General features: G+C 42.6%; 4 protein-coding genes across 6 annotated transcripts in view; 2 read left to right on the top strand and 2 right to left on the bottom strand.

The window, feature by feature from the left end:
* The first annotated feature begins 39,216 nt into the window (after window positions 1–39,216).
* Window positions 39,217–48,103, top strand: f3a (coagulation factor III, tissue factor a). Its single transcript, XM_085763973.1, has 6 exons — window positions 39,217–39,283; window positions 41,616–41,727; window positions 44,281–44,474; window positions 46,320–46,501; window positions 46,740–46,905; window positions 47,194–48,103. Exons 1-6 carry the CDS (start codon window positions 39,217–39,219, stop codon window positions 47,331–47,333), a joined length of 861 nt encoding a protein of 286 aa, XP_085620099.1. The 3' UTR covers window positions 47,334–48,103.
* Window positions 48,104–48,578: 475 nt separating this feature from the next.
* On the bottom strand, window positions 48,579–60,488 carry LOC146965776 (tartrate-resistant acid phosphatase type 5-like). The gene is made up of 6 exons (XM_085763720.1): window positions 60,378–60,488; window positions 58,898–59,088; window positions 55,454–55,581; window positions 52,072–52,263; window positions 50,567–50,714; window positions 48,579–48,950 (listed from the first exon to the last, which is right to left on the bottom strand). Exons 1-6 carry the CDS (start codon window positions 60,430–60,432, stop codon window positions 48,696–48,698), a joined length of 969 nt encoding a protein of 322 aa, XP_085619846.1. The 5' UTR covers window positions 60,433–60,488; the 3' UTR covers window positions 48,579–48,695.
* Window positions 60,489–64,416: 3,928 nt separating this feature from the next.
* On the bottom strand, window positions 64,417–104,742 carry abcd3a (ATP-binding cassette, sub-family D (ALD), member 3a). 3 transcript variants are annotated; one of them, XM_085763717.1, is made up of 23 exons: window positions 104,571–104,742; window positions 102,717–102,753; window positions 101,583–101,684; window positions 99,530–99,618; window positions 99,065–99,134; window positions 94,767–94,864; window positions 88,051–88,174; window positions 86,833–86,889; window positions 86,614–86,756; window positions 86,441–86,510; window positions 85,126–85,195; window positions 83,891–83,988; window positions 82,197–82,288; window positions 81,133–81,224; window positions 79,889–79,961; window positions 78,599–78,662; window positions 75,979–76,056; window positions 75,772–75,837; window positions 74,157–74,246; window positions 73,916–74,035; window positions 72,775–72,879; window positions 72,517–72,573; window positions 64,417–64,638 (listed from the first exon to the last, which is right to left on the bottom strand). In XM_085763717.1, the coding sequence occupies exons 1-23, from the start codon at window positions 104,675–104,677 to the stop codon at window positions 64,561–64,563; spliced, it is 1,980 nt and encodes a 659-aa protein (XP_085619843.1). In that variant the 5' UTR covers window positions 104,678–104,742; the 3' UTR covers window positions 64,417–64,560. The 3 variants fall into 3 exon arrangements, with proteins under 3 accessions (XP_085619843.1, XP_085619842.1, XP_085619844.1); XM_085763716.1 differs by lacking the exon at window positions 99,065–99,134 and adding an exon at window positions 97,408–97,477; XM_085763718.1 differs by lacking the exon at window positions 99,065–99,134 and adding an exon at window positions 97,408–97,477 and having other exon boundaries at window positions 102,717–102,750; window positions 104,571–104,734.
* A 2,823-nt stretch (window positions 104,743–107,565) lies between these two features.
* LOC146965774 (ferric reductase 1-like) overlaps window positions 107,566–112,500 on the top strand; it is a 40,443-nt gene continuing 35,508 nt past the window's right edge. Inside the window, exon 1 of the mRNA XM_085763946.1 lies at window positions 107,566–107,752. Coding sequence (XP_085620072.1) covers window positions 107,566–107,752 — 187 coding nt within the window. The remainder of the gene's footprint in view (window positions 107,753–112,500) is intronic.

Raw genomic sequence — 112,500 nt, 5'->3', positions numbered from 1 at the left:
AATGGCTGTTTTTCTCCACGTTTCTGTCTGTCTCAGCCTGCGGGGGCCCCTATCGCCGTGGTAACCTCTTTGATCCTCAGGCCAGAGCTCGTTAACTTCATAAACAATCCACCTGGCGCTCGTTTAAATGTTTATAAACACAGACACAGCTAAATCAGACTGACACAGGATGCAGCTACTAACTAACTATGTGTCAAGTCAGTCACACACAGACTCTAGAGCCAGCTTCATGTGATTACAGTCACACACACACACACAGGTAACCTAATGTGATTACAGCTCCTCCATATCAGTGCTTATAGAAAGATGATCATGTGTCTGTCTGATCAGCTCTGTCTTGACCTTAAGATCGTGGGTTTGATTCCCATGTTGACAGAGATGGCACAACCCGCAGTAGCTCCCGTGGCCCATTCAAAATTTCCCGAGAGGAAATTTTCTAGTTTATAAATGTCCTTCTTTAATCCTGTTTACATTAATATGTTCACTCTCTTTTCTTCTGTAGCGGCCGTTTGCTTCTTTTTTTCTTCTTTTTCCTTCTGCACATTTTGTAGCTGCTGTCGACAGATCTGATGTTCGTTTGTACAAAAACTTTTAATAAAAACAATACAAGAATTAATATATTTATGTCCTGCGGTGTTGGTTCAGGGAGGTCAGGGGTCAAAGGTCAGAGATGTTTGGATCAGCGGCCTCAGTTGTTTACAGACTCTGTTGTTGTTGTTGTTGTTTCCAGCCTCAGTAACAAACCGTCTTCTGGTCCGATTGTTTTAAAGCAGAAGTAAGTGATATTTTTGTGTTAATCTAAGTCTTAAATAGTTGTATCTTCCGACAGCAATCACTTCTATAGAGTGTTTGGTCTGAAACACGGGTCTGTCAGTCACTCTGCTCTGCTCTGAGCCCAGGAGAAAACTTTCCTTGTATCCTACAACCTTTATCCAATGAGGAGAGAGAACGGCATAAAGGGGCAGTCCTCTCTGTGTGTGCAGCCAAGGGATGCGCCTGAATGTGGCGACGTAGGGACGAGGACTGTTATGGTGCGTTCAAGGCAACTCGTAACTGGTGTTTTTCCGACCTGTGAAGTGGTACCAGTTGGATCTGGTACGAGTTCACGGGTCAGAAGTTACGAGTGGCCGTTATAGTGACTTTCACCGGTAAAACAGGTCGGAGAAACACCAGTGGGTTGCCTGGAACGCTACAAAGTCGTAAGTCGTGACTTGAAGCTGTAATTTACGGTTTCAAAAGCCTGCCTGGAACGCAGCATTAGCCAAAACCACCGGATCGCTGACTTCTGCTTTAAGTTTTTTAATATATATATCTTTGTCAGGGGATACAAGCGACTCAAAGTAAGACATGACAGCGGACTAACGTTAGACGTTTGTACAAACCTTTAATAAAAACTATACAAGTATTTATATATTTATGTGTCCTGTGGTGTTGGTTTAGGAAGGTCAGAGGTTAAAGATGTTTGGATCAGCAGCCTCAGTTGTTGTTGTTAACAGACCCTGTTGTTGTTGTTGTTTACAGCCTCGGTAACAAACCGTCTTCTGGTCCTGGATCAGTTTATTCTGCAGATTCGACGTTTCCTCTGAAACAAACAGTTCTGAGGAGAAACTGGAACTCTGTGTGTGTCAGCGGCTTCATCACAGCTGACGATGATCAAACACAGGAGATCCCACACACACACACACTCATAGTAACTTCACCTATTTAAAGAACTCCAGTTTAATTTTAGTTTCATATTCATGAAGAAAAAGAAGAAGAAGCAGAAAAAGAAGAAGTGAATAAACTCATCATTTTAGATTCTGTGATAAAACTGAACATGATGAGTGTTTAGTGTGTGTGTGTGTGTATGTGTGTGTGTGTGTGTGTGTGTGTGTGTGTGTAACGATGTAACAATGTGACACACCGGTGACGCCGCCGCTCGCCGCTCTCTCACACACATTTCTGACATTCTTCCCATAATCCTCTGCAGCCTCACGTTCTATTCCTGGACCCGTCGTCCCACTCCCATCATGCATCTGGGTCAGAGTGTGTGAGACCACCCGTTACCGTGGCAACTGAAGCTGAACTCACCTATGTCGTCCGTTAGGTGAGTTCAGGTTCAGAGTTCAGTGTGTGTGTGTGTGTGTGTGTGTGTGTGTGTGAGGACGTCGTGTCTCTACATGACCATGAAAGGAGGCGGCAGCTCGGAAGAGAAGGAGAAAGAGGAGGAGGAGAAGGGGGGGGGAGAAGAGGAGGGGGACGGGGGGGGGAGTGGCGTTCCCACACTCAGGAGTTGTAATGGTAAATCTGAATATACTTCCTCTGCAGTTTTGGTAATAATATGCGTGTTCAGGATCAAGCTAATGATCAAGACAGCGAGTAGGATCGTTGGGATCGATCAGGCATCGGCATGGCAACCCAACTGTACAGGGAGCTGCATGATCTTAAAGCAGTACTAAAGAACTTTCAGTTTTGGTTGAGTTTGGCGGTGCCTGTGGACCAAAGCGGTAGTGTTTTGCCTGAAGGAAGACTCCATTTCCCATGAGCACCAGCGTGAAGCCCTGTAAATATCCTGCATTAAAATGAACAGAAGACATCAAAACTAAGTTTCTGTTTCCAGTGGATCATTTCAAAGTGAAAACACAAACATAATCCATTGCTAAAGTGCCGTTTTGCCTGTTCCCTCCTTGTTGTGACTCGCAAAAGTCAAAGTGAAACTTAAGTGAGAGCAGGGTTCCTACCATGCTCCTCAAAGCTGCTTAGTGCCAGAGAAAGAGATACAGACCATAATGATACAGACCCCCTCAGACCACGACAGAGGTGTCATTCAACTTGTTGTAAGTTGATGTATCATCACAAAAGTTATGAAAATATTTTATGAAGGTTGAAAAGTTCCTTAGTGTTGGTTTAAAACAGGCTGAACAGATCATGAATGATCACACGCACCCTCTCCATCTAAGGTTCTGAAGGAGTGGTAGGTCAGGGGGCAGAAGGTCCAGAAGGAGTGGTAGGTCAGGGGGCAGAAGGTTCTGAAGGAGCGGTAGGCCAGGGGGCAGAAGGTTCTGAAGGAGGTAGGCCAGGGGGCAGAAGGTTCTGAAGGAGTGGTAGGTCAGGGGGCAGAAGGTTCTGAAGGAGTGGTAGGTCAGGGGGCAGAAGGTTCAGAAGGAGCGGTAGGCCAGGGGGCAGAAGGTTCAGAAGGAGTGGTAGGTCAGGGGGCAGAAGGTTCTGAAGGAGCGGTAGGCCAGGGGGCAGAAGGTTCTGAAGGAGCGGTAGGCCAGGGGGCAGAAGGTTCTGAAGGAGCGGTAGGCCAGGGGGCAGAAGGTTCTGAAGGAGCGGTAGGCCAGGGGGCAGAAGGTTCTGAAGGAGCGGTAGGCCAGGGGGCAGAAGGTTCTGAAGGAGCGGTAGGCCAGGGGGCAGAAGGTTCTGAAGGAGCGGTAGGCCAGGGGGCAGAAGGTTCAGAAGGAGCGGTAGGCCAGGGGGCAGAAGGTTCAGAAGGAGCGGTAGGCCAGGGGGCAGAAGGTTCAGAAGGAGTGGTAGGCCAGGGGGCAGAAGGTTCTGAAGGAGCGGTAGGTCAGGGGGCAGAAGGTTCAGAAGGAGCGGTAGGCCAGGGGGCAGAAGGTTCTGAAGGAGCGGTAGGTCAGGGGGCAGAAGGTTCAGAAGGAGCGGTAGGCCAGGGGGCAGAAGGTTCTGAAGGAGCGGTAGGTCAGGGGGCAGAAGGTTCAGAAGGAGCGGTAGGCCAGGGGGCAGAAGGTTCTGAAGGAGCGGTAGGTCAGGGGGCAGAAGGTTCAGAAGGAGCGGTAGGCCAGGGGGCAGAAGGTTCAGAAGGAGCGGTAGGCCAGGGGGCAGAAGGTTCAGAAGGAGCGGTAGGTCAGGGGGCAGAAGGTTCTGAAGGAGCGGTAGGCCAGGGGGCAGAAGGTTCTGAAGGAGCGGTAGGCCAGGGGGCAGAAGGTTCTGAAGGAGTGGTAGGCCAGGGGGCAGAAGGTTCTGAAGGAGCGGTAGGCCAGGGGGCAGAAGGTTCTGAAGGAGCGGTAGGCCAGGGGGCAGAAGGTTCTGAAGGAGCGGTAGGCCAGGGGGCAGAAGGTTCTGAAGGAGCGGTAGGTCAGGGGGCAGAAGGTTCAGAAGGAGCGGTAGGCCAGGGGGCAGAAGGTTCTGAAGGAGCGGTAGGTCAGGGGCAGAAGGTTCAGAAGGAGCGGTAGGCCAGGGGGCAGAAGGTTCTGAAGGAGCGGTAGGTCAGGGGGCAGAAGGTTCAGAAGGAGCGGTAGGCCAGGGGGCAGAAGGTTCAGAAGGAGCGGTAGGCCAGGGGGCAGAAGGTTCAGAAGGAGGGGTAGGTCAGGGGGGCAGAAGGTTCTGAAGGAGCGGTAGGCCAGGGGGCAGAAGGTTCTGAAGGAGCGGTAGGCCAGGGGGCAGAAGGTTCTGAAGGAGCGGTAGGCCAGGGGGCAGAAGGTTCTGAAGGAGCGGTAGGCCAGGGGGCAGAAGGTTCTGAAGGAGCGGTAGGCCAGGGGGCAGAAGGTTCAGAAGGAGCGGTAGGCCAGGGGGCAGAAGGTTCTGAAGGAGCGGTAGGCCAGGGGGCAGAAGGTTCAGAAGGAGCGGTAGGCCAGGGGGCAGAAGGTTCTGAAGGAGCGGTAGGCCAGGGGGCAGAAGGTCCTGAAGGAGCGGTAGGTCAGGGGGCAGAAGGTCCTGAAGGAGCGGTAGGCCAGGGGGCAGAAGGTCCTGAAGGAGCGGTAGGCCAGGGGGCAGAAGGTTCAGAAGGAGCGGTAGGCCAGGGGGCAGAAGGTTCTGAAGGAGCGGTAGGCCAGGGGGCAGAAGGTCCTGAAGGAGCGGTAGGCCAGGGGCCAGAAGGTTCAGAAGGTTCTGAAGGAGTGGTAGGTCAGGGGGCAGAAGGTCCAGAAGGAGTGGTAGGCCAGGGGGCAGAAGGTCCTGAAGGAGCGGTAGGCCAGGGGGCAGAAGGTCCTGAAGGAGCGGTAGGCCAGGGGGCAGAAGGTTCTGAAGGAGCGGTAGGTCAGGGGGCAGAAGGTTCTGAAGGAGCGGTAGGTCAGGGGGCAGAAGGTTCTGAAGGCGTGGTAGGCCAGGGGGCAGAAGGTTCTGAAGGAGCGGTAGGCCAGGGGGCAGAAGGTTCTGAAGGAGCGGTAGGCCAGGGGGCAGAAGGTTCAGAAGGAGCGGTAGGCCAGGGGGCAGAAGGTCCAGAAGGAGCGGTAGGCCAGGGGGCAGAAGGTTCTGAAGGAGTGGTAGGCCAGGGGGCAGAAGGTTCTGAAGGAGTGGTAGGTCAGAGGACAGAAGGTTCAGAAGGAGCGGTAGGCCAGGGGGCAGAAGGTTCTGAAGGAGTGGTAGGTCAGAGGACAGAAGGTTCAGAAGGAGCGGTAGGCCAGGGGGCAGAAGGTTCAGAAGGAGGGTTGTTTTTTAAACGCTTATATGTATGTTTGTATTTATTTTAACTATTTATTTTTTATCTATCTGACATGGGCCGTGCAATGACCATATGAATTTCCTCTTTGAGGATAATAAAGTTAAACTTGAACTTGAATATTCTCTTTGTTTTAATCACTTGAGACGTCTCCACACCCTGCTTTCCCCCAGATCTCCCTTTCTTTACTACCCATTTGTGTATTTTAATGTCTAAACCTTGTAATTGCATTTCAAGTTTCAGAGACACCCAACCTCTCACTCTGTCATGATATACTCAAACCCTTTAGTATTTTAAATTGTATTCTCTTAATTCACACTCCAGGATGTCGGTGAAAGACCAGAGTGTGAGAAGACATCCTGAGTGGGGGGCTACGACCCCTCAGCAGACTAAAGATGTAAACACACCCGAGGGGGGGGCTTTTCCTCAGGTAGAAATGTTCAGATTTCCTGATGTTCAGGGTCTTTTCCCAACCATCACCGCTCTGATTGGAGCCGACCTTTCCCTGCAAGGAAATAAAATCATGTCGGTCGGCGAAGTGAAGTCTCTATTTCATTATTCACCAACAGGAAACAGATAAAAACTTCCACCACAGAATCAAACACTTGAACTGTTGTTGAACTCACAGGGTCAAAGTCCTCGAACTCACCACGAGACGTGTGTGTGTGTGTGTGTGTGTGTGTGTGTGTGTGTGTGTGTCTGTGCGTGTGTGAGGATCAGTTTCACCTGGTCGTTGCCAAGGCGATACGTTCGTTAGGCCCCGCCCCCTCTGGATCTCACAGCTGGAAGAACCAGTTCATTATACACAAGTCTTCTTTGTTCATTTACACCTGAGATGTGTTGTTGTCATGGTAACACACACACACACACACGCACACACACACACACACACACACACACACACACAGACACACACACACACACACACACACACACACACACACACACACACACACACACACAGACACACACACACACACACACACACAGACACACACACACACACACACACATGAACCTCAGGAGGAGAAAGTGCGGAGGAGCGAGCGGCCCCTCCCTGTGACCTCAGCGTGACCTCTGTCCTCCTGTTGACTTCCTGAGGGGGGGGGGGAGGGGAGGGGGGGGGCAGTAGATGAGAGAGAGGAGCTGATTGGTCACATGCCCCCCCCCCCACACACACACCCACTCATTTAGTAATCATCACACATCTGGAACAACAGGCTCAGCTATGACAACTATGGCAATGACAGGAAATGCAGAGGGAGGGGTCGGGGGTGGGGTGAGGTGGGGGGGGGGGCACTCACAGTGTTTACACATGTTTCAATGAGGTCAAAGGTCGTCTGATTGGAGGAGGAGGAGGAGGGGGGGGGCATAGGTCTGTAGAGAAGGAGACCTGGGGCTGGATTCACCAAGTTCTTAAAAAAGATCTTAAGAAATGTCTTAAGAAGAAAATTAAGGAGTTCATAAGAAAGTTCTTAAGTGCAATTCCTCAATATTGTCTTAAGAACTGTAACTTCTTAAGAATTTCTTATTTTTCCTACTTACTGTAAGAACTTCTTAAAATATGTCAATATACGGTAACACTTTACAACAAGGGTCCCTTAATTAACGTTAGTTAGTACATTATTAAGCATTAATATATAAACTAATGTGTTAATTAATGCTAAGTAATGCATACATAATGATAACTAATTACATTATTCAACTTTTAAATTTATTAACTAACTCTGAGTAGTGAACATTAATTAACTGTTTACTAATAGGCTACATTAATTATTAATGTGTTTCCTAATCCTAAATAATACATAATAATGATTGTTAATATATCTGTAAACAGTTAATTAATGCTTAATAATGTACTAACTAACGTTAATTAAGGGACCCTTATTGTAAAGTGTTACCCAATATACCACACATGCAGCATCAAACAGCAGAGCAGGTAGAGTCTGGAGTTTTGTTCCTTGCAGTTTGTAAACTAAACATTCAGACTGGGCCCCTCCTCCTCTGGGGCTAATGCTGCCTTCATGTGCTATGGTAATTATGGTAAATACCAAAAGACGACGTGAAAAGTGCACATGAACACCCTCTCATGTGGTATTTTCCACTGGGCAACTCGTAGAATTTTTTGATGCCCGAGCTGCCGAGATGAAAATAACCTTTGACCTTTTCAACATGGCGGCGAGCAACGCAAGATTCATTAATGGTAAGCAAGGCAAGCCTTTAGAAAACAGTTATCAGCTATTCACTTTATGTATGCCTGCATGTACAGTAAAAACACTTTTAAAAAGCCAAATAGCCAGAGCTAAATCTCCATGAATATTAATATTTACCGTTTGAGTTCAATTCATCTTCTTGCTGTAAGAGATGAACTAGGCAATCCAAGCTTGTTTTACCCCATAGATATATACATGTAGATGTCGCACGTGTCATGTATCTATGGTTTTACCCAAGTAACAAGTCTGAATCTGTGTGTCCACCATCTTTATTTTCTCTGTACAACAACAAAAGCACATGAACACAACGCACTGGTAAATACCAGGTCACAAGTGGAAAATACCATCTGTACCATAGCACATGAAGGCTAGCCAGGCTAGCGCCGCCTACTGGTTCCGGCTAATTTCATTTGCCTCAACCATGTAGTCAGGACACTAGCAATGCGTTTCGGTTTGCTCCGTCCGCTACCAATCAGCGAACAGACGGGTAAGTGAAGGCGATGACGTTGAACTCAAGCGCTCAAGATTAACCTATGAGCTTAACCGGTGTATAGCACACGTGATCACCAAGCAGCAGCGATTAGTTGAAGCAAATGTAAGCAACCGCCTCCCGGAAGCAAACGAATCCCTATGGCTCAGGTTCAGACGCTATATGAAATGTAATGAAATAAGCGGCTGATGCATCAGGCTACATGAAGGCAGCATGAGTTACGTAGCCTCCTGCCCCAGACAGCAGCCGTTGTCATGACAACAAAGGAAAGGAAATACAGTCTGAGTGAAGCTCTGGAGCCGTGGGCCGATAGCCGACCGTCACCAACACCGGGAGCCTCCGGTGTTCTGTTGTTATGTTGTTGTGGTGAGCTGGGAAGATGCTAACCGCTACCGCTAGCCGAAGTTAGCATCGAGCTAGCTCACTACAACGCTCCTAATACTTGTTACCAGTTGTTGACTAGTTGTCGCTGTCGGTCGGGAATCGGTCCGCGGCTCCAGCGCTTCACTCAGACTTTGTCTCTATTTTTTAAGTTTTAATATGTTTCCATGTGAGAAAGTAACTGTTTAGATCCCAAATCTACGGCCAGTTGATCCAAACGACGGCTGTTTAGAAGTTTGCTCCGATGTTTTTCAGAGAAGTGAAGCTCTGCAGCGACCGGGACATCACAGAGACAGCAGCCGGTCTGCAGAGCTGCTCGGCCGGCCAACCTCCGTCCTCATCCCGGGGGAGAAAACCATCGCTAATTAACTTACCCGCAGGTTTTTAGAGGTTTACCACCGGCTGGTTAAAGTATTTCTAGGAGATAAATGTTGGTCTCAGTGATGAAATCTAACAGCTGTATCAGTAGCATTAGTTAGTCTGAATGTAAAGTGAAGCTTCCTGTGTGACGTCAGAATCAGCTTTCGTTTGCATACTGCATATTAACCAAATCAGTACATACCTGCAGGAGAGTATGCGGTTTCGAATACAGCCCAGATGACTCACCTGACGTGAAACTGTCTCCAGACGGCGGCCATCTTGGCTCTGTCCTCCTCTGGTTCATGTTCTAGTGAAACAACCACAACTGATACAGAAAACCATGAATAATTTTCATCATGTACTTTTCTATGAAAGTAACTTTATAGTAACTTTATGCAAACAGTTACATCCATATCTGCATGCAGGTTTAGGTCTTTAGTCTGTTTTTTTCCTCCTAAATTGCTGCACGTTAGAAATAAACTGGACTTCCTGTTGTGTCGATCATGTTTCTAGACCGAGTCCCAAACCGCCGTCGGTCACCAAAGTTTCACAACAGGTTCGATTCCCTGCTTCTTTCACATAGAAGTTTCTGACCAATCACATCAGAGCTGAGCCCACGCAGCTGCCTGTGTGTGTGTGTGTGTGTGTGTGTGTGTGTGTGTGTGTGTGTTTATGGGATGTCGACACTCAAAGATTAACCTATTTTTGTCACTGGTTGTTCTCCATTTCCACGGCAACGCTCCCTCAGTCACGTCTGCTCAGAGGTTTCAGTGTTTTACAGTAAGAGGAGGCCACGCCCCCTCGACCGCACACACACACACACACACACACACACACACACACACACACACACACACACACACACCTCAGAGGTCAAAGGTCACATGTTGTTTAGTCTTGGATCAGGGGAACAACACAGATCAGGATCAGTGATTCATGGTGTGTGTGTGTGTGTGTGTGTGTGTGTGTGTGTGTGTGTGTGTGTGTGTCTGTGTGTGTGTGTGTGTGTGTGTGTGTGTGTGTGTCTGTGTGTGTGTGTTCTTGTACATACTACATTGTGAGGACCGGCGAGAGTTTTTAACCAACACTGTGAGGACACTTTTGGGATGTGAGGACATTTTGGCCGGTCCTCACTTTGTCAAGCTTTAAATTAGCTCTAAATGCTATAAATAAGCTCCCCTCTGTTTTTCACAGAGGGTCCTCAGTTTGATAGTAAGTTAAGAATTTTTCGCCAGAATTTCACACACTTTTTGCTCTCTGCTCCGCCTACTGGTGAAATTTGGTACTGCACCCAAATATTCACCAAACGCTTAGGCATATAGGACTAATCTCCTGCTGCTGTACTAAGACATTACTAGAAATCATGTTTGTTTTGTTTTGCATGGCCATTTATGATTTTTTGAAAATTGTTTTAATTAATTCAATGGATAATTATTGAATTTGTGCTATGACAATATTTTTCCATGTGATTTGTTTAAATTTAAAAGGATTAACATTTAAAATGTTATTATTATTATTATTATTATTAATAATAATAATAATAATAATAATAAGCAAATTAAGGCTAAGTGCTGTCCAAAACCCACTGTCATATTTGTGAAACTTTTATTGTCGTTTAGACTTCATTTTACATGGTCCAGATCCAAAACTACTCTACTTAGACAAGACAGATCATTAGTTACATTACTAGATCATGACAGAAGCTGGAGACCTACCAATTTTTAGTTATATAAAACCTTTATTCTATTTATGAAAATGCAATAAAGAGACATTTTGCTGTTTTTCTTTTTCCACGTCTAGACCATTCATGTCCGAAATAGTGAAAGCTTTTTTTCTAGTTTTATAGTTCAGTAAGAACAGTTTTCTGTTTGACACGTAGACCACGTTGGACCAGGTCCATATCCAAAATCACCATACAGAGGCAACTAGTAACTAGGTACTAGATTAAATACTGTCTTTTTGGACAAATCATCTTCTTGCATGAGCACTACTGGTCTATGTGGTCTACATCTGGGGGAAAAAACAATTAAAATGTCTTTTTTTTTTCATTATCATAAATAAAGCACAGTGGTGGTGAGGCATTCCTTACTTTTACAATGTATGGCGTGCCATCACAACAGATGAGCAACAATGAGAGGACCACTGTTTGTTACCCTACAGTTTCCCCTCTACATCAGAGGCTGTGGACCAGAAGCCATCCTCAATGTCATCCATGACTCTACCTGCTGCATGCGGAAACTAATGACTTTTTTTTTTAAAGAGGGCAGTTAATGGCTCATTATAGTTAGGCCTATCTTCCAGTCGCCTTTAAAGCAGATATCAGGTGAATGTTTTTGTTAATATAAGTCCTAAATAGTCCTATTTTCTGTCAGCATCACTTCCATAGAGTGTTTGGTCTCTCCGTCACTCTGCTCTGCTGTAAACCAGGAGAAAACTTTCCTTGTAGGATACAAGTGTTATCCAATGAGGAGAGAGAACGGCATGAAGGGCTGTGTGTGCAGCCAAGGGATGCGCATGAATGTGGTGACGTAGGGACGAGGACCAATAGATGCCTGACGAGGGCGGGGGCTGCTAACTCATGGTGCGTTCAAGGAAACTCGTAACTTGTGTTTTTCCTTCCTGTGAAGTCATACCAGTTCGATCTGGTACGAGTTCACGGGTCGGAAGTTACGAGTGGCCGTTATAGTGACTTTCACAGGCAACAGGACGGTAAAAACACGAGCTACGGGTTGGAACGCTACAAAGTCGTAACAAAGCTGTAACTTACGGTTTCAAAAGCCTGGAACGCAGCATTAGACAAAACCACCGGATCGCTGATATCTGTTTTAATATGTGAAGTGGTCTGACTTCAGGAAAATGTTGATAATTCACGGTTTTATAATGATTATTCATTTTAATAGTTTTGGCTGATACAAAGACATGACATGGCCATAAATATGTGGCAAGGAAAATTTGATATTTTATCTTTTTCAATCATTACCTAGTTGAGTACTATATTCTTTATTTATTAATATAATATAAATACTTAAAGATTCCCTAAACCAAAAATCGTCTTTTTAAAATAATTAACATGTCAATTTAGTGTATGGGCTCTGCTACAAGGCATTTCAGGAGCAAAATTGCTAATCCACGCAATAACTGAGCATTTTAGACTTGAAAATGCAGTTTTAGTACCAGAGTCTGAAAAAACTGAATTCAATTTTTCAAATTGGAGTCCGTTTTCGTGCGTCACGAAACTATAGCAACCAATCCCGTTGATTTCCCCCCATCTCATTATATAAATTACCCACAGGGTGTAAAGCTGGAGTAACGTACGTTAAACAGCGATGACGGCGACGTTGCTCTGTGCTCGGTGAGGAGCGGTTAAGGACGGTGATACCAGCCTGTTACCAGTAGCTCAGAGACTGTGGGCGTGGCCTCTGGATGCGAGCACCTAAAGAACTTTATAATTCACAGCAGCGGCGGCTCAGGAGCTCATGCCGCTGTTTGTTGTAGTAATTCACCGCGATAGCGGCACTTCACTCCTACATAACAGCTGGATGCACCACAAAATTATGTGTGGCAGCGGTGGCAATGTGGTAATGTCGCTGACTTATAATCTGTAGACTTGGGTTCGAATCCTGTGATCCATTTTCTTTCTCTGTCTTTAAACTTCATTCACTTTTCGGTTTACATTCAAATTTGCATTTTAATACAAAGACTCCCCAGAGGAAACACAAGCTTGCACTTGAAACCTGACGTGAGCTTCGTGTTTTCAAATCACCTGTCTGTCTTCCTTGCCCCTGACGCATTGACGCGGGGGGGGGGGGGGGGGGCCGCCAAGGAGTGCTCGCGGCAGCGCCGCTGCTCGTTGAATACAGCTGTAATAACGTGATTTCAGGTCCTGAAACATTTGTAATATCTCTGGAAAAAGTCACTAGATTTGTCGCTAGTCGCTTTTTACAAAAGAAGTCGCCAAGAGGGTTTGGAAAGTCGCCAGTTGGCAACACTGCGCGCACCGCCGTTACCTAGCAACCCTGACCAAGCAAATCATGCATATTAATAAGATGTGAATTTTTCAATGAGGGAGAAATATGGACGTGTTGTTAGTGTCTTTGGAGATTTATTTTAAACAACTTTTTTTTATCAAAAAATAGTCATAGCAGAGCATTTTTACACATTTTTTTACATGCACATCATGCCCATGACAATGGGACTTGAGCTTTCATTAGTTTTCACAGCACAAACAACATGATTTAAAGTCAACAGTGAACATTACGGCCCTTTCCTGTATGTCATCCCCCCTCTCTCTGCCTCCCATTTCCTTTCACACTCTGAACTGTCCTATCAAATAAAGGTATGAAAAGCCAAAAATACTGTATATAGGCTACTTAAAAAAAAAAGACAGACGACAGTCGCCATGGTGGGGATCGGCCCACATAATAGGTGCCAGGGGTCTGCTGCACTTGACTCGTCTTGAAACACAAACCAAGGAGTCCGAAGGGACAGTGTTGTTGTGTGTCCTTGAGAGGAACAAGAACGACAAACACACGGTGACCTTTGACACGTCTGAGGGTCGCACGGAACTCCACACAGTTGATGGGCCTCACTTCCTGATACACAAACTCAAATGTCTGCCTCCTAGCTTAAAGCGTTAGTGAATTATTTGGTGTAGATTTGAATCAGCTGTTCTAAACCCTCTCACGCCTTCTCTATTTCCCACTTGCGCTGGTTGGAGGGACGGAGGTGGGAAAGAGGAGGATTTGCAGTAGGGTGCGTGGTGGACGAAAATTGCAAAGTGTGCCTAAACACGACAGAGACTGGGAGAGAGCTACGAAATTAGAGCCCTTAATGTGAAAAAGAAAATATATCTAAAGGCATAAAAAGTGATGCACTTTTTTTTTAATTTAGACTTTATCCAGTTAAAGGAATTGTGTGAAAATATGTTTGTGTTTTATGGTCAAACGTCTTCAGTAAGGCAAAATACTGAAAGGGTTAACAGGGTTTTAGTGAGGTGCTGGAGAAGCAGAAGCAGGACTGGGGCTCTGCTAATTAACGACCCATCAACTCAGCAGCCAGAGCACTCTGTGCAAGGTGAAGAGTTCACCGGCTGAGTGACACTGGCTGCCTCTCACCTGTTAAAGAGACAGATGGAGAAATTTAAAAGACTGCAATTTCATTATATAAAAACAATGATGGAGGCTCATATTAATTCAAAGGACTATGAAATTTTGATTTGGAAATTTTCAGGAAATGTAAAGTATTGATGCATTTTCTTCCTCCATCTGATTCAAATTTACCCATCCTAATACAGCTCCTGAAGAACGGTTCAGCTAGAGAGATGGCTGAGGTCTAATTTTCTTAGATTCTAAGAGTTATATGCTAAGAGTGCAAGGAGGAGGAAAATCAATATACAGATCATCTTTACAGTATATGGAACTGTACAGGACAGATAACTATCCCCTCAAGATTTTCTCCTCAATAACACAAAATTTTATTTACTCTGGGAATCTCATTTGAGACTTTTGCTGAAAGTATATCAGACAGACAGAATAGTGAACTCAAACAGTATGTCACAAAAGAACATCAGAGAAAGTTACAGATACCGGAATTAACTTTAACAGAGGTTTATCATATCATGTAGCTCGTGTTATGGTGGTGGAGCACTACAAGTGGGTCCACAGTCTCCAAGAGATAATAACAGACTGAGATCTGGAAAGTCTGTAGCTACAGAGTTAATTCATGTTATTTTTCATATTTATTAAATCATAATTTCCACATCATCTTTGATTGCCAGTTTTGTAAGCAGGGTTTCCACCGAATCAACTGCCTTTTTTTTTTTTTTTTTACACACCGCAACATATGGTTCACGTCATAACTTCATATTTTGGCCATTCAAGCTTCCATAGTCCATAGTTCACTTGTTTGTTTGATAGTTCAAAGACTTTTGGTTAAGTAGCCATGGATAGCTACCCCGCCGTCATTGCGGCCATCGCCGGCCATCGCTGGCCAAGTGTGTTCTGTTTCCTCATGATAACAAGATAAATCTTTTTTTTTTTTTTTTTTTTTTAAAGTATATTTTTCGGCTTTTTTTGCCTTTATTTGATAGTGATGACAGTAGAGATAGACAGGAAATGGGGAGGCAGAGAGAGGGGGAATGACACGCAGGAAAGGTCTGCCCGACGCGGGATTCGAACCGGGGACGCCTGCGGCGAGGACTGTAGCCTCTACATGGGGCGGCCGCTCTACCCACTGCGCCACGCACCGCCCGATAAATCTTATTTTAAGAAGAAAAGTTTTGTTATCCTGAGAGAGCAATATGCACACATCTTGTCACCTTTGATTTTAGGGAATTTCCATCTGTCATTTGAAGGGTTAAAATCCTGTTTATGATGATGGAGATTATTTTATGATCAAGACTGAATGTGGGAAAAAAAATATAAAAAAAATACACTCATTATATTTTTATTCATATTTATGAATATGTACACAAAATGTATATGAGGGTTTTTTGAGAATGCACTTGTTGGAACTGTGAAAATATGTTCAGGTGTTAGGGTCAGCCTTCATCAGAAAGGCAGAGCAGTAACAGAGTTGTTGAGAGCTGCTGGAGAAGCAGAAGCTGGGGCCTCTGCTAATTAATGGCCCATCAACAGCAGCCAATCAGAGCGCAAGGTGAAAAGTTCAAATCGGTCCTCACTCTGATGGTTAAAAACTTTTTTCCTGAAACTTTGTTTTTCACACAATCTGAACGAATGTATAGTTTGTTGGTTCCCCCTAGTGTTCAGACATATGTTTCCTGTGTTGACATGAGGTCTAGAAATGCCGGTCCTCACTTTGCAGGAAATTCACTCGGTCCTCACTATGCAGCAAGTACAAGAATGTGTGTGTGTGTGTGTGTGTGTGTGGGCTGCAGCCAGTTCCCATCAGGACACACACACACACACACACCAGAAACACAGATTTCTCTTCAAAGTTCATCGGTGAGCGGCGAGCAGCTTCCTGCAGACCGGTGGAGTAACCATGGTAACCAGAGACACACCTCCAGGTTTCCTGACTTCCTGTAAAGTTTAACGGTTTAACCCTTTAACGGTGTAGAGACGGTACAGACACCATGTTGAACCTCTAATAGAATGACGCGTAAACACAGTCGGACCGCGGCCGACACTAATGATGGAGGTCTGTGACTCTGACCCTCCATCCCATAATACACCTTAACTCAGCTCCATGTGTAGCTCCAGAGTCCTAGTGCTGGTTAAATCAATGACATTGCCCAATTCCAATTCTAGTTTTCATCCCTTGCCCCTTGAAACGGAGCTACACTTCACCACTTCAACAATCTCATACGTCATCAGTCTCTTTCACAGAAGCAGATGTGACGAGCTTTTGCCATAAATCCTGTATTCAAAACCATGTTAACTTCATAAAATAAAATAAAACTTACTGCAGACTGATGTGTTGATAGTAAAACATGTATTTCTTGATGTAAATGTGGTGGTTTGTGTCCGTAGGCTCCAGAGCCCCGAGGCAGCGCTGCTCTTCAGTCCAATACACACAGGAAGCTTCACTTTACATTCAGACTAACTAATGCTACTGATACAGCTGTTAGATTTCATCACTGAGACCAACATTTATCTCCTAGAAATAATGTAACCAGCCGGTGGTAAACCTCTAAAAACCTGCGGGTAAGTTAATTAGCGATGGTTTTCTCCCCCGGGATGAGGACGGAGGTTGGCCGGCCCAGCAGCTCTCGTCTAAACAGCCTCATGTGGATAAACCGACCGCACATTGGGATCTAAACAGCTACTTTCTCTCATGAAAACATATCAAAACTTAATAAAGTTACATAATTACAGCGCTAGAGCGGGAAATAAAACAGAGACACAGAGGAGGAGACACCAGACCTGGAGAGTTAGGGGTTAAACCTGGTTCACATCTTCATCGTTGTAACTCAACCTGAAGGAAACCAGAAGTCGACTCAGTTTACAACAGTTTCTCTAATCTGCTGCTGAATCAGATTTTTACTGTCGAAGAACAAATATTTAATGTTGCAACACTCAGAGTTCAGGAACAAGTTGTAACAGAACTGAGACACACTCACCTGTTAGACACACACACACACACACACACACACACACACAGACACACAGACACACAGACACACACACACACACACACACACCCTGATGTTGATCTGACATTGTGTTAATGTTGTGTGTCTGTGTCTGTTTGTCTTGTTCACTGATCAGCTGCACAAATCTCCACCTTCCTCCTCTAATCTGCTGTAGCCAAAACACACACACACACACACACACACACACACACACACGCACACACCTGGCTGCAGCTCGTGTTGCGACAGGTGAGTTTTCTGCAGAAACATTCCAGACGTTCCTGTGGGAGCCGAGGCCTCTAGGCTCCGCCCCCTCGCCACAGTGGAAAATCACTGTTTCACTTCAGCTTCACTGAGCCGCAACCAGCTGAGTTCACCTGAACCACTCACCTGTACGATTCACCTGAACAACGAACAACTCACCTGAACCACTCACCTGTACGATTCACCTGAACAACGAACAACTCACCTGAACGATTCAACCGAACGATTCACCTGAACAACGAACAACTCACCTGAACGATTCACCCAAACGATTCACCTGACCAACGAACAACTCACCTGAACCACTCACCTGTACGACTCACCTGAATGATTCACCTAAACAACGAACGACTCACCTGAATGATTCACCTAAACAACGAACGACTCACCTGAACAACGAATGATTCACCTGAACAATGAACAACTCACCTGAACGATTCACCTGAATAACAGCTCTCAGGTGAGTGGTTGTTCAGGTGAGTCGTTGTTCAAGTGAGTTGTTCGTTGTTCAGGTGAGTGGTTGTTCAGGTGAAGTCACCTGAGCTTGTGCAGGTGAGTTGTTCGTTGTTCAGGTGAGTTGTTCGTTGTTCAGGTGAGTCGTTCAGGTGAGTCGTTCAGGTGAGTTGTTCGTTGTTCAGGTGAGTTGTTCGTCGTTCAGGTGACTTCACCTGAACAACCCACTCACCTGGGCTTCAGGTGAATCGTTCGTGGTTCAGGTGACTTCACCTGAGCTTGTGCAGGTGGACGAATCAAACCGACCTCTTCAGTCTGAGGCTGAGAAACTTCCAGAGAACAAATGGCTGTTGTTACAGGAAACTCTGGACCAGCGCCACACTGAGGGTGTGTGTGTGTGTGTGTGTGTGTGTGTGCAGCAGGTTGATACAGAACCAGATCAGATTGTGACAGAACAGGAAGTGGAGCAGCAACAACATGGACCTGCATCACTCACACACACACACACACACACACACACACACACACACACACACACACACACACACACACACACACACTGTTGACACACACTCTTCACACTCCGCTGTCAGATAACATGTTCCTGCAGACAGAGTGTGTAGCTGGTGTAGAGGACACACACACACACACACACACACACACACACACACACACACACACACACACACACACACACACCGCGGCCCCACCCTGTGTGAACCTGCAGCTCAGACGAGGAACCAGGACTCAGACTCACCTGATCCGTCTGGTCGACTGGCGACCGGCATGAAACGCGGCCCATTGGTTGATTTATTGAAGGACATAGATAGATAGATAGATAGATAGATAGATAGATAGATAGATAGATAGATAGATAGATAGATAGATAGATAGATAGATAGATAGATAGATAGATAGATAGATAGATAGATAGATAGATAGATAGATAGATAGATAGATAGATACTTAGATACTTTATTTATCCCGAAGGAAATTCAGTTTCTCAGCTGCACAATAAACAAACAGTCATTCAACAGCAAGACATAAAATAGTAAAAAGTAGTGCATTTAGAATAGAATAAATAAAAACAATAGATTATAAAAACAATAAATAGCCTATGATAATAAAATAAAAATGCAGGATTGCAGTGGAAAGTGCAAGTGCATATAGTATGTGGGACATCATTCCCCTCGTTCCACAACTCCTCTCCCTCCCCTCCCCAGTGATGTGTTATCAGGCTCTTGGCACATCGGGCTCGTCCAAAGAAATCTCTCAGCTCTCGTTAGCCCCGCCCCTCCCTCCTGACCAAGGTTATCAGATTTGGATGTTTCCGCTTGTGGAAATGGATTAAAAACCACAAAGTGCAAGTGGGTCCAGCAGTGAAGCTGAGTGAAAAACAGCTCAGAAGCTGCAAGTCAACGCAGCGAAACGTGCAACAACCACAGACACGTTACCACGTTACCACGTTACCGCGTTACCACGTCACCGCGTTACCACGTCACCACCACGAGCTCAGAGCCGTCCACATCAGCTGCAGCCGTCCACATCTTTACTAAACAGTATCTGGGGAAATTGTAGGCTAAAAGTACGCAAATGCTCAACCTAGGAAATTATTACAGGACTCATTTTATTCAGTCAAGACTTAAAACCGCTTTGCATGTGATTTCACGCATTTCTGTCTCTTTTCAAGCGTCACGCAAACTGAGACCAAGTCCTCGCACAACAACATCCCCGCAGCAACGTGAAGAAGCCAGTGACGTTCCTATATACATGCCTGCACTGACGATCTGATTGATTTTGATTGAAATGTTTATTTCGAATATGAAAATAAAGTAATAAAAAAAAGAGATTAAGACAAAACATTTAAACATGAAATATAGAATTCATATTCGAAAAGGAGTGAGAAGAAGTAAAACTTATAAACTCCCACCCCCTCTCCTTATAGTATATGACTAGCTAAGATCCTTGTCTAAACATATCTTATGTTACAAAATCTGCCCGCGCAGTCCGCCAGGAAACCCGGTTAGCGTTTCTATCACTTCCTGTTCTGGTTCTGGTGAAACCCTCAGATCTGGTCTGTGGTGAACTGAAGCTTCAGAGAGTTCCAGCTTTAGTTCTAGGACAGTAAATACCCTACTGGTGGATGTTGAACTGTCCCTTTAACAGAAGCTTCAGAGAGTTCCAGCTTTAGTTGTATATAAACCGGGTCAGTAAATACCCTACTGGTGAATGTTGAACTGTCCCTTTAACAGAAGCTTCAGAGAGTTCCAGCTTTAGTTGTATATAAACCAGGTCAGTAAATACCCTACTGGTGAATGTTGAACTGTCCCTTTAACAGAAGCTTCAGAGAGTTTCAGCTTTAGTTGTATATAAACCGGGTCAGTAAATACCCTACTGGTGGATGTTGAACTGTCCCTTTAAACACCCTACTGGTGGATGTTGGAGCTTCGACGTGTGGTCAAAGAGGCGGTTGCTAACGAGTCGCTCCACCCTGTCTCCGCCATAGCAACAGCTGAGGTAAAGGGTCAGGGTGTGTCCTCACTAACACTCAGAAACACTCAGAAACACTCACACTGTAAAAACTCAACATCTCACCAAGAATATCTGTCTTATTTCTAGTCAAAACTAATCTCATTCTACGTAAAATCACATAAAAAGCAGCTTGTTTTTAGACACTTTTTTTTTTTACTTGAAATACAAGCACAAAAAACTGCTTCCACTGGCAGATTTTTCTACTTATTTCAAGTGAAAATCTGCTTGAAAGAAGTAAAAAGTGTCTAAAAACAAGTTCATTTTTAGGTGATGAGTCTCATTTTAAGTGGAAAGAGATTAGTTAGGACTAGAAATGAGACATTTTGACGAGAAAAAGGACAAATATTCTTGGAAAGATGTAGAGTTTTTGCAGTGCACTAACACTAACACTCACTACCATGATGCCCCTTGTCCCACTTCTGGTTTACTGGGACCTGGTCACACTGAGCCAGAGCTCAGTTGAACAGTAAGACTTCCTTTGGCCAATGAGCCTTCTCTATAAAGGGTTCTCAGACGTGGAATTCACTACCGACCGAAATAAAACTAACCTGAGACATTAGAATTTTTAATACAAAGGTTAAAATCTGGCTGAAACAAAATCAGAACTGTATGCATTTATAATGTGTCATGACTTGGTATGATTTTAGATGTATTGTACATTTTATCGACCGAATCTCCTTGTTGTTTACATTCTACTTCCGGGTAGAAAACCAGCTGTGTGAATGAGATCAATAGTAACGAACGAGAGTTTAGCTTCTGTGTGTGTGTTTTGTGTTGCTATGTGTTGTATTTATTCAGTTTGGGGGAATCACAGTGTCTAGAAAGCATCAGTGGCTCAGCTGACAGGGACAGCTAACGGTAGCTAAGCTAACGGTAGCCAAGCTAACGGCGGTAGCTAAGCTAACAGCAGGACGTCAGCTGTTAAAACCCTCCCGTTGTGGGACACCACATGAAACTACTCCAGTTAGCTCAGTCATGTTGGAACTCAGATATCCGCTGGAGAAAATATTTTTTCATGGAGCGTTTATTGAGTCACTGAGTTATTAAAGTTAAACAGGTAGCTAACCGTTAGCCCGGCTAATCTATGATAACCATGACTAATTACAAAAATGTGAACACATAAATAGTAATGTTTGTCCAATCATTGGTTTTATAAACTTTACAAACATCAGATTAGTCTAAACAGTGATATAGTGACATGAAAAATTAGATAAATATAGAGAAACTCTCGTCCGTCACTATTGTTCTCATGCTGGTTTTCTACCAGGAAGTAGTTGTAAACAACAAGGAGATTCGTTCTATAGTGTTGTTATGTAATTTTGATGTCTTTCTTCTTACCTTCTTGTTTCTACTAAAAGCCGAACTAGGGACGGGAGTGTGAAACTAGCTTCAGCTATAATCTCTGTCTGCAGAACATCAGTCACATTGACTTGTTTGTAACGAGTGGAGGTGTCACTATGGCAACCTGCTTTGTCCCGATCAAATAAACTGAATTAAATTAAAACTGAGCTGGAACAGAGAAAATGTTGCAGTAACAGAGTGAAACCCGGTCCAGAGTTTATTCCTGTGTGGGAGGAAACTCTTAACACACACACACACACACACACACACACACACACACACACACACTCACACACAGTAGCTGCTTCATTCAGCCTTTATCTCCCTGCAGAGAATCTGACGCCTCAGCACTTCAGCTCCACGGCAACGAGCCGGTTTAGTTTAGTCAGTGGCCGCTCCCACACACACACACACACACACACACACACACACACACACACACACACACACACCCTGACACGTCACTCTCTCCACACACACACACCTTGTCACTGATCCCTCGGCCTCAGATGTTTTGTCTTTGATTCATCCACAACGCTTCAGTGGTGACCAACCGCTGTTCACTGCAAAAACTCAACATCCTACCAAGAATATTTGTCTTATTTCTAGTCAAAATAAATCTAATTATACTTAAAATCAGACTCATCACATTAAATAGCAGCTTGTTTCTAACTTTTTACTCTTTTCAAGCAAATTTTCCACTTTAAATAAGTAGAAAAATCTGATAGTGGAGCAAGTTTTTCTTTCTTAGATTAGATTAGATTAGATTAGACTTTATTTCATCCCCGAGGGGAAATTCGTTCGTGACAGCAGCATTTAACAAAAGGAAATAAAAGCAGGACAAATAATGAAACACACAGTTCATAAAAATACTTTAAAAAGAAGAAGACAAAAAAGGAAAGTGCTACGGTGCTCTCTACCCGCTGGGCAAAATAACAGATAAAAAAAAGTGCTTGCTGGTAGACAACTATGGATAAAAAAACAATTTAAAGTGCACGGGAGATTTACAGTAAAAAGAAGTGCGACAGACATTACAAATTAAATAGAACTGTCAAAAAGTATAACTGACTTGTTACAAGCACAAAAAACTTGCTTTCACTGGCAGATTTTTCTACTTATTTCAAGTGAAAATTAGTTTGAAACAAGTGAAAATGATCTAAAAACAAGTTCATTTTTAGGTGATGAGTCTTATTTTAAGTGGAAAGAGATTAGTTTTGACTAGAAATGAGACATTTTGACAAGAAATGAGACAAATATTCTTGGAAAGATGTTGAGTTTTTGCAGTGCTGTCGTTTCTCAGCTTCTCGGCTCCTCAGCTCCCATCATGCACCGGGGGAACGTGGACATGACATAACGGCGGAGCGGCGGAGCGGCGGCGAGGCGTAGACGCTGACGAGCACCATAATGAGTCTAAATGAGTCTAATACGGGCAGGAATGTAAACTGGGCTCTTATCAGGACTCCCAGCATGCATCACTCTCACACCGTGACAGAACAAACAAGCAAAGACTCAGAGTTTAGTCTCTGAACTCAGCTCCATGTTGGTTTCTCTAAACCGTAAAAAGAAAACACAAGTTCTGACCTTTAACCCCTAACTCTCCAGTCTGTGTCTCTAACCCTCCTCTCCTCCATGTGCTTCATCTGTTTACAATGAGGAATCAATCCATGTGTATATCTGTGTAGTCTTATCTGTCATCAACCAGAGATCTAGGACTCTGGAGCTGGAGACAAGGGACACATGGAGCTGAGTTAAAGGGATAGTATCATTTTTTTTAAAGTGGGGTTGTATGATCTCCAAATAGCCCCTAAGTACTTTAATTGCAGTAGAAGACTCTCTGCACTCCTCCCGTTAGCAACGCCAGCCCATAATAGCCCTGCCCAGAGATTTACAACATACAGTGTTGTGAACAGACCCAAAGAAACGGCCTATTTTCACGGCCTAAAAGAGGTTTTACCTGAAAAAAAATACACAGTTCCATTGTTCACTATAATATCATTTTTTCCAGGAAAAACACAGTTTTTATTTGGACCTAACCAACTGCTGATCGGCGGGCGCTAACCCTGGGCGGAGGGATACATGAGTTGGTTAGGTCCAAATAAAAACTGTGTTTTTCCTGGAAAAAATTATATTATAGTGAACAATGGAACTGTGTATTTTTTTTCAGGTAAAACCTCTTTTAGGCCGTGAAAATAGGCCGTTTCTTTGGGTCTGTTCACAACACTGTATGTTGTAAATCTCATCATACAATCATACAACCCCACTTTAAAAAAAAATGCTACTATCCCTTTAAGGTGGAAATACTACAGACTTAAAGGGACAACAAGGAGTTTCTATTTGGTTATAAAAAGTCTGATATTAATGTGGATGAATCTCCGTTACCACTTGTTAATGGTCCATTTTAGATAAATCTATGGTTTTGTCTCTATGGTTATTTTGTTATTATTAGTGGTGGTGGAAATGCTGGGCGAGCCGACCAGCGTTTCTTTACTTTCGGTTTCGTGGCGAGTCATGAGAATAACGCCGCCGTATGAATCTCCGTTTATGGTGGGAACTACGACGGTATGTGATCGTCTTCCAACCTCTGACTTTAATTCTTGATGAATGAAAACATGAGTCTGTCTTGACCCGGTCAAAGAATTTCACGGTGCGGAGGCTCATAAATGTAGTAGGAGAACACTTAGCTTTAACAAAACTCCTCGTTGTCCCTTTAATCTTATTAAAAATGTCTCATGGAAACAGTAAAATTAGATTAAATGTCATGAATATGGCGATCTCATCAGATTTTCTCTTGATCGACACATAGTTCTGATGGAACCAGTTGTTTGTGTGATAAAAGTGAGTTGTGGTCGTGTTTTATGAGGATTCCTCTCTGTGTTGCAGCTGTTAGAGACTCGGTGCAGTGAACACAGACAGATGCATGTGAATAGGCTTCATGTGAACAGGACAGACTGGCTTCATGTGAACAGTCTCCATCTGACAGAACAAACCACCAAACCACCAACCACCTCCGCTGTGAACTCGCTGCATCTGCATCAGGGCTGTGTTTAGATAACAGGCGTGTCCTATTAAAACCAGCAGCCTGGAGTCTAGAACTGGTGCAATATTTATCTACTTACAGTAACTTGATTGGACGTGTGTTCAGTCTCATCTGACGTCACATCAACTGAACTGGGCGGGAAACTCAGACCCGGACTTGCAGCAGGTGAAGCAGCTCAGAGTCTGTAGACAGCTGCTTCTGAACGCTTCATCACACACTGACATGAAAACACTCAACATGCAGGTTTATTGTCCCAAGTTCCTTTAAAGGTTTAAAGAGTTTTGTGCCCAAAAATAAACATTAGACTTGTACAAATGAAATCCGTCTTAATCGTCACCTCTGGGCTTCTAGTCCTGCACGGCAAAAACTCAAAATCTTTCCAAAAATATTTGTCTTATTTCTTGTCAAAATGTCTCATTTCTATTCAAACTAATCTCTTTCCATTTAAAATAAGACTCGTCACCTAAAAATGAACTTGTTTTTAGATCATTTTCACTTGTTTCAAACAAATTTTCACTTGAAATAAGTAGAAAAATCTGCCAGTGAAAGATTTTTCTACTCATTTCATGTGAAAATATGTTTGAAAAAAGTAAAAAAAGTGTCTTAAAAACAAGTTGCTTTTTAATGTGATGAGTCTTATTTTAGGTATAATGAGATTTGTTTTGACTAGAAATGAGACAAATATTCTTGGTAAGATATTTGAGTTTTTGCAGTGTGTGTGGTGGGGGCTGCTGCCTGTATTCTGGTCTTTTGCTCTGTTTAGTTCAGGTTTTGTTGCACGTGGACGTTTCTGGGTGGAGCCAGAGAGTCGGTGTTTTCTCTCCAGCCAATGGAGCTCAGGTGAAGCTACGTGCAGCAGAGTAGTAGCTCCGGGCTGCTAGCTGCACTAGTCTACTGTCTCTGATGCTAACGAGTGCTAGCAGCTAGCACGTCTCTCTCTCAGACACTGGTAACAAGTATTAGGGTCGTTGTGGTGAGCTAGCTCGATGCTAACTTCGGCTAGCGGTAGCGGTTAGCATCTTCCCAGCTCACCACAACAACACAACACCGGAGGCTCCCGGTGTTGGTGACGGTCGGCTATCGGCCCACGGCTCCAGAGCTTCACTCAGACTGTAGCTGTGTCCCAGTTCAGGGGCTGCAGCCTTCGGAGGGTGGATTTGAAGGCCGATGAGGTCACAGCGCTGTGTGAAGGCTGTCCTGTCCCAGTTCGTCCTGATTGGAAGGCTCCTCCAGATGCAGCCTGCAGCGTCCTCCTTTCCCCTGCATTCAGAGGATGCACCGCTAGTATCCTTCACCGCCTCCCGTATCCCAAGATGCTTTGCTGCACCGTTGTTGTTATTGAAGAAACACACTCCTCGATGTCAGGTCAGGTATTTAATGACAACGATGAAGGAGCCCTGCAGCAATACACAGAATAGCAACATAAGCTAAAACAAATAGCTAATTAATATGTGATACTGTGTAGCAAAGGTAACAGTATGAGCTTAACCAAGCTTGATAGTAATGAAAATAAAATACTAAGACTTACAGGAATATGAACAGAGACGAACCTCCAACCACCATAGCAGGAACATAATAGAGTGCCTAGAGAGAGAGAGTGGCGACAACGGAAGTTCAAAATGCTGGTCGATCACGTGGTCCATGTAGCCTCAGAAAGTTCCCGGAAGTGCTTGGCGGGCAATTGAAAGCAATAGGAAAACCCCGATAATTGCTAAATAACAGTCAATAAATGCTTTGTTTTGCGGTATTTATATGCTTGTGTTCATTACTTTTAACTCTGTTAAGTTTACTAAACCTGTACAGTCATCGACAGCAATAAAATCGTAGCATTTTCTCTGTTTTTATCAAACTTTCAGACTTGAATGAGGCAAACTGACAGGTCACTCACATGTCTGGACTCAGTTCTGCATAATGATGACAACCGTGTTCAAATAGGAAATCCATGCAAATGCTAAAATTTGATTTGAATTCATTGTAAATACACATAATTCTATCACTATTTGTTAACTATTCTTCTTATTAGGCTATGCTTGTGTTGCTTTGAACTCTGTTAACTTTACTAAACCCGTACAGTTGTTGATAGCAATAAAACTGTAATATTTCCTCTTTTTTTTTACTTTCAGACTTGGTTGAGGCAGAGTAACAAGTGACTATGATTTGACAATTGACTACACAACAGCATTATGATGATAACTCTAATAGAAAATCCATGGCAAATAAATTAAAGTTTAATTTTAATTCATTGCAAATATATGGAATTTTATCACTATTTGTTAACTGTATACTTATCCCAAACTTACTGTACTCAGTGATGCATAATAAAACACAGAGTCATGTTTTGCCCAGTGCACTTAATATCACAATAAATTCCTTAAAAACAGATCTACAGAAGTCAAACAGATCAGCATGTCAAGCTGTTTGCGTCCTTTCCGCTGTGTTGTCCTTGAATATAGTCTTCACCATGGTATGCTGTGCTGCATGGGGATGCTCCAGTCGCTTGGAGAAAGGCCTGCACATGTATGGCTTCCCCAAACACAGGGACAGGAGAAAAGCATGGCTGGCTAAAGTCAGAAGGAGCAATTTAAACACCTAGATTTCGACAACAAAAAAATATGCGAGGTAATCATATTCAAACAATTTGCTCTTTCACACACTTTCAAATACCACGCCACTGGGAAGTTTAATATTTTTTTAATTAACAGAGCAGAACAGGAAAAACAATGCAAGAAGAATCACAGAATCACAGCTCCTAAAACAGTAGCAACGACAACAGAGGGCAGAATCCATTGGGCTACATGTAATAAATGTCACCACCGACATGGGTAGCCCTAAGCAGGCCATGTGGAAATCCTTTGGGGTCGAATAAAACATGTGACACATCCAGCATCACCAGACAGGCATTTCTTCTTCATGGCTGTTGTCCCACATCTGGTGAAACAGTTAACACATAAGAGACATGTTACATCCTTGTCATCATCACTCCTGAGCTATAAGATCATTGGTCCTTACTTCTCCTGATGTACAGCATCAATGTCTATGATTATTGATTAACTATTTATTGCTCTGGCCCATACATTCTTCATTTATAAAAATAAAATAAAAATTCTAGTTATAGCTGACATAGTCAAAAAGGTGATCACTCTAGTTGCTGTTTATTACGGGAGTCATAGTGGATGCTGCTGTGCTGGGGTGCATTACATTCAACAGTGTTCCTCTCCATTAAAATACTTGAAGGCAAAATATGAGCAACAATTGTTGAGATAATGCAGTCCAACACACAATGATCTCAACAAATAACATAAAGTACAATGAACACTACTTTTCTGATGTCAACAAAAACTGAACATGTATAAAATTTATGAAAGCAGAATTTATGGCACAGCTGGTATACTGCACTGCATGATGTTGCACAGGTGTATCAAATAATATGACCAATAGTTTATATAATGTTTAGTATGATTACTTGAGAACATGCCATGGCTAGATGTGTATTTTAATCAGTCAGTGGTTTAAAAAATAAATTAGCAAATCAGAACATTTTCCCATGTTTGAGACAGCAGTCCAGAATGTCCTCATATCATAAACTTCACCCATCTTTCTGCAGCCTCAATGATATTAATTTTATGTTTAACTGCAATCACACTCCCTGTACATTAACCTCGCTACTAGTTTGACAATTGACAGCGTTTGATTAAGTTATATTTAGAGAACAGAATTACATTTAGCAGCCTGTTGCATGTGTTGCTATCGTTAGCCAGAGTGCTAGCCTAAACTTTTATCTGTTAATATTCTCTAAATATTCAAATCTAGACGGGGATAATCCGCCAACATACTTAATTACTCATGTCGATTTAATTCAGATGCACTACTGATATGAAAATGCCATTTTTTAAACATTTTACCTTGAACAAGTGCTGCTCCGACCAGCTGCTCCATTGGAATACATTGAGCGGCGGTTAGCTTATGCTAACTTCCGGGAACTTTTGAGGGGCTCCATGCGCCGCCATTGCTGTGAAAAAACTGAACCATTGCAGTGAACGGAGGTGGCGCCACTCTCTCTCTCTAGGCACTCTAGAACATAATAAACAGATACTCACAAAATGGCCGACTACTAACTGAGCCAGTGTAGCACTAATAAGATACTGCCCCCTAGTGGCCAGGAGTACTCCTCAGTTATTAGCAACCTAGCCCGCTAGCTACAGGTTAGCTATCGAACGTAGCAGCTCTGTGCTGTAGCCACGGTAACCCGGCTCTGGAGGTGTGGCTGCCCGCTGCTGAGCTCTGCTCTGGCTGCACAGGTGAGGAGCGGAGGCAAAGCAGAAAGCTATGAAAACACATCACTGTGCTCTTTATTCTCTATTCACTTAACAGCCTGAAGCCTGAAGCCTGAAGCCCCCCCCCCGGCTGCTGTTCAATGGTTTGTTTATTAGTATATTAATGATAACTGCCCGTGTATTTATTCTACTTCTTTAAAAAAAAAAGAAGTGAGGAGCGGAGGAGCAGTAACTTAGAGCCGTTGCAGGCGCCACTTTTAAATGTTTAACGTTCAGCCGTTGTTTACGTTGGGATCAGGAAATGCTCTGAAGGCTAGACCCGTAGACCCGTAGACCGGCACATTTACCGACGGTTGACGCGGCCCCCGGCTGGGTCCTCCGAAGGCTGCAGCCCCTGAATTGGGACACAGCTTGTATTTCCTTTCCTTTGTTGTCATGACAACGGCTGCTGTCTGGGGCAGGAGGCTACACAGCTTAGCCCCAGAGGAGGAGGAACTAAACTCCAGACTGTACCTTTAACTGGTGAAGATGAAGCAGCAGTTTTCTCTGATTTGCTTCGTCATCGTCATCGTCATCGTCTGCTGCAGGAAATGAAAACCAGCTGGAGCAGAGACGGTTTAGAAACCAAGACGCTCCACGAGGACTCAGTTTCCTGGTTGGGATTCTCCATGAACCAGTCTGGACCGGACCGGACTGGACTGGACCGGACTGGACTGGACCGGACCGGACCGGACCGGACCGGACCGGACCGGACCGGACTGGACTGGACCGGATCGGACCGGACTGGACCGGACCGGACCGGACCGGACCGAACACAACCTGGTCTGAGCTCAGGAGCCGGTCCTACTGAGTCCTACTGAGTTCTACCAGACCCGGGAGCTGGTTCAGGTCTAGGGGCCGGACTGGATCAGGTCTACGTGGGACCAGGACTCAGACAGAATCAGACAGAATCTGTCTGAGTGAATCAACACCATGAGGATGAAAACAGGAAGTGACAGAAACGCCCCGACGGAGACGTTTCCTGTTCCTCAGAACCAGAAACAAACAGGAGCAGAGGAGCTGGAGGATCAGCTGGTCCTGGTCCAGGTCCTGGTCCTGGTCCTGGTCCTGGTCTCTAGTTCTGGTCCCGGTCCTGGTCCAGGTCCAGGTCTCTAGTTCTGGTCCTGGTCCAGGTCTCTAGTTCTGGTCCAGGTCCTGGTCCAGGTCCAGGTCTCTAGTTCTGGTCCAGGTCCAGGTCCAGGTCTAGGTCTCTAGTTCTGGTCCTGGTCCTGGTCCCGGTCCTGGTCCTGGTCCAGTGATGTTTAGTGCAGCGTTCCAACTCCTCTCAGTCGTCTGTTTCTATGTTTTCATTGGCCTATTGTGTGGTGATGTCATACTGAGGCCTGAGGCTCCGCCCCCCTGATGACATCACAGCAGGAAGTCAGAGTGTAAACACCACAGACTGTGGTAAACACAGACGGGATCAAACCCTCGATCATCTGATCTGCTGCTTCCTCCCCGGTCTGTGCCGCGCGGCCTTTTACTCTGCTAAAGGCTCAGTCTGAGTCTTTTTTTAAAAATTAGAAATACAAATCTTACAAGCAGCAAATTTCAGTATAAAATACATTTTGAAACTGAGCTTAACATGTCAGCATTTCAATAAAGATTTAACACAGTAACAGATGGAACAGGAAAGCCATGAAATAAAAAAATAAAATAAAAATAAAATAAAATATATAAAAATTATATAAAAATTATAATTTGAGGTAAAATTCAAATAAATAGATATTTGATACAAAGAACATTAATGAAAATTTACAAATATAGAAAATTAGGATCATATACAACATACCTCACATTAGTTTTCTGGGGTCTGATGAAGGGAGAGATCAAATGAATGTTGATATAAACGTTGTGCATTCTTGGACTTAATGTTTTTGAGTGAGTCACAGAAAATAGAAAACAATGGAGTTACATTTAGACACAGTCTGAGGCAGAGGGGGTGGCGGCCATGTTGGAACCATCTCTGAACCAAGAGCTGCTGCTGCTGCTGCTCTGAGCCTGGGAATGTGATTAAACCCTCCCTCTCCCTCCTCCTCCTCCCTCCCTGTGACTGATGAGCTATGAGCTCACCACCTCTTTGTTTCTTCTATTTAAAGTGAAGCTGAATCCACTTTCTCTGCTGCACAGAAACCTGGAGAGGAGACAGAAACACTACGTCTCAGGCCCAATTCCAATTCTATTTTTCATCCCTACCCCTACCCCTACCCCTACCCCTACCCCTACCCCTACCCCTACCCCTACCCCTACCCCTAGCCCTAGCCCTTAACCCTTGCCCTTGAAACGGAGCTACAAGGAGTAGGGTTGAAAGTCAACCCCTATGAATTGGGACACCACTTCAACAATCACATGCGTCATCAGTCGTCTCTGCTGCTTTCATATAAGCAGACACGACGAGCTTTTGCCACAAATCCTCTATTCAGAACCACGTTAACTTAATAAAATAAAATAAAATTTAATGAAGACTGATCGGTTCATTGTAAAACATTTATTTATTGATGTAAATGTGGTGATTTCTGTATGTAGGCTACAGAGCCCCCAGGCAGCGCTGCTCCTGTGTCCAAAACACATGAAGCTTCACTTTTAATTCAAACAAATTAATGCGACAATTGTTACATTTCATCAATGAGACCAGCATTTATCTCCTAAAAAGAATGTAACTACGCGGCGGTAAACCTCTAAAAACCTGCGGGTAAGTTAATTAGCGATGGTTTTCTCCCCCGGGATGATGACGGAGGTTGGCCGGCCGAGCAGCTCTCTGGACGGGTGGTGTCTCTGTGACGAGCCGTTGATCTGCTCCACAGGTGGAGCTTCACTTCTCCCAAAAACATCGGAGCAAACGTCTAAACAGCCTCATGTGGATAAACCCACCGCACATTGGGATCTAAACAGCTACTTTCTCTCATGAAAACATATTAAAACTTAACAAAATGACGTAATAACAGCGCTACAGTGAGAAATAAAACAGCTGCCGGTTGCCAAGAGATGCATTCTGGGAAACTTGCCATAGCCCTCGGTCCGTAGTGTGCCCCTGAAAAATCTCCGTTTCGAGGGCGAGATAGCCAGACCACTTCCCCCTAACCCTCGTCTGAACCAGAATTGGGACGCCCCTACCACTTCACGTGAACGCGCAAAACGAAGGGTTAGGGCCAAGGGCTAAGGGGGGGACTGGAATTCGGCCTAAGTGTCTCTGTGCCGTCATGTCCACAGAAACTCTTTGAACTTTTAGGACTAATAAAGGACATTTCACAACGCCTGTGTGATGCATCAAATCATCCATAAAACCAACCACAGATTGTGTGAGCTTGTTCCGGTCTGCGGTCCTCGGCATGCGTATGATACCAGGAAAAAACACCTAATTACTGGGAAAAAAGATGAAGAAGATTAAAAAGAACGAGACTGTCTCTAATTGTCAATCTAATTGAAGTTAAGGATCCATTGTTGCACTGCGGAGTTCACAGTAAACGGCAATAGTTTGATAAATGATATTATCTTCACTAATAGAAACTTAGGGGAGATGTGAAGCTCTGAACTTAACTGTTGAAGAGAACGGCGTTCACACTGGAACCAGGAGTGAACAGAAACTCTCTGAACCTTTAGGACGAATGAAGCTTTTCCACAGAAAAAACGTCATGAACGTGTCTGTGTCTGAAAGAGTGTGTCTGTTTGTGAGAGTCTGTGTAGTGTGTGTGTGCAGTGTGCAGTGTGTAGTGTGTAGTGTGTAGTGTGTCTGTGCAGTGTGTAGTGTGTAGTTAGAGTGTGTGTGTGTGTGTGCCGGCTCGCTGCCACTGGAAAGAACTGTGCACTCATGGATTTACATTCAGTCTTTCCCGTCAGAGCGTCAGAGCGTCAGAGCGTCTGCCTTGGTATTCAGCACCGCAGCCGAGCAGCAGACAGAGGAACAGAGGAGCGGGGGGGCAGAGGCCCCTGTAGGGGAGGGGGGGGGGGTTAGTGAGGGGAGGGGGGGGGGTCTGGTTCACCCCTCGCTGCCGGGGGGGGGGGGGGGGGGTAGAGAGGGGGGGAGGGGGGGTCTGGCTCGGTGCCACATGGAGACTCTGAGGGAAAAACAGAAAAACAACAAGAGCCACAGGAGATTTATCCTGGTGGTCGCCACGGAGACGCTTCACTGGGTCTTTATCCTACATCGTTCATAGACGACTGTGTGTGTTACCATTAATCTATAGAATATAGAATATAATATATATGTGTGTGTGTGTATGGTGGTGAGTTTGTATGTCATTGCATTATGTCTTTATTCTTTCTTCTTTTGTGTCACTGTTGTTGTATGTGTTTTTATTGTCTATATTTTAATGTTACTCCCCCTCTCCCTCCCCCTTAGGAGGTCTTCACCTCCTACCAGGCCACTGCCTTAATCAGAATGTATTCTTAGCAATTCTTGCCTGGTAAAATAAAGGTTTACTACTACTACTACTTGTTTTATGTCATTATTAAACTTTATTTATTCAACGCTCCTTCACAGAGCAGATTCTGTTCTTGGTCTTGATGCTGCACCGTTTAAAATCTGTTGTACATGTGACAATGACAATAAAAATGTTCTATTCTATTTTATTACACTATGTTCTATTCTATTATACTCTATTCTATTCAGTTCTATTATGTTCTATTCTGTTCTATTCTATTCTATTAGATTCTATTCTATTAGATTCTATTCTATTAGACTATATTCTATTCTATTAGACTCTATTCTATTCTATTATACTCTATTCTATTCTATTAGACTCCATTCTATTCTATTCTATTCTATTAGACTCTATTCTATTCTATTAGACTCTATTCTATTCTATTAGACTATATTCTATTCTATTCAGTTCTAGTCTATTCTATTCTATTCTATTCTATTATGTTCTATTCTACTCTACTCTATTAGACTCTATTCTATTCTATTCTATTCTATTCTATTCTATTCTATTATGTTCTATTCTACTCTACTCAGTTCAGTTCTATCCGGTGTGTAAATGATGAACATGTGCAGAGTTTATTTATAGTTCATTCACACACAGTTGAACTGTCTGATGTGACTCACTGAGCTGTCACTCATCATGATGTCACCGTGTCCAGCTACTACTACTACTACTGTACACACTACACACTACACTACACTACACACTACACTACACACTACACACTACACACTACACACACACACACACACGGCTCCATGATGTCACAGCTCCTCCAGACTGGTGTCGTCAGTCTGTGGTTGGAAACTGAAACCTCAGAGAATCCAGATGAACCAGCACATCACTCTGCTATTACACTACTGCTACTACTACTAATACTACTACTACTACTACTAGCAGTACTACCACTACATGCTCCATTCAGCCCGTCATCTCTGTTCAACTGTTGTTACTAATAAAGTTTTAAACATTTACAGCTGAGAGGTGGTTAAAGTTTATTCGGTCCGACTCTCATCATCAGAGTTGTAACAGTCAGAAACACAGACACAGACGAGTTTTTCTTTCTCACATGAATTAAAGTGAAAACATCAGTAAAGATCTGAGACCAGATTCACAAAAACTTCTTTAGAAAAAAAATCTGCTTAAGTGTCATTTTTCTCCTTAACTTCAGTCTTAAGAAGAAAAAAGAGAAGAAGTCATATTCTCCAACTTCCTTCTTAAAGCAGAAGTCAGGTGAATGTTTGTGTTAATATAAGTCTTAAATAGTTGTATCTTCCGACAGCAATCACTTCTATCCACCACTTTATTTTCCCATGATCCATTGCGTCACACCACAACGGAAGTCGGTTTTCAACCCCGTAGTAGCATTCTAGCGAGTGGCTAACTGGTAGCGTTAGCGGCTAACTGGTAGCGTTAGCGGCTAACTGGTAGCGTTAGCCACCGGTCTAGGCACCAAATGTGGGGGCTCCGGGCTGCCAAAACCGTTTTGACTAAATCTGATGTTTCTTAAAGGGCAACTTCGGTTTTTTTCAACCTGGGCCCTGTTTTCCTATGTTTTTCTGTATATGTGAGTGATGGATAACACTTTTATTGAGGTGGCTGCAGTATTGAGCCCGGCAGGCAGCCTACAGCCCAGCTAACGCTCTTACATGGGGCAAGTGGCTCCCGTCAAAGTTCGCGGTATAAACAGGCATTTTTTTCAAATTGACAGGCTCAGATAGTTACAATGAGTGTCCGACAACATACCAGACCCTGTGGTCGGCACGGCCTCGCTGAAATTGTCTGCCGCTGCGCTGGAATCTTGATTGAAACTCAATGTAGGCTACGGTATGGAAGCTCAGCGGCGCTGTTTTCAACTGGTTCAACTCGACCGCAGCAGGAGGGGTGTGTTTGATTTCAGCTCCGGGCCAGACCGCAAGATGCCGTTGATGCGCGGCTTGCTTGTGTACCTGCGGGGGCGGGGCTCATTGGGGCTCATAGACTCCGCTCCGTTCAAACCTGGTGCTGAGTGTAAACACACCCCACCGGCACAGAGCGTGAAGAGAGAGAGAAGGAGACGGAGACGGAGAGCTGCAGCTACAAAGGTGGCTGTTTAACCCGGATAGATCTCCATGGTAATTTATTATTTATGTTCAGAGTTTCATCCTAAAATCAGCTGTAAAAACGCGGATGTTACACTATTACAGCTGGCGGCACCTTTACCTTGCAGTGGATGTGGATCAGGACGGGGCGTTTGACCGGAGGGAGAGATATCCCTGCGGCCGCCTCAACCCAAATTTTGGCCAGAAAAAACCCTGAATACGTTAATTTCTCCTTTCTAGTATGTTGTCGGACATTCATTGTAACTATCTGAGCCTGTCAGTTTGAAAAAAAATGCTCGTTTACGGCGAACTTTGACGGGAGCCACTTGCCCCATGCAAGAGCATCAGCTGGGCTGCAGGCTGCCTGCCCGGCTCAATACTGGAGCCACCTCAAAAAAAATATTATCCATCACTCACATCTACAGAAAAACATATGAAAACAGGGCCCAGGTTGAAAAAAACCGAAGTTGCCCTTTAAGTCTAGAAAATGAATTACCGAACAAACACCACCACTTCTGTGTGCACGTTTTTGTAATTAGTCATGGCTATCGTAGCCGTTAGCTTCGCTGCTGCTGACAGCTAACAGCAGCAGCTAAGCTAACAGCAGCAGCTAAGCTAACAGCAGGACGTCAGCTGTTAAAACCCTCCCGTTGTGGGACACGACATGAAACTACTCCAGTTAGCTCAGTCATGTTGGAACTAGGATATCTGCTGGAAAAAATATTTTTTCATGGGCTGTTTATTGAGTTATTTAAGACACTGCTAACGGCTAACAGCTAACGGCTAGCCCAGCTAAAATGTAATGAATGGAGTGTCATGGCGACACCCAGCGTCGTTCCCCGGAAAGTGGTGGATAGAGTGTTTGGTCTGAAACACGGGTCTGTCAGTCACTCTGCTCTGCTCTTAGCCCAGGAGAAAACTTTCCTTGTATCCTACAACCTTTATCCAATGAGGAGAGAGAACGGCATAAAGGGGCAGTCCTCTCTGTGTGTGCAGCCAAGGGATGCGCCTGAATGTGGTGACGTAGGGACGAGGACCAATAGATCCATGACGAGGGCGGGGGCTGCTAACTCCATCTGCTGACAAGACGTTACGGTGCGTTCAAGGCAACCCATAACTGGTGTTTTTCCGACCTGTGAAGTGGTACCAGTTCGATCTGGTACGAGTTCACGGATCAGAAGTTACGAGTGGCCGTTATAGTGACTTTCACCGGTAAAACAGGTCGGAGAAACACGAGTGGGTTGCCTGGAACGCTACAAAGTCGTAAGTCGTGACTTGAAGCTGTAATTTACGGTTTCAAAAGCCTGCCTGGAACGCAGCATTAGCCAAAACCACCGGATCACTTACTTCTGCTTTAAGTTTCTTCTAAGAACATATTGGTGAATTCACTTCTGTGTATAGACCAATAAGAGGAGGTAAGTCAGTTACAGTGTGTGTGTGTGTGTGTGTGTGTGTGTGTGGTTTTGACTCATAGTGACCGACTCGGGGGAAAAACAGGATTTCTAAGAAGGAAGAAGATAAAAAAAATTCCAACTGTTAAATTCAAAACATGTTCATCATCATATAAGGTCAAGAGACCAATAGTCAATAATGAATAATCAGATAATCTTAATGAACATCCAGATCTCAGGTTTGACCAGTAATCAATGACCTGACTGATCAAAGTTCATCTGGTTGGGCAACGTCTAGTCAAGGCAGTTTCATTAGTATAGCCCGTTGTTACCGCCAGTCTGTCTCAAAGGGCTTTACATCCCATAATAACAACATCCTCTGTCCTTCGACCTTCACATCCACTGAGGAAAAAACCCTTTTACCAGGGAAAACCAGGAGAAAGCTCAGGGTGAGCAACAGCAACAGAGGAAGTGAAGTGGAGCGAAGGAAAAAAACAGACGACTCAGAAGAGATGAATCAAAACACGCTCACTAAGAATAACGGTAACACTTTACAATAAGGGTCCCTTAATTAACGTTAGTTTGTACATTATTAAGCATTAATTAACTGTTTACAGACATATTATAGATCATTATTATGTATTACTTAGGACTAGGAAACACATTAATTAATGTAGCCTAGTAAGCAGTTAATTAATGTTTACTACTCAAAGTTAGATAATAAATGTAAAAGTTGAATAATGTAATGAGTTATCATTATGTATACATTACTCAGAATTAAATAACACATTAGTTTATATATTAATGCTTAATAATGTACTAACTAATGTTAATTAAGGGACCCTTATTGTAAAGTGTTACCAGAATAACTGTTACTGCTAATACTTACTAATAACTACTAATAACTAATAATATTAATAGTACTAGTAATACTACTGGTACTACTACTACTACTACTCCTGCTACAACTACTACTACTACTAATATTACAGTTTTTTTCAGTTGCTAACAAGCAGTGGTCGAAACTGAAGTCACATGTTCAAAACTCTTAACACAGTCTGCAAAACACCAGTCCATGTGGACCAAACTGAGAATCACTTTTCATTGCTTTCACACTAAATGCATCAGTGACCACAGTCACCAAAACTCATGGACTCTTTTCTCAGTTACTAGTTCACCACCTGCAGAACACTAGACTTTTACTGCACATGTTTCAAATACTAACACACTTTGTTCAAAACAGTTCAAAACACAATCAAAACAGAATGATGGGAGGGAGGGGATTTCTGTTGCAGGAACTTTGAAATATATACAGTAAAACGTCAAATCAAAAATATTGAATATTGAATAAAATAAATAAAAATATTACTGTATGTAACTCCAAACAGGTGAGGTTAGTTTCCAGCTCAAGACCGACCCAGGTGATCTGTGTTTGGCCTCATTAGAAACCATATAAAAAGGGGGGGGGGGGGCTTCTGGTTGTTTTTTCTTTGGAAATATGGATCAAAGAGCACCAGTTGGGGAGAGAGAAGAGTGGCCAGGAGAGGGAGAAGAGGAAGGAGAGGAAGACCAAGAGTTTTTTTTTTTTAGTTTTTTTTTTACTTACATTATCTCCTGTTTTGTGTTCTACCTCTGGAGATTCTGCATTTTTCTGTTTACAGTAAACTTTTTATTTTTTGTAAGGTCCCTTAGTACCTATGCAAGGGCACAGAGAAAGTACATTTTCTTGACGTAAATTGCTGCATTCCTGATTCATTCTTATTGCAATATATTATCTAGAACACCTACTGTAAAGTGCAAAGATATTGCAGTATTTATTTTATAATAAAACTGATTTACTGATTTTGAAAAAAAAAATCATTCAAACTTCAAAGATCAAATGTATTTGAAGTAATGTTCTTTGTTGTTAGTGTTTTGTAGTTCAGTGTGCTCAGAGTGACAGTGTTTGTTTCCACAGTGATACTATGTGCTAGTGTTGTGGTTGAATGAGCTGATTGTGAGACATGTATGAAGTGTTTTAATATCTAATAGGCTACTACAGAGTATTTCTACTAGGTAATACTGTAAATACCAGCGCTCATTCCATCAGTATTTATACTACTGTTAGTATAAAAGTATTTATAGGCTACTAGCCCACTGTTTGTATGAATACTCTATTACAGCAGCATTAGTAGTAATACTACTACTGTAATACTGTAAATACCATGTTGTATTTATAGTACCTGTACTACTGTAATACTGTGAATACCAGGACTCTTTCATCATGTTTCAGCTCGCGCTCTGTGTCTGCTGTGACGTCACGGCCGGACATTCCTTATTTGGCTCCGCCCGGCGCCGTTATAAACGCAGCGCGAGGCTGAACCGGGACAGAACCGAGAGGAGCGAGCGCGAGCGCACCGAGGAAAACCCCCGTTACAGCGAATTACAGGATTATAAAGGGTTAATACACCGTTTATTAGGCTACAACATGAAGCCCGAAGCCGCCGCCGCCGCCGCCGCGTGCGTCCTGCTGCTGCTGCTACACACCGTCTCAGGTGAGTCCGACTAACACACACACACACACACACACACACACACACACACACACACACACACACACACACACACACAGCAGCTGACACACACACACACACACACACACACACACACACACACACACACAGCCTTTGATTCCGGTGGGAAGTAGCTGCAGGCACCGTGTGTGTGTGTGTGTGTGTGTGTGCGTTTTAAAGGTTTCACTAAAAGTCTTTTTAACTCTTATAGGCCTATATTTATTTATTTATATTTATTTATAGTTTAGATGAAACGACTCTAAACACTGAGTCTGATTCTCCTCCTCTCTGATTGGTCCATTTTGTTCTATTTTATTTTATTTTATTTTATTTTATTTCACGTTAATCTTTATCTCCATGTTTAAACTCGGTTGTAAAAAGCTGCAGGGGATCGAACCTGAACCTCATCGATCAGCTGATCGTCTGTGACGTCATTCACGCTTTAATCACCTGTGCGTTTTGACCAGCTGCTCCAGATGTAAAGATGTTAAAGATGTTCATGTCAACTACAGGAAACAGGAACATATCTGTCAGCAGGGCCAAATCACTGGTTAAAACTGAATACAGACGTGTTTATCCCTCTGAGGTTTGAGGCCATTTTCTCCACTTTTACATATTTTCTTAAATTTATCTTTTTAAGATACTTGCAGACGTAACAATACTCCAGTGTTTTATGTCTAAATATTAGAACCTCCGCTGTAAGCACACTGAGGCCAGTTTGTCCTAGAACACTGGAGAAAGAAATAATTTAGGACAAATGCTGGAAATTTGAGGTCTGCTTTTTGAAAAATGTCCAATCCCTTGTGAAAACACTCCTTCAGTCATGAGAATGAACTGTTTTGGTGCTTGAAATAGGATATGAATACAGTAATAGATAAGTGGAGAAAACAAGTCTAAAATGACATTTTGTCAGATTGCTTTTTGAGCACAAATGTTGTCATTCTGCCGTTCTATTTTCACCAAATGTCTCAAATGTGAGATAAAAGAAGCTGAATATTGACTTCACATTACATATAAAGCTCATAGCTGCACGTGCAGACCTCAGGATGTTTAAATGACTTGATGAACCCCGGTACCTTTCTGATCATGTGGCCCCCGACCTAACGGCTGTGGCCCTAAACAACCACAGAGAGGGTTTATGTCGGGGGCCGGGCCTGTTTCTGTCATCTTGGTTTGAATGTGGTTATACCAACCATTTGTTTTGGATGGAACCAGAAGACATGTTTAAATGTTTGACAGGCATCAAGATTAAACTTTAAAAAAAAAGATATAATTCTCACTTATGATGAAAACAAACTTAAGGGAAAGGAATTGTTTTTGTTGAATCTTTTTATTTTACAAGGAGAATGTAACATCCATAAATGCAAATGTTCATCCAGAAAACCACATTGTTATGAGTTTAAAATAGAAATATACAGATATTATATGCAGCTACTAAATATGACAGACAGAAAACCTTGGAATATTATAAATAATTACAAACAACTATATGATTTAATAATAACACCTATAATTCAATAGCACCATTTTATGTATATACATATATATAGTGGGGAAATAAAGTATTGGATCCCCTGCTGTTTTTTTTTGCCCTTATTTAACTTGACAAATGCAAATTAATTTATAACCTTTATGGTGATATTATTTCTGGATTTCTTTCTGATATTCTGTCTAAATAAATTCACCATAAAAACTATAAATCGTCTATTTCTTTGTGGGGGAGCGAACTCACAAAATCAGCAGGGGATCAGATACTTATTTTCCCTTTCCTTATAAAGTTTTGACCAGTGTCTGACAGGAAGTTTAGTTTTAGTTTTAGTTCAGTGTTTATTTCAGTCTTATAAAAACAAATACAATAGACAAATATAAAGGTATAAATACAAAACAAAACAAAACAAATCAGAACAAACACACAACAAGTGATACAATGCACTTCGACCGTAAAGGTGTAAGAGGCTGAAGCAGCAGATTATTTTGCCTTTACCCTCCTTAAATTAACATTTTCCGTTCACTCATTTTAAAATTTGCATATTCTACATACAGCAGTTTATAAGCACACTGGTATTTATAAATCAGTTTTATATTTATTGAATCTATTAAGTGTGTTGCACAGTTTGATTTCTAATTCTAGATGATTCCATTGATTGACTCCTGTAATTGATTAATACGTCTTTGTTTCACATTTGTTCGTACTTTTGCTTTTGTATACGCGTCTTTTATTTTGAAGTGTGTGACAGGAAGTCTTTTATTTTGAAGTGTGTGACAGGAAGTCTTTTACTTTGAAGTGTGTGACAGGAAGTCTTTTATTTTGAAGGGTCCTTCCCGCGGGCTCAGAATCTCACCTGGACGTCGACGAACTTCAAAACCATCCTGAGCTGGGGGCCGACGCCGGGGGCCGAGTACGCCTACACCGTGCAGTACGCTGTGTGAGTACTAGTACACAACACACACACACACACACACACACACACACACACACACACACACACACACACACACACACCTGGGGGGGGGTCAGTGGAGACAGGAAGTGATAAGGCCGATACTGGTCCAGTACAAACGTCTGGGAATGAGAGGTGTGTGTGTGTGTGTGTGTGTGTGTGTGTGTGTGTGTGTGTGTGTCTGTGTGTGTGTGTGTGTGTGTGTATGTGTGTGTGTGTGTGTGTGTGTGTGTGTGTGTGTGTGTGTGTGTGTGTGTCAGGAAGAGGAAACGAGTCATAATTCATGAACATAATAAATAATAAATAACCAGATTTAACTCTAAAGCTCATTTCCATCTGCAGCTTCACACTAAAACTACTACTACTACTACTACTACTACTACTACTACACTAAAACTACATTAGACAGGAACAAAGTACAACATGGTACAAATACCACAACACAATATATACAATATATCACACAGTAGGAGTAGTATAACATTAAAATACATTTAATCTCTTATTACAAGCACAAAAAACTTGCTTTCACTGGCAGATTTTTCTACTTATTTCAAGTGAAAATTAGTTTGAAACAAGTGAAAATGATCTAAAAACAAGTTCATTTTTAGGTGATGAGTCTTATTTTAAGTGGAAAGAGATTAGTTTTGACTAGAAATAAGACAAATATTCTTGGAAAGATGTTGAGTTTTTGCAGTGTATAGTCATAGCAGTAGGTTCGTTACCTTTAATTGTCGGTGCAAGCTATTTTTAGAATGGTGGAGCAGAGCCGTGAGCTGCTCAGAGCTACGCTACGGAGGCTCATTATGGGATTTCGTGGTTTCCCTCCATCAAACTCATCAAATACACAATCCAATGGGCCAATTTGACTAAATGTTGAACTGTCCCTTTAAATTACATATACGTAGCATTTAAAACACAGCTGAAAACATGGCCGACTGAAAACCAGCAGCTCTGTGAATACTCAGGTCCTTCTCTTATTTTAGAAGAATACTAACAATAGTTATTAGCACTTTACTCCATTACACTTTATTACAGATGCACTTTAATGAATCTTAAAGGGATAGTATCATTTTTTAAAAGTGTGGTTGTATGATCTCCAAATAGCCCCTAAGTACTTTAATTGCAGTAGAAGACTCTCTGCACTCCTCCCGTTAGCAACGCCAGCCCATAATAGCCCTGCCCAGAGATTTACAACATACAGTGTTGTGAACAGACCCAAAGAAACGGCCTATTTTCACGGCCTAAAAGAGGTTTTACCTGAAAAAAAATACACAGTTCCATTGTTCACTATAATATAATTTTTTCCAGCCCTTCAAAGTGCAGGAAAAACACAGTTTTTATTTGGACCTAACCAACTCACGTATCCCTCCGCCCAGGGTTAGCGCCCGCCGATCAGCAGTTGGTTAGGTCCAAATAAAAACTTAAAAAATTATATAATAGTGAACAATGGAACTGTGTATTTTTTTTCAGGTAAAACCTCTTTTAGGCCGTGAAAATAGGCCGTTTCTTTGGGTCTGTTCACAACACTGTATGTTGTAAATCTCTGGGCAGGGCTATTATGGGCTGGCGTTGCTAACGGGAGGAGTGTAGAGAGTCTTCTACTGCAATTAAAGTACTTAGGGGCTATTTGGAGATCATACAACCACACTTTAAAAAAAATGATACTATCCCTTTAAGCTTCATTAAAGTGCATCTGTCATAAAGTGTAATGGAGTAAAGTGCTAGTAACTATTGTTAGTGTTCTTCTAAAATAAGAGAACGACCTCAGTGTTCACAGAGCTGCTGGTTTTCAGTCGGCCATGTTTTCAGCTGTGTTAAATGCTACACATGTGTAATTTAAAGGGGTAGTTCAACGTTTTGGCAAATTGGCCCATTGGATTGTGTATTTGATGAGTTTGATGGAGGGAAACCAAGAAATCCCATAATGAGCCTCCGTAGCGTAGCTCTGAGCAGCTCACGGCTCTGCTCCGCCGTTCTAAAAATAGCTTGCACCGACAATTAAAGGTAACGAACCTACTGCTATGACTATACACTGCAAATCTTTCCAAGAATATTTGTCTTATTTCTTGTCAAAATGTCTCATTTCTAGTCAAAACTAATCTCTTTCCACTTAAAATAAGACTCATCACCTAAAAATGAACTTGTTTTTAGATCATTTTCACTTGTTTCAAACTAATTTTCAATTGAAATAAGTAGAAAAATCTGCCAGTGAAAGCAAGTTTTTTGTGTTTGTAATAAGAGAGAAAAACTTGCTCCACTATCAGATTTTTCTACTTATTTCAAGTGAAAATCTGCTTGAAAGAAGTAAAAAGTGTCTAAAAACAAGCTGCTTTTAATATGATGAGTCTTATTTTAGGTATAATTAGATTTATTTTGACTAGAAATGACATTTTGACTAGAAATAAGACAAATATTCTTGGTAAGATTTTGAATTTTTGCAGTGTAGGGATTATGGCAATGGGCCAATCTGACTAAATGTTGAACTATCCCTTTAACAAACAGCCGTGTGTAACTAACATGTTCGATTCCCTGCAGCGTGGGCCAGGACAAGCAGAAGAACGCTCTGTGTTTCCGGTCGGCGGCGACGCTGTGCGACCTGTCGACCTCGCTGAGCGACCTTCACGCCGTCTACACGGCCGACGTGCTGTCGGTGCCGCCGCGCGGCGTGACCTCTGACCTGCTGGAGTTCCCCTTCACCTCCTCCCCCCGCTTCACCCCCTACACCGACAGTAAGCTGCTGCCCCCTGCTGGACACACCCGCTCATTATTATTCATCTTTTAAATAATATTTTTATTGGTTTTTTTCAAGAGAAGTTTAACAGCACAACATAAAGGGACTGTGCACGAAAAAACATATACAAAAGTAGACATGATAACAATAAGAAAAACAAGAACAAAAAACAGACAAACATTTACATTGCAGTTGCATAAAATGAAAAAGAGGTGAAGGGTCTCAGCACACCTGAAGATGCAGGTGCGTAGGAGGAGGGCATAACCCAAAGTACAGAGTTCAGAAAAAGCTCCCGCACACTGTCTCACTCTCAATTAATTTATTAAAGCAACGTTTGGGTCACAACTGTGACCTTCATCAGGCATGAAAAACATTTCAAACATGATTCATATATATACAGATATTCCCGGTGGGACTGACCAATCAGGGGACTGGGGGGCTCAACTTGTGATGAGCTTCACCTGTTGGGGGGCGACAACATTCAATTAACACATAGACACATCATAAAGTATAACATGATGAGTAAGAAAAATTAAAAGTATATATATATATATTGTTTTAAAGACATTCTTAAAGAGAACCATATCAAAACACAATATAATACACAACACCATACAATGTATATAAATAGGGGCAGCTGTGCCAATTGTTAAGAAGTTCTATTTGTTAGTTTTTTATAGAAAACGACAGATATAGGGGCTATAATATCACAATAAATAGCCAACATTCTATATATACAAAGCAGAGGGATATCCAGAGCTGAAGCTAAGGAGCGTGTTTTTTAAAAAAGTATCTCCAGCGGCCCCTGGATGCACCAACAGAGGCCGGAGGAGAGACTACAAAACAGACGCTCCCAGGTGCTCTTCCTGCAGACCGTAAAATGGAAAAGAAAAAGATTAGTAGGCTACATTATGATGGGCTATGTACAGCAGCTCATTATTAATAACATTATCCATTTATTAATCATTATTCCACTGACTGACACAGTTATTGATCTATAATCAAACACTGATCATTACTGCTCTACAAAGGTGCAGTATCTGCAGTTTTTCAACTTTCTTTTTTTGACCTTTTGGCTTTTTTATTTTGCTGTCCATCCAAAAAAAGCTCTGTGAAACCAAGGCAAAGTGCAGTATCTGCAAAGAGTAACTGTACTCTCTCCATCCCATAATTTACTTTGTGATTCCATTGGAGTAAAACCAAGGCAAAGTGCAGTATCTGCCATAAAACGGTCAAAATAAAGCAATGGCTTTCAGCATTCACACGTATTTCCTTCAGGAAATACCAATTCTAGTTCTTACTACTTTCCACCGTTTTTTGGACCGCTCCTAGTCCTTCATACTTTGTGCTATTTCAACAATTAATATATCAAATTGTGCAGCTTTTTCTGGACATTATCGTAATGACTTTTTCTCTTTTCAACTATTTATACTTTTTAAAATATTCAAATAGTTCTGTTTTTTTTGTTCCATTAGAAATACATTGGAAGAGTCTTCAAACTCTGAAACTACTGGTCCGACTTTGAACCTCATTTGCTTCCACATACTTTCACCTTCAGACTTCATTCAAATTCTGATCTGTAGACAAACTTCTGATTTATTCAATTTGTGTACAACTTTTTCATATCTTGTACCGTTTTTGAGCTAAATCCTTTAAAAGCACATGTGCACATGTGTCACTTCCTGCCTTAGACATGTTTCTTGCATGTCTTTGTCAGAATGGTTCAGCAACGGCTTTCAGCATTCACACGCATTCCCTTCAGGAAATACAAATTCTGGTTGTTATTATAATAAAGTTGTTTATCCTGATATTAATCAACCCTCCCCTCCCCGCTCCCCCCCAGCTGAGATCGGCCGTCCTGACTTCCGGCTGAAGGTCAGCGAGGACCAGAGGACCATCACCCTGTTCGTCACCGACCCGCTCACCGCCATCTTTAAAGATGGCCGCCAGCTCAGCATCAGGGACGTGTTCCAGGATCAGCTGCAGTACCGGGTCACATACCGGAGGAACAAGAGCACCGGCAAGGTCAGCCCCCCCCCAGGCTAAACTAACAAGCAGAAGACTAAAAAAAAATACACATACAAAACAAAACATCCAAGACAAACACTTAACAAATGTTACCCGCTCCTACAGTGAATCACTACACAACAAGGATGCCAAGACCCAATTTACAAATATAGGCTACTAATGGTCAAAATAATAATCTCTTAGTTTCATTTTAAAACTAACCATGTTTCTTTGTTGTATCTGTGTGTGTGTGTAGAAAACAGCGGACTTCCAGACCAACGAGATGGCGCTGTCCGGTCTGGACCGAGGAGAGAGCTACTGCTTCAACGTGCAGGCCTTCGTCCCCAGCCGCAAATTCAGCCACCAGCTGGGCCACATGAGCCACACGCAGTGCTCCAACCCCGACCAGAGCATCCTGCAAGGTGAGGGCCACAGCCAGGTTTATTTCACTTCTTTTTCACTTGTTTCAAACTCATTTTCACTTGAAATAAATAGAAAAATCTGCCAGTGAAAGCAAGTTTTTTGTGCTTGTAATAAGAAAGAAAAACTTGCTCCACTATCAGATTTTTCTACTTATTTCAAGTGAAAATCTGCTTGAAAGAAGTAAAAAGTGTCTAAAAACAAGCTGCTTTTTATGTGATGAGTCTGATTTTAAGTAGAATGAGATTAGTTTTGACTAGAAATAAGAGAAATATTCTTGTTGTTTCCAGTGTACTCGGTGGGCGTCATCGCCGGGGCGATCTTCCTCATCCTGCTGCTCATCGGCATCGTCATCGGAGTCTCCGTCTTCTGCTGCAAACGCTGCAGAAACACTACGACCACGACGGGGAAGGACGAGGCCGTCATATAGACACACACACTGACACACTGACACACACACACACACACACACTGACACACACACACTGACACACACTGACACACACACTGACACACACACTGATACACACACTGACACACACTGACACACACTGATGCTGACGGCTGTGGAGCAACAGCCGACTGATCTGAGGTCGAACACTGGAATCTCTTCATCTGGTTTCTGTGAAACTGAACTGACTGTGTAACACACACTGACACACACACATATCAACACACACACACACACATACAGACACACACTGACACACACTGACACACACTGACACACACACACACACACACTGACACACACACACACACACACACAGAGAGACACACTGAAGCTGTATCACTGCACCACTGCCAGCTGGTTATTTATTCGTAGTCGTAGTGAGCGCTCTCACCGTCACCGGGATCTTTGGGAGTCTGTGAATCTTTATGGGAAAAGTTTTTTGGGATCAAAAAGTTGTAAATATTATTTTTATATAAATTATCAAGTTTCACTGAATTAACTCGTTTGTATATGAAGCTGTTCGTCTGTAGAGAATAAATAAATATTTTAAACAACAGTTTGTTCTGTGGTGATGATGAAGATGAAGATTCATTCATTTCTTTATTTCAGACCCAAGGGGATCCATGTTGCCATGAAAGCACAATAAAATAATAAAAAGACAGAAATAAGAGTAAAAAAAAGAAAAGAAAAACACAAAATACAAGGTACAGAGCCTTCCCCACTGTTCAGTGTTTAACTTTGCAGACAAACATCTTCTACAATGGTTCGAAAGATGAAGATGAACGTTGTTTTGGATTCGTGGTGGATTCTTTGGCGTCTGTGACTCAAACAGGAAGTGCCTGAGCAGGTGACTCTCGTTTCCATAGTTACACACTGCAAAAATTCAAAATCTTACCAAGAATATTTGTCTTATTTCTAGTCAAAATAAATCTCATTCTACTTAAAATAAGACTCATCACATTAAAAAGCAGTTTGTTTTTAGACACTTTTTACTTCTTTCAAGCAGATTTTCACTTGAAATAAGTAGAAAAATCTGATAGTGGAGCAAGTTTTTCAGCACAGAAAACTTGCTCCACTGGCAGATTTTTCTACTTATTTCAAGTGAAAATTAGTTTGAAACAAATGAAAATGATCTAAAAACAAGTTCATTTTTAGGTGATGGTTCTTATTTTGAGTTAAAAGAGATGAGTTTTGACTAGAAATGAGACATTTTGACAAGAAATAAGACAAATATTCTTGGAAAGATGTTGAGTTTTTGCAGTGCAGTCGATCCTCTGGTCGGGGGGCGTGTCCTCTGGTCGGGGGGCGTGTCCTCTGGTCGGGGGGCGTGGCCTATGGTCAGGGGGCGTGGCCTCTGGCGGCGCGCGGCGGCAGCGTCGCCTCGTAGACACACTTCCCGTCGGTCTGCAGGAAGGTGACCGCCATGTGGCGCTCCGTCGCCGTGACGACGGCCACGCCCCCCAGCGTGTGGTTGACGGGGCTGGAGTAGAGTTGCCACGCCGACGGCAGAGCGCCGCGGTGGGAGGAGGAGGGGTCGCTCACCATGCCGCTGCCGCTCACCACGTACGAGCTCCCATCATCCTCTCTGATGAACTGTAACGAGCCAATCACAGCGCAGCAGCGGTGGAAACTGGTTTAAACGGGTTTAAACGGGTTGACACAGATCCTATAAAGAGTTTCTGCCTCAACAACATCACAGGAAGCTTAAAGGGACAACCAGGAGTTTTGGAAAGTGAAGTGTTTTAACTACATTTCCCATGAGCCTCAGCACGCACGGTGAAATAATTCTTGAACCGGTGCAAGACGGACGAAAGGGAAAACATTTGATCAAGAATGTTTTCATTGATCCAGAATGAAAGTTGGAGGTTGGAAGACGATCAGATACCGCCGTAGTTCCGACTATAAACGGTTAGGGTCCTTACGTCCGGGAAACAGAAACTAGGAAAAGTTGGGAGAGCCGACCACTAAACTAATATCACAATAACTATAAAGAGAAAACCATATATTTATCTAAAATGGACCATTAACAAGTGGTAATGTAGATTCATCCACATTAATATGAGACTCTTTTAGAACCAAAAGCAAACTCCTCGTTGTCCCTTTAAAGGGATACGCCAACATTTTTTTTACATGTCTTGCCTCACTCCCGAGTCCATGACCAGCAGATAGACACCATCCTTTCCACTGTGCGTGTAGTTACCATGGAGATAGAGCCGTATCGCCGTAATTAGCTTAGCTCAAACACTGGAAGTGTATAGGTAGTGTTAGCCTGCCTCCACCTAAAGTCGCTAATTAGCTTAGCTCAAACACTGGAAGTGTATGGGTAGTGTTAGCCTGCCTCCACCTAAAGTCGCTAATTAGCTTAGCTCAAACACTGGAAGTGTATAGGTAGTGTTAGCCTGCCTCCACCTAAAGTCGCTAATTAGCTTAGCTCAAAAACTGGAAGTGTATAGGTAGTGTTAGCCTGCCTCCACCTAAAGTCGCTAATTAGCTTAGCTCAAACACTGGAAGTGTATGGGTAGTGTTAGCCTGCCTCCACCTAAAGTCACTAATTAGCTTAGCTCAAACACTGGAAGTGTATGGGTAGTGTTAGCCTGCCTCCACCTAAAGTCGCTAATTAGCTTAGCTCAAACACTGGAAGTGTATGGGTAGTGTTAGCCTGCCTCCACCTAAAGTCGCTAATTAGCTTAGCTCAAACACTGGAAGTGTATAGGTAGTGTTAGCCTGCCTCCACCTAAAGTCGCTAATTAGCTTAGCTCAAACACTGGAAGTGTATAGGTAGTGTTAGCCTGCCTCCACCTAAAGTCGCTAATTAGCTTAGCTCAAACACTGGAAGTGTATAGGTAGTGTTAGCCTGCCTCCACCTAAAGTCGCTAATTAGCTTAGCTCAAACACTGGAAGTGTATAGGTAGTGTTAGCCTGCCTACACCTAAAGTGGCTAATTAGCTTAGCTCAAACACTGGAAGTGTATAGGTAGTGTTAGCCTGGATGGTGTCTATCTGCTGGTCATGGACTCGGGAGTGAGGCAAGACACGAAAATTTTTTTTTTGTCATGTTAAGGCTTCAGGTGAACAAGTGAACGGGTGAACAGGTGAACAGGTGAACTGGTAAACAGGTGAACAGGTGAACGGGTGAACTGGTGAACAGGTGAACAGGTGAACGGGTGAACTGGTGAACAGGTGAACTGGTGAACAGGTGAACAGTCTCACCTGCATGTCGTGGTCGTGGCCCGACAGGTAAACTGAGACTCTGAACTCCTTGAGCAGCGGCCTCAGTCTCTTCACCAGACAGGAAGTGGGACCGTGATGTCCCACGGACCAGACGGGGTAGTGACCGGCCACCAGCAGGTAGTCCGCCCTGAGGGGGAGAGAGACACGGTTACCATGACGATGACACACCGTCACCATGACGACCGACCGGCCACCAGCAGGTAGTCCGCCCTGAGGCAGAGATTTGATCTGATTTGAAAATCTTTAATGTCCCCGAAGGACAATTTGGTTTGCAACAAAAGTTCAGAGTCACCACAGTAGAGCTCACATAGCACACACACACGATACAATACATACATATAAATACATATAGATACATATAGTCATCACAGATTACAGTACTGTACATCCTTCCCAACAGGTTCGCCTACAGCGGATTGAGGAATCTAACGGCAGACGGGACAAAGGGCCGTGTAAAGTGTGAGTCGATGGGTGGAGAGAGAGGGTTAGACAGAATGGCCCTTTAACTCTGAGTGGCTCTGACCTGATAAACATTATCAAGCTCATTCAAGTTAATGCCAATTGTTTTTTGGCAGAGTTACCATGACGACCCACCGTCACCATGACGACCCACGGCTCAGGGAGGAGCCGTCGCTAAGTATTGATCAGCTATCAAACACCCGATCCGATCAAACGAGTCTGAGTCAGCAGTTCAATCAAGTAAAGGGCCAGGCTGTGAATATTCTCATTTGTCCAGGTCATAGTGTCTAGAGCTGTAAAAGAGAGTAAGGACACCACCACTGACTCCCGTGGTTAAAGCCTCATGCCCCCTAGTGGCAGGATGTGGGTATTGCAAAAGCGCCCAGAAAACCCATTCACTGCAATGTATGTGTGTTGCCCACTTGCTGGTAAATTGAAAACGGCCGTGTTTTTGTTTTTAGGTGTCTTGGTCATATCAAATTATACTTATAATTAGTTTATTATAAAATATAGATTGAAACATTCATGTAGACAACTGTTTTTTATTGTTTTTTTTACTCTCCTATGTGTTAATGTTTATCTGTAAAGGATCCTCAATGATGCTATTAACGTGGGTGATCTATAAATGTCCTTAAATTATTGAAAACACCACACTGCTCATTCACCAACAATGCAGAGATGTCAGTTCTTTTGCAAAACCCATATTCCTCCACCAGGAGGCGCTGCCATTGGACCAATGCTGTCATTACTCTCTTTTACAGTGCTCTAGTGGTGTCTCAAAGGAATTTTAAATGGAAAGCAACTGGACTTGGTTATTTGTCTAGAAGACGTTTCACCTTCATCCAAGAGGCTTCATCACATCTGACCAGACTGGGACTGAAACGTCTTCTAGACTAATAACCAAGTCCAGTTGCTTTCCATTTATAATTCCTTTGAGACAATTAAGTAATGATGTCACGGCTGTGATGTCACGGCTGTGATGTCACGGCTGTGATGTCACGGCGTGTGTAGGCCGTGTGACCGACCTGCTGCGGCTCAGTCTGGTTCTGATCCAGTCCCACTGGCGCTCGGCGGCCGCGGGGTCGTCGGGGACGACGGGCTGGTCCTGGTCCAGCGAGTTCCCACAGAGGACGACGGTGTCGATCATCAGGACGGACACAGACACGTTGGTGTTAGGGACGACCAGGTCCAGCTGGTAGTACAGGGACGGGTAGTTCCTAGAGATATTACATTACATTAAGAAAGCATTTCCTGCAGAAAATGCGTGTGAATGCTGAAAGCGGCTGAACGCTATTACTGAATCAATGCTGAAGGAGTTTGATTTTGTATGAAATGGTTGGAAATTACTAGAATTGTAAAACAACTGTATTAAATTAAATTAAATTAAATTAAACTAGAAAAAGAAAGCATTTCCTGCAGAAAATGCGTGTGAATGCTGAAAGCGGCTGAACGCTATTACTGAATCAATGCTGAAGGAGTTTGATTTTGTATGAAATGGTTGGAAATTACTAGAATTGTAAAACAACTGTATTAAATTAAATTAAATTAAATTAAACTAGAAAAAGAAAGCATTTCCTGCAGAAAATGCGTGTGAATGCTGAAAGCGGCTGAACGCTATTACTGAATCAATGCTGAAGGAGTTTGATTTTGTATGAAATGGTTGGAAATTACTAGAATTGTAAAACAACTGTATTAAATTAAATTAAATTAAATTAAACTAGAAAAAGAAAGCATTTCCTGCAGAAAATGTGTGTGAATGCTGAAAGCGGCTGAATGCTATTGCTGAATCAATGCTGAAGGAGTTTGATTTTGTATGAAATGGTTGGAAATTACTAGAACTGTAAAACAACTGTATTAAATTAAATTAAACTAGAAAAAGAAAGCATTTCCTGCAGAAAATGCGTGTGAATGCTGAAAGCGGCTGAATGCTATTGCTGAATCAATGCTGAAGGAGTTTGATTTTGTATGAAATGGTTGGAAATTACTAGAATTGTAAAACAACTGTATTAAATTAAATTAAATTAAATTAAACTAGAAAAAGAAAGCATTTCCTGCAGAAAATGCGTGTGAATGCTGAAAGCGGCTGAATGCTATTGCTGAATCAATGCTGAAGGAGTTTGATTTTGTATGAAATGGTTGGAAATTACTAGAATTGTAAAACAACTGTATTAAATTAAATTAAACTAGAAAAAGAAAGCATTTCCTGCAGAAAATGCGTGTGAATGCTGAAAGCGGCTGAAAGCTATTGCTGAATCAATGCTGAAGGAGTTTGATTTTGTATGAAATGGTTGGAAATTACTAGAATTGTAAAACAACTGTATTAAATTAAATTAAACTAGAAAAAGAAAGCATTTCCTGCAGAAAATGCGTGTGAATGCTGAAAGCGGCTGAACGCTATTGCTGAATCAATGCTGAAGGAGTTTGATTTTGTATGAAATGGTTGGAAATTACTAGAACTGTAAAACAACTGTATTAAATTAAATTAAACTAGAAAAAGAAAGCATTTCCTGCAGAAAATGCGTGTGAATGCTGAAAGCGGCTGAACGCTATTGCTGAATCAATGCTGAAGGAGTTTGATTTTGTATGAAATGGTTGGAAATTACTAGAATTGTAAAACAACTGTATTAAATTAAATTAAATTAAATTAAACTAGAAAAAGAAAGCATTTCCTGCAGAAAATGCGTGTGAATGCTGAAAGCGGCTGAATGCTATTGCTGAATCAATGCTGAAGGAGTTTGATTTTGTATGAAATGGTTGGAAATTACTAGAACTGTAAAACAACTGTATTAAATTAAATTAAACTAGAAAAAGAAAGCATTTCCTGCAGAAAATGCGTGTGAATGCTGAAAGCGGCTGAATGCTATTGCTGAATCAATGCTGAAGGAGTTTGATTTTGTATGAAATGGTTGGAAATTACTAGAATTGTGAAACAACTGTATTAAATTAAATTAAATTAAATTAAATTAAATTAAACTAGAAAAAGAAAGCATTTCCTGCAGAAAATGCGTGTGAATGCTGAAAGCGGCTGAACACTATTGCTGAATCAATGCTGAAGGAGTTTGATTTTGTATGAAATGGTTGGAAATTACTAGAATTGTAAAACAACTGTATTAAATTAAATTAAATTAAACTAGAAAAAGAAAGCATTTCCTGCAGAAAATGCGTGTGAATGCTGAAAGCGGCTGAACGCTATTGCTGAATCAATGCTGAAGGAGTTTGATTTTGTATGAAATGGTTGGAAATTACTAGAATTGTAAAACAACTGTATTAAATTAAATTAAATTAAATTAAACTAGAAAAAGAAAGCATTTCCTGCAGAAAATGCGTGTGAATGCTGAAAGCGGCTGAATGCTATTGCTGAATCAATGCTGAAGGAGTTTGATTTTGTATGAAATGGTTGGAAATTACTAGAACTGTAAAACAACTGTATTAAATTAAATTAAACTAGAAAAAGAAAGCATTTCCTGCAGAAAATGCGTGTGAATGCTGAAAGCGGCTGAACGCTATTGCTGAATCAATGCTGAAGGAGTTTGATTTTGTATGAAATGGTTGGAAATTACTAGAATTGTAAAACAACTGTATTAAATTAAATTAAATTAAATTAAACTAGAAAAAGAAAGCATTTCCTGCAGAAAATGCGTGTGAATGCTGAAAGCGGCTGAATGCTATTGCTGAATCAATGCTGAAGGAGTTTGATTTTGTATGAAATGGTTGGAAATTACTAGAACTGTAAAACAACTGTATTAAATTAAATTAAACTAGAAAAAGAAAGCATTTCCTGCAGAAAATGCGTGTGAATGCTGAAAGCGGCTGAATGCTATTGCTGAATCAATGCTGAAGGAGTTTGATTTTGTATGAAATGGTTGGAAATTACTAGAATTGTGAAACAACTGTATTAAATTAAATTAAATTAAATTAAATTAAATTAAACTAGAAAAAGAAAGCATTTCCTGCAGAAAATGCGTGTGAATGCTGAAAGCGGCTGAACACTATTGCTGAATCAATGCTGAAGGAGTTTGATTTTGTATGAAATGGTTGGAAATTACTAGAATTGTAAAACAACTGTATTAAATTAAATTAAATTAAACTAGAAAAAGAAAGCATTTCCTGCAGAAAATGTGTGTGAATGCTGAAAGCGGCTGAACGCTATTGCTGAAGCAAGGTTGAATGAGCTGAAGAAACTGCTGAAGAAATGTTGAAAAAGGCTCATGTGAAAGGTGAAACGTATAACTTGAAGGCTGAGAACATGGCTGAAGCAAATTTGATTTTTGGTCAAAATAAACTTTCTCGACACCCGCGGGGGTTAACTTTGTGTATGTGTGTGTGTGTGTGTGTGTGTGTGTGTGTGTGTGTGTGTGTGTGTGTGTGTGTGTGTTTGTGTGTGTGTGTGTTTGTGTGTGTGCTCACCATCTCTGTGACGTGTTAGAATAGAACATCTGGGCGGAGATGTTTCCTCTGTGGTCGTGGTTTCCTCCAACCAGGAACCAGGGGACGGGCAGCAGGTTGGGGCCAGAGAAGACTCGCTCAAAGGTCAGCTGAAGGTCAGAGGTCAGTCAGAGGTCAGAGGTCAACGACGGCCCTGACTCCCATACTGCCCTACTTGTTGTCCAGTCAACTGTATTGAACTTAGGATTCTGAAAATTGGTCAAATCCTTTCTTTTGCGAGTAGTAGCCTAGCTGTGTAAAAATATTTAACTCAAACTTTTTCAACATTGAACCCTTATTTCAGAGTTACCTCTGTCTGTCTGTGCATTGAGGCTAAATATAATCTGGCCATACAATGCAAGAAAGAGGAAACTAACTCCTATTGGTTCATAATGGTAGCAGCCTGTTGTACAGTAGAGAGTGTTGATCATCTATACACAGAGAGAAGAAGGTAACTAGTTACTGTGTTCTCTTGTTGTTTAAAGCAGAAGTAAGTGATATATTTGTGTTAATCTAAGTCTTAAATAGTTGTATCTTCCGACAGCAATCACTTCTATAGAGTGTTTGGTCTGAAACACGGGTCTGTCAGTCACTCTGCTCTGCTCTGAGCCCAGGAGAAAACTTTCCTTGTATCCTACAGTTTTTATCCAATGAGGAGAGAGAACGGCATGCAGGGCTGTGTGTGCAGCCAAGGGACGCCGTGAATGTGGCGACGTAGGGACGAGGACTGTTATGGTGCGTTCAAGGAAACTCGTATTTTTACGACCGTGAAGTGGTACCAGTTCGATCTGATACGAGTTCACGGGTCAGAAGTTACGAGTGGCCGTTATAGTGACTTTCACCGGTAAAACAGGTCGGAGAAACACGAGTGGGTTGCCTGGAACGCTACAAAGTCGTAAGTTGTGACTTGAAGCTGTAATTTACGATTTCAAAAGCCTGCCTGGAACGCAGCATTAGCGAAAACGACCGGACCACTTACTTCTGCTTTAACCGCAGCTTTTGGGAGTTACTGTGAAAACCACCCTCAGATATATCCCAAATAAGAAAACGTTGTGTCAAGATATTTATCCACATGATGCAGCAGAACCTTTAATGTCCCAAAAATGACAAAATCTAATTTTTGACAAAAAATGAGTTACCCCTTTCTTGCGTTGTAGGGCAGCATAGATATCTACAGGTAGAAGCTGCATTGGGGCTTGTCAGGAATGTCTGACTCCATCTTGAGGGGGAGTTCCTCCTGAGCAGCATCAACAGTCAGAGGGTTTGACAGCTGTGAATCTGGTGAAATGCAGAACTTTTGTGCCGCGTACGGATGTTCCCATGAAAGAAACACCAAAACCAAGAGACATGGAAGAACTTTTCTCCAGTAATAAGTTGTTTAAGCAATATATCACGACAGGCCGTGGTATATGCTCATTCTACCACTCTAAGTGGCGTTGTTCCCCCTTAGAGTGGTAGAATGAGCATAGACCACGGACTGGAGTGATATATTGCTTTTATAAAACGGTTACCAATAAAGGCAATATGAAAGAGGGATACGCAATCAATTTCATGTAGTTTTATTCAACCAGAAATACATATTATCCAATAAAATAGCCTCACTGTGAAAAAATAGTCCCACCTCTCCAGACGTTAGCTCCTAGTAGCTCTGCATCTCGTCTTTTCCTCCGCTTTTTTTCAGATGAAAGTCACTGCTCAGTCCCCTCTACCATTGTTAACCCTCCCCGGAGGTGAAAGTTCACCTTAAACATGTGGATTCAACTACTTTAGTCCGTTTTTAACATCGTAAAAACATCAGCTGTCTTTGCTACGGACCGCGACAGTCCGTTGTCATGGATACATGACAACAACTTCCATTCATACCAGTCAGAGCGATAGATATAACATAACATAACCTGTTATATCTATCGCTCTGATACCAGTCATACGTGCCTGACGCGGAGTGATAGCCTATGCTGTGATAAGGCTTTAGAATAGTAGCCGTGGTATATGCTCAATATACCACGGTTAACAACCAATCAGATTGCGGGATTTCACCTTTCCGTTTTATAATTTATATTATATAACTGTTATGAACTTGTTGAATGTGATGTAGGTGAGTTATCTGACATAAATGAAACTAAGGTAACGTATCATAGGGTGGATATGTGTTACATTTAGTGCATATACCGCTAGTTAATATATTAATAGTTTGTTATTTTGTTGCCTGTATGTGTAGGCTATAGGCTGTGGTAGTTGTGAGTCTGTGGTTGCCATGGTGATGAGGTCACCTATATACACTATATTACCAAAAGTATTCGCTCACCCATTCAAATGATCAGAATCAGGTGTCCTAATCAGTTGGCCGACTGTGAAATTTGGTGGAGGAGGAATTATGGTATGGGGTTGCTTTTCAGGAGCTGGGCTTGGCCCCTTAGTTCCAGTGAAAGGAACTTTGAATGCTTCAGGATACCAAAACATTTTGGACAATTCCATGCTCCCAACCTTGTGGGAACAGTTTGGAGCGGGCCCCTTCCTCTTCCAACATGACTGTGCACCAGTGCACAAAGCAAGGTCCATAAAGACGTGGATGACAGAGTCTGGTGTGGATGAACTTGACTGGCCTGCACAGAGTCCTGACCTGAACCCGATAGAACACCTTTGGGATGAATTAGAGCGGAGACTGAGAGCCAGGCCTTCTCGACCAACATCAGTGTGTGACCTCACCAATGCGCTTTTGGAAGAATGGTCAAAAATTCCTATAAACACTCTCCTCAACCTTGTGGACAGTCTTCCCAGAAGAGTTGAAGCTGTAATAGCTGCAAAAGGTGGACCGACATCATATTGAATTCTATGAGTTAGGAATGGGATGGCACTTCAGTTCATAGAATGAGTAAAGGCAGGTGAGCGAATACTTTTGGTAATATAGTGTAACTGTGCTAGGCCATATTAAATCAGTTTCATGGCACTGACATTAACCCTATAACTGCTAAGGTGAGTTATGTAGCTGAGTTGTAGTAGCTTCAGTGACAGACCTCTACTGCCTCTGGAGATACAGGAAGTAGAAGTTAGACACCGACGATCCGCTCCAACGAGCAGCAGCGTCAGAGGAGGCAGCTACGTGTATCCACAAGTTTCCGAACGTCATCTATGGTCAAAACCGGAAGAAGCCGGTTTTGCCAGTTTGGTGGAATTGTACGTTTCCGTTTCCATGGTTTTCAGTCGTTGTCATAGTTGCATATTTACCGCGACTACCGAAACCATGGAAACGTAAACATAAAATTCCACCGGAAGAGCAAAACCGGCAAAACAGGTTTACGTTGTTGACGTTCAGAAAAAGGTGCCTATATAGGTATCTATGGGAAACTCCCATCACTGTCACTTCCTGTTTGCACAGCGCTGGCAGCTGATTGGCCAACACTGTGCCCCCCCCCCACCTCCCCTCACCTTGAAGCGGGGGTCGTCGACGCTCTTCACCCCGTCGAAGTAGAAGTGGTCTCCCAGACTCAGCACCAGGTCCAGACCCTCGGTCCGGCTCAGTCGGTCCAGCTCTGCTGCCACGGCAACCTGGTGGGGGGACCAGTAGGGGGGGAGGGGCAGCCCCCCCCAGTCGGCCAGCACCGCAAACCTCAGGGCTGCTGCACGCACACACACACACACAGCAGAGTTAGGTAACACTCTACTGTAATAGGTATTGATCAGATTGACATAACACTGTCATAAACATCAATGAATACTTCTGACAGCTGTGGTTAAGTGTCATTCGGTAAGTTATGTCACTTTTGATGCAAAGTTGACATTGTTTGAGATGTTTTTGTTCTGACAACTTGACATAATGTTTAAAGTTTGTCCATTAGGTCTGCTATGACAGTTTAAATTGTCTTTATGTCAAGTTGTCAGAACAAAAACATCTCAAACAATGTCAACTTTGCATCAAAAGTGACATAACTTACTGAATGACACTTAACCACAGCTGTCAGAAGTATTCATTGATGGTTATGACAGTGTTATGTCAATCTTATGAACACGTATTCAAGTAAAGTGTTACCCAGAGTTATTATAGCCTTAAAGGGACCACCAGGAGTTTCTATTTGGTTATAAAAAGTCTGATATTAATGTGGATGAATCTACGTTACCACTTGTTAATGGTCCATTTTAGATAAATCTATGGTTTTGTCTCTATGGTTATTTTGTTATTATTAGTGGTGGTGGAAATGCTGGGCGAGCCGACCAGCGTTTCTTTACTTTCGGTTTCGTGGCGAGTCATGAGAATAACGCCGCCGTATGAATCTCCATTTATGGTGGGAACTACGACGGTATGTGATCGTCTTCCAACCTCTGACTTTAATTCTTGATGAATGAAAACATGAGTCTGTCTTGCACCAGTCAAAGAATTTCACGGTGCGGAGGCTCATAAATGTAGTGAGGAAACACTTCGCTTTAACAAAACTCCTCGTTGTCCCTTTAAAGCTTTAGTTAGTTTTTACTTTTATTTAGTTTTTCAGTTTAGTTTTAGTGAGTTCAACGAGTGATGAATCAGTTTTAGTTTAGTTTTTATTTTAGAGGAATTGACTAGTTTTTATTTAGTCTTAGTTGTAGTTTTATTTAGTTTTAGTCTTAGTTGTAGTTTTTATTTAGTTTTAGTCTTAGTTGTAGTTTTTATTTAGTTCTTCCTGTCAGTTTTGTTTTTATTTCAGTTTACTAGATTATTGTTTCACTGCTAGTTTTAGTTTTAGTGAACTATGAACCTCAGCGAGTGTGTGTTTGTTTGTGTCGGGTTGTTAAAGTGAAACTGAGTCAGAGCTGCTCGACCCCCAACGTGTGTGTGTGTGTGTGTGTGTGTGTGTGTGTGTGTGTGTGTGTGTGTGTGTGTGTGTGTGTGTGTGTGTGTGTGTGTGTGTGTGTGTGTGTGTGTGTGTGTGTGTACCTGTGTGTGTCAGGCAGCAGCAGCTCAGGTGAATCAGCAGCTGGAGGATCTTCATGCTTCAACCTGTCGACTCAAACCGTCACACACACACACACACACACACACACACACACACACACACACACACACTTCCTGTGTCAGACAGGAACAGGAAGTCAGGCGATCAGCTGATCAACGACTCATCAACAGGTTCAGACACACACACGTTGTGTAACCGCACACACACACACACACACACACACACACAGATAAAGCCTTTCAACCTTTGGCCCCAGTGTTGTTGTTGATTGGCTGCACGGCGCCGCCCCCTGCTGGTCGTCTGCTGTTTAGTTTATTTAGATCCCCATTGGCTTTTGCAGGGGGTTACAAACCATCAACAAACACATAAAAACAAAAATACATACAGAAAACACATACTTAAAGGGATAGTTCAACATTTTGGCAAATTGGCCCATTGCCATGATCCCTATAGTCATAGCAGTAGGTTCGTTACCTTTAATTGTCGGTGCAAGCTGTTTTTAGAACGTAAAAAATACAGACTGTTGATGAAAAACTGTCCCTGAAGGCAACGCGCATCAGTGGTTTTACATGAATTTCCCTCTAAAACAACTCTGTGTGGTAACGTTGTGTTATTATCTCATAGCGTGGTGAATGTGCAGCTCACAACTTGTCCACCAGAGCGTTGTGGAGTTGTTGGATTGTGTATTTGATGAGTTTGATGATGAGGGAAACCAAGAAATCCCATAATGAGCCTCCGTAGCGTAGCTCTGAGCAGCTCACGGCTCTGCTCCGCCGTTCTAAAAACAGCTTGCACCGACAATTAAAGGTAACGAACCTACTGCTATGACTATAGGGGTTATGGCAATGGGCCAATTTGACAAGATGTTGAACTATCTCTTTAATACATACACATACAAACAAAACATCCAGGACAAACACCTAACAGACACTGAATCACTACACAACATTTACTGTGTTTCCTGTCACACAAAGACGCCAAGACCCAATTTACAGATTTATACTAAAGGTCAAAATAACGATCCAAATAATAATCTCTTAGTTTCATTTTAAAACTAACCATGTTTCTTTGTTCAGGGTTCCTACACATTTGAGATTTCCAGATTCCATACTTTTTCCAGACCCTAATTTCCAGACTTCTCGGTTAAAAAAAATCAAATTATTTGTGATATTTGAGGAAATAGATGTGCATAATATAAAAAAAGCATGCAATTAATCATTTGTTTTCATTATTCTGAATGTGTATGCCATTATTTAACCAAGTCATTTCCTGGAGATTGTAGCTAGGTATAATAGCACATACAAAATAATGAACCCAAATAACTTCAGATAAGACCCAACCCGGTAACACTTTACAATAAGGGTCCCTTAATTAACATTAGTTAGTACATTATTAAGCATAAATATATAAACTAATGTGTTAATTAATGCTGAGTAATGCATATATAATGATAACTAATTACATTATTCAACTTTTAAATGTATTAACTAACTTTGAGTAGTAAACATTAATTAACTGCTTACTAATAGGCTACATCAATTAATGTGTTTCCTAATCCTAAGTAATACATAATAATGATTGTTAATATATTTGTTAACAGTTAATGTTAACTTAAGCTTAATGCTTAATAATGTATTAACTAATGTTAATTAAGGGACCCAGATAAGTATTAAGATAAATAGATTTCCATACAATAGTTTCTATTTTCTATACTTTTCCAGACCTGGAAATGTATAAAATCAAATTCCAAACTCCTTCATACTTTCCATACATGCTATATAAGACTGATTCCTGGGTAAAATAAAATAACCTCCAGCAGCATGTCATGGTTATTTTATTCTTATTATTTTGTCATCACACAGACACACACACAGACACACACACTCTGACTGAATGACGACTCGTGTTGAAAACTCGTTACTCTTCACTTTATTAATTCAGCGTTAATATAAAACCACAGTTCAGCTCCGTCGCAGCTACAGTGTGTTAGAGTGTGTGTGTGTGTGTGTGTGTGTGTGTGTGTGTGTGTGTGTGTGTCTGTGTGTGTGTGTGTGTGTGTGTGTAGGGGGGGTTTATGGCAGAAGGGGGCGGGGTCTGATGGAAGCTGTCATTACACTTTAGACCAGAACATCATCATCATCAAAAATATATTAAAGTTAACGGAGATTCATTCATGGAAACTTTATCGATCAGAGTCAAGAAACAATTAATCAATAATAATAATTATTATTAATAGCTTTGATGTTTCATTCAACAAGTCGCCCTGACGACAGGTGACATCATCGACAACAACCAATCAGGTCTCTGTGTCGCTGAGCTCATCGTTTATTGATTTAGTGTTTGATTATCAGTTGATCAGTGACTGTAGTTCACCTGTCTCAGGGTTAAGGTCTCTACCTGTCCACTAGATCGATCTACAGCTTCCTGTTGGTTGGTTTGTGTGTTTGTCCTGTCGCCACGGCAACACAGAGCAACTGTAGCTTATCTGACTATTGATCAATTATCATCTGAGGATCATGTAATAGTAGGCTAATAGTAATCATAGATATTTACACGTAGTTGACGCTGCGTTCGGGCTCGTCAGCGTACGTCAACACGGCGGCCATCTTGGTGAGGGGTTTCTGACCATAGACATAGAAACGTCTGACCAGCAGTCAGACCAGTCAGACCCTGTAGAACACAATGGGTGTGTGTCTGAGTATGGAAGTGTATGTTTACACTGTTGTATCATAACTATGTGTCTGACATTTATAATAAACCAAACGGCTTGAACATCGGTTGAATATCCAGTGAGTTGTGGTGATGTTAATGGTTGATAGACACGGCTTCCCCCTGACCAAGATGGCCGCTGCGTTGACGCATCGTTCCAATGGACAGCAGCGTCAGAGGAGGCTTCTATGTGTGTATATCTATAGACCAGAGCGGCATTTTTATGCAAATGAGAATGACTGATGCATCCTGGGTAATTTAGGGGCAGCGCCCGGCATTTTTACATTGCACTCAGTGGCTTTGTGTGTTTTGATGGAGCGTAGACTAACTAACAATCAATGTGAATGTTTTATTTTGTGTTTCTTTTGTAGCACTATGTCTCATAATTATTTTGACTCCCTCTTTGAAACCCACCGTTCACGCTATCTTGAAAAATGACAATGAATGAATCTACGGTATGCTCCTTTAGCCTCCCACAGTGATCAATGACTCCACACAGTGGCCAGAAATGTCTGAATGAATCTACGGTATGCTCCTTTAGCCTCCCACAGTGAGCAATGACTCCACACAGTGGCCAGAAATGTCTGAATGAATCTACGGTATGCTCCTTTAGCCTCCCACAGTGATCAATGACTCCACACAGTGGCCAGAAATGTCTGACCCAGACATCTACACGTATTTGGTGGAATCACCGGGAGGTTTTGGCTCAGTGTTGTCTGGAAACAGCCTGTTAATAGACAACTTTTTGTTACTTAGTTTGTCAAGAAGCCAGTTAGGCTGAACTTTACAATGCTGCCCCTAAATTACCCAGGATGCATCACTCATTCTCATTTGCATAAAAAAGCCGCTCTGGTCTATAGATATACACACATAGAAGCCTCCTCTGACGCTGCTGTCCATTGGAACGATGCGTCAACGCGGCGGCCATCTTGGTCAGGGGGAAGTGTATATATATATATATATATATGTATCTATGCGTTTTGTTTTACCTCGTACTGCCGTTTGTGACATTCATGACGTCATCTGTGTTTTTACCGTAGATATATATATACACAAGGAACTCCTTCTCAAGATGGCCGCCGCGTCGACGCATCGCTCCAATGGACAGCAGCGTCTACGTGTTTATATCTATGAATAGTAATGAGATGATGTCACCGATGTGTCCTGATTGGCTGACGAGGAGAGCGGGAGCTGTGATGTCACACACTCGGACAACAAACTGGGTGACATCACCGTGACATCACCGTGACATCATGTCGGCCACACAGATTCCAGATGTTGTGATTCAATCATCAGCTCATTTACATAAAAAACAGTGACACACAATTAATTAAAAATATTATTTCTAGGGTCGAACTTCCGTCTCGAGTGCAAAACAATTAATGGACTGGGTTCTTCAGAGCAGTGCATTCTGGGATCTTCAGAGCAGTGCATTCTGGGAGGACGGCCGGCGGCTCAGGAGCCGAACTCCACCGTCTCCTCGGTGATCGGCTTGAACTCGTAGTTTCCTCTGCCGTCCATGTGCAGGTAGAACTGACGACACACAGAGAGACACACAAGGTTAGAGAGGACGGACACACACACACACACACACACACACACCTAGACACACACACACACACACACACACATAGACACACACACACATAGACACACACACACATAGGCTGTGTAGTAAATCTCCCCCTATCACGGATGTAGTGCACTATATAGTGTGTTCGCCATTTTGTAGTGTTGTTCGAATTCTCTGTGATTAACTTCATCCACTACATAGTGGATGACAAAACACCCACAATGCACCGCAAAATTGAGTGAACAAGCGATGTACACTACTTTCTACTCGCGGTCGTGTTTTGCCAGAGAAGAAGAGGAAGCTAATTAGCATGTTAGCTACGATTTATTTAGGCAATTTACCAAAAAAAACTCCTCAGACGTATTTGCCTTGGCTCCGTTTGCCTGAGCAGCAGGAGTTGGGCAGCAGCATCCCAACATTAACAGGCAGCATTAAATCAATCTGATAAAGAAACTGTAGTAGAATATGGAGGAAATACGATCTGACGAGCTAAGCTAATAGCCACAGAGCCGCTAACGGCTCACGGTCGGGACACACAACAGTAGTTTACCAAACCAAACTAACGATATTTCAACAGTTTATTGTAGAGTAACACAACCACACAGAATCACATCCTAAAATGTTCCTGCAAGTGTCGGTTTTTCTTATTTTATGTTTTATGTGTCCGGTTTGTTTCATACGTCCATGGTTTGTTTACATGATTCTCGGCGCGTCTGCTTCCGTCACAGCAGTAGGCTAACACGCTAACACGCTAACACCTGGAGCATCAGCTGACGCAACCACGTCCAGAAAATGACCGTCTAGTGTCCGAATTCTCCTCCCGTCGTTCCCTACATCGTCTACATGATGTAGTGGAGAGGGAGGGAGGGAGTGGGTGATTTCGAACACAGCCATAGACACACACACATAGACACACACACACACACACACACACACACACACACACATAGACACACAAACAGACACGCACAGACACACACACAGGCTGTGTCCTAACCCCCTCCTCTCTCTCTAGTGACCAGTTGTTGTAGTGGTGTCTGAATGTTTAGTGATTAGTGACTGAATCTATCCCACAATTCACCGTGAAATGTAGTGAACATCCCATGGTCACTAACCGGAGCAAGATATCCCATCATGCATTGTGGTCACGGATCGCCGTTACCACAGCGACCCAGAGCGACCGGTGTAGCTACCAAATAAATGCAGTAGTGACCGGTGTAGCTACCAAATAAATGCAGTAGTGACCGGTGTAGCTACCAAATAAATGCAGTAGTGACCGGTGTAGCTACCAAATAAATGAAGTAGTGACCGGTGTAGCTACCAAATAAATGAAGTAGCGACCGGTGTAGCTACCAAATAAATGCAGTAGTGACCGGTGTAGCTACCAAATAAATGAAGTAGTGACCGGTGTAGCTACCAAATAAATGCAGTAGTGACCGGTGTAGCTACCAAATAAATGCAGTAGTGACCGGTGTAGCTACCAAATAAATGCAGTAGTGACCGGTGTAGCTACCAAATAAATGAAGTAGTGACCGGTGTAGCTACCAAATAAATGCAGTAGTGACCGGTGTAGCTACCAAATAAATGCAGTAGTGACCGGTGTAGCTACCAAATAAATGAAGTAGCGACCGGTGTAGCTACCAAATAAATGCAGTAGTGACCGGTGTAGCTACCAAATAAATGCAGTAGTGACCGGTGTAGCTACCAAATAAATGCAGTAGTGACCGGTGTAGCTACCAAATAAATGAAGTAGTGACCGGTGTAGCTACCAAATAAATGAAGTAGTGACCGGTGTAGCTACCAAATAAATGAAGTAGTGACCGGTGTAGCTACCAAATAAATGCAGTAGTGACCGGTGTAGCTACCAAATAAATGCAGTAGTGACCGGTGTAGCTACCAAATAAATGAAGTAGTGACCGGTGTAGCTACCAAATAAATGAAGTAGTGACCGGTGTAGCTACCAAATAAATGCAGTAGTGACCGGTGTAGCTACCAAATAAATGCAGTAGTGACCGGTGTAGCTACCAAATAAATGCAGTAGTGACCGGTGTAGCTACCAAATAAATGAAGTAGTGACCGGTGTAGCTACCAAATAAATGAAGTAGCGACCGGTGTAGCTACCAAATAAATGAAGTAGCGACCGGTGTAGCTACCAAATAAATGAAGTAGTGACCGGTGTAGCTACCAAATAAATGCAGTAGTGACCGGTGTAGCTACCAAATAAATGCAGTAGTGACGGTGTAGCTACCAAATAAATGCAGTAGTGACCGGTGTAGCTACCAAATAAATGAAGTAGTGACCGGTGTAGCTACCAAATAAATGAAGTAGTGACCGGTGTAGCTACCAAATAAATGAAGTAGTGACCGGTGTAGCTACCAAATAAATGAAGTAGTGACCGGTGTAGCTACCAAATAAATGAAGTAGTGACGGTGTAGCTACCAAATAAATGCAGTAGCGACCGGTGTAGCTACCAAATAAATGCAGTAGTGACCGGTGTAGCTACCAAATAAATGAAGTAGTGACCGGTGTAGCTACCAAATAAATGCAGTAGCGACCGGTGTAGCTACCAAATAAATGCAGTAGCGACCGGTGTAGCTACCAAATAAATGCAGTAGCGACCGGTGTAGCTACCAAATAAATGAAGTAGCGACCGGTGTAGCTACCAAATAAATGAAGTAGTGACCGGTGTAGCTACCAAATAAATGAAGTAGCGACCGGTGTAGCTACCAAATAAATGAAGTAGTGACCGGTGTAGCTACCAAATAAATGAAGTAGTGACCGGTGTAGCTACCAAATAAATGCAGTAGTGACCGGTGTAGCTACCAAATAAATGCAGTAGCGACCGGTGTAGCTACCAAATAAATGAAGTAGCGACCGGTGTAGCTACCAAATAAATGCAGTAGTGACCGGTGTAGCTACCAAATAAATGAAGTAGTGACCGGTGTAGCTACCAAATAAATGCAGTAGTGACCGGTGTAGCTACCAAATAAATGCAGTAGTGACCGGTGTAGCTACCAAATAAATGCAGTAGTGACCGGTGTAGCTACCAAATAAATGCAGTAGCGACCGGTGTAGCTACCAAATAAATGCAGTAGCGACCGGTGTAGCTACCAAATAAATGCAGTAGTGACCGGTGTAGCTACCAAATAAATGAAGTAGTGACCGGTGTAGCTACCAAATAAATGAAGTAGTGACCGGTGTAGCTACCAAATAAATGAAGTAGCGACCGGTGTAGCTACCAAATAAATGAAGTAGTGACCGGTGTAGCTACCAAATAAATGAAGTAGCGACCGGTGTAGCTACCAAATAAATGAAGTAGTGACCGGTGTAGCTACCAAATAAATGAAGTAGCGACCGGTGTAGCTACCAAATAAATGAAGTAGCGACCGGTGTAGCTACCAAATAAATGAAGTAGTGACCGGTGTAGCTACCAAATAAATGCAGTAGTGACCGGTGTAGCTACCAAATAAATGAAGTAGTGACCGGTGTAGCTACCAAATAAATGCAGTAGTGACCGGTGTAGCTACCAAATAAATGCAGTAGCGACCGGTGTAGCTACCAAATAAATGAAGTAGCGACCGGTGTAGCTACCAAATAAATGCAGTAGTGACCGGTGTAGCTACCAAATAAATGAAGTAGTGACCGGTGTAGCTACCAAATAAATGCAGTAGTGACCGGTGTAGCTACCAAATAAATGCAGTAGTGACCGGTGTAGCTACCAAATAAATGCAGTAGTGACCGGTGTAGCTACCAAATAAATGAAGTAGTGACCGGTGTAGCTACCAAATAAATGAAGTAGTGACCGGTGTAGCTACCAAATAAATGCAGTAGTGACCGGTGTAGCTACCAAATAAATGCAGTAGTGACGGTGTAGCTACCAAATAAATGCAGTAGTGACCGGTGTAGCTACCAAATAAATGAAGTAGTGACCGGTGTAGCTACCAAATAAATGAAGTAGTGACCGGTGTAGCTACCAAATAAATGAAGTAGTGACCGGTGTAGCTACCAAATAAATGAAGTAGTGACCGGTGTAGCTACCAAATAAATGAAGTAGTGACGGTGTAGCTACCAAATAAATGCAGTAGCGACCGGTGTAGCTACCAAATAAATGCAGTAGTGACCGGTGTAGCTACCAAATAAATGAAGTAGTGACCGGTGTAGCTACCAAATAAATGCAGTAGCGACCGGTGTAGCTACCAAATAAATGCAGTAGCGACCGGTGTAGCTACCAAATAAATGCAGTAGCGACCGGTGTAGCTACCAAATAAATGAAGTAGTGACCGGTGTAGCTACCAAATAAATGAAGTAGTGACCGGTGTAGCTACCAAATAAATGAAGTAGTGACCGGTGTAGCTACCAAATAAATGCAGTAGTGACCGGTGTAGCTACCAAATAAATGCAGTAGTGACCGGTGTAGCTACCAAATAAATGCAGTAGTGACCGGTGTAGCTACCAAATAAATGCAGTAGCGACCGGTGTAGCTACCAAATAAATGCAGTAGCGACCGGTGTAGCTACCAAATAAATGCAGTAGTGACCGGTGTAGCTACCAAATAAATGAAGTAGTGACCGGTGTAGCTACCAAATAAATGAAGTAGTGACCGGTGTAGCTACCAAATAAATGAAGTAGCGACCGGTGTAGCTACCAAATAAATGAAGTAGTGACCGGTGTAGCTACCAAATAAATGAAGTAGCGACCGGTGTAGCTACCAAATAAATGAAGTAGTGACCGGTGTAGCTACCAAATAAATGAAGTAGCGACCGGTGTAGCTACCAAATAAATGAAGTAGCGACCGGTGTAGCTACCAAATAAATGAAGTAGTGACCGGTGTAGCTACCAAATAAATGCAGTAGTGACCGGTGTAGCTACCAAATAAATGAAGTAGTGACCGGTGTAGCTACCAAATAAATGCAGTAGTGACCGGTGTAGCTACCAAATAAATGCAGTAGCGACCGGTGTAGCTACCAAATAAATGAAGTAGCGACCGGTGTAGCTACCAAATAAATGCAGTAGTGACCGGTGTAGCTACCAAATAAATGAAGTAGTGACCGGTGTAGCTACCAAATAAATGCAGTAGTGACCGGTGTAGCTACCAAATAAATGCAGTAGTGACCGGTGTAGCTACCAAATAAATGCAGTAGTGACCGGTGTAGCTACCAAATAAATGAAGTAGTGACCGGTGTAGCTACCAAATAAATGCAGTAGTGACCGGTGTAGCTACCAAATAAATGAAGTAGTGACCGGTGTAGCTACCAAATAAATGCAGTAGTGACCGGTGTAGCTACCAAATAAATGCAGTAGTGACCGGTGTAGCTACCAAATAAATGAAGTAGTGACCGGTGTAGCTACCAAATAAATGCAGTAGTGACCGGTGTAGCTACCAAATAAATGCAGTAGTGACGGTGTAGCTACCAAATAAATGCAGTAGTGACCGGTGTAGCTACCAAATAAATGAAGTAGTGACCGGTGTAGCTACCAAATAAATGAAGTAGTGACCGGTGTAGCTACCAAATAAATGAAGTAGTGACCGGTGTAGCTACCAAATAAATGAAGTAGTGACCGGTGTAGCTACCAAATAAATGAAGTAGTGACGGTGTAGCTACCAAATAAATGCAGTAGCGACCGGTGTAGCTACCGAATAAATTCAGTATTGACCGGTGGACCGGTGTAGCTACCAAATAAATGAAGTAGTGACCGGTGTAGCTACCAAATAAATGCAGTAGCGACCGGTGTAGCTACCAAATAAATGCAGTAGCGACCGGTGTAGCTACCAAATAAATGCAGTAGCGACCGGTGTAGCTACCAAATAAATGAAGTAGTGACCGGTGTAGCTACCAAATAAATGAAGTAGTGACCGGTGTAGCTACCAAATAAATGAAGTAGCGACCGGTGTAGCTACCAATAAATGAAGTAGTGACCGGTGTAGCTACCAAATAAATGAAGTAGTGACCGGTGTAGCTACCAAATAAATGCAGTAGTGACCGGTGTAGCTACCAAATAAATGCAGTAGCGACCGGTGTAGCTACCAAATAAATGAAGTAGCGACCGGTGTAGCTACCAAATAAATGCAGTAGTGACCGGTGTAGCTACCAAATAAATGAAGTAGTGACCGGTGTAGCTACCAAATAAATGCAGTAGTGACCGGTGTAGCTACCAAATAAATGCAGTAGTGACCGGTGTAGCTACCAAATAAATGCAGTAGTGACCGGTGTAGCTACCAAATAAATGCAGTAGCGACCGGTGTAGCTACCAAATAAATGCAGTAGCGACCGGTGTAGCTACCAAATAAATGCAGTAGTGACCGGTGTAGCTACCAAATAAATGAAGTAGTGACCGGTGTAGCTACCAAATAAATGAAGTAGTGACCGGTGTAGCTACCAAATAAATGAAGTAGCGACCGGTGTAGCTACCAAATAAATGAAGTAGTGACCGGTGTAGCTACCAAATAAATGAAGTAGCGACCGGTGTAGCTACCAAATAAATGAAGTAGCGACCGGTGTAGCTACCAAATAAATGAAGTAGTGACCGGTGTAGCTACCAAATAAATGCAGTAGTGACCGGTGTAGCTACCAAATAAATGAAGTAGTGACCGGTGTAGCTACCAAATAAATGCAGTAGTGACCGGTGTAGCTACCAAATAAATGCAGTAGCGACCGGTGTAGCTACCAAATAAATGAAGTAGCGACCGGTGTAGCTACCAAATAAATGAAGTAGTGACCGGTGTAGCTACCAAATAAATGCAGTAGTGACCGGTGTAGCTACCAAATAAATGCAGTAGTGACCGGTGTAGCTACCAAATAAATGCAGTAGTGACCGGTGTAGCTACCAAATAAATGAAGTAGTGACCGGTGTAGCTACCAAATAAATGCAGTAGTGACCGGTGTAGCTACCAAATAAATGAAGTAGTGACCGGTGTAGCTACCAAATAAATGCAGTAGTGACCGGTGTAGCTACCAAATAAATGCAGTAGTGACCGGTGTAGCTACCAAATAAATGAAGTAGTGACCGGTGTAGCTACCAAATAAATGCAGTAGTGCAGCAGCCTCAATAAATGTGTCCAGCTGTCAGAGTTGTCCGGTTGCAGCTTCCACAGATTCCCACAACAAACGTCAGAGCAAATTTCCTAACAAGTCTGTGTCTGTGTCCTGTCCGTGATGTAAGGTCCCTTTGACATGAAGTGTAACTAATCAAATCAACTACTGTATTTATTTTATCTCATTTATTTATTTTTATTTTTTACTGGTGTGTTGTATGGGGGGAGTCAGGATCGATAGAGCATTGTAGTGTATGAGTGTGTGTGAATGGGCGTCTGTGTCTTTATATTGTATCATGTGTCTGTTCTTTTTTTGTTTGTTTGTTTGTTGTTTTTGTTTTTTTGTCTGTTTGTTTGTTCTGCTTACTTTCTTTGTATGTTACAATGTAGGCTACTATGTATGTTTGTATTTCCGTTGATAATATGGACCCCCTCAAAAATGAGATGGCACATCTCAAGGGGCTATCCTGTAAAATAAAGTCATAAAAAAAGCCTTATAAACTGACCACAGACTCTGGATAGCGAGGCTAATTTCTGTTAGCCCGTCTATGGTGTTTTACATTATATGTTAGCATTAAGCTAGCAGACTTCATGCTTAGTTGTGACACTGGCTGTGTGTGTTTTGAACGTTGTTTCAAACTATGTGGGTTTGATTGAACATCTTTGATGCTTAAATATATATATATTACCGCTTAATATATTGCTTTACTGCTCTTTTTATGTTGGTACATACACACCCATAGGTCTATGTCTACTACACAGTCACAGACACACACAGACACACACAGACACACACTCCTCTCACCTCATGGTGCTTCCACAGCGACTTTCTGTGCGACACTGTGAACAAGGAGATGCCCACCTGTCAACAGAAAACCAGTTAGTACACACTGTTGTGTAGTAGTTGTGTAGTTGTAGTTGTGCGTCTGACCGTTCTGCAGTGGCTGTAGATGTAGTTGTGTAGTAGTTGTGTAGCTGTAGCTGTAGTTGTGCGTCTAACCGTTCTACAGTGGCTGTAGATGTAGTTGTGTAGTAGTTGTGTAGCTGTAGTTGTGCGTCTAACCGTTCTACAGTGGCTGTAGATGTAATCCTCCACGTCCACGCTCACTGCACTGGTGCACTCGTCCAATATGGCAAACTGAGGTTTATGGTAGAACAGCCGGGCCATCTACACACAGACACACACACACACACACACAGACACAGACACACACAGACACACACATCATGTATGTATTGCAAGTACAAAGCAGCTGATACGACGCCACTTGCCCAAGACAAATTTCCCTTCCGGGACAAACAAAGTTTATTTGATTTGATTTGATTTGACCATCTTCATCATCACTATTCGATAACTACCCCATCGTGTGTATCAGTGTGTGTGTCTGAGTTAGGCTTGGGCGGTATCCAAATTTTGATACCGTCAAACTTCCTCCACATTTTACCAGGGTATACGGTATTACCGTGACTAATTAAAAATGATGACGTAAGTGTCATTACCAAACACTGGCTTGTGTCTTCACCAATCAGAAACTGAACACTAGGGCTGAACATTAGCAGACCAACATCTCATTGGTCGATTGGTCTCAGGAAAAAAACAAAAAACATTTGGAGCCCTGTCTTGTCAAAATTAAGTCAAAATCTATATGACCGAACTGTATATGAAAGGCTATAGGGCTTTTATTTTGAAGGGCCAGATACAGGAATTCATGACACACACTCGCTGTCAGTTTTTTTTTTTTTTTTTTTTTTTTACACAAGACACGGCAGGTCCGGTCCCTATTTTTTTTTTTTCTTGTCAAGAGCGACTTTTTCCGATGTTGTTCCAGACGTTTCTGGTTTGGAGACGTATCACTGCTGTTTTCAACGATTAGCGGGACCCGTCCCACAGGCTCACCGTGTCACAGAGACATGATAGTCCCCGCTGCAGTAAAAGTATGCTAAAACATATTAAACTAACTGAAAATTCAACCACACATAAGTGCTACTGGTCATATAATCAATTTTAGACATTAAATTACTTTTATTTAATATTTAATCCTTATCTCCTGTATAAGTGCATTGCATTTTTTCATGACGGTATTGAAACTGATACCGTTGCTATTTTTAAACACCTGCAGTTTACGGTATTACTGTAATACCGCCCAAGCCTAGTCTTTGTGTGTGTATCAGTGTGTGTGTGTGTGTGTGTGTGTGTGTCTTACAGCCATCCTCTGCTTCTCTCCTCCACTCAGCACGTCCATCCAGTCCTGCACCGAGTCCCAGCTTCCCTCTCGGTCCAGGATGTGGCCCAGCTGCACGTTGTCCAGGTACTGCTTCAACACCTGCACACACACACACACACACACACACACACACAAGAACACACACACATTACAGACACACAACACACACACACAGAGCACTGGAGCTGAGGTGCGTGTGTGTGTGTCTGTGTGTGCATACCTGGTCGGAGATGCCCTTCCTCCTCTGCTCCTCACAGGTGTCGGGGTAAATCACCTGGTCCCTCAGGGAGCCCAGGGTCATGTAGGGTCTCTGCAGGGGTCAGAGGTCAGAGGTCAGAGGTCAGGGGTCAGAGGTCAAGGGTCAAGGCAGTTTGATTAGTATAGAGAATGTGAAGCTGACGTCACGCCGCTTTGCGTTGTGGGACGTCGGCGCCATCTTTGGAGGAACGCAAACGTAAACAGAGAGTGGGGAAAACGGAGGAAAACGAGCAAGAAGAAAAAGAGAAAGAAAAAGAGACGAGGAAGACGGACAAAAAGAAAATAAAAAAAAGAAATGGAGAAGGGGAAGGGAAACGAAGGAGGAACGTATCGTGATAAACTCAAATTTAACGAGAAACAAAGGTACACAGAAAAACTACAACTTATGAACGGTGTTGATCCCTACATTTTGCCGTTAAAGGAGAATTCCGGTCATTTTTGACCCTAAATCGTTGTCCTGATGGTCGACCGGTGTTGGTTGGAGCAAAAAACGCGACTAAAATTGCTGCAGGCAAACCAGAGTTACCATGGCTACCCGGCGCTAGGGATATTAGCCACAACGCTAAAGTATGGGGGCAATTTTTTCAACCACAACAAACACCCAAAAAACAATCAAATATCTATGGTACATGACTGGAATCCTTATAACAAACTACTGAACCCATAAACTGTACAGTATAAACCGGTATAAACAGTATAAACTTTGTGTTTTTGCATGTAGTCACTCACCTCAGATAGCCGAACTCTGAAACATCCCAGAAAGACATTACTATCCCATCACAGAGAGAAACTAACACTTTGTCCTTGTTGAGATGATTTCTTTACTAAAATAAACGGTGGAGATATTTTGGACATTACCACTGCACTGCTCCACCGGTTATTTTAGCGCCGTCTAGCCATGGTAACTCTGGTTTGCCTGCATCAATTTTAGTCGATAGACGATTTAGAGGTCAAAAATGACCGGAATTCTCCTTTAATGGGAGGACTGGATGGCAGACTGGTCCATAGGAAGGGAGGGCAGTTGTCACTAACCATGTTACTGCTAACAAACCACATGACACACAGCTGGAGCACATCTGGACTGAGGAGAAGGGGGCGTGGCCTACAGAGCGTTGTTTGGGGGCGTGGCCTACAGAGCGTTTTGGGGGCGTGGCCTACAGAGCGTTTGGGGGCGTGGCCTACAGAGCGTTTGGGGGCGTGGCCTACAGAGCGTCTGGGGGCGTGGCCTACAGAGCGTTTGGGGGCGTGGCCTACAGAGCGTCTGGGGGCGTGGCCTACAGAGCGTTTGGGGGCGTGGCCTACAGAGCGTCTGGGGGCGTGGCCTACAGAGCGTTTGGGGGCGTGGCCTACAGAGCGTCTGGGGGCGTGGCCTACAGAGCGTTTGGGGGCGTGGCCTACAGAGCGTCTGGGGGCGTGGCCTACAGAGCGTTTGGGGGCGTGGCCTACAGAGCGTCTGGGGGCGTGGCCTACAGGGCGTTTGGGGGCGTGGCCTACAGAGCGTTTGGGGGCGTGGCCTACAGAGCGTTTGGGGGCGTGGCCTACAGAGCGTTTGGGGGCGTGGCCTACAGAGCGTTTACCTGTGGGACGTAGAAGAGCTTCCCTCTCTCAGGCTTGGTCAGGGTTCCTCCAAACAGAGGCCACAGCTGCACACACACACACACACACACACACACACACACACACACACACAGGAATCATGTTAACACACACACACCAACATGTTCATAGCGTGTTCTTAGCGTGTTCTACAGGTGTGTGGTGGATGCAGGTGAGCTGGTTCTCACCTCTCCCAGGACTCTGAACAGGGAACTCTTCCCACAGCCGTTTGGACCACAGACCAGGACGTTGGTGCCGGACCGAACCTGCACACACACACACACACACACACACACACACACAAGGTGAAGGAGACTTCAAAAATAAAGGCAACACTTAAACAACACATCTTAGATCTCAATTAATGAAATATTGCAGTTTAAAATCGTTATTCAATACATAGTAGAGTGTGTTGAGAACAAAATAACATAATCAAAATGATCATCCCAGGTTGATTTCACACGGGTGTGATATACTTGGAGTTACAATGTGTTGTTTAAGTCTTCCCTTTATGTTTTTGAGCAGTGTAGTTTGTCTTTCTGACCAGTTTTGACCGTTTTATGGCAGATACTGATACACTTTGCCTTGGTTTTACTCCAATGGAATCATAGATTAATTATGGGATGTAGGGAGTACAGTAACTCTTTGCAGATACAGCACGTTGCCTTGGTTTCACAGTGTTTTTTTGGATGGACTGCAAAATAAAAAGCCCAATAACTCTGGACATTTGTGACCCGTTCCATCAAAATGAGTCGGAAGTCGCAACGTTCTATTTTTAGATAATCAGCTGATAACGTGGAAAACCCATAAAAAATAAAAAATAAATGTTTACTCTAATTTCAAAGCAATGACATTCAAAAACAATCTCCCAAAGTTTCACAGTCCAGATAATTGAGAAAAGGCAGATAGGTAAATGATGATTAAAGTCGACCTGCAACTTAAACCCTCTGAAAATGAGTGTTGCTTCGGTGCAAAACATGAAATATCTCCTGAACCGTTCATGATAGAGACGAGCTGTAAACTGCATCTGAATCGCGAGATTCTCCGCTTTCCGACGGTCATTGAATGTTGCCTCTATGACGAGAAGGGACGGGTACAGAAACAGATGCTAAACCGAGTAGCATCGACGCTAACAGAGCGTAGCATCGATGCTAACAGAGCGTAGCATCGATGCTAACAGAGCGTAGCATCGATGCTAACAGAGCGTAGCATCGATGCTAAACCGAACGTAGCATCGATGCTAACAGAACGTACACGCTTGCACATGTTTTACAAAATGTCAACAAAACATGACCAAAACATGACAACTTCTGAACCGTTTATGATAGAGACGAGCTGTAAAAAGCATCTGAATTGTGAGATTCCCTGCTTTCCGAGGGTCATTGAATGGTGTCTCTATGACAACAAGGGACCGTATAGGGTGCGTGTAATCACGTGGTACAGGAACAGATGCCAGAGTCACTGGCAAAAACTTTAACTGCAGTTTTCTCAGGTTTTAGAACGGAATGAGAGAGTAGGAGATCGTAATTCAAATGGCCACACACACAAGGTGAGGTCAATACAAACAGGAAGTCACCGAAATACAGTATATATATTTCTTATGCTGTACTGCAGTTGACCTCTGGCTAAGCCCCGCCCCCTCCACTCACTGGGACAAACAGTCAACATTCAGTGACAGTTGCTATGGCAACAGCTGTCACCGTAGAGACATTTCACAGGAGGAGACAGAAAGATTAAATATCATGTTGAAGTCACCAAAACTTCACTTAGCTTTACTGCTATGGCTGTCGATAGCGACGGGCTAACTTCTGTTAGCCTGTCTATGGAGTTTTACATTATACGTTAGCATTAAGCTAGCGGGCTTTATGCTTAGTTGTGATACTGGCTAACATCTAAACATCTCTGACAATATGTTGCCTCAAATACGTTGTTGACTTAACTTAGAACAGATGTAGACATCCTTGTTAAGTTTATCCAGGTTTAGTTGGTGTTGTGGTCTACTGCATAACTTTATCCAGAGCAGACACTTCTCTCGGTTGAGATGTGGCTGGGAAAAGGTAAAAAAATCCCCCCGTGGCCTCTCAGGATACCTAGTGTCAGAGCTGCATGTACCCCATGAACACCGTTTGACCATTTTAAACTTCAAATGTCAAGAAAAAACATATAAAAACCAATGAAAACTGACTAACTGCAATGCATTTCAATGGACGTGGAAGCAGAGAATGTCCCAGTGTATGGGCTAGCTATGTGCACTGTGATTGGCTCATCGTGGCTTAGCCATAGGTCAATTGTCCAATAAATAAGCAATATATTTCTCAGAACAGAAGTTTGACTCTTTTTGAAGCAGTTACCATGATATGTAGGTTAGGCTATGGTAGCCAGAAAATAAAGAACCCTTTTCACATAAACTCCACTGTGTCCACCCAAAAATAAACCTTCATTTCACAACAGGAGAATAATCTAGCATTAAATATAACTATTACACAGAAATTTAGGATTTTCGACAACACGTGTAGTGTTTTCAGTCCTAACTAAGAGCCAATCAGCTCATGATCCGGTGCGTTTCCCATCATGCCCTGGGGCTGCAGTCGGTGGAGAGCAACTGGCTCTAAAAACTGCGGCGCCTTGATCTCGTGAGGTTGTCATGACGTCAGAGCAAGTCGGGATCAAGTCGGACACAAATCTAACTGGAAACCTGTATCCATGGTGACGGGCTCTAAGTGAACTGGTCTCTACGTTAAACTACTGATGAAGATGAAGATGAAGATGAAGATGAAGAGAAAGATGAAGATGAAGATGGAGCTTTACCTCGAAGCTGAGGTCCCGGATGAGGACGTCTCCGTTGGGCGTGGCCAGAGGGGTGTGGTCGAACCTGAGCAGCAACAACAACAACAACAACGAGGTCAGAGGTCAGAGTCAGAATCAGAATCAGAATCAGAAAACCTTTCTTGTCCCTGCTCATACGTAGCAGTGGACATTTGTCTTAGACGTGTGCAAAAGAAACATAAAAACACAGTTTAGCATAACATAAAAACAGGCAACTGACACAAGCAAGATACAGAATGACACAAGTAAAAACAGAATAAAAACCTTAAAATGAACATTAAAGGGATAGTATCATTTTTTTTAAAGTGTGGTTGTATGATCTCCAAATAGCCCCTAAGTACTTTAATTGCAGTAGAAGACTCTCTGCACTCCTCCCGTTAGCAACGCCAGCCCATAATAGCCCTGCCCAGAGATTTACAACATACAGTGTTGTGAACAGACCCAAAGAAACGGCCTATTTTCACGGCCTAAAAGAGGTTTTACCTGAAAAATAATACACAGTTCCATTGTTCACTACAATATAATTTGTTCAGGAAAAACACAGTTTTTATTTGGACCTAACCAACTGCTGATCGGCGGGCGCTAACCCTGGGCGGAGGGATACGTGAGTTGGTTAGGTCCAAATAAAAACTGTGTTTTTCCTGCACTTTGAAGGGCTGGAAAAAATTATATTATAGTGAACAATGGAACTGTGTATTTTTTTCAGGTAAAACCTCTTTTAGGCCGTGAAAATAGGCCGTTTCTTTGGGTCTGTTCACAACACTGTATGTTGTAAATCTCTGGGCAGGACTATTATGGGCTGGCGTTGCTAACGGGAGGAGTGCAGAGAGTCTTCTACTGCAATTAAAGTACTTAGGGGATATTTGGAGATCATACAACCACACTTTAAAAAAATGATACTATCCCTTTAAAAGATGTCACAGTGAATTATTGATGATGTTGATGGCGGTTGTGATGAATGATTTCTTCCCTAAGCTTGTCCTTGTTAAAGGCTAAAGAGTTAACCTGTAGCGACGGCCTGGTGGTGGCTTCACGTCTGACTGCCTGTGTGTGGACAGAGAGGTCTGAGAGGGACGACTGTGTGCTGCCGGTTATTTTACCTGCATATCTGATGATGCCTGACAATAGAGAAACGACTGACAGCTGCAGCGGCCAATCAGAGCGGAGACTGACAGCTGCAGCGGCCAATCAGAGCGGAGACTGACAGCTGCAGCGGCCAATCAGAGCGGAGACTGACAGCTGCAGCGGCCAATCAGAGCGGAGAAGACTCACTTGATGACGTTGTCTGTGTTGATGACGTGACCCGAGCCAGGAACCAGGAGCTGCTTCTCCGCCGAGTCCGACTCTACACACACACACACACACACACACACACACACACAGACACACACACACACACACACACACACACACACACACACAGAGTCAGTCATGTGTGTGTCAGAGCTGCAACCGTAGCAACATATTTTGTTTTTTTGCAGCTGCTTTGCTTTGCCCTCAGTAGCTGCTGCTTCCTGTTGTCAGTGAGAGTTGCACATCTCTGCTCTACGAAGACAAAGTGCATCTGTATCTGTGGGAGCCAAAGTGTGTTTTGTGTGCTTCTACGGGTTTTGTTTGTTTATCGTAAAGTTCACATTATTGTAAATAAATAATTGATTTGTTTTGGATAAATAGTTGATTAAAAATAGGCAAAAGATTAGTTAAATTCATGTGATTTAATTCATGATAAGTTAAATGTGATTTTTGTAACCTATGTTGCTGTCGCTTTAAGAAGACAGAGGCAGTTGAGGCTTGGTGAGGACTGAGCCACACAGTTTTCTTACCGTAGTGCCCTTTTGAATGAGAAAACTTGGATTTTGGATTACTCCTGTAATAAGATACCTTTGGAAAACAAGGAATAAATACATTCTTTCTAATCTTTTTACACCGGAGTCCTATGGACATTTTTTCCATGCAGTAAAGGTGCACGAGTCAAGTTAACATGGCTAAAAGCTTCAACTCCCACAGTATCTGTGAAAATGCCAAACTGAGAAAAACAGCTTTTTGTGTTTTTCATTGTCAGGTTGAAGCATCAAATGATGAATAACCACCAACCAAGTCTAGAACTGATTAGATGAAGGTGGACTGAATTAAATGTAGTTTGTAGTTTGTCTTTCTGACCAGTTTTGACCGTTTTACGGCAGATACTGATACACTTTGCCTTGGTTTTACTCCAATGGAATCATAGAGTAATTATGGGATGTAGGGAGTACAGTTACTCTTTGCCTTGGTTTCACAGTGTTTTTTTTGGATGGACAGCAAAATAAAAAGCCCAATAACTCTGGACATTTTAGCAGAACCAATATCAAATTCTCCCAGATTGAAGAGAATATGCCTTTACACTTTGATTGGTCAAAAGAAGTTTTCTCTCTGAGCTCTCAGACGTCAGCAGCTTTTAGCGTAGTAGTGTAGAGAGGAGAATCCTACCAGCGTGTTCTGATGTAGAACTGTGTAGTTGCTATGGAAACTGTACGTACCCTTGTCCTGCTGCGACACCATGGTGCGCTCGTACTTCCCAGCATTCAGCTCTTTCAGGACTTTCATGAGCTCAGTGATCCGAGCCGTGAACCTGAGACGACACGCGACAGGTCAGAGGTCAAAGGTCAAAGGTCAGATCACGTCAGATAAAACAAACAAAAAAACAGGAAGTCAGATACCCTTGGATTCTAGGTGGAGAAGGGGGAGGAGTTAATGAGCTGATGCTTCTTCCTGTTCCTTTTCACACATACAAGGTTTCTATCCACTAATGCTTCAAGTGGAATATGTTATTCACATGTTGAAATAAAGTATTCATTCATTCATTCATTCATTCATTCATTCAGTCCCGGGGTCAGATGACATCATCATCGTCGTCATGGTGGCGGTCAGGGCCGGTGGCCGCTGGTATAAACCCTCTCTGTGGTTGTTCAGGGCCACAGCCGTTAGGTGGGGGGCCACATGATCAGAAAGGTACCGGGGTTCATCAAGTCATTTAAACATCCTGAGGTCTGCACGTGCAGCTATGAGCTTTATATGTAATGTGAAGTCAATATTCAGCTTCTTTTATCTCACATTTGAGACATTTGGTGAAAACAGAACGGCAGAATGACAACATTTGTGCTCAAAAAACAATCTGACAAAATGTCATTTTAGACTTGTTTTCTACACGTATCTATTACTGTATTCATATCCTATTTCAAGCACCAAAACAGTTCATTCTCATGACTGAAGGAGTGTTTTCACAAGGGATTGGACATTTTTCAAAAAGCAGACCTCAAATTTCCAGCATTTGTCCTAAATTATTTCTTTCTCCAGTGTTCTAGGACAAACTGGCCTCAGTGTGCTTACAGCGGAGGTTCTAATATTTAGACATAAAACACTGGAGTATTGTTACATCTGCAAGTATCTTAAAAAGATACATTTAAGAAAATATGTAAAAGTGGAGAAAATGGCCTCAAACCTCAGAGACATAAACACGTCTGTATTCAGTTTTAACCAGTGATTTGATTTGTTTAGGGGGCCACCAACATCCTAGGACCGGCCCTGGTGGTGGTGAACTCACCCTGAGAGACGAGTCATCTCCCGTCCAGCCAGGACGATCCGGCCCAGAGCCTGAGACATCCGGAGCAGCATCCGTCCACTCTGGTAGTAGTCCTGAGGAGAGAAACTCTCACTTTAATACATTTACTATAATAATAATACTACTCTGGTAGTAGTCCTGAGGAGAGAAACTCTCACTTTAATACACTTACTAGACTAATATTTGTACTTTTACTCTAGGAAGGCTGAAAAGTACTGGTTACTTTCAGGTCTTTTTCTAAAATCCTATTGGACACAAGCTGTGTTTGTCTGTGAAGGAAACCCTAACCCCTAAATTAGAGTCATTCATTGATGTGGAGAATAAGACATTTACTCTGACTCTGACTTTGACTTAAAGCAGGGGTGTAGATCCGATGCCAGGATTGGGGGGGACACAAAGGTGATTTTTTTTTTTTTACCCATATAGAACTCATACCATGCCGCCATAAATCACAACTCTGCAAAGTCTCGGCATATCATTCAAAAAGTCCTGCACAGGGAATCGTTTATTGTGCTTATACCTTTCTTGTTTATTTGTCCTAAACAGCCAACAGCCGTATCACTGCTGTTATATTAGTAAATTATAATTTAAAGGGTCTCAGACATGTAATATCTACTCACGTTCTTATCTTTCGCCTCCCACCGACCTTCCCAGATCCCCAATTCTTCTCACCATCTTCATTTTCCCCCAGTGTATGGAACTTTATGCATGATTAACTGATATGGATGAAAATCAAAATATGAAGCCCTAAGATTGAGGGGGTTGTTTTTTAAAGCTGATGTCATCAGCGTCTGTGTAAGAAACTACCCGTTCATCTGCATCGTAGTGGAGGAGACCAGAGGTGGGATGTGGAGTCAGAAATATTTTTGTCAAACATTTGTTCCACCATTTCAATAATTTCTTTTTAGATGTGAAGAATGTGAAGTCTGAAAATACATTTGTTAAATTTTGAATAGTTTGGGGTATTTTTATTGGGGGGAACAATTCATGTTTTTCAGAAATTGGGGGGGACATGTCCCCCCCGTCCCCCCCGGGATCTGCACCCATGACTTAAAGGGACAACGAGGAGTTTTGGAGAAATTCTTGGACCGGTGCAAGACGGATGCGCAGTGCGTCGCTAGAAACGCATCAAACACGTTAACGCATATAGACCTTTTCAGAGAGTATAAACAAATACAGGTGTTACCAAGGATACTAATTAAGGCTCCATTCCATTTAGTGTAGCAGAGCGTTTTCTAATGAGCCACACCTGTCTTTGTTTATACTCTCTGAAAAGGTCTATAAGTCGGCATCGCCCCGCTACGTTAATCACTAGTGAAGGAAGAAGACGAGTGGTGTCCAACAACTTATCCCGCTGCTTTTAAAACTACACTGATGTTAGTTTCTTAGTTTTTTTATAACAGCTGCCAGTTGTCAAGTAGTTTTCCTCTAGAACTAATGAATGTTACTATAAAACTCCTAATGCTCCTGGTTTATATTTCACTGTTACTGACAAGAAGACGGTTTTTAGTTTCACATTCAGTTAGTGTCTGTTATACCGAACCTGTACCGAACGAACCGATACACCCCTACTCACAGGTGAACCTCGGTGTGTGTGTGTGTGTGTGTGTGTGTGTGTGTGTGTGTGTGTGTCTCTGTGTGTGTGTGTGTGTGTGTGTGTGTGTGTGTGTGTGTACCTCCAGCAGCTCAGAGTGTGTGCTGTGCAGGTGTCGGGGGTGGTTCAGGTTGAGGAACGGCCGGCTGACGACCAGGTAACCGACCACGGTGGCCAAGTCTGGGAGAGAGGACACACAACGTCAACACAACGTCAACACAACTCTGTTAGATAGATAGATAGATAGATAGATAGATAGATAGATAGATAGATAGATAGATAGATAGATAGATAGATAGATAGATAGATAGATAGATAGATAGATAGATAGATAGATAGATCTCGCGTGATTCGCAGTAACCGCACTGACGCATGCTGACGCCGGCGCAAATCACGCGAGATTTGGACGGACCAGGAAGAGGAGCTTTGAGAAGCTTCCGCTACAAACAAGCTTAAAATATAGACTTATTTAATTTTTTCCGGGACAATTACGCAATTTGGGGCTTCAGCACAAGACGGACATTACATACGAGCAGCATGGAGGTATTTGGATGTTTTTTTGTGTGTGTTTTTTTACGAAGAGCTCTGGTGTCCCTTTGCAACCGTTATATGGACATGCACTGCTACGCCGAGACCCCCTGTAACTCAGAGAAGGGACGGAGGACTCTGAAACTTCTTCCAGCCCTTAGTCAACATGAGGGGGAGTAGATAATGAGCGAAATATCATTCTAGGGTGAACTATCCCTTTAAAACCCTCCCGTTGTGGGACACGACATGAAACTACTCCAGTTAGCTCAGTCATGTTGGAACTCAGATATCCGCTGGAGAAAATATTTGTTCATGGAGCGTTTATTGAGTCACTGAGTTATTAAAGTTAAACAGGTAGCTAACCGTTAGCCCGGCTAATCTATGATAACCATGACTAATTACAAAAATGTGCACACGTAAATAGTAATGTTTGTCCAATCATTGGTTTTATAAACTTTACAAACATCAGATTAGTCTAAACGGTGATATAGTGACATGAAAAAGTAGATAAATATAGTGAAACTCTCGTCCGTCACTATTGTTCTCATGCTGGTTTTCTACCAGGAAGTAGTTGTGATAAACAAGGAGATTTGTTCTATATGAAGCAATGTCCAGACAACGAATATACACGACAAAGGAGCAACTAGATACAAGTTAAAATACAGTGCAGCATTAATTTACAGGGATGTTGTGTGTCTGTGTTGTGTGTGTCTGTCTGTGTTGTGTGTCTGTGTTGTGTGTCTGTGTTGTGTGTCTGTGTGTGTGTTTGACTGATGAACGTCTCCTCACACTTGGCGATGATGCTGTCGACGAAGCCCATGGAGAAACGGAAGTAGATGAAGTTGTGTAGATGATCCACCTGCAGCACAACGACACACAACGACACACACTTCAGTCTGAGCATCACACACTGGAAAACTCTGCTCCTTTCACAATAAAAGTCGACGCTTCTGCTCCTTTCACAATAAAAGTCGACGCTTCTGCTCCTTTCACAATAAAAGTCGACGCTTCTGCTCCTTTCACAATAAAAGTCTGACCGGTGTCTCACCAGCTTCTTCTTTTTATTGCTTTTTCCCAGCGAGTATGTTTTATTAACAGTAACATAACTTCATGTATCATGCAGACCAGTTGGGAAAACCAGCCGAAAACGTCTCATTTGGATGAAACTGAATTATTTATACTTTCAGTGATTTTCTTTTCTCCTCAGCAAAATTGAAAATAACAAAAAACAAGCTGGAATAAAATTTAACAATTAACAATTTGAAAATGTAAAATGAAATTAAAGGGATAGTTCAACATTTAGTCAAATTGGCCCATTGTCATAATCCCTGTAGTCATAGCAGTAGGTTTGTTACCTTTAATTGTCGGTGCAAGCTGTTTTTAGAACGGCGGAGCAGAGCCGTGAGCTGCTCAGAGCTACGCTACAGAGGCTCATTATGGGATGTCTTGGTTTCCCTCATCAAACTCATCAAATACACAATCCAACAACTCCACAACGCTCTGGTGGACAAGTTGTGAGCTGCACATTCACCACGCTATGAGATAATAACACAACGTTACCACACAGAGTTGTTTTAGAGGGAAATTCATGCAAAACCTCTGATGCGCGTTGCCTTCAGGGACAGTTTTTCAGCAAGCAGACTCTGTATTTACCCTGTATTTCCCTCTAAAACAACTCTGTGTGGTAACGTTGTGTTATTATCTCATAGCGTGGTGAATGTGCAGCTCACAACTTGTCCATGAAAGCGTTTTGGAGTTTTGGGATTTTGTATTTGATGAGTTTGATGAGGGAAACCAAGAAATCCCATAATGAGCCTCTGTAGCGTAGCTCTGAGCAGCTCACGGCTCTGCTCCACCGTTCTAAAAACAGCTTACACCGACAATTAAAGGTAACGAACCTACTGCTATGACTATAGGGATTATGGCAATGGGCCGATTTGCCAAAATGTTGAACTATCCCTTTAATGAATTTTTCATTTACAACATGGAACTGTTCAAGAATAACATTTGGGATAATTATCATTAAAGTTTTGCAATGTTTTCTGAGCGTCTGCTCTAATTTTTTTTTTTAAACAATTTATTTATTAACATTTTTTCGTCTCACCAGCTTCTTGAAGGTGGAGTGAATCGTCTGTTTCTCCCTCATGTTCCCGTTGTAGAAGGCGATCTCTTCACTGAGGAGAGGGGGGGGAGGGGAGGGGGGGGGGTCAGTCATGTGACCGTGAACAACCAGTGTGAGCTGCTACAGGTGCGTTACCGTGGTTACGTGTGTTATACCTGTTGGTGATGAGGCGGGAGTTGACGTAGCGGTACTCGCCCTCGTAGCGCTGCTCCGTCACCGTCATCTTGCCGATCGGCCGCCGCAGTCGGGTCAGGAACAGACCTGAGATCAGCAGGTAGGCCATCATGACGGCCGGGCCCTGGGGGGGGGCATCACTTCCTGTTTCACACACACACAGTGATGATGATGATGATGATGATGGTGGTGGTTCTTACCTGAGCTCCGATGGCGCTGGCCAGCTTGAAGATGTAGAGGCCGATGTCCAACAGCGGCTGAGGAGAGACACACACGGAGACGTTAGGACAGTTTACACGTGGACTCGCGGCTCAACGCCGCCACACGGAGATGTTAGGACGGTTTACACGGAGACGTTAGGGTTGTGAACGATAAACCGGTGTGACCGGATATTCGGTTTAACAAGTGAGAGATTGGGCTGTGTCGGTAGCAGCCTCCTGAATCGATACAAATGAGCCATGAAGTCCTAGATGAATCGGTTGTAGAGTCATGGATCGGTTATCGCTGCTATGGGCTAGAGCGCCGAGCCGTTAGCGGTGTCTTTAAAGAGGAACTAAACCCCTAAACCACTTTTTTCTGCTGAAAATAAATATATTTGGGTATAAGGTAGTGTTGTCAGTTGATTCTGGTCCAACTTTTGACATTTTAGTCAAAATATTTCAATTTGGTGTATTTTGTAGTAAAAATGTAGAGTGACTGCCCTCTATGGGTTGAAACACGGCTATTACAATCTAATGTTTCTATTGGCTGAGATGGAGGCAGATGACGTTTTGGAGGCAGCTTTCATCACCGGCCACCAGCTCCCCGACCAATCAGCACCGGCTGCTGCCTGCCGCTAACGGTTGCTAGGCACTCTAGCTGCTCTGCTGCGGCTAACGGCTGCTAACAGCTGCCTGAACGGGAATCGTTAGTGCGGCCGGCGCTAACGAGCCGTTAACGAGCTAACGAGCCGGCGGATCAGCTGTAGATGCTGTGTCACGGCTCTGGCGTCCTCTCCTAGTAGTGTCCGCGCTACTAGTGCTGTTAGAGTAGCTCGTTAGTAGCTCGTTAGTAGCTCGTTAGCGCTAGCAGAAGTGTCGATGTGTGTTTATTACTTTTTTTTCTCTTTTGTGTGATTTCGCGGGTGTGAATGGGGCGCAGGGGGGAGGGGGGGTCGGAGAGTGCTCAGGAGTCCCGCCCATAATCAAGGCATTTTTTGAATTTCAGGCTTAGAGCACGTCATCCAAAACTGAGGGGTTTAGTTGCTCTTTAATATCTCATAAATCAATCAACGGGCCACGTGAAACTATTTTGTTACAACACGATTTGCTAACTGGAGTAGGCAGGTGACCTCTGCCCGTGTTTACTGACTGACTGATGACTCGGCGTCGCCCACGGCAACACTGAGGAGGAAGAGGAGGAGGATGAAGAGCCGGTACCTTGCTGAGGTTGGAGTAGAGGTCGACCACGCTGTTGCAGAACTTCTCCACGTCCTGCGTCAGCAGCTGGTCGGCGTTGGCGATCCGGTTGTCAAGGTTACCCATCTTGTAGTAGGTGAAACCCCTAAAGAACCAGAACCAGAACCATCAGAGACCAGGACCTGGTCCCCTACCCCCCCTTCCCCTGCTGTTAGACCAGTCTGCCACCCAGTCCTCCTAGTGTGTGAGTTCTTTTAACGTGTCCACTGAGATGACGACTTTATTTTACAGAAGTTTTATTGAATCTGTTTTAACATTTTGTACTATCGCCTGGTTTGGAAACTTGACTGTAGCCAACAACAACAGGCTGGTAGCCTCATCAACGTGGCCAGTCAGAGGCCATCCCATCATAGACCTTTATAAAAGGCAGGTGATCAAGATGGCCACTTCCATCCAGGAGAGCGTAGTTAACCCCTTCAGACCCAGTTTGACCTGTGACCTTCAGGTGGGAGGTTAAGGGTCTATCCCTCTATCAGGACTAATAGATGAAGATGAAGATGGTTAAGGGTCTATCCCTCTATCAGGACTAATAGATGAAGATGGTTAAGGGTCTATCCCTCTATCAGGACTAATAGATGAAGATGGTTAAGGGTCTATCTCTCTATCAGGACTAATAGATGAAGATGGTTAAGGGTCTATCTCTCCATCAGGACTAATAGATGAAGATGAAGATGGTTAAGGGTCTATCTCTCTATCAGGACTAATAGATGAAGATGGTTAAGGGTCTATCCCTCTATCAGGACTAATAGATGAAGATGGTTAAGGGTCTATCTCTCTATCAGGACTAATAGATGAAGATGGTTAAGGGTCTATCTCTCTATCAGGACTAATAGATGAAGATGAAGATGGTTAAGGGTCTATCTCTCTATCAGGACTAATAGATGAAGATGAAGATGGTTAAGGGTCTATCCCTCTATCAGGACTAATAGATGAAGATGAAGATGGTTAAGGGTCTATCCCTCTATCAGGACTAATAGATGAAGATGGTTAAGGGTCTATCTCTCTATCAGGACTAATAGATGAAGATGAAGATGGTTAAGGGTCTATCCCTCTATCAGGACTAATAGATGAAGATGGTTAAGGGTCTATCTCTCTATCAGGACTAATAGATGAAGATGGTTAAGGGTCTATCTCTCTATCAGGACTAATAGATGAAGATGGTTAAGGGTCTATCTCTCTATCAGGACTAATAGATGAAGATGGTTAAGGGTCTATCTCTCTATCAGGACTAATAGATGAAGATGGTTAAGGGTCTATCTCTCTATCAGGACTAATAGATGAAGATGAAGATGGTTAAGGGTCTATCCCTCTATCAGGACTAATAGATGAAGATGAAGATGGTTAAGGGTCTATCCCTCTATCAGGACTAATAGATGAAGATGAAGATGGTTAAGGGTCTATCCCTCTATCAGGACTAATAGATGAAGATGGTTAAGGGTCTATCCCTCTATCAGGACTAATAGATGAAGATGGTTAAGGGTCTATCTCTCTATCAGGACTAATAGATGAAGATGAAGATGGTTAAGGGTCTATCCCTCTATCAGGACTAATAGATGAAGATGGTTAAGGGTCTATCCCTCTATCAGGACTAATAGATGAAGATGGTTAAGGGTCTATCCCTCTATCAGGACTAATAGATGAAGATGGTTAAGGGTCTATCTCTCTATCAGGACTAATAGATGAAGATGGTTAAGGGTCTATCCCTCTATCAGGACTAATAGATGAAGATGGTTAAGGGTCTATCCCTCTATCAGGACTAATAGATGAAGATGGTTAAGGGTCTATCCCTCTATCAGGACTAATAGATGAAGATGGTTAAGGGTCTATCCCTCTATCAGGACTAATAGATGAAGATGGTTAAGGGTCTATCTCTCTATCAGGACTAATAGATGAAGATGGTTAAGGGTCTATCTCTCTATCAGGACTAATAGATGAAGATGAAGATGGTTAAGGGTCTATCTCTCTATCAGGACTAATAGATGAAGATGAAGATGGTTAAGGGTCTATCTCTCTATCAGGACTAATAGATGAAGATGAAGATGGTTAAGGGTCTATCCCTCTATCAGGACTAATAGATGAAGATGGTTAAGGGTCTATCCCTCTATCAGGACTAATAGATGAAGATGAAGATGGTTAAGGGTCTATCTCTCTATCAGGACTAATAGATGAAGATGAAGATGGTTAAGGGTCTATCCCTCTATCAGGACTAATAGATGAAGATGGTTAAGGGTCTATCTCTCTATCAGGACTAATAGATGAAGATGAAGATGGTTAAGGGTCTATCCCTCTATCAGGACTAATAGATGAAGATGGTTAAGGGTCTATCTCTCTATCAGGACTAATAGATGAAGATGGTTAAGGGTCTATCCCTCTATCAGGACTAATAGATGAAGATGAAGATGGTTAAGGGTCTATCTCTCTATCAGGACTAATAGATGAAGATGAAGATGGTTAAGGGTCTATCTCTCTATCAGGACTAATAGATGAAGATGAAGATGGTTAAGGGTCTATCCCTCTATCAGGACTAATAGATGAAGATGGTTAAGGGTCTATCTCTCTATCAGGACTAATAGATGAAGATGAAGATGGTTAAGGGTCTATCCCTCTATCAGGACTAATAGATGAAGATGAAGATGGTTAAGGGTCTATCTCTCTATCAGGACTAATAGATGAAGATGGTTAAGGGTCTATCCCTCTATCAGGACTAATAGATGAAGATGAAGATGGTTAAGGGTCTATCCCTCTATCAGGACTAATAGATGAAGATGAAGATGGTTAAGGGTCTATCCCTCTATCAGGACTAATAGATGAAGATGAAGATGGTTAAGGGTCTATCTCTCTATCAGGACTAATAGATGAAGATGGTTAAGGGTCTATCCCTCTATCAGGACTAATAGATGAAGATGGTTAAGGGTCTATCTCTCTATCAGGACTAATAGATGAAGATGGTTAAGGGTCTATCCCTCTATCAGGACTAATAGATGAAGATGGTTAAGGGTCTATCCCTCTATCAGGACTAATAGATGAAGATGGTTAAGGGTCTATCCCTCTATCAGGACTAATAGATGAAGATGGTTAAGGGTCTATCCCTCTATCAGGACTAATAGATGAAGATGGTTAAGGGTCTATCTCTCTATCAGGACTAATAGATGAAGATGGTTAAGGGTCTATCCCTCTATCAGGACTAATAGATGAAGATGGTTAAGGGTCTATCCCTCTATCAGGACTAATAGATGAAGATGGTTAAGGGTCTATCTCTCTATCAGGACTAATAGATGAAGATGGTTAAGGGTCTATCCCTCTATCAGGACTAATAGATGAAGATGGTTAAGGGTCTATCCCTCTATCAGGACTAATAGATGAAGATGGTTAAGGGTCTATCTCTCTATCAGGACTAATAGATGAAGATGAAGATGGTTAAGGGTCTATCTCTCTATCAGGACTAATAGATGAAGATGAAGATGGTTAAGGGTCTATCCCTCTATCAGGACTAATAGATGAAGATGGTTAAGGGTCTATCTCTCTATCAGGACTAATAGATGAAGATGGTTAAGGGTCTATCTCTCTATCAGGACTAATAGATGAAGATGGTTAAGGGTCTATCTCTCTATCAGGACTAATAGATGAAGATGGTTAAGGGTCTATCCCTCTATCAGGACTAATAGATGAAGATGAAGATGGTTAAGGGTCTATCTCTCTATCAGGACTAATAGATGAAGATGGTTAAGGGTCTATCTCTCTATCAGGACTAATAGATGAAGATGGTTAAGGGTCTATCTCTCTATCAGGACTAATAGATGAAGATGGTTAAGGGTCTATCTCTCTATCAGGACTAATAGATGAAGATGGTTAAGGGTCTATCTCTCTATCAGGACTAATAGATGAAGATGGTTAAGGGTCTATCTCTCTATCAGGACTAATAGATGAAGATGGTTAAGGGTCTATCCCTCTATCAGGACTAATAGATGAAGATGAAGATGGTTAAGGGTCTATCTCTCTATCAGGACTAATAGATGAAGATGAAGATGGTTAAGGGTCTATCCCTCTATCAGGACTAATAGATGAAGATGGTTAAGGGTCTATCTCTCTATCAGGACTAATAGATGAAGATGGTTAAGGGTCTATCCCTCTATCAGGACTAATAGATGAAGATGGTTAAGGGTCTATCTCTCTATCAGGACTAATAGATGAAGATGGTTAAGGGTCTATCTCTCTATCAGGACTAATAGATGAAGATGGTTAAGGGTCTATCTCTCTATCAGGACTAATAGATGAAGATGGTTAAGGGTCTATCCCTCTATCAGGACTAATAGATGAAGATGGTTAAGGGTCTATCCCTCTATCAGGACTAATAGATGAAGATGAAGATGGTTAAGGGTCTATCTCTCTATCAGGACTAATAGATGAAGATGGTTAAGGGTCTATCTCTCTATCAGGACTAATAGATGAAGATGGTTAAGGGTCTATCTCTCTATCAGGACTAATAGATGAAGATGGTTAAGGGTCTATCTCTCTATCAGGACTAATAGATGAAGATGGTTAAGGGTCTATCTCTCTATCAGGACTAATAGATGAAGATGGTTAAGGGTCTATCTCTCTATCAGGACTAATAGATGAAGATGGTTAAGGGTCTATCTCTCTATCAGGACTAATAGATGAAGATGGTTAAGGGTCTATCCCTCTATCAGGACTAATAGATGAAGATGAAGATGGTTAAGGGTCTATCTCTCTATCAGGACTAATAGATGAAGATGGTTAAGGGTCTATCTCTCTATCAGGACTAATAGATGAAGATGGTTAAGGGTCTATCTCTCTATCAGGACTAATAGATGAAGATGGTTAAGGGTCTATCTCTCTATCAGGACTAATAGATGAAGATGGTTAAGGGTCTATCTCTCTATCAGGACTAATAGATGAAGATGGTTAAGGGTCTATCTCTCTATCAGGACTAATAGATGAAGATGGTTAAGGGTCTATCTCTCTATCAGGACTAATAGATGAAGATGGTTAAGGGTCTATCTCTCTATCAGGACTAATAGATGAAGATGGTTAAGGGTCTATCTCTCTATCAGGACTAATAGATGAAGATGGTTAAGGGTCTATCCCTCTATCAGGACTAATAGATGAAGATGAAGATGGTTAAGGGTCTATCTCTCTATCAGGACTAATAGATGAAGATGGTTAAGGGTCTATCTCTCTATCAGGACTAATAGATGAAGATGGTTAAGGGTCTATCTCTCTATCAGGACTAATAGATGAAGATGGTTAAGGTCTATCTCTCTATCAGGACTAATAGATGAAGATGGTTAAGGGTCTATCTCTCTATCAGGACTAATAGATGAAGATGGTTAAGGGTCTATCTCTCTATCAGGACTAATAGATGAAGATGGTTAAGGGTCTATCCCTCTATCAGGACTAATAGATGAAGATGAAGATGGTTAAGGGTCTATCTCTCTATCAGGACTAATAGATGAAGATGGTTAAGGGTCTATCTCTCTATCAGGACTAATAGATGAAGATGGTTAAGGGTCTATCTCTCTATCAGGACTAATAGATGAAGATGGTTAAGGGTCTATCCCTCTATCAGGACTAATAGATGAAGATGAAGATGGTTAAGGGTCTATCTCTCTATCAGGACTAATAGATGAAGATGGTTAAGGGTCTATCTCTCTATCAGGACTAATAGATGAAGATGGTTAAGGGTCTATCTCTCTATCAGGACTAATAGATGAAGATGGTTAAGGGTCTATCTCTCTATCAGGACTAATAGATGAAGATGGTTAAGGGTCTATCTCTCTATCAGGACTAATAGATGAAGATGAAGATGGTTAAGGGTCTATCCCTCTATCAGGACTAATAGATGAAGATGAAGATGGTTAAGGGTCTATCTCTCTATCAGGACTAATAGATGAAGATGGTTAAGGGTCTATCTCTCTATCAGGACTAATAGATGAAGATGGTTAAGGGTCTATCTCTCTATCAGGACTAATAGATGAAGATGGTTAAGGGTCTATCCCTCTATCAGGACTAATAGATGAAGATGAAGATGGTTAAGGGTCTATCTCTCTATCAGGACTAATAGATGAAGATGGTTAAGGGTCTATCCCTCTATCAGGACTAATAGATGAAGATGGTTAAGGGTCTATCTCTCTATCAGGACTAATAGATGAAGATGGTTAAGGGTCTATCTCTCTATCAGGACTAATAGATACAGGTCTTCATCTGCTCCTTCTGCTATGATGCTGAACAGAGTTAAACAGTGAGATAACTGACAGCTGTCTGGACCACACAGTCTGTTTTATCTCACCTTGTTTGAATGCACTTGAACGCACTTTGTCTCTGTCTGCACTTGGAAATTAATTACTCTGCCCAATATGTGTTGCTATGTGTTGTTATGTGTTGTTGTGTGTTGTTGTGTGTTGTTGTGTGTTGCTCTATGTGCTGTGTTTCCTAACAGAGGTTGATTGCTCTGTGTGTGTGTTTTATGTGTATTTATTGGTATTGTATGTTTTTATGTGTTTTGGATCCTGGCTGCAAATCAATTTCCCAACTGGGACAATAAAGAGAACTTTGAACTTTGAACTTTGTGTGTGTGTGTGTGTGTGTGTGTGTGTGTGTGTGTGTGTGTGTGTCTGTGTGTGTGTGGTTGTGTGTGTGTGTGTGTGTGTGTGACTTACTGCAGGTACTGGTCGTACAAACTCTTTGTGAGTCGTTCACGAAACCTCAGCTTCAGCTCGTTCAGACCCAGTTTCAGGAAGTTGTTCACCAAGGCGATCTGCAGCCGCCAGTCAACAACAACACTCAGTCAGTCAACAACAACAACAGTCAGTCAGTCAACAACAACAACAACAACAGCACCATGATGATGTTAGTTCGTGCACATGCAGAAGTTCAGATTCAGGGCGGATTCACACCAGGACGTTCGATGCTTCAGCTGCTTTGGAGCCGGTCGGTTTATTTCTACTTACTACTAGTTTTACTTTTTGCTTTTACTTACTACTGCTGTTTTTATTCACGTTGCTTTGTTTTTGTTTGTTTTTTGTTTTTACAAGGGACCAACATTGTAAACAGAAGCACGTGTGTCCCACAGTCGCTCTGTCATTGGATAAAAATTATCAGCAGGATTTTGCATAAAGAGCAACAGTGGAGGTCCTGCATGTGATTCTGGCTGCTCTTTTAATTTGGTATTTCCAGTCGCACCTGTCGCTCATGTTACATGAGATTATACAGGTGATTATACAGGAGACTGTCCAGGTGTCTGTCCAGGTGAGACTGTCCAGGTGAGACTGTCCAGGTGAGACTGTCCAGGTGAGACTGTCCGGAGGGGTACTGCACAAAAGTAGAATAAAGAAATCCAGGATAACTGAGCAAGCGCGGCTTGACCTAGTCTAATTGGAGCATCCTGGCTTAAAGGGATAGTTCAACATTTTGGCAAATTGGCCCATTGCCATAATCGCTATAGTCATAGCAGTAGGTTCGTTACCTTTAATTGTAGGTGTAAGCTATTTTCAGTACGGAGGAGTGCAGCAGCTGGCTGCTCAGAGCTACGCTATGGAGGCTAAGGGAATTTCTTGGTTTCCCTCATTAAACTCATCAAATACAAAATCCCAAAACTCCACAGCGCTTTTGTAGACAAGTTGTGACCTGCACAACCACCACGCTATGAGATAATGACGGAACGATACGAAACGGAGCCGTTTTCGAGGTAAATTCATACAAAACCGCTGATGCGCGTTGCGTTCAGGGACAGTTTTTCAGCAAGCAGTCTCCGTATTTACCCTGTATTTACCTCGAAAACGGCTCCGTTTCGTATCGTTCCGTCATTATCTCATAGCGTGGTGGTTGTGCAGGTCACAACTTGTCTACAAAAGCGCTGTGGAGTTTTGGGATTTTGTATTTGATGAGTTTAATGAGGGAAACCAAGAAATCCCATAATGAGCCTCCATAGCGTAGCTCTGAGCAGCCAGCTGCTGCGCTCCGCCGTACTGAAAATAGCTTACACCTACAATTAAAGGTAATGAACCTACTGCTATGACTATAGCGATTATGGCAATGGGCCAATTTGCCAAAATGTTGAACTATCCCTTTAACTGGTTGCACTAACACCGAGCCAGGCTGAGGAGCAGCAGCTTGGTCAACCAGGTGGAACTAGTTCTCTGGTCAGTAGAGACAGAGATCGATCACAGATTCACCGATGAGAGGACAGGTGATGAGAGGACAGGTGATGAGAGGAGGTGTGGCTGCTTTCCTCCAATCAACAGGAACTTAGTGCTGAAGTTGATTCATTGCACAAATTCCTTATAATCTTAAGTACATAACAAGTAATACAAGTTCATACAGCAAAATCACAGTCACTCAATTTTATTCTCATTTTCTTACCTGAACCAATATTTAGGCCACTATATTAACATTTTATTTAAAAAATAAAATAAAATCTATATGCCATTTTTGCTCCATTGATCTTTATGAGAAGCCAGTGATATAGCCTATAGCTACTAGTGGTGATAAAATATCATAGATGGACACAGATCTGTAAATGTATTTAGTTTGTTTAGAAATCAGGCCAATATGAACATAAGAACATGGAATAACTGTATGAAACACATTGGTTTCTGATCAGAGTGACTGCTGACTTCACAGATAAAGAGCCTGGCTGTTATTATGGTCTGGAGCAGGCTAGCTGCAGAGAATAAATCACCATAGTAACTTGACCAGGATAGATTTAACCTGCTTTTGAACAACCGACTTGAGGCTAAATTCAGCAGGATAACCAACATATCCCGGCTTCATCCCTGATCTAGGTTTTGTGCAACACCCCTCAGGTGAGACTGTCCAGGTGAGACATCGTCAAGGACCAATCAGCAGCTACGGAGCAGGACAGCCTCCATTACCTCATCACCACCAAGGAAAACGTCTGTTTCTAGTGACCTGAACGACCTGGTGGGAAAACGCCCTGAGTGAGAATTAAAGGAATCAAAGAAACTTGAAGCTTCAGGCTGAAGACGATCTGAGTGTCACATTATCAATCAGCACTAATTAATATTATTAATAATAATAATAATGATTCATTGATCCTGTTGATTAGTTTGACTCATTAGCGTCAGGGACGACGACCCTCAGACGACCTTCAGCCTTCAGTCGTGTGAATGTTTCACTGCATGAGATGATTCAGAGTTGATTAGTAGATGTAATGAAGCAGTCAGGTCTCCTCTGTACTCTGCAGTAACTAATCAGTAATAATAATAATAATAATAATAATAACGACATCAATAATTAAGATCGGACTTAACAAAGAGTCGATGAGTGAATCAGACTTACAAGTGGCATGAATCTGATAAAGCTGAACAAGTAGATCTTGAAATCTTTTGTGGAGCGACCGATAATTGCACTGAAACCACAACATGCACAGAGGTGAGCCAACAACACAGCAGGTGGGGGGGGGGGGGGGGGGGGTGGGGGGGAGGGGGGGGGGGGGGGGGGGGGGGGGGCGGGGCAGAGGGACTTCAGCAACTACCCACAGGATACAAGCAACAACCCCCCCACCCCCCACCCCCTCCCCCCAACACACACAGCTTCACAGCTTCACAGCTTCAGCCCTGACGACCCACAGTGACCTCACGGGACAAACTGGTCAAACAGACAGCAGCTTCAGGCAGAGGAAGGGTTAATAATAATATGAATAATACTAATAATAAGAATAAATAACAGGTATGATTCAGCAATAAGTTAATCAACTTTCTGTCTCATGTTACAACAGATTATAATCTAATAAATTCTGTATCTAATAAACTGAACTATCAACCCTGTCTGACTGTGTGTTCCTTTGTGTAACATATATTTTTGCACTGTGCCTTTATGCATAACTCTTCTTTCACCTACTGCTCTGTCCTTGGGTGTGTGTGTGTGTGTGTGTGTGTGTAGTATCTAACCTTGGGTGTGTGTAGTTAGATATTCTACCGAGGTCAGACAGTCCCGGTTACTGAGCCAGTGACGGTGAGAGACCGTTGCTCCACACCTGAACACCTGAGCCTGAGTCTAAACCTGAGCATCGTCATTGTCCCTTTAACCTCCACTCTGAGCTGTTGTACCTCTGGATAAACTGTTGTAACTCTGGTCCAGTTGGACTTGTCATTATTAAAGGTGAAGGTTTGTAAAAGCAGAGCTGCAGGACCTTCTTCCTCCTCTTTCTTTTATTCAAGACGTGAGCGAGGCTTTCCTGTTGGATGCTAATATAGTCTAGTCTACTATTATAGACTATTAATACTTGAAGTGAACACAGACCCTGATCAATCATTAACTCCATTAACCTCTGGTCACCGTGGCGACAGATAACAGCTGTTCAACCTCTGGTCACCGTGGCGACAGATAACAGCTGTTCAACAGACGGAGGTTTGGTTGTTTGATTCTTGTTATAAAGACACAGATCAGAATGAAGCAGCGCAGATGGAGAAGCCACAACAGACCGGACCGGACCGGACCGGACCGGATCGGACCGGACCGGACCGGACCGGATCAGACTGGACTAGACCGGACCGGACCGGACCGGATCAGACTGGACTAGACCGGACCGGACCGGACCGGATCAGACCGGATCGGACCGGATCGGACCGGACCGGACCGGATCGGACCGGATCGGACCGGACCGGACCGGATCGGACCGGATCAGACTGGACCGGACCGGACCGGATCAGACTGGACTAGACCGGACCGGACCGGACCGGATCAGACCGGATCGGACCGGACCGGACTAGACTAGACCGGACCAGACCGGACCAGACCGGACCGGACAGGACCGGACAGGACCGGACCGGACCGGACCGGACTGGAGCAGAACACACTCACACAGCCAGATGTTAAACACAGTTAAAGGTTGATGGTGTATTCAGCCGGTTGGGGGGGTTTGGGGGGGTTTGAGGGGGTATAAGGGGTTTGAGGGGTATAGGGGGTATAGGGTATGGGGGGGGGGGGCAGTTACCCCGGGGATGACTGATATGTAGGAGTAAAAGTGCTTCTTGAACAGAGTCATGTCTCTGCTGATTATACCGCTGTGGAGACCAGAACACAGCGTCAGTCACACAGCAATGCATCATGGGACAGTTATTACATCATCAACAGGGCTCATTCCAGACCATAATTTACAGACTTCTCCTTTAAAAACAATCGAATAATCCGTGACATGTGAGTAACTAGATGGAACTCTGTGTTAACAACATGATACATGAACATCGCCGCCATCTTGGCTCCGCCCTCGACTCGGTTCGTCCAAACAAGGTCAAAGGGGCGGGGCCAGTGGAGGAAGCCCCGCCCCCTCAGTGCTCCAGACATGTAAAGGGGCGGGGCCAGTGGAGGAAGCCCCGCCCCCTCCCCTCACCTGTACTGGTGGATGAGGAGTGAACAGGTGAGTTGTGTAAACAGGAAGTGACCAGTAAACAACACTGACCTTTCTATCATGGTTCCGTTCTGGATCATCCACACGTCGCAGTACGTCCTGGCCACCAGCATGGCCGCTATCAGCAGCAGGTAGCCCGTCTGTAACCATGACAACCAGAGGGGGGCGGAGTCAGATCAGAGGGGAGGAGTCAGATCAGAGGGGCGGAGTCAGTTCAGAGGGGGGCGGAGTCAGTTCAGAGGGGGGAGGAGTCAGTTCAGAGGGGGGAGGAGTCAGTTCAGAGGGGGGGAGGAGTCAGATCAGGGGGGAGGAGTCAGATCAGAGGGGAGGAGTCAGATCAGAGGGGAGGAGTCAGATCAGAGGGGAGGAGTCAGATCAGAGGGGAGGAGTCAGATCAGAGGGGGGAGGAGTCAGATCAGAGGGGAGGAGTCAGATCAGAGGGGAGGAGTCAGATCAAGGGGGGAGGAGTCAGATCAGAGGGGGAGAGTCAGATCAGAGGGGAGGAGTCAGTTCAGAGGGGAGGAGTCAGATCAGAGGGGGGAGGAGTCAGATCAGAGGGGGGAGGAGTCAGATCAGAGGGGAGGAGTCAGATCAGAGGGGAGGAGTCAGATCAGAGGGGGGCGGAGTCAGATCAGAGGGAGGAGTCAGATCAAGGGGAGGAGTCAGATCAGAGGGGAGGAGTCAGATCAGAGGGGAGGAGTCAGATCAGAGGGGAGGAGTCAGATCAGAGGGGAGGAGTCAGATCAGAGGGGGGAGGAGTCAGATCAGAGGGGGGAGGAGTCAGTTCAGAGAGGGGAGGAGTCAGATCAGAGGGGGGAGGAGTCAGATCAGAGGGGAGGAGTCAGTTCAGAGGGGAGGAGTCAGATCAGAGGGGGGAGGAGTCAGATCAGAGGGGAGGAGTCAGATCAGAGGGGGGAGGAGTCAGATCAGAGGGGAGGAGTCAGATCAGAGGGGAGGAGTCAGATCAGAGGGGAGGAGTCAGATCAGAGGGGGGAGGAGTCAGATCAGAGGGGAGGAGTCAGATCAGAGGGGAGGAGTCAGATCAGAGGGGGGAGGAGACAGCTCAGAGGGGAGGAGTCAGATCAGAGAGGGGAGGAGTCAGATCAGAGGGGGGAGAGTCAGATCAGAGGGGAGGAGTCAGTTCAGAGGGAGGAGTCAGATCAGAGGGGGGAGGAGTCAGATCAGAGGGGAGGAGTCAGATCAGAGGGGGGAGGAGTCAGATCAGAGGGGAGGAGTCAGATCAGAGGGGAGGAGTCAGATCAGAGGGGGGAGGAGTCAGATCAGAGGGGGAGGAGTCAGATCAGAGGGGGGAGGAGTCAGATCAGAGGGGGGAGGAGTCAGATCAGAGGGGAGGAGTCAGATCAGAGGGGGGCGGAGTCAGATCAGAGTCAAGCTTCAGCTTTTAAAGGATCATTCCACCCCTGCAATGGGCTGTTTCAGCTCTTGAAATCAGGCAGGAGGTTCAGGAGGTTCAGGAGGTTCAGGAGGTTCAGGAGGTTCAGGAGCATTGCAGCGAACAGAGAGACTGAGAAGAAGTTTCTATCCACAAGCTGTCAGGCTGCTGAATCAGAACATGCCATGAGCATCTCTCCATCTCTCCATCTCTCCATCTCTCCATCTCTCCATCTCTCCATCTCTCTAACCCTTTTGCCCTTTGCACTTTATGCCCTTTGGTTTGCACTTGATCTGCTTTTAAACTTGGATGTTTTTATACTGAAATGCCTAGGCTACTTGCTGCACTAATGAAATTATTTTCTCTTGTCTATATTTTAAATTTGTTATTTATATTTACAATTTCTTTTAACATGTTATTACTCGAGGGACAGCACAGTCTGGGGGGTGTAGTCAGGATTTCATTTCACTGCCTGTTGTAAGTGTTTAAACACTTTAACTATGCATGTGACAAATAAAGAATCTTGAATCTTGAATCTTGAGCTTAAGTTGAAGCTTCTACTAATCTGAAGCTTCTACATCAGACCGGACCGGTCCGGTCCGCTCCTCTCCGGGTCTCCTACATCAGACCGGTCCGGTCCGGTCCGGTCCTCTCTGGGTCTCTGAAGCTTCTACATCAGACCGGTCCGGTCCGCTCCTCTCTGGGTCTCACCTCCTTGCAGAAGAGTCGAGGGACCATGATCCGTACGATCCGGAGGATTCTGAGGAAGAAGACTTTGTCTACGGCCGCTCGGTCTTTTCTGCTTCCATCTTTCTGCAACAACAACAACAACAACAACCACAACAACACGTCAGTGATTCTACTGGAACTGAAACTGAAGCTTCTATTAAACTGAAGCTTCTATTAAAGGGATAGTTCACCCTAGAATGATATTTCGCTCATTATCTACTCACCCTCATGTGGACTAAGGGCTGGGAGAAGTTTCAGAGTCCTCCGTCCCTTCTCTGAGTTACAGGGGGTCTCAGCGTAGCAGTGCATGTCCATATAACGGTTGCAAAGGGACACCAGAGCTCTTCGTAAAAAAACACACACAAAAAAACATCCAAATACATCCATGGTGCTCGTATGTAATGTCCGTCTTGTGCTGAAGCCCCAAATTGCGTAATTGTCCCGGAAAAAATTAAATAAGTCTATATTTTAAGCTTGTTTGTAGCGGAAGCTTCTCAAAGCTCCTCTTCCTGGTCCGTCCAAATCTCGCGTGATTTGCGCCGGCGTCAGTGCGGTTACTGCGAATCACGCGAGATTTGCACGGACCAGGAAGAGGAGCTTCGAGAAGCTTCCGCTACAAACAAGCTTAAAATATAGACTTATTTAATTTTTTCCGGGACAATTACGCAATTTGGGGCTTCAGCACAAGACGGACATTACATACGAGCATCATGGAGGTATTTGGATGTTTTTTTGTGTGTGTTTTTTTACGAAGAGCTCTGGTGTCCCTTTGGAACCGTCATATGGACATGCACTGCTACGCCAAGACCCCCTGTAACTCAGAGAAGGGACGGAGGACTCTGAAACTTCTTCCAGCCCTTAGTCCACATGAGGGGGAGGAGATAATGAGCGAAATATCATTCTAGGGTGAACTATCCCTTTAAACTGAAGCTTCTGTTAAACTGAAGCTTCTACTGAAACTTCAACTTCAGCTGAAGCTTCATCAGTGATTCTACTGGAACTTCTACTACTACTACTTCTACTACTACTACTACTACTACTACTACTACTAGAGCTGAAGCTGAAGCTTCTATTAAACTGAAGCTTCTATTAAACTCAGAGCAGAAGATGACGTACCTCAGTGTTCAGCACCAGGTCTGAACCTCCTTTCCTGCTGCAGAGAGACACACATCAGAAACTCAGTGTTACAAAACACACACACACACACACACACACACACACACACACACACAAAGATCTAACTTCTATGACGTGTTACTATATATATATAATATTATGAGGCCAGTAAATACAGATGAACAAATGGTTGAAACGGTGGATGATTTTAAATATTTGGGCTCATACATCGACAGTAGTTTTACCTTCCAAACTAATACAGATCATGTTTTTATAAAACGTTCACAACGCCTCCACTTGCTACACAAGCTGAACAGTTTTGGAGTGAGTCAAAGTATTTTAGAAACGGTGTACTAGAGCCTGGTGGAAAGTATCTCATCATTTAACATGATCATGTGGTACAGAAACCTGAATATTAAAGGAGAAACAACCTGCAGAGAATAGTGAACGTGGCCTCTAAGATATGAGGGAAGCCACAGAAACATCTGAGCTGTCTCTATGATGAATTAATTAGAAGTGAAGCTGAGAAGATAATTAATGACTCCTCTCGTCCCATGTACAGTGAGTTGGAGCTTCTGCCTTCAGGGAAACGGTTTAGATGACTGATGACAAGGAAGAACCTGTACAGAAGCTGTCAGTGTAATAAATAAGATCAGAATGCGGTAGCTAGGTAGCTGGGTAGCGAGGGGTTTTCCTGCACAGCAGCTTCGTACTGTGCTGTGCTTTATGAAATTACTAAGTTATGTACTTGAATGTGTGATGTGTGAAGTACATCGAGCCATAGGCTATTTTTATATATTTTTTATATATTTTCTATCCTTGAAATGTTTTTTATTGTGTTATTGTTCTGATGTTGTGAGACACGTCTATGGTGGTGAAACCAAAGAGGAATATTCACTCCGTTGATAATAAAGTTACGTATTCATATACTATTAAACACGGTATTACAGGTGGAGCTGTGTTATTATAATTATTAGTATGTGGATGGTGGAGGAATATGGGTTATTATGGGTTATTATAAGACTGCTGTGTTTCTCTGTGATTGATTCTGTATTGATGTGATTCCCTTTGGTACAAATATCTATTAAATATCTATGATCCATGTGATTTACCTTTATGATATTTCTATTGCATTCTCTTTATTTCTATTTTAATTCATAGGGTCCTAGGCTACATGTCAGGGAATGTTTCATTTGGTGGAAAAATGAAAATATCTAAATAAAAAGTTTAAAACAAAAAAAAAACATGTGTTATAACAACATGTGATATAATAACATGTGTTATAATAACAACATGTGTTATATAGCAACATGTGTCAACCGGCTGATAAGAGTCATAATGTTGTAATCACCGACTCAGCGGATCGATAAGACGGTCACAGGTTCACCTGTTCACCCAGAGACCACGGACTGGTTGACCCGGACTAGTTAACCCGGACTAGTTAACACGGACTGGTTGACCCGGACTAGTTAACACGGACTGGTTGACCCGGACTAGTTAACCCGGACTAGTTAACACGGACTAGTTGATCCGGACTAGTTTCAGTCTAAAACACTTTTCCCCGGTGTCTCGGTGTCTCGGTGACCGGACCAGAGCTCCAGACCTTCGGGGCTCCAGAGCTCCAGAGCTCCAGAGCCCCGGTGCTTCGGCCTCTCGGTGCCCGCCTCAGGGCGCCTCCCAGGCGGCCGCAGCGGCTCCTGTCACCGCTCTCACCTGGAGCTGCTGCTGTCGTCACAGCCTCGTCACAGCTCCACCTGAGCCGCTGCAGGGCTTCTACCATAGACTGTAAAAAGAAAAAGGTTTCTACCCCCCTAACAGCCCCTCTTACCCCCCCTCTACCCCCCAGCCACTCACCGCTGCTGCCCCCCCCGCCGCCGCTGCCTCAGCAGGCCGAGCACCAGCAGAACTCCGCCGGCGATGGACGCGTTCTTGGCCGTCACATATTTACTGAAGGCCGCCATGTTTCTGACACCACGACCGGTCTGTTCCTGCTCCAGCTGCTGCTGCTGCTGCTGCACTGAGGCATGCTGGGACTTCCGGTTCCTCCTCCTCCTCCTCCTGCAGCGTAGAGGAGCTCAGCGGGGCACAGCGCCTCCTGCAGCGCCTCCTGCTGGACGGAGGAGGAGGAGCAGTCAGGAGGTAAATGAAGCAGAAGATGTAAATAATAGTCCAGTAGTTTTAAGCCAAAAAAGGGGTCAACGTTGAACAAACTGCAACAGCATCAAACTCAACTGGTTTTTACGGTGGCCCTGAAGTGCAAAACACAACGGCAAATCACACAACAACGGCAGAAGAGAAAACACAACACAAAAAGAGAAAACACAACACAAAAAGAGAAAACACAACACAAAAAGAGAAAACACAACGGCAAATCAGAAAACACAACAAAAAAACAGAAAACACAACGACAAATTACTAAACAACGGCAAATCAGAAAACAGTGTATTTATGCATGTGGGGTGTCTGAGTATCTAAGTGTATGTTTAATACATTAAAAAAAAAAATAATGAAATTTTTTCTACATTTTTTTGTTGTTGTTGTATCATAAATATCTGTCTGACATTTATAATAAACCAAACGGCTTGAAAATCGGTTGAATATTCAGTGAGTTAATGTAATGTTAATGGTTGATAGACGTCTGCCTCTGTTGACTAGTGCAGGAAGTAGACACGGCTTCCCCCTGACCAAGATGGCCGCCACGTTGACGTATTCCACTCGAGGGTACCTACCCTTTCCGGTTTGGTTACAGTAATGTCGTTGTGTTTTCTCTTTCTGTGTTGTGTTTTCTCTTTTGCCGTTGTTGTCTGATTTGCCGTTGTGTTTTGCACTTCAGGGCCAACACAGGTTTTGTATCCTCAACATGTCCTGAGTGAGGGGAAAAAAGCCTCGAAGAATCCCATTAGGGGAAAGTTTAGAAAAAGACCCAAACATAGCCCATAATACGCTTATTCATTATTGTCCTCATGTGAATAGGGTAACATTTTGAAACCTTTGATGAGTTGATTACTTACATTAAGACAAACAAAAAATGTATTACAAGTTTTTTGAAATTCTTTGTTAACATGAGCAGATTTGCATAAAAAAGCGAGTCGACTCATTCCAGTTTTCATGCTGGTGCCACCACAGCACCTTTATATATATACATGCGCCGTCAAAACGGTGGAATTTATGCAAATTTATGCAAATTTGCTCATGTTAACAAAGAATTTCAAAAAAGTTTAAATTGTAAGTTATCAACTCAGTCATTTTCATGGAGATATCTAAAGGTTAAAATTTTTTACCCTATTCACGTAAGAAAAATAATTAATAGCCTAGATCAGGGATGTCAAACTCAATTTAGTTCAGGGGCCACAAACAGCACATTTTAATCTCAAATGGGCCGGACCTGTAAAATAATAGCATAATAACCTTTAAATATATTTTAAAAATTTAGATTTTCCTCTGTTTTAGTACATTAATAAGATGTTTACAGTTACTGAACTATCCCTTTACAAAACATATTATGAACCACCTGAAATTTCTTGATAAAAATATGTGCAATTTCAAATTTTCACACATCGTGAGGGCCAGACTGGACCCTCTGCAGGGCCGGTTCTGGCCCACGGGGCGCATGTTTGACACCCCTGGCCTAGATGTATGAATGGGATATATTTGGGTCTTTTTCTATAAAATGACTGGACTATATAGTGAATGGAATAATTAATGAAATGATAAATATCATGCTTTACAAAGACACACACAGAACTGGATTAATAATATTATGTTATTCATTCTTCAGCTGCAGTGAAGGGACAGATAATGTAGGGGACATTGATTACTATCTAACTCCTTCTTCTTATCAGTCATAAATAACCAGAAACAGAATAGAAATGTTTTTATTGACGAGAGCAGTAGAAGGAACTTTACAGCACAAGGAACGTGACGTGGTGTCAGGTACAAACACAAACAGTACAAAAAATAGATAAGAAAACAAAGAAATGAAATAAAGATACGAAGAAAAAAATATTCTAGTGCAAAAAATATGTAGATATATATGTACAGGGGCAGACGATGTTGTTATTATGGGATGTAACGTAGGGATGTCCCGATCTGATCACGTGATCGTAAATCGGGGTCGATCACGTGGTTTCAGACGTGGATCTACTGTGCTAATATCATGACATGTCTTACAATACTGCAATAACTGTCATGTAAATGGGCTTGTTATAGAGTATTACTGTGGTATTGTTACATCCCTAGTAGAGCACAAAGAACACAAACATAGTGGGATGATACAGTCGATCTACATTAAAAACTTTACTGCATTGCCAAAGTATCGGATCAGGACTCGGTGTCGGCAGGTACTCAAAATCAAATGACTCGGACTCGGTGATCTGGACATCGCTAATGTAAAACCCTCTGAGATGAACTGGTGGTAACAACAGGCTATACAGATACAACTGCCTTCTTCCTGTCACATGACTGAGCTGCACCTGAGGGGGGGGGGGGGCTGGGGGGGGGTTGGGGGGGGGGGCAGGAGCATCTTTTGTTCACAGACATCTTTCTCAGATTTCTTCATTTCTGCCGAGTCATGGTGAGGAGTGGAGACCCCCTCCCCCCCCACCCCCACCCCCACACACACACCTCCACCTCCACCCCCCCCCCCCCCACCTCCACCTCCACCTCTCTCCCTACACAACATCAACATGTTGCTGTGCGTCAGTTCCTCCTCCCCCTCCCTCTCATTGTCTCACCTGAGCTCAGGTGCGTTGCAGCCTTGGAGCCTTGGAGCTTTGTGTCTTTGTGTCTTTGTGTGTGTCATTGTGTGTTAGTGTGTCTGTGTTGCTGAGCTCTGGGTGGAAGAGGAGCGATGGCGGCTGTCGTCCTGCTGCTGGTTGCCGTGGCGTTGCCGGGGGCTCGGGGCTTCAGCTCTGGTCTGGTGACGGTCAGCTGTGAGGACCTGAGCCCCCGCCACCTCGGACTGAGCCCCCGGGCCGAGCCGCCGCCGTTCACCGTCACCGTGGAGACCAGCAGCTCCTCACCGGGGGAGTTCACAGGTAAATCACTGCTCTGCTCTGTTAAAGGGCCAGTACGCGCACTCACCTGAGGAGAGACCGGGCAGAGTCTGAGTTTCATAGGATAGAATAGAATAGAATGGAATGGAATGGAATGGAATAGAATGGAATAGAAAAGAATGGAATGGAATGGAATAGGATAGAACTGAATAGAATGGAATGGAATGGAATGGAATAGAAAAGAATGGAATGGAATGGAATGGAATGGAATAGAAAAGAATGGAATGGAATGGAATGGAATGGAATAGAATAGAAAAGGATAGAATGGAATGGAATGGAATGGAATATAATAGAATGGAATGGAATGGAATAGAATGGAATAGAAAAGAATGGAATGGAATGGAATGGAATGGAATAGAATAGAAAAGAATAGAATGGAATGGAATGGAATGGAATATAATAGAATGGAATGGAATGGAATGGAATAGAATAGAAAAGGATAGAATGGAACGGAATAGAATGGAATAGAAAAGAATGGAATGGAATGGAATAGGATAGAACTGAATAGAATGGAATGGAATGGAATAGAAAAGAATGGAATGGAATGGAATGGAATGGAATGGAATAGAATAGAAAAGGATAGAATGGAATGGAATGGAATGGAATATAATAGAATGGAATGGAATGGAATAGAATGGAATAGAAAAGAATGGAATGGAATGGAATGGAATGGAATAGAATAGAAAAGGATAGAATGGAATGGAATGGAATGGAATATAATAGAATGGAATGGAATGGAATGGAATAGAATAGAAAAGGATAGAATGGAATGGAATAGAATGGAATAGAAAAGAATGGAATGGAATGGAATAGGATAGAACTGAATAGAATGGAATGGAATGGAATAGAAAAGAATGGAATGGAATGGAATAGGATAGAACTGAATAGAATGGAATGGAATGGAATGGAATAGAAAAGAATGGAATGGAATGGAATGGAATGGAATGGAATAGAATAGAAAAGTATAGAATGGAATGGAATGGAATGGAATATAATTAGAATGGAGATGGAATTTGAATAGAATGGAATAGAAAAGAATGGAATGGAATGGAATGGTAATAGAATGTAATGAGAAAGAGAAATGGAATGGAATGGAATAGGATAGAACTGAATAGAATGGAATGGAATAGAATGGAATATAATAGAATGGAATGGAATGGAATGGAATGGAATGGAATGGAATAGAATGGAATAGAAAAGAATGGAATGGAATGGAATAGGATAGAACTGAATAGAATGGAATGGAATGGAATGGAATAGAAAAGAATGGAATGGAATGGAATGGAATGGAATAGAATAGAAAAGGATAGAATGGAATGGAATGGAATGGAATATAATAGAAAGTCTGGAAAGGAATTAGAAAATAGTATGAATAGAAAAGAATTGGAATGGAATTGGAATGGAAGTGGACATAGAAATGGGAAATTAGAAAAGTATGTGAATGGACATGGGAATAGGAAAAGAACTGAATAGAATGGAAAATGGAGAATAGGAAATGAGAATATAATAGAATGGTATGGAATGGGGGAATAGAATGGAATAGAAAAGGAATGGAAATTGGAATGGAATGGATATGGAATAGAATAGAACAGGATAGAATTGGAATGGAAAGGAAAAGGGAATATAAAATAGAATGGAATGGAATGTGAAATAGTGGAATAGAAAAGACTGGAATGGAATGGAATGGAATAGGAATAGGATAGAACTGAATAGAATGGAAGGGGAATTGGAATGGAATTAGACTGGGATATTAATAGGAATGGAAAAAAATGTAATGGAATGGATTAGAATGGAATAGCAAAAGGAATGGAATGGAAATGGAATGGGGAAGGGATAGAATAGAAACAGAACTAGAATGGAATGAGAATTGGAATGGAATATCATATAAATGAAATGGACTGGATTCGAACGGAATTAGGAAAAGAATGGGATTGGAATGGAATAGTATAGAAAAGTAATCGAATGGAATGGAATGGAATGGAATAGAATAGAAATGGAAGGGAATGGAATTGGAATAGAAAAAAGAATAGAATGGAATGGACATAGAATGAATAATAATAGAATGAGAATGGAATGGTATAGAATGGAATAGAAAAGACTGGAAATGGGAATGGTAATAGGAATAGAATAGAAAGAATAGAATGGAATGGAATTGGAATGTGAATGGAATGGCAATAGAATGGACTGGAATGGAATGGAATGGAATGGACAATTAGAAACAGAAATAGAAATGGTAATGGGAATGGACTAGGAAAAATAGAATAGGAAAGAGTGGAATGGAATGGAATAGAATGGATTGGAATGGAATGGGAATGGAATGGATGAATTGTATTAGAATGGATGGAATTAGAATGGAAGTAAAAATAGAATAGAATAGAATGGAATGGAATGGAATAGAATAGAATAGAATAGAATAGAATAGAATAGAATAGAATAGAATGGAATGGAATGGAATGGAATAGAATAGAATAGAAAATAATAGAATAGAATGGAATGGAATGGAATGGAATAGAAAGGAATGGAATGGAATGGAATGGAATAGAAAGGAATGGAATGGAATGGAATGGAATAGAATAGAATAGAATAGAATAGAATAGAATAGAATGGAATGGAATGGAATGGAATGGAATGGAATGGAATAGAATGGAATGGAATGGAATAGAAAAGAATAGAATGGAATGGAATAGAATGGAATATAATAGAATGGAATGGAATGGAATAGAATGGAATAGAAAAGAATGGAATGGAATGGAATGGAATGGAATAGAATAGAAAAGAATAGAATGGAATGGAATGGAATGGAATGGAATGGAATAGAATAGAATAGAATGGAATGGAATGGAATGGAATGGAATGGAATAGAATGGAATGGAATGGAATGGAATAGAATGGAATGTAATAGAATAGAATGGAATGGAATGGAATAGAATTTGAATAGATGGAAATGGAATGGATAGATAGAATAGAAAATAATAGAATAGAATGGAATGGAATGGAATGGAATGGAATGGAATAGAATGGAATATAATAGAATGGAATAGAATGGAATAGAATAGAATAGAATGGAAAGGAATGGAATGGAATGGGAAAGGAATAGAAATAGAAATAGAATGGAAAGGAATGGGACTGGAATGGAAATAGAAATAGGAATAGAATGGTAATGGAAATGGAATGGAATAAGAATAGAATAGAATGAACGAATGGAATAGAATGGAATAGAATGGAATGGAATTGAATAGATCGAAATGGAATAAAGGATTAGAATAGAATGGAAGAATGGAATAGAAATGGAATGGAATAGAATGGGAATAGAATGGAATAGGAATGGAATGGAATGGATGGAATGGGAATGGAATGGAATGGAATTGGAATAGGAATTATGAATGGGGATAGAATGGAAGAGATTGGAAAAGGAAAGTAGGAATAAATAATAGAATGGAATAGAACTGGAATGGACTAGAATGAATGGAATGGAAAATAGAATAGAATAGAATGGAATAGAATGGAATAGAACTGAAGATGGAATAAATGAATAATGAATAGAATAGAATTAGAATCGGATAGAATGGAATGGAATGGATTAAAGGAATGGAATGAAATTTGAATAGAATGGAATGGGAATAGAATGAATGAATAGAATGGAATGGAATGGAATAGAAGGATGGAAATAGAATGGAATGAATAGAAAGGAATTAGAAATGAATGGAATGGTATGGGAATAGAATGGAATATTAAATAGAATGGAATAGAATGAGTGAATGGAATCGACTAAATAAGAACGTATGGATGAATCGGAATGGAATAGAATAACGATAGAATGATAAGGAATGGATTGGGAATGGATATTGAATAGAATTGGAATGGATTAGAATGGAATAGGAATGGGATATAGAATAGGAATAATGGAAATGGAATAGAATAGAAATAGGAAATAAATGGAATGGGGAATGAATAAATAATTGAATGGAAATGAATGGAATAGAAGAGAATAGAATAGAATAAGGAATGGAATAGAAATGGATGGAATGGAATAGAATTGAATAGAAAGAATATGAATATAATGGAATGGATTAGAATGGAATATAATAAGAATGGAATAGACATTGATTGGATATGAACAGAATAATAGAAGGAAAGGGAATGGAATAGAATGGGAAATGGAATAGGAATGAGAATAGAATAGAAACAGATATGGAATATAATAAATGGAATGGCCAAGCATGGAATATAATAGAATATAATGGAATAGCCAATGGAAGAAATAACGCATTGGAATGTAATGGAAATGGGAATAGAATAGAGGGATTAGGAATGTAATAGAAAGGAAGGAAGTGGAATGGACTGGAATATGGCATAGAATAGAAATAGAATGGAATAAATGGAATGAGAATGGGGAATATAATGGGAATGGCAATAGATGGACATAGAAAGGCAACTGTCATGGCAATAGGACGTCAAGAGAATGGAATGTGATAGGAATAGAATGGACTGGAAAGGAATGGAATGGAATAGCAATGGAATGGAATGAGAATGAATGGAAATAGAATGGAATTTGAAATGAATGGAATAGAACAATACAGATTAAAAATGTGAATGGAATGGAATGAAAGGAATAGAATAGAATAGAAATAGACTATAATGGAATAGAATTGAATAGAATTGTAATGGAATCGAAGGAATGGAATATAATAGGAATAGCAAATAATAGCCACTAATGGATGAATAGAATG

Source organism: Trachurus japonicus, chromosome 20 (assembly GCF_045865225.1).
Source record: "Trachurus japonicus isolate A0001 chromosome 20, Traja_1.0".
NCBI classification, from domain to species: Eukaryota; Metazoa; Chordata; class Actinopteri; order Carangiformes; family Carangidae; genus Trachurus; species Trachurus japonicus.
Note: the sequence above shows the minus strand (reverse complement) of the source record. Positions and strands in the feature narration are given on the sequence as shown.

Coding starts and splice junctions, on each gene's coding strand:
- f3a (XM_085763973.1), top strand. CDS start 39,217: ATGAAGCCCGAAGCCGCCGCCGCCGCCGCCGCGTGCGTCCTGCTGCTG. Junction 39,284..41,615: donor GCTGCTACACACCGTCTCAG/GTGAGTCCGACT, acceptor TTTATTTTGAAG/GGTCCTTCCCGCGGGCTCAG. Junction 41,728..44,280: donor TACACCGTGCAGTACGCTGT/GTGAGTACTAGT, acceptor GATTCCCTGCAG/CGTGGGCCAGGACAAGCAGA.
- LOC146965776 (XM_085763720.1), bottom strand. CDS start 60,432: ATGAAGATCCTCCAGCTGCTGATTCACCTGAGCTGCTGCTGCCTGACA. Junction 59,089..60,377: donor CTGCTGCCTGACACACACAG/GTACACACACAC, acceptor GTGTGCGTGCAG/CAGCCCTGAGGTTTGCGGTG. Junction 50,715..52,071: donor ACCAGACTGAGCCGCAGCAG/GTCGGTCACACG, acceptor TCTCCCCCTCAG/GGCGGACTACCTGCTGGTGG.
- abcd3a (XM_085763717.1), bottom strand. CDS start 104,677: ATGGCGGCCTTCAGTAAATATGTGACGGCCAAGAACGCGTCCATCGCC. Junction 81,225..82,196: donor GAGATGACTCGTCTCTCAGG/GTGAGTTCACCA, acceptor GTGTCGTCTCAG/GTTCACGGCTCGGATCACTG. Junction 78,663..79,888: donor AACACAGACAACGTCATCAA/GTGAGTCTTCTC, acceptor GTTGCTGCTCAG/GTTCGACCACACCCCTCTGG.